The following is a 144,179-nucleotide window of genomic DNA, read 5'->3' as shown; positions in this document are numbered from 1 at the left end:
TCACCTTCACTTTGTATGTGCTAAAATCACACAAGATGACTTTAATATTGATTTAAGAAAATTAAGAATCAGGAAGGTAAGGCTATTATACAGTAATCTAATGCTTTTCAAAGCCTAAAGCCAGTTGGGGTAATTGTTCTATTTTAATTATGTCATTGTAAATTTGCTTTGGCATTAATTGACATTAATGTTTTTGATAAATATCAAAGATCAAAGCTGATTTTACAATTAAAGAGCAAAAATTCAGAATGGTGATTTTACATCCTATATCCAGACCCAGCATTAACCTAACTATGCTAACCCTTTTCATCACTTATTTCCCAGGCAGCATTGAGGAAGAAACACACCACTCTCTTCAGGACAAAATGTCCTATGGCACTAAGACCCCAACAGGACTTCTGTTCCAACACAATTCCAGAACAATAGAACAATTATTATAGATGATGCTTTAAACATCATCTATCATTTTAAAGAGACGTTTCACAACAGGGAAGGTGCATCAGGAAAAAGCACACTCTACAGGATTTTGTCACTGCAGAGCCTGCGCAGGGTTAATTTGGATGAACACGGTGTGCTATATATATTTGAGTTTGAATGCTTATGAGGTGCCCCCATTTGACTTCTCAGTGATGATCCTCCACCCTCCCGGCTGGACGTGCTCAGATGATCACCTGCTCAAATATAGGGAGGCCACAGCTGTGTGCAACAAGCCCCACACGCCTGCCCCCACAACACCTGGTGGCTGTGCACTTCTCTTCTATGATCACTTTTTATCCCCAGGGCAGTCCCGAGTCTTTGTTAGCACCGGGGAATAGAGACAGGGTCTTGTGTCTCCCTCCCAGTGGGACTCTCAATGAGTTTACACAAATATTTGTTAGATGAATAAGTATATAAGTTAATTAATGATACAATGAAATCAGAAAACACATTGTCCAAGGAAGTCAGTCCTAAGGCCCCATCATTTCAGAAGGAAGCCAAAACTCTTACTCGCTTTTGAATTGCATAAGGGAAAACTTCCTGAAAACTTAAAAAAAAAAAATGTAGGCCATACCATTTAATAAAATATGTACCGTATCCTGGTATGTCCTTCTTCTGCCTAAGGACACCTTAGGCACTTTTTTATGTCCCAGAAAAATGTCAAGAGCCCAACTTGTGATAAGCATGGCCACACCGGGGTGACTGCCATGGAGTGCCAGTGCAGTGTGCTTGGCCCTCATAACTTTTCTCTTTATTCAGGCCCAGAGCTGGAGAAGTACAGGCATCCAGCCTTATGAGTGTTGAGCACTGATTTGCAATAAAGAGGTGACAATTTTATCAGAGAGAAAGACTTCAAGCATGGAACACTATGTGAGTGGCTCCTGGGGAGAAGGCGCCCATCATCCCCAGCAGTCAGTTCCCCGAGGATGCGCCCCTACTTGGTGTCCTCAGCCTGAGGGAAGGACGGGTGCGGCAGCCAGCAGCCCCTCACCAGAGCTTTCCCGGAGTCTGTGGGAGGAGATTTCTGCTACTTAATGCTCTACTGCAAGTCCAAGTGTTTCACCCTAGGTAATAAGCACCTTCTTCATAAACACAGGTCACCCTACATTACGATGAAAGAGAAATTCCCAGTGCAGTATAAGGGCCCCATGCACTCAACATTAAAATAATAATAATAACTCTCACATGCTTTAGGCAAGTTCCCATAAGTATGTCCTACACTGAACATTTTGGAAGTACGTTAGTACCTCTTCTCTGTGGGGGATTATGTTCCAAGACCCCCGGTGGATGCCCCAAGCTGCAAATAGTACCAAACCCTATATATACTGCATTTTTCTTATACATATGTACCTATAATAAAGTGTAACTTATAACTTAGGCACAGTAAGAAATTAATAACAATAATTAATAAAAATTTGAGCACTTATAACAATACCTGTCATAAAAATTATGTGAATGTTGTCTGTCTCTGTATCTCTCAAAATATTTTCCTGTACTCCCCCTTCTTTTTGTGATGATGTGAGATGGTACATTGCCTACACAGTTTAAAGTATGAATAGTTTATTGCTGGAATTTTTCATCTAGTATTTTCAGACTGTGGTTGACCATGGGTTATTGAAACTATGGAGAACAAAACCACAGATAAGGAAGGGGGGCTATTGTCGATTCTTTCCATCCTGATCTTGATGTGGCAGAGTTTGAAATTCTGGCCCAACTTGCCCAGTTGAAACACATGAGCTAGAGCTGTAGACATCTGCATTCTTCCTCAGGCTGCCTCTCTCACAGGTTCCTGTGCTCGTTATCTTTGCTTCCCATTCACGCTCATTGAGGTCATTCTCCACCACAGCTGCATGAGTGGGTGGAGTACCAATGGGCAGAGCAGACATCACTCAGGGGACAAAGAAGCTATGTGAGGCTCAAAGGCTGCCTGTGTCAGGAGCATCATTACAGACTCTCCAAAATGAAAGTCTGGACTTGATTCATTAATGGTCTTTTACTTGGAAGGTCCTCAGCAGCAAGTAGTCAGGACAAGGTTAGTTTTATGGTGCTTTAGGGGGCAGAAAGCATAGAGAAAGAAGGTAGACCAGCAAGTCAATTACCAAATACCTCTCTCTCTCTCTCTCTCTCTCTCTCACCCTTCTCTCATTCTTGCTACTACTGAGCAGGTGGACAGTATTCTGGAATATCAACTCCTCCCTGCTTTCTTGCCTCCTAACCCCCTCTCTCCCTCTTCTTTCTCTCATTTTTTCCTTCTTCATTCCCCTCTCTTGTCTGTGTCATCCCTCACCTTCATTCCTCCTTTGTGCTCCAACACCTCCCTATTCTGGCTGTGTAACTCCGATCTCTTGTTTTTTCAAACTGAATATAAAACAGGCCTCTTCTTTCTCCTACTCCCAGATAGACTCTTTCTCCCAACTTCCTATTATAGTTAATGGTGCCACATTTCCCCCACCTTCCAAGTTCCAAACTTGGTTACCTTGATTGACAGCTCAGCTAGTCATCTAGTCTTGCTGATTTTTACCTAAATATCTCCTTCATATCTGTTCCTCCCACACTGCTCTTCTTGCTGCTGCCTTCACTCCAGCTCTCATTATATTAAACCTTGATTATCTCTATAAGTACTTTGCTCTTCAACCTCTCTCCCCACATCCAAGGGGTGGGTGGATAGCAGAGGGCACTACAACAATCCATTTGCCTTAGCACCAGGGGTTGGGGGTGTGGAGGGTGGGGAATATGGTCAGGGACTGATGAATGGATCAGCTGTGGCTCTTCCCTCACAGCACTGCCCCTCTGCTCACCCTCCTGCAGGGGGGAGGGGGGCTTGGCCAGTGATGGTGAACCTATGACACGCGTGTCAGAGGTGACATGTGAACTCATTTTTTTGTTGATTTTTCTTTGTTAAATGGCATTTAAATATATAAAATAAATATCAAAAATATAAGTCTTTGTTTTACTATGGTTGCAAATATAAAAAAATTTCTATATGTGACACGGCACCAGAGTTAAGTTAGGGTTTTTCAAAATGCTGACACGCCAAGCTCAAAAGGTTTGCCATCATTGCCCTAGGCCCAGGACTGGGAAGATAACCATAATTTGATTTTCAACTATTCTGCAAGTATATATTGAGATCCTACACTACCAAACCCTGTCCTAGACATTGAGATGCAATGATGAACAAAGCAGACAGAGTCCCTGTCCTCATGGAGCTTACTTAGTCACAGGAGCCATAGATTGTCAATAAAGATGCAATGTGACAGGAAGTGATAAATCATAGAACTTATGTATAAAGAAAAATAGAGCCACATAAAGGAAACAAAAAGTGAATAGTACAAATGGCCAACAAACACAGAAAACAATGCTAAAGGTCATTAGGAAAATGCAAATCAAAACCACAATGACATATCACTTCACACCCACTAGTTTGCTTATAATTTAAAAACAAAACAAATGCTGCCGAGGATGGAGAAATGGACACTCTCAGTGCTGAGGAAATGTAAAATGGTGCAGCTGCTGTGGAAAGCAGTTTGGCAGCTCCTCAGTTAAACATAGAGTTACCATGTGACCCAGCAATTCCACTCCCACATACTCACCCAAGAGACTGAAAACGCGTTCACACAAAAACTCATACATAAGTGTTCATAGCAGCATTATCACAAGCGTGAAAAGGTGGAAACAACTCAATACCCATCAAATGATGAATGAATAAACAAAGCACGGTGCATAAATACAATAGAATATCATTCAGTCATGAAAAGGAATGAAGTACATTGTGGATGAACTTTAAAAATATTGTGCTATGCGAAATAAGCCAGATACAAAAGGCCATACATTGTGTGATTCCATGTATATGAAATGTCCAGAAGAGGCAAATCCATAGAGGCAGAAAGCAGGGCAGTGGTTGTCAGGGCTGGGGCTGGGGGATGAGGGATGACTGCTTAATGGGATGATGAAAATGTTCTGGAACCAGTGATGATTGCACAGCATTGTAAACGTACTTAATTGTACACTTTTAAAATGTTTAAAAAGGAAATTTTTATGTTATGTGCTTTTTACCACAATAAAAAGAAAAGGTGAATGGGGTACCAGGGGTTGCTCCTTGAATAGGAGAGTCAAGGAAGCCTCTGCAATGAGGTGAGACTTGGACAGAGACCTGAAGCAGGAGGGGTTGAGCCTTGCAGTTACCCAGGCAGAAAGCTTCTCAGGCAGGGAAACAAAGCTCACAGCTGAATCTGAGCAGCAATGATCATGCTCTGACTCCACTTTCCTCATTTCACCCCTCAGTCCAGGTGCACAAATGGCTCCTCAGTGCCCAACCCATCTGCCTCTCTTGACCCAACCCTTCCCTTCCTGCTTTTTATCATGGTACGCATTGCTGTACTGTCCCCCAGTTACACTGGCCCCTTCTACCTGTCTGTTACCCACACGACTGATCCTTCCAGCCATTTGGATGTCAACAACCCTTCAGGTCCCAGACCAGAGACCACTTCATCCGGGGCACTTTTCTGACACCTGCCAGAGCATGAGCACTAGGCCAGACGGGGGGGTTGGGTGTTGAGTCTACCAGTCACCAGCTGTGTGACACTGGGCACTTAGCCACTCTCTAAGCTTCTATTCTCTCAAATGTAAAGTGAGTGCTGTTGAGAGAACAAAATGAGATGATTGCAGAGTGATTAGTTTAGTGCCTGATGCACAGTGAGCTCTCAAAAATGGTAGTTGTATTTTTATTTCAACCTGACCTATTAATGGAAGTTTGAAATTCAGCACTCATTTTGTTCTATGTGATAATATTTGGTAATTATTTCATAAATGTAAATAGTGGTACAAACACATGATAAGTACCAATGAAGTTATTTATATCCTTCATATACATAACAGCCCAAGAGACCATTCCCTAGCGACCATTCCAATACAGAGTTTCTAGAACGCACTTGAATAAATGTTTGACTGGCCAATGATTGATTGATTTGGCTCTATCATCAAATAAAAAATGGAATTTTCTTCAAATTAAAACTTTAGAGGAAACATGATCTTTTGGGGGGATGAGAGAGAGGAGGGGAGGGAGAGAAAGAGAGAAAAGAGAATTGGTAAGTAAATACCTGGATGAGATACATTGAAACATTGCATAGGCACAAGTCTTTACCAAACAAATTCCTGGAGGAATAGAGGCAAGACTTTCAGAAAAATTCACTCTACAAGTGAACTATTCTTTTATTTCAAGAGACTATAGCTATGGGTGTTCAAATATAATGTTAATACATTTTACAAATAGATGTAAGACAAATCTTAAATGTTCTATCACTGGAGAAAGGCATGTATTAAAAATAGGAAAATAGGAGATAGTAGAGAGATATACTTCAAAAATTTAGAAGTGGAGAGAGAGAGAGAGAGAGAGAGAGAGAGAGAGAGACCCAACTAGTTGAAGAAAAAGCTGCTGCAAGGAAAAGAGAACCAGTTTAATTTTATTCAATAAGAAGGTATGATGCCAAGATAGGGCTAGGAACCACTCCTGTGTGAGCTGGTCACGGGACCACCCTCCAAGCAGCTGCACCAGAGAGTGATAAGACCATCCTGATTGTCCAATCTCTGAGACCCGTACACACCCAAAAGAGGATTGCTCCACCGCACACATCTATTCCTCCAGCACCCAGCCCTTTCTCCCCATGAGACTCTTGTTTCATCATTTCTTTTAGAGAACCAGACACAAGTGCTGTTCAACAGGAAAAAAGCTAGAAAGCAGCTGGCTTCTTCCAACACTGACTGACACAATTTTCTTAACCATCTTTTCAAATAAAACCATGAAAAAGAAAAGAAAACATTTACCTGATGAGATCTCCAATTTCTTGAGAAACTAAAATGGAATATTTAAGAAGCAACTAAAATGCATCTTCTGAGAACTCCTTAAATAAAAAATCTGCCTCCGACAGCAGCTCTCAGTTTGAGCTCTGAATAGAGGCTGTGTTATTTTAACCACAAAGTTTCTAGTCAGTAGGGAGGAGAGATGGAAATGAGGTACATTGTTGGCAAGCAGAGGTGCCATTCACCTCAAGTGCAGCAAGCTCACAGACCTGCTGTACCAGCTCAGGGACATTTGAAGAACCCGCAAACCAACTTTTCCTAAACTAGAGGTTAAAGAACTGTGGAAAATTCTAAAGGAGTAAGATAAGACACTTATGGTCTTTTCTAAAAAAAGACATGTTGGTATGCCCTGTTTGATACCGTCTGAAGGGAAGCTGGCCTGTGGAGTCCTGGGCCTCGGACAGGAGAAAGTGACACTTGTCAATAGCTTTGCTCCACAATGAAAGTAGCCCTTCTGAGGGTTAAAAATACAGAAAGACAAAGGAATGAGACAAGGCCAAAAACAAAACCAGTGTCATGAGAATTCATAGAAAGTTACCAGGTAAGGGGGTAGATATTCTGGAATGTGTTATTATGGAAGAATAATGCGTGTGTATGTGAGTGCGTGCGTGTGAACATGAAGTGTGTGTGTAAATGTGTGTGAATGTGTGTGTTCTCTTTCCTTCCCAAACAACTTAAAAAGCAAAGATTCAGCCTCAGCTTGGACCAGTTGGAGATCCTGCTCCTTAGTGTTTTGGCAAATACAAAGGCTGCCTTTGGACTTGGAGAAGAATGATTTATGACACACAGAATCCACAGCAGAGATTAGCGCTGCCGAGATGGCCAATGGTCCTTTACAGCCAGCCCTTCACAGATGCCAAAGGGGTTTAACTCCACTTTTGGAAAACCTCAGCAGTGCTCCTATTAAGCAAGGTCATAACTCAGTTTTATATAGGGTCTTTCATCTCAAAGGAGCTTGAGGTGCATTTGCACCAAAATATAAATTATCCTGTGCACAGTCACCTTGGGGACAAAACACAGCTCCTACCTAGCACCAGCTGCCAGGACACCGCCAGGCAGCTCCGAGCCACAATCACAGCACAGGACCATGGCCAGGATGCACTCTTTGAGGAAGAATGAGTGGAATTTTCCAATGTCACCCTTTCTTCCCAGGAGCTACAAGGGACCTCTCTGATCTGCCCCTCACTTTCCTTCCTGAGTCCCCTGTACCTCCCTCTAGTGATCCCCCCTCAGTCCTGCCTACACACACAATCTCACAAACTAGGAGTAAGCAATGGCTGCATTTTAAAAGTTGATTCTGTTGACCAGGGGTTGAAAAACCATGGCCCTTGGGCTGAATCCAGGCTGATGCCTGTTTTTGTAAATAAAGTTTTATTGGCACACAGCCACATTCATCTATGGACTGTCTATTGCTGCAACAGCAGATGTGGCAGAGATTGTATGTAGGGTGTTTATTTTTTAGAGGTAGAAGAAAGGGGAAAAAAAAAGGCTCTTTCAATAATCTCTAAAGATCAGACTATGGAAGAAACATCATATTCAGATTCTGAGTCCTCCATAGAGAAATTCTTTTACCCAGATGCCCCTTGTCCCTGACTATCCACACTGCCCCAACATACCTAACTTCATCCCAAGAAATTACCAATGACTGTGTCCAACTGGTCTCACATATGAAAGCATTGGAAGCACCCTCAAGGCCCCACCATGTCACCCACAAAGCCCCTTGTCTTTGAACCCCCTCTGGTTCTCTCTAGGCAGAGTTCATTGCTCCTTCCTCCATGCTCTCATAATATTTTTGTTCATTCTTGTAATTCTTGTAGTTATCTTCCAATTATCTCTTTCTATGTTTTCCTTTCTTATTAGATTATGAATGACATTGTATTCAACTTTTTATACCAAAACATAATATGGTGAAAGACATATAAGGGGATGCACCATTAACCGTTATTACAAAAATAACTCAATCTTACTCCACTGGAACATAATCTCAAAGGAAATGAATAAAAGAGTTGTCTGATATTCTCTGAGACGAGGCGTGCTTAAAATAGTCTGCCATAGGGATAACCCGGCTCTGTCCTTCCAACCCTTGCCCCAAAGTGGGGCTGACTTTATACATTCTTCATTGTTGGTCATGTAGTTTTGAATTTATGGAAGAAGAGCCTCATTACAGTAATATATGTTAATAGCTATTAGAAAAAGACAATCTTTGTAACAACTAGAGTTGTCAGAAGACTTGGAAGGGTCTGACACTGGATGAAAAATAGGCTGAGTGTTCTTGCTCTAAGGTTTGGAAACAGCCTAGTGTCTCTGGTGTGGACCCGTGTGGACAAAAAAACCCATAAAAACAAAAAACGAAGGAGAACCAAGATGGCGGCATAAGTAAGCGCCTGTACTTGCTGCTTCTCACAACCACATCAATACCACAACAAAACGGCAGAACAACTACCACCCAGTACTGCGGGAAGCCTGGCTGAGTGGAAGTTCCACAGCTAGAGAGGTGAAGAAGGCGCACTGAGACTGGTAGGAGGTGTGAAGGCTCGGAAAGTGCTGACACCTGGATGTGCTGCTCTTTAAATCAGGAGGGAGATACAAGCTCCCGCTTACTCTGAACTCCAGTTCTGGGTGAGACTTTGGAGGACCCAGGCACATATGGGGAGAAACTGGACTATCTGGCATCAGGAAAGGAACACGAAGGCAGCTTTCTCTCAGAGGTGCTCACAGCGATCATTGTTCCTGCACTGGAGACGTGGAGAATCAGGGACTTCTCTGGTTCAGGGGTGACTGGCAGCCATAGCTGTTTGCTCCGCCCTGGTGATTCCCAAACACCCCACCCCACTCAATTTACAACCCCACCCAAGCTGTCCCCATCGGCTTTTACATATGAATGGCCTGTCCTTTCACCTAAAACCTGTCAAACTACAGCTGGGTCAGAGAGCCACAGAGCTTCTAAAAGAAGGCCCAAGGCCCTGCCAGCCTTGCTTCATAGCTAGGCCTCGTCTGGGCACTTCCAAACCCCATAAAAAGAGGAAGAATTTGCAGATCTCTCTGTAGCTCCTGCTGGGCAGCCCCAGATAGTGGCTGACTTTGCACCTCTTTGGAGATCCAAGAGCCAGTGTACCCAGTGGTCAGAGGGAGACCATGCCAGATTACAACTCCTCACATCCATAGAGACACACTCACGGGGCAGACTCAGTGAGCACCAAAGCCCCACTGAAGCAAGTCCTGCCCCATAAGGGTGTCTCCTGTGCAACAGAACTTCCAGTGTAGACACAGCTGGTCATCACAGCCAACTGGCCTGAAGGTCAATTCCTCCTAGTGATACCAACAGCAATCAGGGGTTAACTACAACAAGACTGTGCAAACAAAGAGGTGCACCAAGAGCGTCCACCTCAGGTGACTGGGGAGGCTGAGCCACTGGGCCTTATAAGACACCAACCACACAAGGCCACTCTATCAGCTCAAGGAGACTTAGCAGCTACCCAGTACATAGAAACAAACACAGGGAAGCAGCCAAAATGCAGAGACAAAGAAACAAGTCACAAATGAAAGAAATGGATGAAAGCAAACTACTGGATATAGAGTTCAAAACCACGGTTATAAGGTTACTCAAGAATCTTCTAGAAACCTCCTAGAAATTTAGTGAGACCCTCAAGGATATGAAAAAGGACCACGCAGAAATTAAGCATACACTGACTGAAATAAAGAATAATATATAGAGATCCAACAGCAGACTAGAGGATCCCAAGAATCAAGTCAAAGATTTGAAATATGAAGAAGCAAAAAACACCCAACCAGAAAAGCAAAAAGAAAAAAGAATCCAAAAATATGAAGATAGTGTAAGGAGCCTCTGGGACAACTTCAAGTGTACCAACATCTGAATTATGGGGGTGCCAGAAGAAGAGAGAGAGCAAGATATTGAAAACCTATTTGAAGAAATAATGACAGAAAACTTCCCCTACCTGGTGAAAGAAATAGACTTACAAGTCCAGGAAGTGCAGAGAACCCCAAACAAGAGGAATCCAAAGAGGACCACACCAAGACATAACATAATTAAAATGCCAAGGGCAAAAGACAAAGAGAGACTCTTAAAAGCAGCAAGAGAAAAGCAGTTAGTTACCTACAAGGGAGTACCTATACGACCGTCAGCTGATTTCTCAACAGAAACTATGCAGGCCAGAAGGGAGTGGCAAGGAATATTCAAGGTAATGAATAGCAAGAACCTACAACCAAGATTACTCTACCCAGCAAAGCTATCATTTAGAATTGAAGGTCAGACAAAGAGCTTCACAGATAAGAAAAAGCTAAAGGAGTTCATCACCACCAAACCAGTATTATATGAAATGCTGAAAGGTATTCTTTAAGAAGAGGAAGAAGAAAAAGGTAAAGATAAAAATTATGAACAACAAAGTAACAATAAATACATATCAACAAGTGAATCTAAAAATCAAATGAATAAAAAATTTGATGAACAGAATAAACTGGTGAGTATAATAGAATCAGGGGCATAGAAAGGGAGTGGACTGACAATTCTCGGGGGAAAGGGGGTGTGGGGGGTATGGGAAGAGATTGGACAAAAATCTTACACCTACGGACGAGGACAGTGGGGGGCGGGAACCAGGTGGAGGGGAGCTATGGGGGGGGAAAAGAAGAACAACTGTAATAATCTGAACAATAAAGATTTATTTAAAAAATTTTTAAAAAGTTCAACAACAACAAATAAATAAATAAATAAATAAATAAATAAATAAATAACGGTTCTATGAAATGTTACCTCACAGGGTGACTTGATCATAAATTCCTAACTGAGCAAGTCACAGTGGGTAGTCATGCCCTAAGCATACAATTTCTTTACTAAAAGGCTTATTTTTGCCTTAAGCATACCCTGTCCATTGGTTCTGTGCATCTAGATTATTGCACCTTAGAAATAAGCTGTAACCACCCTCAAGAGAGTATATACTCTTGTTAAGGATCCTAGAATCCAATCACCAAGTTGTTTCCTCCTACCTTCATGTAACCTTCCTTACTTCCCTCCTTAATTTCAAATGCAAGACAAGAATCTGCAGACTGTTATTCTCCAAAGCATTTATCTCAGTCTGTTGGGATCTTCCTCCCAGGTGTATAATCTTTTTGGCTCAAATAAATTTTATAAAAATTCTCTACAGGGTTCGATGTTCTTATGTTGACACCCATCAGAAGACAGAGCTATCACATGGCTCCGGGATGCATATTTGCCCTCATCAGAATAGGAGCAAAAAAGGAATGAGTACTCTCATGTGGCAAGTGGCATTGGCATCAGCAGCAAGGACATCACTCCCTTTACTTGTATCCTTTTTAATGGTCACAAGTGTGGCAAGACCAGATAACATTTTGTAGTGAACAAAGTTGGTGATGTGGTGTCCTGGGCAGTTATCACATGCAAGGCCATTCAACAGCTTATGAGCTGTCTTTCTTTGGTCAACTTGGTCTTCCCACATTGAGACCTTGTCTTTGTCGGTTCAGGCAGCCAAGGCAAAATCCTATAAGCTGGGTATCTTAAACAACAGAAATGTATTTTTCTACCATTTGGGAGGATTGAAATCTGAGATCAAAGTGCCAGCATGGTCAGGTTCTGGTGAGAGCTGTCTTCCTGGCTCATAGACTGCCTTGTCCCCTGTTGGGGTCCAGCCCCAGCGGTCCAGGGGTTCCCAAAGGTGTGGATGGAGTTGGCAAAGAATGAAGGAGACGGAGACAGCGTTCAGTTGATCAGCATAGCCAGATTCTCTCTCTTTATTGTCCTATTACATCTGTATTTATACCATTTGATCCTATAAGCATGCCTCTATAATTACATCATGGTATGTTTTGGGTAATCTTCTACAGTTCCTTGTTTCATTTCCATAGTTTCTTATCTGACCTTTGCCAAAAATCCTGTCTCTATCTAGTTCTGTTGATTTTAATCTTGTCTAGGTTAATCTCTGTATTCCATTTCAAGGGCTATTCCAAGGTCACTGCTCTACTGATAAGCTACAAGGAAGTGACTGAAGGAGATTATCCTACCCAGTAAAGGTTATGTCCTCCCAACCTCGCTGCTTGCCTTCCCTGGGACTGCCCTGTGTCGGTGGGTCTCCAGGGGTATAGGCTTTGGTGCTTTCCCTAGTGGGCAGACCCCTGGGGATGTGGGCCCAACAAGTCCCAAATTTATTGCCAACAATCTTAGTCCAAGTTCTTCATAAGTAGTACATGCTATTTCTGTAACACTAGGGGGGTTTATTGATTTATTCTCTTCCTTAGTCCTGTTAATCCCTAACTCCAGGGAAAAATCCTCACCTGGGGAAACAACCTTTCGCAGGGAGGTGGTCCTTGTTAAAACACATAGCACTAAGAGGGGGAGCAAACATATGCCATATACGCCAGGTCCCTTGAAACATAAGCTGTGCAGATGTTTCTTACCTGCAGCAACTGTGTCAAGCAGCAAGGGTGGACCGGCTTCCGGCAGTCCCCCCTTCTCACTTTCTCCCTCTGTGCTCACATAGCCTTGCCTTGGTGCCTGTATGGAGAAAGATCTCTCTCTCTCTCTCTCTCTCTCTCCCCCCCCCCTTCTTATAAGGCCACCAATTCTATCAGATTAGGACCTCATCCCTATGACCTCATTAAACTTAATTACCTCTTAAAAGCCCTACCTTCTAATACACTTACATTGGGAGTTAGAGCTTTACCATATGAATTGCCATGGAGGGGAGAGGTGGGAGGCACACAATTTAGTCCATAGTAGTCACCCTTCTCTAGAATAGAAGCCAGATGGACTCTTTTAGCCTCCTTTGCAGCTGGGGTGCAGGCATCTGTCACGGGCTGAGCAGTCAGGTGCCTTCAACTTGGTAAAGTCCAGGAGGAGGCAGGAAAGGGGTTGAATTCACTCTATAGGAGATTGGTGCCACTTGGCAGGGAGTTATGGGCTCTCAGAAGCAGTCCCAGAGGGTGTCCAATTCAGATTATCTGCTAGGTGAGTCCAGGGCCCTGGCCCCTGCTCTATATCAACAGCCACCCCTCATCCTCACCCTCACCTTCACCACTTGTAACTTGTGCTCCTGGTTGCACAGCTTCTACAGCTGACCCTGCAATTAAGAAAGCCAATGTTATAACTTATACTAGAGGCCCGGTGCACAAAAATTTGTGCACTGGGGGGGGGGGGGGGTCCCCCAGCCCGGCCTGTGTCCTCGCGCAGTCTGGGACCCCTCGGGAGATAATGACCTACTGGCTTAGGCCTGCTTCAGGTTGGCAGAGGGCAGGCCCAATTCCTAAGTGCAGCCCCTGGTCAGGCTCAGAGCAGGGCCAATTGGGGAGTTGGGGCACCGCCCTGTCATGCACAGAGCAGGGCGGATCGGGAGGTTGCGATGCCACCCTCAGTCACGCTCAGGGTAGGGCCGATTAGGGGGTTGGGGCGCCGCCCCCTGTCACACTCAAGGCAGGGTCTATGGGGAGGTTGTGGCGCCACCCCCTGTCACGCACAGAGCAGGGCCCATCAGGGGTGTTGGGGCTCTGTACCCAGTCACACACAGAGCAGGGCCGATCAGGGGGTTGAGGAGCTCCCCCCTGTCACGCACAGAGCAGGGCCCATCAGGGGGTTGAGGAGCACCCTGCTGTCACTCACAGAGTAGGGCCAATAGGGGAGTTGGGGCACCACCCCCTGTCACACACAGAGCAGGGCCGATCAGGGGGTTGGGGTGCTGCACCCGGTCACACTCAGGGCAGAGCCAATGGGGAGGTTATGGCTCTACCCTGTCACACACAGAGCAAGGCCCGTGGAGGGGGGTTGGGGCGCCACCCTCTATCACCCACAGAGCAGGGCCAATCAGGGGGTTGGGGCGCCGCCACTGTCACACTCGGGGCAGGGCTGATGGAGAGGTTATGGCTCTACCCTGTCACACACAGAGCAGGGCCAATCAGGGGGTTGGTGCGCTGCACCCTGTCAAACACAGAGTTGGGGGCAATCAGGGGGTTGGGGAGCTCCCCCCTATCAGGCACAGAGCAGGGCAGATAGGGAGGTTGTGGCCCCGCCCTCTGTCACACACAGAGCCGCAGGGCGATCAGGGGGTTTGGGCGCTGCCCCCTGTCACACTGATCCTGGTGCCAGGAGGCATATTACCCTTTTACTATATAGAATAGAGGCCCGTTGCATGAGTAGGGGCTGGCTGGTTTGCCCTGAAGGGTGTCCTGGATCAGGGTGGGGGTCCCCACTGGAGTGCCTGGCCAGTCTGGGTGAGGGGCTGAGGACTGTTTTCCGGAAGCGAGTGACTGAAGCTTCCAACCGCTCCTTGTTTTCTTTTTTTTTTTTTTATTCTGGGCCAGCTTTAGCTCTGAGGCCTCACTGCTGAAAACATCGATACAATGTTGCTAAAGCCCGGCTGACTAAAAGCCAGTTTCTGGGGTTTTGTTTATCTTCTATGTTTGCAACATAGTACATAGTTGCTTAGAGTTGTAGCTCAGAGGCCGGCAGCGTAGGCGGGGAACATTGGAGTCCTTCACTGCAGCAAGCAAGCCTCATGTTCGCTTCCAGCTGCCTGGCTGCCGGCCGCCATCTTGGCTGACAGTTAATTTGCATATACTCACTGATTAGCCAATGAAAAGGGTAGCGGTCATACGCTAATTACCATGTTTCTCTTTTATTAGTGTAGATGGGTGCTGAAAACTAAACCATGACCTTTCCTTCTGCTTTCTTTGCCAGCTCTTCTGGAGGATTTTTCTTTCTTTCATTGGTGCTATTTTGAATGGATATTTGGCAATGAGATCTTGTACCAATTCTTGGCTTGTTTTCCTTGGGCTCATGCCTCATCTTTTCCCCACTTTATTTTGTGCCATAGGAGGTGGGGGGAGGAAGCTTATCCCTGGAAGTTGTGTGTCGCAGTCTCCCATGACACCTGGTTTCCAGCTGGTTTCAACCAAGGAGAGGCACCAGAGGGAGATGGAGGGAAAAACCAGGGTATTTCTCCCCGTCTTTCCACCCTGTGTAGCTCTCCAGCAGGGTCATCTCCTGTTCCATGACTTCAGCTAAGCCGGGACAGGCCCCTGGAGCCAGCTTCTGCCAGGTGCCCCTGGCTCTGTGCTTTAGCCTATGAGCAGTGCCTTCTTGCTGCTGCTCACCTCTCAATGACCTCACCACCCCCATTTGGCTTCTCTGTTTTCCCACCATCTATGCTACCACCTCACTGTACTACATGCCCTCTGTTTAAATGCTTAGAGTGGTTCTCATTTTCCTGTTGGATCCTGAATGATACAGTATGAAGACATCACTTCTGTTTCATGTCAAAGAACCACCACATGCCAGTGGGCTTGAGTGGGACCCTGTGTGATGCCTTCATCCTGTTGTGTAGAATTTCTCTTGCTGTTTCAGACAAGATCACTTCTCCAAAGTTAATGACTATGAGGTAAGTGTTATCAGGCCATCTCCACAATTCTTCTGGTCTTTTCAGATTACAAGAAACAGTGTTCAAAGAGACTTACGATGGAAAAAGTAACGATTAGAAGCAGCAGCTAAGTTTTTGCCTCACTGACCATAAGATCCCATGAGGATAAAGCGAGATAAAGTAGAGATGGGTCAGGGAAGGCTGATACATAAATAAGGAATTTATAAAAATGTGCCTGGCTTTTAGAAAAACAATTATAAACACTTTTCTTTCTAGTTCAAAGTGGCGGGGGAATACATATGCAAAGTATTAATTATGGCATTATCAATTAAAATAAATCTTCATGTCCAACAGTAATAAAATTATGTTTCATCATGAGATATTTTATCTCATGGAATAGTTTACAACCAATAGCAAAATAATAATGAAGGTGATGTAGCAACTTGGAAATGTTTACAGAAGTGTTAAATAAATCATACTAACAGGACCAGATAAGGTGTCTACTCTGTGATCACAGCCGTGTGAAAATCACAGATGCATATGGACAAACCAGAAATTGCGTGGGACGATGAATTGGTATTAAGGTAATACAATGATAGGTGGATTTTTTTTTTTAAAATTGCCTTTTTAAAAGTAAAGATGTTTGCACAACAATAACATTTTCCCTTCTTTTTTCCTTCCCTTCCCTTTCCTATCCAGGATCATGTACTACTAAGTGATGACAGGAAGAGGACAGGCAGGGCTGAGAGGCAGCCAACTACCAGCACTTGGGGCACATTGGAGGGCATATGGGAGTAATAAAGAATATTAAAAAGCATAAAATGATAAATACTGAAGAACCAGGTAATATGAAATTTTAGTGATTCTTAGGACCTATATAGAAGCAAGAACAAGTAGGACTTTAAATTTTGGCTGAATAATATATGGTATTTATAATAAACTAGAGGCCCGGCATACAAAATTCGTGTGAGGGTATGGTCCCTAGGCCTGGCCTGCAATCAGGGTCATCTTCCCCAGATGCCCGCAGCAGGACCCACCCCTCCACCACCACCCACCCCCGGTTCCCCATTCGCCATCGGGTGATCAGAGCCTGCTGGCCAGGGAAAGGGACCAAGAGGTGGTCAGTGCGCCTCATAGTGACTGGTCCAGCGGTCGCTCTGGTCGTTATGCTGTTAGGGTCAATTTGCATATTACCCTTTTATTATTAAGGATAAAGGCCTGGTTCACAGGTGGGAGCCTGCTGGCCTGCTCTGAATGGGGCCCCGGATCGGGGTCGGGGGGGTCCCTGCTGGAGGGGTGAGGCTGGCCTGGGCAAGGGGCTTCCAGGGATTTGCAGGCAGGCTATGCCCCCAATTGGGGTGGGGGTCCCCACTGGGGTGGTGGGGCCGGCCTGGGCAAGGGGCTGTGGACAGTTTGCAGGCCAGCCACACCCCTGATTGGGGTGGGAGTCCCCGCTAGGGGATGGGACCAGCCTGTGCTTGGGGCTACTGAGGGTTTGCAGGCCGGCTATGCCCCAATCGGCATGGAGGTCCCTGCTGGGGGGAGAGGCCAGCCTGGACAAGGGGCCATGGGCGGTTTGCAGGCCTGCCACACCCCCGGCTTTGTCAGGAAGGATGTCTGGAATGACGTCTTGTCTATCTAGTCTAATTAGCATATTACCCTTTTATTAGTATAGATTATTTCCAATACTTTACACATACTACCACATACATTATCATGGATATGGAGTTCCTTTCCTGACACTATTAACAGACAGAGAAACGAACTGAGAGAGGTGAAGTGGCCTGCTCACATTTACACCACTGGGAAAGTCTTTGACTCCAATTCATTGGCTTCCACACCTCGTTGCTTCTAAACAACTAAGATGGTGGTTGATCAACACCAGTGTCCCTAAGAACTGGAGATGGTTCTTCCTTTGTTCAGTCTTGATACCTCTTCCTGAGTCTTCTTGAGCGGCTTGGCAGACCACAGCCCTGGGTGACTGCTTCTCTCTCTAGATCAAAGTTTTCCCGAAGTGGAATCTTATCTATGATCAGAGGCTTCCTATCAGCTGCAGTCTGCTCGTCCTCTCCACGTTGACTCCAGTGAGATGACCACTCAGGAGAGCATCAGCTGCTTTTAGGAAGGGTGCACGTAAAAAAAAAAAAGGCTTCCTGCCTTTTTAGGACTTTCTAACAGGTCAGTTGAAGGATTAAATTTCAAAAATGTGTGTATGGGATTTAGCACTGTGCCTACCACATAAAAAGTTGGCTAGCTAGCTACTAGTAAAAGTCCCATTAGTAGTAAAATTGGAACAGCATCAATTAACTAAGAGGTTGGGATTAGAAATAGCCCCATGGGAAAATTTCCTTCAGAAATTCTGAGCAAGGAGAAAGGTTTTTTCTTTTGTCTCCCATAAAGTTATTTAATTCTTGGTTCTAGGTAATTCATGTGCTTTATTTTTAGCCCAACTGCAAGGAGACTCAATTAGGCAATCTTATTTTAGTTTTTTCTTCCCCATTCTTCATCCTCTTTACATCTTGCTTCCTATCTTAGGTATTATAAATTGTTTGATATCAAATCTGTTTTGGAAGAAGGCAGAATACAAATGAGTTGATTACCAAATAAATCAAGTAGTTATTGTCCACAGCTCAGCTGATTGAATAGGCATGTCACTTGTCCCCCTGTTATATTATGAATCAATGTACGGATTTTCACAGTGTGTTTAATCTATATACTTAGTAAGTGCCATTAATTTAGTTACTGCTCAACAAAGAATTACCATCAGTAACATAGAGATTAACTTTAACAAGAAGGTATATGTTCCTATATTTCTCACTCATGCTATTTCTTGATAAAACAGGTTCATAGTTCATTGGTGAAAAATGTGTGTGTGTGTGTGTGTGTGTGTGTGTGTGTGTGTTTCTTCTATTGAGTATGCTCTAGCTATATTACAATAAGTACAGTTTATAATCTTATCATCATGCAATCATTCATTTATTCATTTAGCAGGTATCTATCCCTACTATAGGCCAGGTTCTATGTTATAATGGAACCTCTCATGAACTTTTCAAGTTCTCCATGGTCAAGCCTTCCTCCAAAGCCTGAGAGTGGTGAGTGCCCAGGCCATTCATTTGATACTTGATATCTATTCTCTGGCTTTGTAAATTGCTTTTTTATGAATGGTATTCTGTATTTCCTATAAGATTATACTCTTCTATAGAGCAAGGATCTTATCTTACTAATCTTTGAGGCCCTAGTACCTACCTAGTACATTGTCCTATACATACTAGGTTCTCAACAAATGGTTTTATTAATACTTATATTATGCCATTCTGGTAATTCAAAATAAAATAAGTGGATATTATATGGGAAGTGAAATTTGATGCCTCTGGATTAATAAAATTCTATTATATTGACATATTGAAGTATATCCAAGGCCCAAGATTAGAGACTGATGGGACAGTCTAAACTAGATTAGTAAGGCTGTAGGCAAGCATCTAAGCAGAGGTGGCTGAGTGAATCTAAAGGTTGGAACCTGCAGCCTAGACTATGTCCAAAGAAATGAATGGACTCCCAACCCAACACTATATTTAAACTGACATAGCCTAGGAAAGTATGAGTGTAATAATAATGGGAGTTGGGGTTGTACCTTTTGAGAATGGACAGGCATGTCATGAACAAAACCAATCCTAAACACTAATATGAATAGAATTTATCCTGTATATTGGCCCCAAAAAAGAACCATTTTTAAAAGTAGGAGAGATGGAAAATGATTACTTGCCAAGCAAAGGCTTGTTTATCTCAAGGCATAACTGATGAACTAGTAAGAGCAGTGGTGTTTAGTTTGGAGGTGGATGTAATGAAAGATATAAAAATAAATAAATACAAAAATATCTCTAGGGAATGAAAATCCAGTATTTCTACATATTCAGTGTCATAGCTGAATGCTCCCATGGTTTCCAATGCTAAGGGCCCACAGAGTACCTCTTAGAAGGAAGCCTTTTTTGTTGTGTAGACCACACCCACGTTGAAGCATCTATACCGATTTAAGTACTAAGAACTTGACACAAATTCCTCTTACATCATAGTAATTCTCAAACTTGAGCTATCATCACTTGGAACTTATTTTTGTTTTGTTTTGTTTGTTTGTGTGTTTGTTTGTTAAGCATATTCTTGGGCCTCACCTCCAGAGATTCTGATTCAGTAGATCTTTTTAAAAAGTTTCCAGGCGATTTTGGAAACTGGCTAGGTTTTGTGTCTACTAGTCCAAATCTCTCTCATTCTTCTGCACCACACTCTGCTGGGGACCTAGGGTTGGAAAAGCGGTGGTTCACCTTCAATGATGAGTTATTGGGAAAACAAAACTTGCACAAATGAACAAGGAGAGAATAACAGTGATAAAGGAAAGTTTAAGGTAGATTTAAGATGTCCTTAGACTGGAGAAGGGGCAGGACATCCCTAGCAAGAAAGTAGCCTTAGCAAAGCCACAGAAATGAGACTAAGCAGGGAGCAGGGCCAGATGACTGGGGTGGAGGGGACACATATTTGCGTAGATGGAAATAAATCTGACTTATGGGTATTTAACAAGTGACTATGTAATTCTTGTTAAAGAATGCTACTCATACACAGTAACCCAGTGGAAAGTGTGACTTGAATCAATAATTCTCACCAAGTTGGAGTTATAAGACACTGCAATTGCTGGTGTGATTTCACAGCGTCCCACTTTTTCCCTCCATATCTCTCCAAAGACCTCATTAGCATGGCATCCAGACCCTAAGCACTTCAAGTTTTCCCTTTGTGAGGCTTTAAAAATGCTTCTCAAGAATTTCCAACTCTAATATAAAATAACACTTGAGTTAGAAATCTAAAAATCACATTTCCATGTCAGCACATTTCCCAGCCATGTCCATGTAGGAATATGGGAAAGAGGAAGCCTGTCAGAGAATGTTACAGAGCCCATCTTAATCATAATAAGACCTACCACCTCATATTGTTAGTGCTAACTTGGGAAATTTATCTAATAATGTATGCTGAAGTTCTACTCTGAGCCAGGTGTCATAAGTCTTCCTTAAGGAGCTCACCTGTTCATTAGATTGAAAGACAAGTCCAAATTTGGATGTGCACCCAGCACAAATAGATCATAAGATCCAAAAATGGTGACTGGCAAGTAGAAGAAAGTGAAGAGACACTGAAAAAGGTTAAGAAGGGTCTGCTAAGTTAAAGAGTGAAAGTTTTCTATTCATACCTGTGATTGTAGCCATGAACACAAGTAAATACCAAGACTAAACAGCATCAGAATTATGAGGTATTAATTTCTTACTTGCCTGTGGCATCAGCAAGAATTGCCCTAATTGGCTCACTTCCATTGTGGTTTTGTTGTCTTTCTGTAAATATATGTTTTTATTGATTTTCAGAGAGAGGGAGGGAGAGATAGATAGAAACATCAATACTGAGAGAGAATCACTGACCAGCTGCCTCCTGCACACCCACTACTAGGGATCAAGCCTGCAATCCGGGCATGTGCCCTGACCAGGAATTGAATCCTGGTTCATGGGTCAACGCTCAACCACTGAACCACACCAGCCAGGCAGTAGCTTTGGTTTTTAAGAGTGATACACAGAAAACAAGAAGGCAAGAAGAACAATTTAGGTAGATAATAGAAGTGAGCCTTAGAGAAAAGTGCAATGATTCTAATTCCTTCCAGGAGAAGAAAAGCCAGAAAGGGGACTTAATACAACATTTAACTAGAGGAGAGTTATTTTATTTTATTTTAAATATATTTTATTGATTTTTTACAGAGAGGAAGGGAGAAGGATAGTGAGTTAGAAACATCGATGAGAGAGAAACATCGATCAGCTGCCTCCTACACACCCCCCACTGGTGATGTGCCCACAACCAAGGTACATGCCCTTGACCGGAATCGAACCTGGGACCCTTCAGTCCGCAGGCCAATGCTCCATCCACTGAGCCAAACTGGCCAGGGCGAGGAGAGTTATTTTATGGGGAAAAAAGCACTTTTCTGTCTTAAAGTGGCTTCAGTGGCAGGAAATGACTTTAATTTCAACAAGAGAGGTTAATTTATGTATAAGGAAAACTTTCTGACTAGAAGCATTGTTACAGAGAAGATAACTGAGGAATTGGTGGACTCTCCTTTCTTAGAGACCTTAAAGATGAGGAGAAACGACTTTTGACTGAAATGGAAGAATTATGGCAGGGGAAGAAGAGGTGGGTACACTGCACCCTTAAAAGTCCAGCAATTCAAACTCTGCCCATCCTATAGAACAAAGAAGGTGATTTTTACAATAACAACAACCACAATCAGAGCTGTCCTTTACCTAGTGCTTACCAAGAGCACAACAACCCCATAAGGCAAGTTATTATGTGCATATTACAGATAAGGACACTGAGGCACACAGAGATTTAGTTACTTGTTCAGAGTCGCACATCTACAAGGAGCAGACCAGGTGTATGGCCCAGTGGTGGGTTTCTGAGGACCTGTATCCCCCTGTGGCTCCACCTCTGACTTACATCTTCTAGGAGGAAAAATAAGAAGGGCCATTTTTAAACTTACATTCTTCATAAAATATTGTGGTTGAGGGGTGGAACTCTTTTAAGTCCAGGTCTTTTCTCATAAGCTTTCTCTTCTGTGCAAACAGTGAATAGGCAGCAGTGGTGTTACCCAAGACACTTAGCTCACCTCCTTACCCCAGCTCAGGACCCACTTCCAGTTAAGAAGCAAGGCACAGACCCTTTATTAATTTACCTCCACAGGCCTTATTCCAAAAATGATTTAAGGCAGCTCAAACCTAAAACAATTCCTAGTTTCAAGCAAACCAATACACCTGCTTCTCCAGTCCACCAAAGAGCTTTCATACGTATGTACCTGTCCTTAAGCAGATGCGTGAAACACTCCACTCTCATACAGTTTCAGATATAATCAGGTCAGTTAAGCAAAAAAACAAAATGCTTACTTGGTGTGAGAGATGGTCTTAATCCACCCAAGGAAGGCTGTTCTCAGGTTGGGAATGGGATGGGAAAGAAGAAAAAAAATATTTTAAAAAACCTGTTCCCCAACTATTAAGACCAGTTTTTCTCAACCAGAGATAAACAGAAAAACTGACCCTGGGTTTCATGGCTTTCTGGATAGTTCCAGAAAAGACCTTGGGAAATAAATGTTCAGATTTTCATCACAGCTTCTCTTAACTTAGATGCAATAATTTGGGTCCAGTGTGCGTGTGGTTGTCTATAATTCAGAAGAAAACAATTTATCATTTTGGAACATTCAGTGTTTGGGGTTCTCATCTCTATACCCCTCATCCTGCCTGAAGTGCCATTGCTTATGTTTGCTCCATGTGAGAATTCATCTTACAACTCTTACTTCAAGAAAATTAGTCAGAAAGACCAGCGCCCAGTCTTCCTTCCTCTGACCTCTGCCACTTTCTGTCTGCTCAACAGGGAAGTATTAGTCTTGTCACTGGGGAGAGTCCCCTCAAGTTCAATACCTGCCTAAAGGGTAGGCAAAACCACTTGTGGCCCTAAATGAAGCTTCTGGTGAGAGTCCAGCCGAGGAAGGCAGGGACCCGTGGCTCAGTGAACACATGGACCCACCACCCTTCACACCAATAAAACCAGACCTTCACACCCTCTTGTCAATCACTTGAATGGGCCAGCAAAGAGCCTTCTCAGGTCTGTGCCTAGTGTCTCCACCCAGAGACAGTCTGGAATCCACTGAGTTTGGGTCACAGGTCAGAAAGAACAGGCGGGCAGGTCTCCTCTCACTGCCAGAGGCACTGTGATTGTCTTGGTGGTCCATTCACCTCCCATTACCATCAAATAAGCCCTGGATTGAATTACTAATTATTTAACAAAACAGGGTGGGCAGCAGGGATGGGGGAGGGGCAAGAAAGCCTAGAAGAGAAGCAGACAATGAAGTAGAGTGATGTGACCCAATGTCACAATGTCAGGGATTCCTAACGTTTTGAGGGGCATAAACCCTTTGTGAATCACTGAAATTCCACACCTATTCTTCAGAGAATAATGTCACACAGCACAACATCTTACATACAGTTTTAGGTGGGTTTCATGGGCACCCTGCAGCCCAGCTATGGACATAGACAAGAGCCCCAGCAAAGACACTGTCCCCTCGAAGGCAGACAGAGGGCTGGGGCGGGCCCTGTCAGCCCTCTTTCCTCAAATGCTCTTGTAGTCCCAGCGGGAAATGGAATACTCTGGTTTTAGGGAAAGATGTAGCTTGGGTTCCAGTTCACAATTAACCAGCTTTGTGACTTTGGCCAAGATACTTAACCTCTGTGAGCCTCAGTTCTCTCATTTAGAAAATGGGGCTAATAGCAGTGTGTCTGTCTGTGGGATTGTTTAGACATTGACAATTGTTGACATGTGAAAGCACACATGAACTGCTTGGCATGGTGCTTTAGCATACTAAGTGCTCAGAATATATCAACCAGGAGCAGGTCCTGTCAAAAGTTACACCATACCCACAGGGATCACTAAATGGTCAGGGCTTGAGAGTGAGAGACATGGGCATTGGCAGCCGCAGAGGTGACTGGAGCCACTGTCCTCGCTCTCAGGGCAGGATCCGTCCATCAACACTGCTGTGCGCCGGCTTGTGAGGCAGCATCGACAGAAATGAGCGTGAGTTTTCTGGTGAGACAGATGGGGGTGTGTAGGGAAACGGCAAATCCAAGAGCAATTTTACATTCCTGAGAAACACAAGCCACAACAAACTCGGCTCTATGACAAGAATAAACACTGATGTGGTAGAAATACCTGCGAACCTCTCTGAAGCCCCACGTTGCAATCTGCCAGAAGAGCAAATGAAGAGGGGAAATGTGCAATGAGATTCTTCTCAGAATTTTGGCAGCTGCACTGAGTGAGTCCCACACTGCCACAGCTCCAAAGGCACCATCGTGACACCTCAGGCACCAAGGAAATGTCAGTTCAAGCGATTAAGGCCTTTTCCACAGGCATAACCCATCAAGTTCCATTTTTAAACATTTCCTTGACAGCATCCATCAAATCAAGTCACGTTTCTCCCACTCTCTTTGTTTTTAAGACAGTCGCATGTCAGGGCGTAAGGGAACAGGGAGGAAGGGAGGCAGAAGGCAAAGGGCCTCCCAGTTGGCAGTCTGTGTGAATTTTCACTTCCTAGGTGTAAGAGGTCCTTCTGATTTTGTACCTGTGGTTTTCTAGATGCACATTAGTAGCGATACCCTCCTATAAAACAATGACCAGCGTCACCTACCTTATAGTGAGTGATATCAGTCCTTGCTGTCAGTGGGAAGGGGATCCGCTGAGCCCTGGCTGGTGCCAAAGTCTAGGCTTGGGAAGGCGCCTCCATCTGGTGGCATACACACAGGTCACGCGTAGGGAAAGCAGAAAGCACATGGATCAGAATTGATGGAGCAGCAAACGTGCAGTCATTTCTGCAGTCTTCGCTCTATGTGTGCTCTCTGCAAACTATTGTCCTACCTTGAAAACAACCCTGGGACAAATCTGCCCTGGGAGGGAGAAAAGAGACATCTCACTGCCGCAGGAGCCTAACCACAGACCTTGTCCTCATGTTGACAATTAATTCACAGGATTGGCAGGCTGGGTCCCCAACTGGAGAAAATTTGACTCTGAATATTCCAGCTGTTGGTCTGTAGGGCCCTCCCACACTGCGAATTACACTCTGGGGATAAACCATTTATGAGCAGCTCTGCTAATCCGGAACAGATGTGGGGAAGGTTAATCTGGAGACCCTTCGGGGAAGCAGGTGAGAAATGAGCCAAGTCTATCTGCAGGCCCCACCTCACTCTGCACCGACCCACCAGCCAGAAGAGCCACAGATCTCCATGCCGCTTCAAACCGGGCCGCTGTAAAGAGGTGGAAGTGGGGACGGCTCAGCTGAGGTCCCTGGACACTTGAGAGAAAAGAGTAAACACTCAGGCCAGGAAGAGGTGGGGCTTCAGATTGTGGAGCTCAGGAAAGGCTGGTTTGCTTTGAAGTGAGGAATGCAGCTGGCATCTTCCCATCTTGGGGCAAAGTCTTACTTCTCTCCAAGATGCTGGTCTATAATCCAGCAGGCACAGGTGCCGGGGCTGAAGCACTAGTCACCTCCGTGGGGTGACTGCTGTGTACAGGCCCAATGGAAAACTCAGGAAGGGCCCGCCTGCAAAGCAAAGGACATCATACACACGCGTACATAAACAGTCACATACCACACACATCACATGTACACATATCACAGACTCACACACCACATCTGCGTCACACGTACATAAACATGCCACACCATACACACACACACATGCAGTCCAATGCCTACTTTGGGAAGGCAGGTTCTCTGAGTGGAAGTTCCTAGGGCAGGCCCTGCTCTACCTGTCCCCGCGGGCCCTGGTCAGGTGAACAGCAACTCCGACTCTCCAGAGAGGGCCCATTGCACAGGAGAACCATCAGGTTCCCAGTCTCCTGTCAGCCCCAGTAATGTGCTCTGACAAAGCCCTAAGCGGCAGCTGAAAGGAGAGCCCTGCAATGTGGAAGCAAGCAGAGGTGCGAAGCGGGGGTGGGGGGTGGGGGCAGGCAATGAGCACAGCTCCTGGACACCTTGTCTGTCATCTGGTCTGATGAGAAACAGACATTTTAAAGAACAAGTACCCTAGGAGACTGAAGGAATATATTAATAATATAAGTTAATATTTATTTTCAAAAGTAGCTTTTATTATTTATTGAAACTTGTCATGAGCCAAGCACTTTCTTGGGTGCATGGCATAGTTTACCACTAGTCCTCATGACTGCTTGGTGAGTGAGTACTGCCACCTTCATTTTGCAGATGGAGAAATGAAGGCACAGAGAGCCTAAGATAGGGCACAACAGCAAAAGCAGGACTTGAACAGGTCTGCCAACTCCAGGGCCCAAGTTCTTTACCTCTGAACTATGTTTCTTCTGTGTTGGGAAATTTTGATTGCCCTTGAGAAAAAGACATATGACAAAATGTACCAGGGGAGTGTAGGAAGTGAGATCAAGAAGATAAATCGAGTATAAAATTTGTTTCTAATTAAATCTGATACAAAAATTTAAAATATGTCATCATATACTGTTGCCAAACAAAAAGTGTTCCCAAATGCTAGCCGCAACCACTGACTTCTCAAAGAGTGACAACGGTCCAGAGGCCTTTGTAGACGTTTGAACAGTAGAAACCTGACTACAGACTGAATTAGCCCCGAGCTCCTTCCTGCTGCTTCTGGCGGGAGCAGGGAGCTCCGCCTCCCTGGTGGAGGCCACTTGTCTGAAAAGTATCTATTTGTTGGAGGAGCAACTGAATAATTTTTAAGTCAGTTTGAAACCAGTGGGTGTTAGAAAGCTGCCCACAAAACTGTCTGGCCCTGAACTGATACTCTGCGTATCAATGTGGTTGTGATACAGGATTCCAGGACAGAGGGATAGGGAAACTGAGACAGGAAAGTGAAAACAAAGCCAAACATGCTGCCAATTTGTAGTCAGCTTGTAACTAACAAGCCATTATCTTCTCAGCCAAGGACACAGAGCAAATGGTTAAAAACCTCCCTAAGGAGCGAATGCAGAAAGGGAGGGGGGAAAGGGAAAGGACAAAAACGTGGTTTTACTCCCTAAGCAGGGAAGCCAGCAGCCTCAAAGCTTGGCAAGATAGTTGCCAGGTGCTTCTCATGAATTCTGGGAATGCCACAACAAAGTAAACAAACAAACAAAACAAACAAACAAAACAAAAAGGGAACCTTGAGAATGAATCTGTACCAAAATATTCACCAGAGAAATTTTAAACCTATAGACAGGAGGGTATATAACTCCTCGGACCCCCACCCAACTTGCTCTTCAGATGAGCTGAGAGCCTGTCTGAGCTTCATAAGCCAGATGTATAGATTTGCTTGCTTTGCTCTTTAATAAAGGTGCACGCTTTAATTGCTTTAATAAATTGGCTTTCACAACGTAGTCAAGGTCTCTCACATAAAGTCATTTATATGAGAAGACAAGGATCGAGGCTGGGGACAGCCCTCTCCCACTGGCTCAGGCAGCACCTCTCTGGTGTCGGTGAGAGGTGCCTGTGACAGTTGCCCAACAATATTGATATCAACAACGCTTCCAAAGCGATCGTGGGCATCAGCTCTGGTCACTTGGGTGGTTCCACCCCCATCCGGAGGCCGGTGATCTAGCGGGGACTACCCTCTGGCTTACTGCAATCAGCTGTTAGAGGCAGACTCAGGTTAATGCATGTGCATGTTTTCCAGACACTGCCCCCTACAGGTCCTCAGGTCATGCTAAGCTGTAGGAAGTAACAAGCTCAAGTCGGTCAACTATAGCATGACAAGGCAAAACACTGACCTAAAAAATTAAGTCAGGGTGGAAGAGGGCATAGAGTGGACAAATGGCATTGGGGAAAAATTTTAAAATATATAAAATTAAGTCAATAAATTAAGGATCTCCAAAGAGGGACAGCTGAGTCCTTATAATTTTGATGCCTGTCTCCCTGGAAACCATCTCTCTTTTAGGGCTATTTTAGGCCATCCTACAAGGACCTGCTCTTCTCTAAGCTTTGATGAGAGGGTACTGCCACCCAAATGTGGACATAAACTTCTATTTATTACCTGCAATGCAATTGTGATAGCACTGGAATATTAAACTAAAGGTTTAGGGATAACAAAGGAGAAATAAACAAAGAAACTAACATTCAATCAAACCTACTAGCATCAAACTACTGTCACCTCATCCTTCTTTGTCCTGCTCCCTGCCTGCCTTCGAGAGGCCAAGCCCATCTTCATTGCCTGGAAGCATTATCAGTCATCTTTATACACCTCAAAATCCAAACTCGTGGGTAGAAGATCTGGAGACAGAAGTTCCCTCCCTCATGCCCTACGCCTCCTTGCTCTTGCTCAGAAGGTCTTTAATTTGTCTCTTTACTCATCAGATCATTATTGAGCACTTCCTGTGTGCTGGGCATTTGGATGATTCTGATGATGCAATAGTGGAAAAACTGCCACCATGGAGCTCCATTGGGTGGTTTCTGGGGTTCCTTCACAAGCCCCTGGAGGTTCATGTGCTGTCATAAATAATTTTTATGTTTCCATATAACTTTCCTTTGACTATTGACTCACTAGCTTCTGGGTCAGTTCAGTCTTTGTGTAAAGGGTTAAACTCTGAGTTTCATCTTCAGAAAGGATCCACAATGGCCACTTCTGTTTTGATACAAATGGGAGTGATGGGCTACTGATGGTCTGGGGTTTTTGGTTCTAGGTATCAACAGCACAGATAGTGCTAAGACTCTGAGAGGACTTTATTTTTTAAATATGTTTTTTGAGCCCTCATTTCAATGCATTAAGCATCATAATCATACCTACACCACAAACGTGACCTCAGGATATCTTGAAGCTCCAAAGAAATCCCTTTGACCCTAGAAAGTTGTTCGTTGTACTGTGCCTGTGATATTGACAGGACATCTGTAGTAAAACACTGCACAGTTTTGGAAGACTGGTCAGACCCAAGACCAAGGAAGCACTGAAACCTAATTCAAATCTGAGGGCAGGGACTAGGCTTATGTGGGGAAAGGTGTGAGATAAGAGTTAGAGGCCAAGAAGAGCTGAGCCAAGTCTGGTGAATGCTTCATATAGAGCCATATAGTCAAGGGCAAGCTGGAGGTCTGTGGAACAAGGAGTCAAGTCGAGGAATTTCAAGCCTCTGTGTCAGCAGAAGACAAAGATCTAGAATGATGTAGGATGTTGAGCCAAAGTGGCTACAACCTCGAACTTGCAGGAGTAAGTATGACACTCAAAGGCTAGCTCTGATCTCTCAAAGCCGAAGTGGTGAGACCCAGTTCAGCAGGTGGCTGGAGAGGAGCACAGCACACAGGGGATGGCTAGGTCAAGTCAGAGCTTCTTATGTTCAAGCCATCTTCACACTCCCCACTTTCCTAGAGATCCTCCTAAACCAGTGGTTCTCAACCTGTGGGTCGCGACCCCTTTGGGGGTCGAACGACCCTTTCACAGGGGTCACCTAAGACCATCGGAAAACACATATATAATTACATATTGTTTTTGTGATTAATCACTATGCTTTAATTATGTTCAATTTGTAACAATGAAATTGGGGGTCACCACAACATGAGGAACTGTATTAAAGGGTCGCGGCATTAGGAAGGTTGAGAACCACTGTCCTAAACCCTGGCCCTGCACTTGGTTCCCTCCCCCACCTCAGCTCTCCAGCACCATGAGATTTTCAGAGGCCCCGATTACTTCCACAGCAGTAATGCCCATTACTTCCACAGAAAAGAAATAACAACGTGATCATGGATACCATTGCATTCCATCTTTCAAAAAGTTTCTCAAGATAATTCATATAAATTTACAGCAAGTTAAAGCCTATATATTTTGTGTGTATTCTAGAGTGCTGTATTTCATTATTTGACTGCCAGGAGGGTAATTCCCCATTTGATTACTAATTACTATTTTTATTACATTCAAGAGACTTTGCTCTTTTTTGTTGATGTTTTTGCCCTGTAATTAGATGTGATGAAAAAATTGGAAGAGTTTTAAAGTGATCTTGGGATTTTTTTAACAATCACACTGAGAGATGAAAGGATCAAAGAGTCAAAGCAATAAAAACAGAGGATACAGCTGTCACTTATTGTCCTAGCACAATGGTTCTCAAGTTTGGCCCATGAATGTATTGGAGTCATGAGATCTTTCTGTGTAATCCATGGAGCCAATATTATTGTCCTGATGATACTAACAAGTTATTTACCTTTTACTTTCTCGACACTTGCACAGAAGCAATGGTCTGTAAAACTGCTGATAACTTAGGGCAACCAAGGCAATGGCACCAAACTCTACTAGTAGTCATTCTATTCGTCACCACTACAAACTCAGAGAGAAAAAAAAGTCTCAATTAAGGACACCCTAGATGAAGCAATAAATATTAGTTTTATTATATCTCCAACATGCAGTATGAGGACAGACTTGAGTGTAACAGAGCAAGACTAGTGCATGGATATGGTTTTTGATTCTACATTGCAACTGGCTTTTTAAAAAAACTACCATTTGTTGAGTTTCACTCTAGTAACAAAAAGAATATCCACAATTATCTGAAAAGGTTGGTAAAATGCTCTTCTCTTTTCAAGCTACCGTAGCAAACATGAGAATCTAGATGTCTTCTATTAAACCAGACATTAAAGAGGTTTGCAAAAATGTAAATCAATGCCATTTTTCTTCTGTTTTTTTTTGTGTATGTTTTTGGGGAGGGCGGGGGGCAGGGCAGAATGTGCACACAAACACATCCCTCCATTCTTACCAGGCCAAAAAAAATCTTGCTGACTCATTAAAAAGCAAAAGCTTTTGACTTGTTTATAACAAGAAGAATCCATCTTTAATAATGAAAGCCAAAATGACACCCATACTCACTGCCCCAAACTCCCCCACCCCCTCCAGCAGCTACCAGCTACCAGCAGTCTGTCTAGACAGCCTGGAGCTCATGTCAGAGAGCATGAGTTTGATACTCAAAGGATGGATGTTGCCAGCTTCTTGACAATATCAAGATTGCTCTGAATTAACTGTTCTACCATCTCTGTTCTTAGAGTCACATGTTCTCATTTTTACATAGTGCCAAGGACAACTGGGCCTGGCCTTTCTCCTTATGTGTTACTCTTTAGTTTCCAAGAGAAAAGTTCTACTAACATCTTCTATGTGTGGAAATATTCCCTAAGTAAGAAATAACTTCTAGAGCATTGTAAGGAGTCGAGAAAGATACGTGACTTTCTTCCAAGATTTACTCCCTGAGACTTTAACTGTGCCTGTGGAGTCTGGGTTCAAGTGCATACTTAAGTAGGTTTGCAAACCAGGTCCTAAGAGAGCCATGGGTGTTAGCAAACCATAGGTATCTTGAGGCTGCCCGTTCTGCCTCACACTCACCTTAACCCACACAGAGCTCTGGATCAGTGGTTCTCCAAGTATGTTCTCTAGACCAGCAGCATCAGCTTCACCAAGGAACTTGTTACAAATGCAAATTATCAGGCCGCAGACCAGACCAGAGAAACTCTGAGGGTGGATCCCAGCAGTCTGTGTTGTTACAAGTCCCCAGATAATGTATGCACATGAAATTGGAGGACCACTGCTCTAGATAACAGGTGAAGGAGGTTAGGTTTGTCTCGGACACCTACCACCCCATCATTTCAGAGTAATTTACCCCTATCCCAATTGGGTTTCTCAACACCCTGCCATCTCTCTTCACACTGTGACAGGATCTCATTCTCATCTTCCGCCAATCCTTCCCAAAACTGAAGTATGTGCAAATAAGACTTAAGGTATCAAGTTTCATTTTTTTAAAAATCCCTGTGTGGAACTAAGAAGGCTGCCCAGAGGCTGACTGCCTTAATCTTGTCTTTTGTCTGTAATGCTTACCAGTAAGTTCTAGTTTTCCTATGGTTTTAATCTAATTTTGGAAGTATTAATCTTTAATTTCTCTTTAGCTTATGTGTAACTAATAGCAACATTTGTGACTAGGCAAGTAAGCCTTGCACCTTTGTCCTAAATTCTTGTGCCAATGTTAGAGCAATATTTCCTGGAGAGACCTTATTGCATTCCTTTCTTCTAACACTGAGGAAAAGGAGGAGGACCTTAATGGCCAGTATATTGGACTCTCTTGGCCAGGACCACATTGTCAACACCTGCTGAGTGCTTTTGAGGCGAATTCAACATTCAAACTAGAACTGCTAAGCCTGGCCAGTTGTATGAAAAATATGCCCCGCCAGTCCAATGTATTACCTTTACTGGGAGAATAATTTACATTTTGGATTTTCCTGTCATGGATTCAGATGTCTAATTCCCATGGAAAGCTCAGCATTGATTTGAAGAGCCAAATGGATTGAGACTTAAGAATCCTTGGCACTAGTCCCCCATCCCATCCTGCAGCACCTGAGAGAAGAGAAAGGCAGTACTGTGAGTGCCTCCAAGCCACCTTCAGAGATGGGCAATTCTAAATCTTCCTGTGTTGGTGAATGACATTGGAATAGTTCCCCAAGAATATCGAGCAAGATTCAACTTTGGAGACTGGCATATACAAATATTTCCTCTAAAATGTGCCTTTGATTGGCACTTCTGTCTTGTCATTTTCTGTTCAGTATGTAACAAAATAATTTTACCAACAAAGAAACCACTTTTGAATGCCAACTAAATGCATACACAACCCCCCACCACCTTCTTCAAGGATGCCTGTCTGCCTGTTCCCAATATTGCTGCCAAAAACAACCCCAAACATTGGTATACATTATTTTGTCGAGGGTGGGAGTTCTTGGTCTGGCAAGGTCAAGATATGTGAAAAATCTTGAAATAAACTTAAAATTTAAAATGTTTTTATTAAATGTATTGGGGTGAAATTGGTTAATAGGATCATATAGGTTCCAGGTGGGGATTTCTATGTTACAAGATCTGTATAATACACTGTGTGCCCACCACCTAAAGTCGGATCATCTTCCATCGCTATATAGTAGGCCCCCTTCACCTCCCACTGCCCCACCTTCTCCAACTTTAAAATATTAAGCAAATATAGCTTTTTCTCTTTTGTCAACTTAGGGAAGAAAAGATAGGCTGAAGATTATTTGGCACAGGGATATCTTTATTCTTAGCCTATATTCCCTTACTAACTTCTGTGGCACACACAGGTCACTTAATATTGGGGAGAGAAAATCACAAAAAGTCACACCTATTATCCTTTTGGTAGGACCACCCTGTGTCAGATGCAACATCATTGTGTTCTTAAAGATCTCTAGGGGAAGAGTTCATTCTTTCATCTCTTTTTCTCTAATGACATACAATAGGACACTGGAGAAAATTTTGTAGATTCTCCTCTCCTTTGTGGTGACACTTATCCCATATGAGATGCTAATGAAGTAATAGAAAGTAAGTAATAGAAACTGGCTCTGGCTCTTGGAAGCAACATATGAGTAAGGGGATATGATTTGGGGCTCTCAGAATTGATGGAAAGCTGAAAGAACAGGGTTGAGAAAGCAAGAAGCATGAAAGACCTGGAGAGAAGGGTCATAATGAATAAAACAAGCAACAATCTGTTGTAGGTACAATGTAACCAAGACATCACTTTGACAACGGCTGGGATATTGTTATACATCTGATCTCTGAAATTCCGCTCCTTCCTTATGTCACATACACAGAATTGAAAGTCCCCAAGAGCAAGCACCAGATTGGTGAAGCTTAGATCACTGTGACCCAACCTGGCTTGGAGGAAATGTTTTGCCCCCTTGGCCTCCATAGTGGAAACAGACAGACAGAGGGAGGCAGAAACTAGGATGGCTTTCTGGCCAATAAAATGCTTAAGAGGATTAATTCCCAATAAAGAAACTGGGTCACCACTGGGAAGGAAAATCTACACTAATAAAAGAGAAACATGGTAATTAGCGTACGACCGCTACCCTTTTCATTGGCTAATCAGTGAGTATATGCAAATTAACTGTCAGCCAAGATGGCGGCCGGCAGCCAGGCAGCTGGAAGCGAACATGAGGCTTGCTTGCTGCTCCAACGTTCCCCGCCTCACTTGCCGGCCTCTGAACTACAACTCTAAGAAACTATGTACTATGTTGCAAATAAGAAGATAAACAAACCCCCAGAAACTGGCTTTCATTCAGCCGGGATTTAGCAACATTGTATCGATGTTTTCAGCGGCGAGGCCTCAGAGCTAAAGCTGGCCCAGAATAAAAAAAAAAAAAGAAAACAAGGAGCGGTTGGAAGCTTCAGTCACTCGCTTCCTGAAAACAGCCCTCAGCCCCTCACTCAGACTGGCCAGGCACCCCAGTGAGGACCCCCACCCTGATCCAGGACACCCTTCAGGGCAAACCAGCCGGCTCCCACCCATGCACCAGGCCTCTATCCTATATAGTAAAAGGGTAATATGCCTCCCGGCACGGGGATCAGCATGACAGGGGCAGCGCCCAAACCCCCTGATCGCCCTGCGGCTCTGTGTGTTACAGGGGGCGGGGCCACAACTTCCCTATCTGCCCTGCTCTGTGCCTGATAGGGGGGAGCTCCCCAATCCCCTGATTGCCCTGTGGCTCTGTGTTTGACAGGGTGCAGCGCACCAACCCCCTGATCGGCCCTGCTCTGTGTGTGACAGGGTGCGGCGCACCAACCCCCTGATCGGCCCTGCTCTGTGGGTGATAGAGGGTGGCGCCCCAACCCCCCTCCACGGGCCTTGCTCTGTGTGTGACAGGGTGGAGCCATAACCTCCCATTGGCCCTGCCCTGAGTGTGACAGGGTGCAGCGCCCCAACCCCCTGATCCGCCCTGCTCTGTGTGTGACAGGGGGCGGTGCCCCAACTACCCTATCGGCCCTGCTCTGTGAGTGACAGCAGGGAGCTCCTCAACCCCCTGATTGGCCCTGCTCTGTGTGTGACAGGGTATGGAGCCCCAACACCCCTGATGGGCCCTGCTCTGTGCGTGACTGGGGGCAGTGCCCCAACCCCCTGATTGGCCCTGCTCTGTGCGTCACAGGGGGTGGTGCCGCAACCTCCCCATCAACCCTGCCTTGAGTGTGACAGAGGGCTGTGCCCCAACCCCCCAATCGGCCCTACTCTGAGCGTGACTGAGGGTGGCATCGCAACCTCCAGATCTGCCCTGCTCTGTGCATGATGGGGCAGCGCCCCAACTCCCCAATTGGCCCTGCTCTGAGCCTGACCAGGGGCTGCACCTAGGGATTGGGCCTGCCCTCTGCCACCCAGGAGCAGGCCTAAGCCAGCAGGTCGTTATCTCCTGAGGGGTCCCAGACTGCGAGAGGGCACAGGCCGGGCTAGGGGACGCCCCCCACCCCCCCGAGTGCACAAATTTTTGTGCACCGGGCCTCTAGTAGATATATAATAGCCCATAACAATAAGATATTAGTCTTTCTCCAAAAGGGATTTAGGTATTGAACATTATGGTTAAAATCAAATACTGACACCTGGCTAGTGTGGCTCAGTTGGTTGAGCATCATAGGATGTTTCAAAAGGTCGTTGGTTGATTCCCAGTCAGGGCACATGCCTGTTTCAAACTGTATGCCCAGTAGGAGGCATGCAGGAGGTAGGTGATTGATGTTTCAATCACATCGATGTTTCTCTCTCCCTTTCTTCTAAAATCAATAAAAAACATGTATTTTTAAAAAAATCTTGCCACAGTGTACAACATTTCCTCATCACACACTTGCCTTACATTTCTCAAGGCTGCTGGCCCAGCAATGAACTGCTTGATGGTCTTTATCTGCATTGCAACAAAGGCAGATGTTTTGTATTTTGATGTATGTTTCACTATTGCATCTCTGAGCTTGGGTTCTTACAAGGTACACTGATTTTAAAAACATTATCAACCTACATCTTTTTTAAAACTATATTTTTATATTTTTAGTGATTTCAGAGAGGAATGGAGAGGGAGAGAGAGATAGAAACATCAATGGTAAGAGAGAATCATTGACCGGTTGTCTCCTACATGACTCCTTCTGGGGATCGAGCACACAACCCTGGCTTGTGCCCTGACTGGGAATTGAACCGTGACCTCTTGGTTCATAGGCTGATGCTCAACCACTGAGCCACACCATCTGGGCTATCAACCTAGATCTTGATGTAGATGGTTACTGTATCTCAAAACAGAGAAGTAACGAATGTTCTGTGGCCACAGCTAAATCAATCCACCAGAAAAAAAACTGATATATCCCCACTGAGTCCTACCAATTCAGCATCCCTGTCATGTCAAAAAGAGGTCAGTGGACCACAGTACTTCTCAATGACCAAATGGCACACACATATTTCATGACCAAGGTGCACCTCTCTCTAAGGTGCACCATTTCTAAGAAAGAGAAAACACTACCAAATGTAAGACAATATTTTCTTATTATGAAGAATTTATATCTTATGTGCATTAAAAGAGTTATTTTATTCCAGCTGGCATGGCTCAGTGGTTGAGCATCAACCTATGAACCAGTAGGTCACAGTTCAATTCCCTGATAGGGCACATGCCTGGGTTGCAAGATCTATCCCCAGTGTGGGATGTTCAGGAGGCAGCTGATCAATGATTTTCTCTCATCATTGATGTTTCTATCTCTTTCTCCCTCTCCCTTCCTCTCTGAAATCAATAAAAATATATTTTTCAAAAAAGTTATGTTAGTATTTAGACATAGGTTTTAAAATCTGAATGCCTATATAAAAAGGAAAAACACAAGAAAAATAAATTAGACATATCTTCACATTCATTGTCTAACTCTCCCAAATTGCTCCTTTACTCAGAGTCGCTGAAAGCTCTGTCGTTTTATATGAATTGTCCTCTGAGCCAAGCACTTCTTCAATGAATTAATCAAAAAGCTAAAAACCAATGGTGCTGATCTCCTAAGCTGGCTCTACAATTATTTAGAGCCTGCCTTCTGTTGACTTCCTCTTAAGAATTGCCATCTGATTCACCATCATTCCCTCCCTTCCTCCCCACTAAAGAATTTGGTCCCTAGGTGTTACAAGATGATTGTCTCTGGGACTTTTCCAGGAAGCTGCCACCCCTGGTGCAGACTTTGATGCCAGCATTTTTAAAGCTTAGGTAATGACAATGAAGTAACAATTGACACCTGGATTACAGTGATTATAAACACTAATTTTAAGATGCATATAGGTTTCAGAAATGTTTAAATATATATTTAAAAATATATCTTATAAATTTAGAATCAAGTGTGAGGTATAAAGGTGCTCTTTAAACTTGGAAATGCTATAAAATGAGAGTTATTAATGTTGCCTTATAACAGTTATTATCATTTAAAACATGGGCAGCAGGAGGGCATATTTTTTATGATACCATTTTGATGAGTTTACGTTGACATCCTACTTATTTTATAGTTCTAATCACACCATTGAATGTTGAGCTTTGTACATTACCAAGAAATGTAGGCAACAGACATAATCTTCACACCACCCTTCCCTGAGCTGGAGCTTCATTCTAAGGAAAGGTGGGGTGGAGTCAATGATGGAAAAAGGGTGCCTTGTGAACACCCAACAACATGAGCAGGTGGGCTTTGCGGGTCAGTGGGTACTGAACCTGGGAAAGGACGAGGGCCTGGGATCTAAAAGGGAGAGTTCAGGATTAAGGAGAGTGTGACAATCAAAGATCAAACTGGGCTAGAGCATAGATGGTTGAACCAAGACCTAGAGTAGTGCCTTAGCTGGTTTGGCTCAGTGGATAGTGTCGACCTGCGGACTGAAGGGTCCCAGGTTCAATTCCGGTCAAGGGCATATGCCCAGGTTGCGGGCTCGATCCCCAGTGGGGAGCATGCAGCCAATCAATGATTCTCTCTCATCATTGATGTTTCTATCTCTCTCTCCCTCTTCCTTCCTCCCTGAAATTAATATATATAGAGAGAGTAGCAGAGGACACGTAAACCAGATTATAGATGGTTGAACCAAATCAAGGATGAAGAGATGGGCACTGACCAAGACCTTATGGGGAGCCCAGAGAGCTAAGCAAATTAATCCACAGGCAGCACCAATTATCTGAGTACAATGAATCAGCCAGTCTTGGTTAAAGACTTTATTAGTATATATACTTCCTGCCAGAACAGATGCTGGGTAGGGCATAGATCAGCCCAGGTCTAGAGAAATGAATAGTAGATGAACCAGTGCTGGATGAGGTAAAGAGAACTGGGCCTGTGGCAGAGTCTGATTATTCCACAGGCGTGTTGACACAGGGGCTAATATTTGAGCATCGTGGTACAATGAAGAGTTCTTTCTCTGGCTCTGAGAATAATTTCCTGATTGTTTTCCAAGGTTATTCCCTGTAGTCACCCTGACTATTCTCAGTGGGACAGCTAAGTTCCTGATGTAGAAACACCCCTGGATGTGTTTTCATCTAATGTTGTTAAACTCAATAAAAGATTATGACAACTTGAAACAAAAATAAAACTTTCTTTAAAGCATGGCCACCCCACCTCCACACACGCAGCTGGAGTTTCCTGATAATGTGATCCTTGAGTATCTGGAGGTCCTGGCCAACTGACAAAACAATTTGCTCATGACGGTGACTTAATGACAAAGAGGAAATCTCTTATGAACTGCTGGGGCAGCAAGAAGTGTCCAAAGAACACAACATTGTGTTATTGTAGCTGCAGGGACCAATAGGGCTGGGAGTACCTTTTATTTCCACTAAGAATGTTCCAAAGATGACAAGCTCTGCAGGAAATCCCAGGTCCTATATACATATTTCTACTGTTGCTTCTATTCAGTCCTAATTAAGTCCTACATTATTAATAGAAAAGAAGCTTATCCATATGGAAAAGAAAAAAAAGCAAAGCCCAGGTTGCAAAAACCTGCACGCAACTTGCTTTTGACAACATTTCCCAGTGCTCTCCGGGAGATAGGAAGTCATAGAAATGTTTGTACATGCGCAGCAGGGCAGAGAGCTAGCAGGAAGCTGAGTGCTCCAAGGGTTGTTTTTTCATAGCTTAGTTTAGTTCATTTGGTTACCACTTTGGTCTGATCAAAAGGTAAAGTTTTTGGTCAATAAGTCAATAATTTTTAGAAGTTGAAGATAAAGGACACAGTGTACTGACACCACACAATTGAGTTTTTCTAATCTCTATGAAATAAACTAAATTCATAAGCAAAAAATCACCAAAGGCTTATTTACTTTAGACCAGACCAGAAGAATTTCCAAGACTTTATTGGAAATTTGATATTTTCTACCTTTGCCTGATGGAATGGATGGTCACTCCCTTGAATACATTGAATGCATAACATATGACTTCATCTTAGTAGATTGTCCTGAAAAGAGAGATTCTCCTGCTTGAAGAAGTGTACTGCTATATGAGGGGGCCATATAGCAGGGGACTGTGGGCAGCTTACAGAACTGAGAGCAGCTCTCAGCTGGCAGCCAACAGAGAAATGGCAACCTCAGTCCTATAGCCTCAAGGAACTGATTCTAAATGAGCTTCTAAGAGGACCCAGAGCTTCAGAAAAAAAAAAAAGCACAAGCTGTCCAGCTCATGCCTTTGGCTGTATTTCTCTATTACAAACTCAGCAATGAACCACCTTCTAGACACATGCAAGTGTTTCTGATGAGTATACTATACAAAATGGATTTTGCTAATAAATATTGCCAAATTGCCCTCCATGGCTGTACCAATTTACACTCCCACCATAACCAATCATGTTTGAAAATGTCTATTCCCCAGGACCCTTACCAGCACTTAGGAACATGTCTCTGGTTACTAATGAAGTTGAACATCTTTTCATCTATTTATTGGCCACTTGGTTTTCCTCTTCTGCAAATGCCTTTTTGTATCTTTTGCCCATTTTTCTATTGGGTGATTTATCCTTTTTTCTTAATTCACAGAAATTATTTATAAATTGTGAATATTAATCTGTTTTCTATTGTATAATTACAAATATATAATATTTTCACATCAAAATAGTTGGCTCATTTTTTCTGAAATTTGTGTATAATTTTTTAATCATATGCAGTTTTAAAAATTATTGATGTGTAGTTAAATTTATTAATTTGAATGTGTTTTGATTTTGTATTTCTTTTAAAGCCTTTCTACACCCAAGATTATAAAATATATTCTCCTATATATTCTTACAATATTTTATAGTTTTATTCTTATGCTTTTACTTTTATTGCACCTGGAATTTGTTCTGCATTATCTACTCTTCCACCCACCCCAATATGGTGTCCACCTCGCCATTCACCTGATATTACTTTGGATGAGCTTTCTAGTGATATCTATGTTGCTGAATAAAAAAAAAAAAAAAAAAAAAAAAAAAAAAAAAAAAAAAAAAAAAAAAAAACGAAGAAAGAAAGAAAAGAAATAGCAGTGTGGCCTTGTTTTATTTTATTTCTCAACAGCATTTCTCAGAGTTGAGCATACTTTTATTTTCAAATACTACCCTCCCTTGCCCAGCTGGCATAGTTCAGTGGTTGAGCATCAACCTATGAACCTGGACATCATGGTTTGATTCCTGGTCAGGACACATGCCCAGGTTGCGGGCTCGTCCCCAGTGTGGGGTGTGCAGGAGGCAGCCTATCAGTGATTCTCTCTCATCATAGATGTTTCTGTCTCTCTCTCCCCCTTCCTTCCTCTCTGAAATCAATAAAAATATATGTATATTTTACAAAATACTACCCTCCCTTGGCATCTGGGACATCATACTTTCCTCAATTTCCCTTCACCTCATCTCAAGCTCCCTTATCAAATTATCTTCCTCTTCCCAATCTCTAAATGTTAGTATTTCTCAAGGTTTAGTTCCAAACTATCTTCTTGGTCTCTCCCTTTACATAAACTCTATAATTATTCTTTAATTACATCGCTAGCCTAGAAGTCCTTCCTAAGCTTTCCTTTCTTTGTATGTTCAGATATTTGCCTGGCATTTCACTCTGGATAATCCATAGCCAACTCAAACTTCGCATGTTCAAGACTAAGCTCTTGATTCTCATCTCCTTTTCCAAATCTGCTTTCTCTCTAGGCTTCATCATGATTGACTCAAACCAGACACCTAGGCATTATCCTTAGTTTTTCCCTTTTTCTACCACCATATTCAATATATCAGCGAGTTCTGTCAACTTTATCTACCAAATATATCTTGATTTGATCTGCTACCTTTTGTCTCCATTTCCACCTCCCTCATCCAGGCCACTATTATCACTCACCCATGTTTCTACATTGGCTTCCCTGTTTCCATTCTCTCTCCACACAGAATGTTCTCCTTGTAAAATGCAAGTTAGATTTCCTGCGTCAAACTTTTCAGTGGCTTCAAATTGTACTTTAAGCAATCCAAACTTTTTTCCAGGTTCTCTAAGATGCAGTGTGGCCTGGGTCCTGAGTCTTCACCATCATCTCAACCTTGTTCATGGGCCCTCCTCCAGATCTCTGAACAAATTCAGATCTTCACCACTTCAGGGATGTATGAGTTTCCTAAGGCTGCTGTAACAAATTACCACACATTTGGTGGCCTAAAACCTAAAACAACAGAAATTTATTCTCTCAGCGTTCTGGGGAGAGAACTCTGAACTCATGTATCCAAAATCAAGTATTTTACAGATAAGAAGCTGGAATTTGGAAAACACCTTGGAGCTTCAAGAACCATTCCCTGTTTGTTGCCTTCAAAAATAAATATCTATAAGGTTGTTGTTTTTTTATAATAGCAAATCACTTTACAAAGACCAGAAAAAATATTTGTCATGTAGAGTCATTCAGTGAAGCAACTAGACTATCCCCAGATTAAAAAGACTCTGATACTGTGTGAATCAAGTTATGGAAATAACTGTAATGCAGTGCCTGTGGATTTGTTACATGCATGTTTGTTAAATAGGGAATTTGAGATCTAGAAGTTAGGGCTGATCCATATGTATTGCCTTGCATGAGGAGGATTTCCTTAAACATCTTTAAACATCCAGTTCTGTGTTTTACTCTGTTTTGTCTGTCCCTGAGACTTTTAAATTAACCAAAGAGAGGGATTATAACTATTTATGACTCTGCCTATGAAACACCTCAGGGCTTGACCTTCCTGAAGGCGAAGTGCTGGCCACATTTGCACTTCACTCTCCCTGCAGCTGCTTTGAAAGCATCTGCTTTTCTTCTCGGAGGCTTTTTGGGATCAGGACAGACACACACTCTGAAATTATCTCCTCTTAAGCAGATAATTCAGGGGTTAATTTATCTTGGTAAACATGAAGATCTTAGAAAGAGAATTAGAAAGTCTCAAGAAAGAAAGAGAAGCTATCCAGACCTCCCCCATCCAGTAAATAGCACAACACGGGAGCCTCCTGGAGAGGTTCTGAGTCACCTGCACCCACGATTGTGCATGCGGTGAGGTTACGCAGGGCGGGCTCTTCAGGAGCCACATCTGCTTTCCCTTTCAGCAGAACCGAGAGCTGGTGATAAGTCCACCATGTGTGCCTGGAGACATGATTGCACGGTTCCTGAAGAATATGAGCTCCCGCCCACCCCCACCCCCACTTACCATTCTAGGGGAAAAGTGACTCAACCAACCTTGGCTGCCATTGCTGGGAGCTGGGCAAAGGTTTCTGTCCCACGCCAGCCTTCCCAATGCTTTATGAGCAGCTGGTGAACAAAATTTTCATCTGCTTTTTAGATATTTAATCTTTAAAGCTCTGTCTTCTCCCACCTTTCACCCAGCCTTTGACTCTAAGAACTAGATCCAGAATTCCCAACTGGTTCAGATGCTGTGCACACAGTAAAAGTTCAGTGAGTGTGAGGAATTTTAATTACACAAAATCAAACTTTTCTTTACTGCAGGGCTTCTCCAAGTGTCCAACAGACTAACTTATATTCTAACTCTCCAAGGAAAGGGTATGGTGCACAGGATTTCCCCAACATGTGTGGTTACCCCATACATATCTTGCAGTCTACCAGTGACGCAGAGAACACAATTTGGAAAACCCTGCTCTGGGCCATATACTGTCTCTGTGCCCAGGAGTGTGGGAACAGAGGAAGTGTAGTATTTACTGTGGGTCTGTATGTGCCACAAGCTGTGCGTGACTTTTGCAGGCATTGCCACTTGTATCTATAGTCTCTCAACAACTTTGCAAGGTGGGTACCATCAATGACATTCCTTAAATGTGAGATGATGTCCTTTACAGCCAGAGTAAGTTCCAAACACCAGGAGCATCCAAACAATTAAACTGCCCCAAAAGAATGTTTTTATGATCATCCATTTAAAAAATCGGGCCATTGTACTGAGTGAGGGACAATCAACCATGGTGTGTGGTACATGGCAGTGGTGTGCTCTGTTTGCTAGGCTGTCAATCACTGGTCAGTGAGGTCATGGTGGGCTTGGCTATGAGATAAAGACAGGGGGTGGGGTGCCAGGGGTGTATCACAAATGACTCAGTTAGAAGACACTTTGTGTTGTGAAAATATCAGAAAAACATGGGGAAAACGTCATTTACAAGTGAACAGAAGCTACTGCAAATTCACAGGCTGAAGGAGAAATTCTGAAAATAAAGGAGTGGCTCAAAGTACTCTAAGGGCCCATGAAACTATTGGCAGTTAAAGGAAAGGAGTGAGCAGAATTTTTGGATTGTGGAAAGAGAATTGATAAAACATATTATTGCATTAAAAAAAACAAGCTTTTCATCTTATACTACAGTAGTTTTAGATTTCCAGAACATTCGCAAAGATAGTACACAGCCCCAAATGTCCACACCCAGTTTACCTAAGTGCTAACATTTGTCACAATTAATAAACCAGTATTGTTATGTCATTAACTAAAGTTCATATTTTATTCACCTTTCTTTAGTTTTTACTTAATGTCCTCTTTCTGTTCTAGGATCCCATCCAGGAGACGATATCACATTTAGTCACCATAACTCCTTCAACTCCTCTTGACTGATATTTTCACAGATTTCACTTGTTTTTGGTGATCTTGACATTTTGAGGCATAAAGATTAAGTATTTTAGAGAATGTTCTTCTATTTGAGTTTGTTTGATGTTTTTCTCGAGATTAGACTGAGGTTATGGGTTTTGAGAGGAAGACCACAGCGTTAAGGTGCCTTTCTCATGCCATCATATTAAGGACACATACTATCAATGTGATTTAGGTTGATGTTAACCTTGATCACCTGGCTGAGATAGTGTTTATCATGTTTCTCCAGTGCAAAATTACTCTTACTATCTCCCCCATCCATACATACTGTACTCCTGGAATGGAGTCACTGTGCACAACCCACACTTAAAGGATAGGAGTTATGCTCCACCTCCTTGAAAAGGGAATAGCTACACTAGTTATTTGGAATTCTACATGGGAGATGTGTCTATTCTTCCCCATTTCAAAAAAAATGTATTCAATCATTAATTTATATCAGGGTGGACTCTTGGATATTTATATTATATCTTGTATAACTATCTATAATAATAAAAGCATAATATGCTAATTAGACCAGATGTCCTTCCGGACACCCTTCTGGACAACCTTCCAGAAGAAGCCACGGTGGTGGGGTCCGAGGCAGAGGCCCCTGGCTGCTGTGCTGAGGCAGAGGCAGCTGCTGTGGCAGCGGGGGCTGAGCCCCCTTGCACGAATTTTGTGCATCAGGCTTCTAGTTTATAAATAATACTATTACTGTTGCTCCAGCTTTGACCATTGGGAGCTCTTTCAGTTGGCTCCCTTAGACATGCCCCGATTGTGTGTGTGTGTGTGTGTGTGTGTGTGTGTGTGTACCTTCTTTGTGTTTATTTGAGGGGGGGGGGGTTGTATTGCTCTATGTTTGTTTGTTTTTAATTCTTGCTACTTAGTACTTACAAATGCTCTAGGCTCATCTTGGATATTCCTTGCCCCAGCCCTTTCTAGAAACAGCTATTTCTCCAAGAAATCCTATTCCCTTCTTTTGGAGAATGATATTAGAAGCCACGACCAGATCTTGGCTGCATGTGTTTATTGTTACTAAGGAGTCATTTCCTCTATGCCCCTTGGGCAAATAGAGCAAAGAAATATATGTGTATGTAACACATATATATGTGTAAGAAATAACCCATGTATGTAGCCATCTATAAATAAATTAAACTAAACCAGAGTTCATACTGATGTCTCCAAGTCTAATCCAGTCTAATAACATGGATCTTTCTAGCTCTCTCCTCTTGTCTGTAACCTTACAATCTAACAGTGAGAAACCTGGCTTCCTCCATCTGTAATACATTTACTTCATTGTTCAATTTCTAGTTGCCATGTTTATTGATTTGAGAATTCTTACTCCATATCCCCATGGGAGACAACTTTACCAACTACAGGACAATGTTCATGAACAATTCCTTTGCCTTTGGTCCTACAGTCTCATTTCTAAAGTTATTTGATCAGCGCCTTTTCTCCCCTCTCTTCCAGAGAGGTATGTGGTACATTTATAGTACAGTTAGATCCTTTTGTCACAGTCTGCATTTTACTCTGGGATTCTCTAGCCTCCTAAATATATATATATATATATATATATATATTTTTAATTTTGCTTATATTAAGGTTAACTCTGTGCTGTGATGTTCTGTGGGTTTTGACAAATGCATAGTGTGCCCTGACCAGTTTGGCTCAGTGGATAGAGCGTCGGCCTGTGGACTCAAGGGTTCCGGGTTCAATTCTGGTCAAGGGCATGTACCTTGGTTGCGGGCACATCCCCAGTGGGGGGTGTGCAGGAGGCAGCTGGTCGGTGTTTCTCTCTCATCGATGTTTCTAGCTCTCTGTCCCTCTCCCTTCCTCTCTGTACAAAATCAATAAAATATATTTTAAAAAAAAATGCATAGTGTAATGTACCTACCATTACAGAGTAATTTCAGCGTTCTAAAACATCAAGACATAAAAGCAACCTAAGTGATCATTGACAGTTGAATGAATAGAGAAGTTGAGGTATAGTATATACATATAATGGAATATTATTCAGCCATAAAAAATGAGGGGATTCTGTCACTTTTGACAACCTAGATGAACCTTGAGGGCATTATGCTGAGAGAAATAAGCCAGACAGAGAAAGAAAAATACTGTAAATACTGTATGATTCACTTATATGTTGAGTTTGCAGGCCGACACTCTATCGACTGAGCCAAACCAGTTCACTTATATGTTGAGTCTTAAAAAAACAAATAAACAAATTTGCAGAAAGAGATCAGCTTTCTGGTTCCAGATGTGGGGGTGGAGGAATGGAGGAATAGGAATTGGATGAAGGTGGTTATAAGACACAAACTTCCAGTCCAATATAATAAAAGGTAAATTGTCCCCTCAGGAGTTTGACCAACAGGGAGTTTGACCACTAGTTATGATGTGCGCTGACCACCAGGGGCCGGCACAGAATGAGGAAAGGCCCCAACCTAGGGACCCTACCCGTGCACAAATTTTGTGCACCGGGCCTCTAGTTATAAGATAAATAAGAACTAGGGATATAATGTATAACATTATTATAGCTAACACTACTACATGATATATAGGAAAGTTGTTAAGAGAGTAAATTCTAAGGGTTCTCATCACAGGGAAAATATTTATATGTATATTTATATTATTTATATTTACCTTTATATTATTTATATTTATATAAGAAAATGGATGTTAACTAACTTATTGTTAGTTATGATTTCACTATATGTATGTCAAACCATTAGGCTGTATACCCTAAACTTATACAATGCTGTATTTGATTTACATGTCAATAATAACTGGGAAACTAATACCTTTACCAGGTGCAGAATATTATGATGTGTGTTACCATTTGTGTTAAAAATAAGAGTGAGGGGGAAAAGAATCCCTGTGTTTCACCTATTCCACTCTCCTCCTGCATTTTTGTGTGTTTTTTCCATTTAAAGTAAACAGATATTTTAGATGAATACCAAATAATGACATATATATATAATGCAATTTTTAATTTTTTTCACAATGTAGTTATAATAAATAAAAGATTTTAAAGAATAATGTTATATAAAATCTGTGTATTTTGTACCATACTTATGTATCATTTTAGGTACAATACTTGCAGGCTAAAACTTTATTTTAAATCATTGGTCTCTTTCATAGTAGAGAAAGCTAAATTCCACAATTTCACTACTCTGGAAGAGGCCAGGGTCTGCATGCCTGGTACACAATCCATACTATAGGCAGTGTCAGAGCCAGCATTGAAAGATCCAAGTAGTCTTTCAGAATTTTCACAAACCTGAGTGCTTAAAAACTTAGCAAAAAACTTATTTTTGCCTTGCAACAAACTCTTGCCCTACCCCATTTTTTAAGTCTAAGTTATATTTATTTACAAACTCAAAGTTTCACGACAAAGGCATCAGTATGCCCACTCTGCAGCCAAAATTAGAACAAATGCAAAGGATAATTTACTTACCTCATGCTTGTAGTCAGCTGCTATGTTTCATTGACAACAACTTTATGATTTCAAGAGCAAATTTCATGGAGGTAAAACTTTTATAACTTACGTTAATTCAGTGCCCTTGGCTGTCATGTTCCTCATCTTGCTGTCAAGCCACAGAAGTATATTTTTAGGATATTTCTAAGACAAGTACCGTGAGGACTTATAAGACAATATTTACAGCAGAACTTCCTAAGAAACCAAAGCATGTGGATTCAGCTACACACACATTCATGTATACCCACATGCACACACATACACACAGGCACACAGAGAGCGCTACACTGCCTGGTATGTAAGAAGAATAGGAAATAAGTTCTTTGGAAACATAGCCACATCATGAGAACATCCTTTTCTATGTATTTTCTGACTCCCTGGTCTGACTCTTATCTTTTGGTGTCACTTCAGGTTCCACGATGCAAGGAAAAACATGATATATCAGTAGGAAAGGAAGGAAAGCAGGGGAGAGGGAGGGGAAAGGAGTGAGAAGAAGGGTAGGTAATGAGGCAAGGAAGTGAAAGGAAAGGAAGCCAGGCAAGAAGACAGCAAGGGTGAGGGAGACAGGGAGAGAGGAAGGCTATTTCTTAGATACATAAGTTTCATGGAATGGACCTGTTGCTTCTTTCTTTTTTTAAAAAATATATTTTATTGATTTTTTACAGAGAGGAAGGGAGAGGGATAGAGAGTTAGAAACATCGATGAGAGAGAAACATCGATCAGCTGCCTCCTGCACACCCTACCACTGGGGATGTGCCCGCAACCAAGGTACATGCCCTTGACCCGAATCGAACCCGGGACCCTTGAGTCTGCAGGCCGATGCTCTATCCACTGAGCCAAACCGGTTAGGGCAGGACCTGTTGTTTCAATACATTCTCTTACTTACTTATTCATCATGACAACATGTCTGAGAGGATGACTTAAATGACATCAGTGATACCAAAACAGGGAGGTGAAAATTTGATGGAGAAATCAGAGAAAAAATTTTTTCTTAAAGCAAGACCCTCAGGAGGTGTCAAATTGTTTCTCCCAGTGTGGCCTTCTTTTATTAACCTGCTTAAAGTTTCTGCTTCACACATATCCTCTGCAAATGTGTAACTTGATTATTGAATTGTTTAATCACTAATCCTGAACATATCCAGAGCCTTCATAGGGCTCTTTTGCCTTCATAGGCCTTTCCTTCATGAAAAAAAAAAGTATGTATTTTTTTATAACTATGCTGGCATAAAGATGAATATATTAATATTATCTATTGAAACATCCTATTTGGCTTAAAAGTTCTCTGTTTTGTTTTTGTGTTTGTTTGTTTTTCTGGTTTTAAAAGAAATTAAGACATTTTTTTCAGGTCCCTGAAGGTATCATGGGAACTTGGCACTGGCCTCACTATGCCAAATGAGTAAGTTGGCCCTGACAATTGACAATAGTCTTTGTCAATTGATTGGCATAGCTCCCATATGTTGCCCATGGTTCCTGAGTCCTGATGCAGGATCAGTGCTATGTGTGACCAGGGTGTGATTTTGTATTGCTAAATGGCAGTGGGTAAATTCAACTGACCTACATTCACCAGATCTTTTCTTTATTTTTTTTTATGTTTATTGTTGAGAGCATTACAGATGTCTCTCCTTCAGCTCCTCCCCCATTGCCCTTCCACCCAGTTCCCACCCTACCCCAGGTAATGCATATCTATAATAATAAAAGCATAATATGCTAATTAGGCCAGATGTCCTTCTGAACCCTTCCAGGCAAAGCCGGGGCTGCAAGGGAAGCCCAGGTCCCGGGTGCCAGAGGGAAGCCGGTGCTGGTAGCCAGGGGAAGGAAGGCCTACTCTTGCATAAATTTCATGCATTGGGCCTCTAGTATGCATATAAGATCTTTGGTTAATCTCTTCCCACCCCCCTTTCCCTCTGGATTTATCAGTCTGTTCCATGTTTCCATGCCTCTCATTTTATTTTATTCATCAGTTTATTTTGTTCATTAGATTCCTTATTTGTTTATTTTGATTCTTAGATTCAATTATTGATAAATATGTATTTATTACCATTTCATTGTTTTTTTTTAATTTCTTCTTCTTCTTCTTCTTCTTCTTCTTCTTCTTCTTCTTCTTCTACTTCTTCTCCTTCTTCTTCTTTTCTCCTTCTCCTTCTGAAAGAATACCCTTCAACATTTCATATAATACTGGTTTGGTGGTGGTGAACTCCTTTAGATATTTTAGATATTTTTTGTCTGTGAAGCTCTTTATTGACCTTTAATTATAAATGATAGCTTTGCTTGGTAGAGTAATCTTGCTTGTAGGTCCTTGGTATTCATCACTTTGAATATTTCTTGCCACTCCCCTCTGTTGAGAAACATTTCTATTGAGAGATTAGCTAACAGTCATATGGGCACTCCCTTATAGATAACTAACTACTTTTCTCTTGCAGTTTCTTTGTCTTTAACCCTTGCCATTTTAATTATGATGTGTCTTGATATGGGCTTCTTTGGGTTTCTCTTGTTTGGGACTCTGCACTTCCTGGCCTTGTAAGTCTATTTCTTTCACCAGATAGGGGAAACTTATATCTTCAAATAAGTTTTCAATATCTTTCTCTCTCTTCTCCTTCTGGCATCCCCATAATGTGAATCTTGGTATGCCTGAAGTTGTTCCAGAGGCTCCTTACACTATCTTTATATTTTTGGATTTGTTTTTCTTTTTTCCTCTTCTGACTGGGTGTCTTTTGTTTCCTTATATTCCAAATCGCTCATTTGATTCTCAGAATCTCTACTCTACTGGACTTGTATGCATGCATATAAGCATAACCAATGGACATAAGACACTGGGGGGTAGGGGCGGCCAGGGGATTGTCAAGGGCGGGGAAAAAAAGGACACATATGTAATACCCTTTGTAATACTTTAAACAATAAAAAAAAAAGAATCTCTACTCTACTATTGATTCCCTGTAAATTATCCTTCATTTCAGTTAGTTTATGTTAATTTCTGACTGGTGCTTTTTCATGTCTTTGATGTTCTCACTAATTTCCTTGAAATTCTCACTAAGATCCTTGAATTCTTACTAAGTCTCTTGAAGCTCTCATTAAGATCCTTGAGTATCCTTCTAACCATTGTTTTGAACTCTGTATCTAGTAGTTTGCTTGCTTCCATTTCATTTAGTTCTTTTTTCTGGAGATTTCTTCTGTTCTTTCATTTGTGACAGGTTTCATTTTCTCCACATTTTGGCTGCTTCCCTGTGTTTGTTTCTATGTATTAGGTGGAGCTGCTATGTCTCCTGGAGTTGGTGAAGTGGCCTCGTGTAGTAGGTGTCCTGTAGGGCCCAGTGGCTCAGTTCCCCAGTCACCTGAGCTGGGCACAGTAAGTGCGTCCCTGTGTGGGCTGTGTGTGCTATCTTGTTGTAGTTGAGCCTTGATTGCTATTGGAATCATTGGGAGGAATTGACCTCCAGGACAACTGACTGTGAGGATCAGCTGGGACTACAGAGGGAGAGCTGCTGTGCAGGAGACACACCTATGGAGCAGGAGTTGCTTCAGTGGGGCTTTGGTGCTCACTGAGTCTGCCTCTTGAGTTTGTTGCTACTGGATGTGTAGAGTTAAAATCTGATGTGGTCTGAAGCTATTTACTGGTTACACTGGCTCTGGGGCCCTGCTGGAAGTGCAAAGTCAGCCATTGCCTGTGCCTAGTCAGGGGCCTCCTCATCAGGAGTTACAGAGCAATCTGCAGGTGGCTGCTACTTTTGTTGGGCTTGGAAGTGCCCAGGCGAGGCCAAGCTGTGAAGCAAGACAGGCTGCTGCTAGTGCCAGGCATTCAGCCCCTTATTGAGTGGTATTGGGTATGCTGATGCTAGCTTGTTTGAGAGACTTTAGGAATGTCTGAAGTCTGAGCCAGGAGAAGCCTTTCATAAGGAGAAGCCAGGCCACTGCAAACAATGTGGGCAGGGCTGCAAATTGGGTGGGGTGGGTCTTAGGGAGTCAGCATGGCAGAGGAAACAGTGTGAGCCAGGTTGATGGAGACTCAGATATGGCCCCTGCCAGTCAGCTTGTGGTGGAGAAGGTCTCAGCATAGGAACAATGACTGTTGTGTGTACTCTTGTCTGGGAGAAAGCCTCCCCTGAGTTCTTAACTCAATGCCAGATAGTCCAGTTCCTTCCCATATATCCCTGGATTCTTTCATGCTGCTGTCCCAGTGCTGGAGCTCAGAGGGATCAAGTCTTAAAGTGCCATGTGCCGGCCCTTTAAGAGGAACACCTGGGTCTCCAGCAGCTTCTGTTAGCCACAATCCCCACTGGTTTTTATAGCACAAAGTTATGGGGGCTTCTCTTCCCAGCACTGGAACCCTGAGCAGAGGGGTCTGGTGTGGGGCTGGGACCCCTTGCTCCTCATGGAAGGCCTCCCCAGCCAAGATATCCCTCCCAGTTAAAAAAACAAACAAAAAAACAAAAAAAACTACACATGGGTGTCAGACCAGCCTGTTCCGTGCCTTTATACCTCCTACCAGTTTCAATGTGCTTTCGTCTTTACTTCCCTAGTTTTAGAACTTCCATTCAGCCATATTTCATGCAGTTCTGAATGATGGTTGTTCTATATTTTATTTGTAGTTTTGATGTGGTTGTGGGAGGTGGCAAGTACAGGCATTTACCTACACTGTCATCTTGATTCTTCCCTCCAGATCTTTTCTTAAATATCAGCTGAAAATATGTGCACATCTACATTATAAATGTTATGCCCAGATTTCAGGATCCCCAAGAAACCACATCAGGGAGCCAGCCATGTCCGATGCAAAAGCATAAGAGTCTTTATTCGAGCTAGCTCGGCTCCCCCACCTTGCCGACACAGCAGCAGGAAGCAGAGAGAGATAACTCTGTGTGGAGACTGGTTATATAGGGGGAGTTGGAGTAAGGGGAGGAGAAAGGACTGTGCTCTGCCGATTGGCCAGGCACAAGTCGGTGTCTTGTTCCTGGGTGTGGCTAGCAGAGGTTTAGACTTCCGGGAAGAAGCTCCTTGCCAAACACGTGGCCAAGGTAAGATGGAGCACTTACCCTGGGGCAAGATGGAGGGCGTAGAACTTACCCTGGGGCAAGGTGGAGGGCGTAGCCCTTACCCTGGGGCAAGGTTGAGGGCCTAGCCCTTACCCTGGGGCAAGGTGGAGGGCCTAGCCCTCGCCCTTTCATTCCCCCCTTTGTCTTGGAACTTCCGGCTCAATCATGAGACAGACTGCATTTCTATTCCACCCTTGCTAGAGGCCCGTACTGGGCATATCTTAACAAATGGTCTGGTGGAAGGGAAAGAAACCATTTTAGCTTTAACAACTTCTATTGAAATAGGATTTTTCTTCTTAAAATTCCTCCATGGCTATCAAAAAGCCAAATTAAGATTAATTTATCTACTGTATTCAATTTGGCCTGATGTTTGCATAAACACAACAAGAATGGTAACCGACCACCTTTGCTGGAATCTCATGGTTGAATCTTAATGTGCCCCATAGGGCCAGGAAGCCAAGCCATCCAGTTGCCATCAGGCCTGCCTGCAGTATCTGCTGAGTTAGGTGAATCCTTCACCTGTAGCAACTCCACCTGAGCCCACGCTCCAGGCTTTAAGGCCCATCTCAGTAGCCCTCCTACTTGTTGCGGCCCAGAGTGTGTGGGGGTTCCGCAGGGATGCAGAAGCATCTTTACTGCTCCCCTTCTACTCTTACCAACCGCCAGTGATGGTAGGGCATCGGCCTGACACTCCAGCGCCAGCCATCTTCAGGGCTTCCAAGCAGGATACCAGGCTTTCTTCATGGCATTCTTACTGGCTTCAAGTCTTTAGAGCTGAGACAGGGCTCTTTAAAACATGATACTCCAGTCAAAGTTTTCTGTTAATAAAACCACTATTAGGAACCGGTCTTATTGAATCTATGCAAAGAAATGTCCTGATGTTAGCATTGCCAAATTTCGGAGGAATTACATAAGAAGAAAGACATACTGATCTACTCTAAGATTTTCTGACTTTCCTTGCCAATTCCTTTTAATTGTTGGCATTAAACTTTCTTTCTATGCATAACCATGCCTTAGACCTTCTATTCTAAGCAGGCCTTTTCCAGCTTACTACCCCTGACATGGGCATCGTCACAAAGGCCTGCAAGCAGTACACAGGCTGCCAACTATCAACTGTCTCTCAACAGAGACCAAAACCTGATGGGCACCCTTCCCTGCCCAGTTGGGCACCTGCCCTCTTGGCAGCCAGACACCCTCTACTCTTGGGGTTCACCCCACACAGTCCCCTTCCAGGACAGCCAACATACATTCAAACCTGCAAGAGAATCAAAGGTCAATATAACATATCAATACAATGAAACATAATATTGGCATCATGGCTGCTTCAGGCAGCCAAATCCTACTAAAGTCTATTCTTGACCTTCCTATGAATTATCCTTGTCTCTTTGGAGCCATGTCCATGAAGATGCAGGCATCATCTCAGTCTATTACACAGTATTGTGGGGGCTCCCAGTAGCAGGAGTGATCGCAAGCAATGTTACCAGCATCAGGCAGGTCGAGCATGCCGTAGCTTGAGCTTGAGCGAGTTGCGTTGATCTCGATCGACGCTCCATTTGGTGACGAAGTCTTCCCGGATCACAGATGGACCCAGGTTGAGACGCTGTCTACCTTGAGAGCGGTGGGGGTCGTCAGCACCACAGTGTAGGGACCATTCAAACGTGGCTCGAGGGTCTCCTGGCGGTGCCTTCTGCTGTAGACCCAATCTCCTGGTCTGTGCTGATGAGGAGAAGTTGGGGTTGGGCTGGTCTCGTACAGATTCTAGAGCCCGTTGCCTTCCTTTCACAGGCAGGGGGAAGGGCCCATGAAATCTCTGTCCTGAGGAACTGTGAGCCCCATCCTTAAATGTCCCAATCAGACTAGAAAAGCCACAGATACCTCTTAAATTTACCCCAGAATTCCAAAATCCCAACCCAGCACAGAATATCACATAGCAAATCAAAGTTCCCAGCAAACAAACAGAGATGCTTACAAACATCAAATAAACATTTACACTTACACCTTTTCAGTGAACAAGTATTTTTACAGTCTTGGGCTCTTGAGCTGATAATAGGAACATCGCCCAAGTCCCCTGATGGGGGCCTGACAGGAACAGATGTGGGGGTCTTCCCTTTCCCACATTCCAGACAGGATTCTTGACCTATGTCTCATTCAGATAGAAACGGTTTTCATCACAAACAAACAAACAAATCCAAAACCAGAAACCAAGAAAACCAAGGCCAAAAGTACCCTCTGATGTTTCAGGGGTACCAAGGAAGGAGAAGTTAGGCAGTGTCCAGCCCTTCTCACAATCCACCACCAGTGACCAGTTCCAGCTTACTGGCCTACCATCCATTCAAAATTTCTTTCCTCCCATCACACCAAAGCCATACTTTTCAGTTAGTTAAAACTTTTAGCCTTAATTTTTAGGTGACATGTAAATAATTAACATTCCTCAGATTAACAATACATTCAAATTTAACAACAAGGATACATATTTAAGCAATAAGGACAGATCAATTTACAGAAGCAGAGACAGCATGCAATCCAAGCCACAGCTGTGGGTAAACACATTATCTAGAGTCCTTGGGTAACCTATGTTAAACTTAGGCATATCCTGGGTCTCCCAAACACTGAGTTGCAAGTTAGCTGGAGCCCTCCCGACCCTGGGACAGCTGCACTGTCCCTCCCAGGCAAAGGAAAAATATGCCCTTGAATATCAGCATGAAACCACAGTCTCTATCTGACTTTTAGAAATTGGATTACTGCTATCAGTCCCTTTTAAAGACTTTGACATAACCTTTGATTGTCCTTAGTTTAAGGAAAGCAGGGTTTTCTAGATTTAAGAGATTAGCTTAAAAATAAATCCGCGAGGCAAGCTTACTTCTGCCCCATAAAACTCCGACTAAATCAGAGGGAGGGGCCTTTGCTGTTTCAAGATGGCGCCCCCCAGGGGAGCGGCAAACCATGCGGCCAACATGGCAGCTGCCAAGTCATGCAGCCCAAAATGGTGGCTGTACCAGTAAGCAAAGGCATTTTGTTACCACAATAACACAATTTTTCCCAATTCAATCCAAACCTTAAACTTTTAGCTGGCAAGTCAAAATATTCAGCATTTCTCAATCAGTCTAGAATCTAGCTAGCATCCGTTTTTTTCTTTGGGTAAATGATCAGTCTTGGGCTCCATCCTGCACATCTGCAAAGAGACTCTAGCTCAAAACTCTATCCAAAATCGGACAGTGCGCGCATTAGTTTTAAGCCAGCTTTTCTCTCTACACGTGCACAGAAATCCCAGACGCATTTACTTGGGGAGAGGATGACCTGTTTTCACAGATCCTCACTCAGATGCCCACCTGACCGAAGTCGTGGAGCCACACAAAGGAGGGGAGAGGGCAGGCCCCCTCCCTCCACACTCACACACTTTCACCAGACATTCACTCAGAGTTTAAACAATAACAACTTCCCAACTCCTGAGGGAGCTCTACAGCCTCCCCCAGTCTCCTTGAAATGATCAATCACAATACCCAAAGGAGCAGTCTGAGTCCGTCCCATAACATCCGTCCAGTAAGTCCACAGAAAACAGAGAAACAGACACAGACAAACAGGGCCCAAAGAACAGCCTTTCAACTCCATGGAAGCAACAGACGATGGCATTACGCCAAACCGGCGGGAGCGACCCGCCTCGTCTCAAATCTGCGAGAGGAATACACATCTCTCATGAGGGGAATACACATCCCTCCAAATCTGCGAGAGGAATACACATCTCTCATGAGGGGAATACACATCCCTCCAAATCCGCGAGAGGAATACACATCTCTCATGAGGGAAATACACATCCCTCGTGGGGAGCAGAACGTCTTCTAACTCTCTCCCGCCTGTGGTCGTTCACGGCGCGTCCACCTGGACCCCTCAGGCACAGATTCCAGAAGTGAGCTCACACAGAACAGATACAGAACAAGTCCCTGAACAGAGGCAGTAGAAAACTGCCTAGGAATGCTTCTCTTCTACCTTTTTTAAAAGATAGGCCAGATTCGAACCTTTAGCCAGTCCGAGTTTTGATGGTGAGTACCATCTAGAAGCCATTCCTCCAGATACAGGATGAGTCCCTTAGAGATAACATATATCACACAGAACAGAATACACAACACACAGACACTTACCGCGGCCAGTCAGACTCTTCGAACTGGGGGTCCCTGGATGGTCTTGGGAATCCCGGACGAGCCCCCAAATGTTATGCCCAGATTTCAGGATCCCCAAGAAACCACATCAGGGAGCCAGCCATGTCCGATGCAAAAGCATAAGAGTCTTTATTCGAGCTAGCTCGGCTCCCCCACCTTGCCGACACAGCAGCAGGAAGCAGAGAGAGATAACTCTGTGTGGAGACTGGTTATATAGGGGGAGTTGGAGTAAGGGGAGGAGAAAGGACTGTGCTCTGCTGATTGGCCAGGCACAAGTCGGTGTCTTGTTCCTGGGTGTGGCTAGCAGAGGTTTAGACTTCCGGGAAGAAGCTCCTTGCCAAACACGTGGCCAAGGTAAGATGGAGCACTTACCCTGGGGCAAGATGGAGGGCGTAGCCCTTACCCTGGGGCAAGGTGGAGGGCGTAGCCCTTACCCTGGGGCAAGGTGGAGGGCGTAGCCCTTACCCTGGGGCAAGGTGGAGGGCCTAGCCCTCGCCCTTTCAATAAAGTGTACAAAAGCAGCACTGTATGACTGAAAATGGACCACCTTTACTCAGAAAGACAAGTTTTACACATGGTGGAAGCTCAGTTCCATCTGTGCACATTTCTTTCCCTCAGAAGCAACTCTCAGGAACAGAGCTAAGTGATCTGGAGAAGATAAGATATCAGTAGCAGAGACTTGTCATTCCTTCTTGGTGAAGATTCTAAGGGCATAGATAAAGAAATAAGGCAAGATAAGATTTTTAAAAAGCAAATTCCAAAGACTTCCCTTTTTTTCTTGAGAACTAGATACTATCCCTAGAGTCTTTTACAATTTTGAGTAATTGTTATTATGATGTTCTTCAGAATAAAGTAAGGCATTTGTTTATAAAATTGATATATCATCCAAATATATTGTTTACATTTTTGTAAATAAAATCAATAGAGAAGTTCATAGAGGAACTTTAAAGGAGTCATTTTTAAAGCAATAAACATCTTCTAATGTAGCCCTTCTGTAGGCTGTGGGAGTGGATTGGAGAGTATACAATACAGTGAATTTCCTTAAAAGCAGAAACACCAGAGAAGGATAGCAGAAAAGTCACTTCTTTTACATTTGAATTGCATTTTTCTAGATCACTTCTCCCAGGTCTCTGCATGACTCATGCCTTTTCTTTGAGATCTCAACTCAATTATCCCTACCACAAAGAGAACTTCCCTGCCCATCCTATTGTTCTTTATGTTTTATTTTCCTGATAGGACATGTGGCCATCAGAACTTTAGATATCTATTGATTAGTGGTTGCTTCACTTATTTGTTGTTTATCTTCCACTACTAGAATTTAAGCTCCATAAGAACAGACAACTTACATGTTTTGCTCACTGTTGAATGTCCACTACCTAGAATAGTGTCAGGCACATATTAGTAGAATGAATACTTGAATGAATGAATGAATGAATGAATTCAAAGTCTCTCTTCCACAGCCCATTGGAAACAGGCTTCTGAATAGTCTGGGAGGTAACAAGGAGTAGTGCACCAGGTCACAGCATGTTAGAGCCAGAGGTCCTGGGCCCTCCTCTGACCCCACCCACTCACTTTACAGATGAAGATAATTGGTGGCCTAGAGAGGTAAGAACTGCCCATGGCAGAACCACGCAGAGGTTGGGTCTCAGCTGTTTTCAATTTCTGAGGCAGGCCTCAAACCACAGTTTTAAAATAAAGGCACATGAAAACCAGACTGAGCACCAACCAGAGTCGTCTTCTCTAAGATAAATAACAGTCTGTCTACTCTCTCACAGCTGATATTTATCAAGGCAAGCCCATCAGAGCCCCCAGAACAAACAAGCATCTCTCTATTCGAGCTTTTAGCCCAAGCCAGTGATCACTTTCTCATAACCTCTCTTGGTGCCCCACAACCTCTCACTTTATTTTGGATAAAAATGAAAGGAGCTAAAACTTATTCAGAATTTACCATGTCTTGGACATTATACTGCTTTTCATTCTTCATCTCCAAGAGGGAGATACTATTCTTTCCATTTTATAGCAGGGAATTTAGGGTTAAAGATGTTAGAGCATTTGCTTGAAGTCACACAGCTGATATTAATGGAGCTTGGGTACCATCTCAGGCTACCTGGCACCAAAACCTGGATTTAAAGATTACTTATTTTTTTAAATAGATAATATATCCCCAATGTCCAAAACTTTAAAACTACATATAAATGTACTAACACAAACTCTCTCCTACCCATTGTCACCCCATTCCTCTCCCCCCACAGCCAATATAATAAGCTTTTTAAGGGTCTTTTTAGAGATATATTATGCATATACAAGTCAATAAAGGTGTGTGTGCATATTATGTGCATAAGATAATATTCTTTTGTTACCTTTTTGCTGTGGAAAATGTTGACTATATACAAAAGTGAACAGATTCTATATTGGAGCCTCCGTGTTCCTATCCTGCTTCAAGTACTATCAACGTAAGAACAATCCTGTTTCAACCATATGCTACCTGTCTCCTCCCACACATCATAGCATTTCATCTATAAATACTTCATGTATATATATCTAAAAGAGAAGACTTTTATTTTTTTAATATATTTTTATTGATTTCAGAGAGGAAGGGAGAGGGGGAGAGAGATAGAAACATCAATGATGAGAGAGAATCATTGATCACTGCCTCCTGCACGTCACCTACTGGGGATCAAGCCCACAACCTGGGCAAGTGCCCTTGACCAGAATCGAACCTGGGACCCTTCAGTCTGCAGGCTGACGCCCTATCTACTGAGCCAAACCATCTCAAAAAGAGAAGACTTTTAAAACATAACCTCAATACAACACCTTAAAATTAACAATAATTCCTTAATATTATAAAATATTCAATCAGTATTCAAATTACCAATTGCTTCATAGATGTAATAGTTTTTTAAAGTTGGTTTAAGATAAGGTCCATGCATTGTACTTGTTAATGGTTCTTTTAAGTTTCTTTTAATCTACAGTTCTTCCCCTACTTTTCTTTTTTTATACTCTTTGCAATTTACTTGTTAACAAATTCATTTGTTTGTTCTATAATATTTCCAACAGTCTGGATTATGTAAAAGGAGAAAAAAATTCCTTTTACATAAATAATAGTATAAAATTCATATATGTCATACTTTCTTCACTTAACAGGCTTCATAAATCCATTCAACAAATATTGATAGAATGCCTAACACTTTTCTATGTCCTGGAAATAGAACAGTAAACAAAACAAACACACAAGGAAAGCATGCCTCACCTCATGGAGCTTACATTCTAATGGATAGAGACAGGCAAACATAAGTAAATAAATATACATTAGACAACTGTGTTATCAGAAGAATAAAGCAGGGGGAAGACTGGAGCCTGTAAAAGTACTACAATATATATAATAAAAGCTTAATATGCAAATTGTCCCCTTGGGCGGTTGTTAGACCAGGAGTTCGAACGCTCACTATGACGTGCGCTGACCACCAGCGGGCAGCGCAGAACATGGCAGGCATTGGCAATGCGGTGCTGGCAGTGGGCAGCAGTGGAGGCACTGCTGGCCCCAATGGGCCCAGACGAGAGCGGGACTGTGGCAGGATGGTGGAGCAGGTGAGTGGGAGGCGCCAGGCCAAGGCAGGTGCGAGCAGGGGCCCGATCGCCTCACAGATGGCGACCAGCGGCAGTGGTGGTGGGGGGGAGGGGCACTGCCTGGCTCCCAGACACTGAGGGAGCTGGGGGGGTGGGGCGGGGGGCTGCCCTGATGGATCGCCCTGCAGGGGGATGATGGAGCAGGTGAGGGGATGGCACCAGGTCAAGGTGGGGTACCAGGTGGGGCTGTGGGGCTGCGAGGCTGGGGGTGTGATCTGGGGCCCGATCTCTGCAGGCCAGCCTGAGGGACCCCACCCATGCATGAATTCGTGCACCAGGTCTCTAGTTTTAAATAATGTGATCAAGGAAAGTCTCCCTGAGAAGACAGCACTTGAGCAAATTCTTAGAGCAGGTGAGTGATGGAGCCATGAGGCCCTCTGGAGGAAGAGCAGTTTTTAAGCAGAGGAAGAGCAAGGGCAAAGGCTGTGGACACATCAGGGAAATAAGCCCTGAGCCCAGGAATTGCAAATATTTTCCCCTCAGTTTATATTTTTCCCTTTTGCTTTGTGTATGATAATTCTTTAAAAAATGTAGTCATATTTAAATCTTCTCTCTCATGGCTCCTAGGTTTTGTGTCCAAATTAGAAAAAGCTTGGATATTTTTTAGTCACCAGGTTATTTCACTAGCCAAGATTGCCTGGGTTTAAGGACAGATATAAATAACCTGTAAATAACTGCAGAATCTCAATGGTTTAACATAACAAAGATAATTTCTTGCTCACACCATGTGTCTAGTGCTGGCCCTCTCAGCCCACTTTCACTCAGAGACTCAAGCTTCAGGGACCACCTTAATAGATGCAGCAATCACTGTGTCAGGAGTTCAGGCAAACCACTCACTGGCAGTTGCAGACTTTTACTCACATTTCATTGGCGAAAGCGAGTCATGTGGCCTGAGCTCAAGCTGTCAGGGGAGTGCGATTCCAATTGTGCCTGGAAGAAGACGGAATGCGTGTGAACAACCCTGATGATCACCACAGGCTCCTTCCACCTTGCTTGAATCAAGGTGAAGACTTGTTTTTCTGCTAACCCCAGTTCTATGACTTACCCTACACAGGCATTAGCAAAGTAATGTAATACAGACATACCACCGCAGGTCCTCATTAAATGTCTTTTTGTGATAATGCCAATGAGACAGTAGGAACCCAACTATTGTTTCTATCGATTAGCCTATAGTAAAATTGATTTTGTAACACATCATTTCATCAAAGTCCCAGAAGCTATGGACAACATTAAGTGAGGAGTTACTGTACTAAATCTAGCTGATAGGCTTGTGTGACCAGTTTGAAAATCTGTGTAGGAGAGATATTCAGAGAGGCAGCACTTACTCACATGGAGCTCCATGGCCTCCATTGTTCTCTACCCTTCTCATTTCAGGAGCCAAGATGACACTGTTGCCCACTGGCCAGGTTAGCTTTTTTTGGGTGCAACATCTGGAACAAATGCATAAATGAATGCTGGTCACTTGCAGATAAAGATAAATAGTGTCTCCTACAGACCCAGAAAAAGGTGTTGTTTGTTTAGATAGTGGATTTTTTGCAGATTTAGCAAAGCCAATGGATCTTGGAACTTTTGACATAAACAATGAAGAAACTAAAATAAACCCTTACAGAGCAGAAGAGATAGGAACATTTTCTTCAGCATGAATCATGAGCTAATTATTGTTCTAAAAATGTAAACTACATTAATTTATGCTCGGTCAGCAGCTAGAGAACAGCGGGGATCCAGTACCTGCCTTGTGTTCAAATACAGTATATATGGAGACAAGAGCTGTGTTTGATTTTTCTACTTGCTAGAATACAATCTCTCAGGTCACCTCAAGTAATGGGAGCTTCTTTTGAGGATGTACATGAGTAATAAGAGAAAGAGGGATCTCATGGGACCCTAAGACTGAAAGCACCCAGACTTTGATGGAAATGAAATCACATCCAGAACATCCCCAGGATATTGCCCAGTAGCAGGAGTGAGATTCTACATACAAGACCCTCAGGGGAAGAGTGAGGCTCTGAGAGCTAGTGCTGGTGCTTGGCAGGGATGGGGAGCAGTGGGAACCTCCTTCATATTTTGGGATCACGAGCCAACAGTTCCAGATGTGCAGTGGTAAAGGAGCTCATCAAAGTGCCAGCTGTCTTGTGGGGACCCAGGGCATGTGCCCACTAAAGAAATAGGGGCCTTAAGAGCAGAGACATTAGATGACAACTTTTTACCTTATTAGGGCATTATAGCATTAAAAAAAAAAAAAAAGACAAATCTCACTTCTGGATTAGTCAGTTTAAAGATGTAAAAATAAATAAATAAATAAATAAATAACTGTGGCAGATTGTATTATTTATTCTAAATATCTGTTGTTCCTCCCTATAGGTTCACCCCTAGCGGGTCCCTCCTAGGGGTGCCTTCTGTTGGAAAGAGTATACATGTTGCTCATTGAGGTCAAGGATCACCATGTGACTTTCTTTGTCTAATGGAATTTATACCATTTCTGAACAGATGTTTTAAGGGCCCTTGCTCTGTTCTTTCTGCCACAAGACTAAGATGGGGGTTCCTCCCTCGCCTGTACAGCAGAACAAAAAATAGAGTGAAAGCCAATGCACTGCCAATATGTACATGAGCAAGAAATAAATAGCTGATGTTGTAAGGCACCAGGATTTGGGAAGCCATTTATTATTGCAACATAATTTAGCTTAAGCTGATGGATACAGATATCAGAACCAGAAATATGGTGCTGATCTAGCAAAAACCCTGAAATGCATAGCATGTTGTTTGAAACAAATTGTTGCCTACAAAGAAAAATGGGCTAATTGAACTTCTGGTTTTAGTTAAGAAGTAAGAAAGCAAAACATTGGTACCAGGAGTTTGCTTTTATTGCCTGCATTTGACAAGGAACTACAAAAAGCAATAAGCTCCAAAAAGACTTCCAGTATGAAAGCAGAACTGAAAGGAAAATATGGGAAATCCAGATATCCCAAAGCTAATAGAGCCAGGGCTGGGGCACAGGGCATGATGAGACACAGAAAGCTGGGTGAAAGCTGATTCAGAAGTAATCAATCTCTAAATCCTCCTTCACTCTCTACCTCTGGGTCACTTCTTCCTTATCTTTGTGGAGAGGTCATGGATGGATGTCAGTCACAATTGTAGATACAGGTACGGTATGTAGAGTGAATGCTTAATGCAGAGACACTCCGGCTCATTCAACTCCCAGAACTCTGGCAGCCAGACCCTTCCTCTCCAGTCAGATTAAAAGGCCCTCTATGGAGAATCTTACCAGCCCAAGAAGAAAGATTTTAAGATGTTGACATTAGGGGGTCCCCCCAAAATGGTCCACCAAGATCACGTAGATGAACAGTGAACAGTGAACTAAACTGGGTGCCTAGGAACTAGAGACAAAGAATTCTCACATTCTACCTCATCAGAGTTTTGACATTTGAAGTACTTGAAAGTTTTACTTATTCAAAAACCTTTGTTACTTACTTTAAAAATCTGACAGTATCAAACCAAATGTTATCGAGTTTATGAAAGCATATGCTGTTGGTGGGAGAGCAAATCAGTAAACCTTGGAAAGCAATTTGGAAATATCTCATAACATTTGGGCCTGCAATGACACTCTTAGAAAAACTTTTCCACATGTGTTCAGGAAACCTACAGGAATATTCAAAACAGCTTTATGTATAATGATTTTAAAAGAAAGAAGGGAAGGGAGGAAGGAAGGAAGGAAGGAAGGAAGGAAGGAAGGAAGGAAGGAAGGAAAGAAGGAAGGGAGGGAGGAAGGAAGGAAGGAAGGAAGGAAGGAAGGAAGGAAGGAAGGAAGGAAGAAAAGAAAGAAAGAAAGAAAGAAAGAAAGAAAGAAAGAAAGAAAGAAAGAAAGAAAGAAAGAAAAAGAAAAGAGTTCTCCAAGAGAAAATGTACTTAAAGAAATTGATTCATACAATGAACTATCATGAGGCAGTAGAAATGACTCAACACCAATAAAGATCACAAAATGTGGAAAGGAAACAAGAAACAAAATAAAATACACTATATGGTGCTGTTTATGTGACACTCACGCAGGATTCTGTATATGTATGCACACAGTAAAGCCTGATGTGGATGAGAATGACAGGTGAAATTCCACACAGCAGTTTCCTCTGGGAGGAGAGTGGGAAATAAACAAGGGAAAAGTATACAAAGGCTTCAGTTTTGTGGGTCATGGCACATGTGCTTTGTTATGTTACTCGCTCTAACTTCTTGATTATCTGCTGTACAGTATTCCTCCCTCATCCGCGGTTTTTCTGTTTGCAGTTTCAGTTACCCATGCTCAACCAAAGTCCAAAAATATTAAGTGTGAAATTCAGGAATAAACAATTTATAAGTTTTAAAATGAGTGACATTCTGAGTAGCATAATGAAATTTTGTTTCATCCCACATTATTCTGTCCAGGAGATGAATTATCCCCTTTCCCAACATCTCCACATTGCAGATACCTCCCACCCAACAGTCACTACGTAGCCTCTTGATCATGCTTCCTTTAAGTGAAAAGGTGAGAGAAGGAGACTGTGTCATATATCTTTATGTCATTACTAGAGGCCCAGTGCACGAATTCGTGCATGGGTGGCATCCCTCTGCCTGGTCAGCAATCGGGGCCAATCAGGGCCATCTCGCCCAGTCCCAATCAGGGACAATAGGGGCCAGCCAGCCACGGGGAGGGACCATGGGAGGTTGGCTGTGGGAGCACACTGACCACCAGGGGCCAGCTCCTGCATTAAGCATCTGCCCCCTGGTGGTCAGTACACATCATAGCAACCAGTCAACCGGTCATTAGGTCAACCAGTCGTAATGGTTGCTTTAGGCTTTTATATATATAGACTAGTAGCCTGGTGCACAAAATTTGTGCACATTAAAAGGGAATTAATTGCCCTAACCAGTTTGGCTCAGTGGATAGAGCATCGGCCTGCGGACTCAAGGGTCCCGGGTTCAATTCTGGTCAAGGGCATGTACCTTGGTTGCGGGCACATCCCCAGTGGGGAGTGTGCAGGAGGCAGCTGATCGATGTTTCTCTCTCATCAATGTTTCTAACTCTCTATCCCTCTCCCTTTCTCTCTGTAAAAAATCAATAAAATATATTTTTTTTAAAGGGAATTAATTAGCAGATATATTTTAATATTGCTATTTGCCCTTTCTCTATAATAGAAGTGTGAAAGATGAAAGGAAATTAGCAAAATGTATATGAAAATAATATATAAATTTATTAATAAATAAACAGTAACAAAAGGATATAACAACAACAGAGGCATGATATAAAAACGACAAAAACATGATATGAAAACAACAAAAACATGATATGAAAACAACAATGATGCAAACAATGACTGATAAAGTGATTAAAATTATTCTAATATCTCCCTGTACACCACATTAAGAGTAAAAACACTTTCAGAGTGCTTGACTAATTTCCCTTGTGATGAAGTACTTAGAACTTTAACTGTAACATCACATGCTCTTCAAACTCAAGAGAAAGCAACATATAACTGACCATGTGCGAAAATGGGTTCAGGTAGGAATATGCCTACTCTGTCTAGAGTTTGTCCTTGTGATTTATTAATAGTCATCACAAATGCTGGCATCACGGAAACCGTCATCGCATCAATTTAAATGGGAGGCCACTGTCAGATGGGAACAAATCAATTCTTGGAATCAGAACAACCTCTCCCTCTGCAGATCCTGTTAATATTTCAGCTTTGATCATGTTAGATCGTAATCTTTTGATAATAAATCTGGTACCATTACAAAGACCCCATTTACTATTGAGATTTCTCAATAGCATGATGATTGCACCCACTTTCAATTTTAATTTATGAGACGGCATTCCCGAAGGAGTAATACTATTTAGAAATTCGATGGGAAAATTTTCCTTTTCAGCATCATTTGTGGAATCAATGGAATCATCACTCAAATATGTGTGAAAATCTCCATTGAATATATCCAAAATTTCTTTATTTAATTTTTGAACATGCTCATTTTTTGGACAAAGCATTGCACGTTTAGATATATTTTTAATATTATCTATAGATATAGTATTTTCAAAGGTAGTTTCAATAATAGATCCACTACAAATCATTTCACAGGGGATTTCAATAATATCCATTCCTAGATGAAAACTGCTATCAAGTTTGCCATCTCCAAGTTTTACTAACCATCCACTATAAGCAGAATCCTCTGATCTCATATTTGTTGTAAGAGACAACTTTCTGAAACATCCCCAAACATTGCAGTACTTTACACTCGTTTGTACTATGGCCGATCCCATAGCATGCGGTACAATACTGAGACATTGTTGAAAATCCCCTCCAAGAAGGAGAACTTTCCCACCAAATACAACATTCAGACTCATAATTTCTCTTAGTAATCTGTCTATGGCGTTTATAGCATGACTAGATGCCATGGTGCATTCATCAATAATGAGAAGTTGGGCCTTTTTAATAGTTTTAGCAACTTCACTGTTTATATCGAGTCTAGAAATTGAAGTTTCATTTAATGGAATTGGTAATTTATATTGGGAATGAAAGGTGCTTCCACCGAGAAGTAAATTTGCAGCAATTCCTGTAGATGCTGTGGGTAAAACAGTACCACCACGACCTCTAATATAATGTATTAAAACTTTATACAGATATGCAGGTGAATAGGATTCCTAGCTGGCAGGCCCCTGACAGCAAGCTGGCCACCTGTCGATTCCGTGAGGAATGGGACTCCCTCCTCCCTCCTGTCAGGGTCCGGGGTGCAGGTGAATGGGGTTCCTGGCTGGCAGGCCACTGACAGCAAGCTATCCAACAGCAGATTCTGTGAGGAATGGGGCTGCCTCCTCCCTACTGTCAGGGTTTGGTTTGAAGGCCAGCCATGCCCCCTATTGGGCCAGACCCTGAGTTCTACTACGCTTTGGCCTCCGCCTCAGCAACCCAGGACTGATTGCTGCTGGGCGCTCCTGGCGCTCCGAGGGTGGGTTCTTCCCTCAGGCCTTGGGGGAAACAGCTCAGGGAGGGCACAGCCCTTGGCAAGGCAACCCAGGACTCAGTACTTCCACACTCTGCTCCGAGGGCAGGTTCCTGCCTGAAACCTCGCACTCTGGGAAACAGCTGGGGGAGGGGGCAGCCTTTTCCAAGACAGCCCTGCAGGACTGACTTCCTTCTGGTTGGTCGTGCCTCCGGTCGTGATGTTACATCCAGGGTTTTTATATTAGTAAATTAGTTATTGTTGTTAATCTCTTACTGTGCTTAATTTATGAATTAAACTTTATCATAGGTGTGTATGTATAGGAAAAAACATAGCATATATAGGGTTTGGTACTATCTGCAATTTTAGGCATGCACTGGGTGTCTTGGCACATATTTCCCAAGCATAAGGGGGAGGAAAACTGTACTTCATCTTTATAAATAAAAACTGTTACCAAGATCATCTGGAATACAGCATCCCTCTCACTGTAAATTAATTATAATACCAAAAAACTAACAGAGATGATTGACCCCAACAAGTCTGACCTTTGTCTATCATTGCATATTCCAGATCTCAGGGGGTACTTTTACTCTGTTGTGTCTAGCTTGATTCACTTGAACAGAAAAAAAGGGGGAATGAAAATGTCCTGGAGTTTTGTAATTAAATTGTTAAATGTTTAGAGTTGTGAGGAATTTAACCAATTGCATCATTCAAGCCCCTCCATTTTATAGGAGAAATTGAAGCCCAGAGAAGTAAGAAACGTGCCCAAGGATACCAGCCAAAGAAAGTCCATGACCTAACCACAGTCCCGGCCTTTTAGCCCTTGGACTGGGCCTCTGTCCGAGACATGGCTTTCTTATCAGGGAAGGAGCAGTGATTTCCTAAGAAGGCCTTGAGTTCCTGGACTAGGCTCTAGCTGGGCAGCACACAAGTGAGCCTGTGCCTAGCAAACCATGAGAACAGGATTTCCTAGACAGACAAACCCCAAAGTGGAGTGTATGAGTCAGACTGACTTGCACTACGCATCCAGAGTATGGGCTTGGTTAAACGCCCTGCTGGCCCACCCAACCCAGCAATGGAAGGCTCTAAGAGTCTAGGAGAGGCAGGAAGCACAGTGAGTACACTCATGGCTCCTATCTGGTCTCTGAGGCTTCACCAGCAGAACATCCGGCATGGCTCTCAGAGTACTGGCCTTCAAGCCTGCAGCCTGGGTCAGTCCTGGTTCTACCACTTACCAGTGGTGTAGACTCAGACAACTTTATGACTTCTCTGGTCCTCTAGTCACCGGAAAAAATGAAGGTATTCCTACACCCATCTCATAATGTGCTATGCAATTATATATTGCAAAGTGTGTGCCCATGTGTGGTCTAACATAAAGTAAATGCTTAGTGGTAGATTCTATCCCTATTATCCTTTTAGAAGAGAAAAGTCACAAATTTTTAGGGCCTACAAACAAAGCTGCTCTGAGTCAGAGAACAACCACACACACACACACAACACCAACAACAACAAAAGTTAACACTAGACCTATCCCTTCTGCCACATGTTTCAAGTTTCAAGTTCAAGGTGGACTAGCCTCTCCTGACCTGCAGAAGCTATAGGTGTGGATTTATACTTTCCCACCCCTTTGGAGAGCCTTCACAGACACCAAGGGATGGAGGCTGATGACAATAAAGTCAACTTCTCTTAACCCGCAGATGCAGCACCTTAAGTGGTTGGTAACATCCTGACCAGGTGTTACCAACAAATGAGTTGATGAACAAGGTAATCTGTCCTCACGCAGTGGTGTGCCCCAAGAGGCCAGTATTCCATGGCAGACCCAGTGAGTGCTTCTGTGGGAGGACATAGTATTCTATTCTGAGGCCAAGGGGTATTCATGGAAAGGGAAGAATGTAAAACAAATTATATGAAGAATAAAATCAGGATGGCAGGCAAGAAGTGAAGGAGGACTTCAAAGGAGGAAGGGATCATCAGGAAAAAATGAGAGGTCCCAGAGTGAGAATGTGGGTGGTGAAGAGTGCTGTACCCAATTCAAATGTATGGGGTGGGGTTGGGGGGAGTCCTTACATCACTGAGCAATTCTCAGATACTGGCTGGGTTTCCTACAGTTCAACTCAATTCTGATACTACCTACCTAGAGGTAGCAACACATTCCACAGGTTAAGGACTCAACCCCACAAAACAGCCTTCTCCACACTTCAAACATCAGTCACAAGTCCAGGTTGTCACCTGTGCTTCTGTCCAAATGGTTGTAAAGGGGAGGTTCTAACAACCCCTTCCTTGAGCTCAATTAAGTTGCTAGAGCAACCCACAGAAGTCAGAGAAACCTTTACTTCCAAGATCACTGGTTTATTAAAAGGATATAACACAGGAACAGCCAGATGGAAGAGATGTGTAGGGCAAGGTATGTAGGAAGAGGTGTGAAAATTCCACACTGTCCTCACATGCACACTCTCCCCAAAACTCCATGTCCCAACAACCTGAGAGCTCCCTGACCCCTGTCCAGGTGGGTTTTATGAAGGCTTCTTTACATGGGAAGGATTGATTGAATCATTGGCTATTGGTGATCGATCCAACCTCCAGCTCCTTCTGGGAGGTCTGGTGGAACTAAAAATTCCAGCTTTCTAATCACAAGGTTGTTTCTCCTGGCAACCAGTCCCCATCCTTAGGTACCTTCCCAAAGTCACCTCATTATCATAACAAAAGATACCTTATCACTCTACTCACTTAAGAGATTCCAAGGTTTTTAGGAGTCTCTGCCAGGAATGGGACAAAGACCAAATACATATTTTTATCATAAATCACAATATCATGGCTAGGTTTGGGGAATGACAGAAAGTCTGGGAGGGCTTTGGCAGTGAAGTTTATTGTTGGGCAGTCTGAGAAGCAGCCAGCCCTCTCTTTGCCTTTTTTGGAGACAGAGAAATAGGGTTTAAAAGTTCTTGGGAAAGATATGGTGGAGAATACGCTTCTCATTACATTACACGGAGGCAGACGAGTGTAAGGTCAGGCCCAGGTCTCTGTGGCTGAGGCTTAGTAACAATTTCCTGTGCAGGGGCAACTGCCTGATGCACACACTTCCCTGAGAATCTGACAAGACTCAGGGCACAGGAATGAGAGCCCTGGAGAATCCTGGATACATCTCTTCCACTGGCTTTTTCCTTCCTTCTCTTTTTCTCTACCCTCCCTAACGGTCCCTGATGCCCGCTGTTTGTGTTCCTTCCTCCCAGCCATCCAGACTCTCTGCTTCAGCCCTGCTTCCTGCACTCATCTGCAGAGCACTGCGTGTCCCAGCCCCCACCCGTGCCCCGTTGCCCAGAAGGCAGACAAATCAGAAGCATCCCAGCCTTGCATCTCCCCTTGCACGTTCAGGGAGGCATCCGCCATCTGCTTTCAATGAAGTGTGGGTTTTGGTACATATTATGGAAGCAGAAACGGAAAAACCATTGGGGTCCCTCCTGCAAAAACAATCAATATCCACTGAAGTGAGCTCTTGGGAACTTCCGGGTGGAGAGCACATCACTGTTAATGAAGGGAAATTCAGAAATTCTGGCAGGGCTGCACAGATGCGAGAGGGAAGAAATGAAATGCTTTTACTCACCCAGCAATCTGGGGAGAATGCCTTAGCAGAGCAAACTGAGTGGTCCAACAGTCAAGGCTGAGTAAGCTGACACTTGATCCCAGCAGCCTGGCTTCTCTCAGTCTCAAGAATGTGGGCTTGCAGGGCCACAGCACTGGGGAGCTGGGCTAAGTTGCCAGAGGAACATCAGCATTCAACCAAGGGCCAGTTTGGCAAAGGTGGGAATGCCATCTGCCCCGAGGGCCACAGTGTGCTATACAGGGGCCTGGCCAGCCTGGGGCTGTGAGGGCCTCAGGCCAGGGCTGCCGGGAGGAAGTGGCCCTCCTTCCTCCAGCACACGTGCTGAAGAGCTGCAGTGTATCACTTAAGGCTCAACAAGTCTACAGTTTAACAAGTGAGGAAAGGAAGCATTCAGGATGAACCTGTGTGTACTCGGCACTTAGTAAGGATCAGAGAGGAAGGAATGACAGAGAGGTCCAGACAATGTCTTCTGTCTTTTCTCCTACCATGAGAAGAGCCAGCACTGCACTTTCCACCAGAAAGTGGTATAGATTTACACCCTTTCCAGTAAGTGGTGTGGTATGCTGTGTGTGTGTGTGTGTGTGTGTGTGTGTGTGTGTGAAAATCCTAGCTTCCTTTTGCTCACCAATGTCTGAAATTCCACACTTAAAGACCTATTTCCTTCTTCCCTCTCACAATACCATTATCTGGGAGAGAATAACACTTCAAGCTTTATCAGCAATTGGCATCTAAGGGGAAAATTAGTTCATCAGACTCTGCTCAAATGAAGGAAAAAAGGGAAGGAATGAGAGCATTCTAGAATGATAGGGGAGCGGGGAGCAGATCACATGCAGAAAGAGAATTGCTCTGCTCCCAACTGTGCTAAGAGTGAGGGGGTCCTGACCTTTCTGCGGTCAGGGCAGGTGAGCACACTCCCAGGGAGCACACATTCATGGCAGTTTTTCAGGGAAAAGTCTCTGTTGTTAGGTAACTGGTTTTTCAGATCTGCATTCTTGGTAGCTGGGTCTGGATGTGACAGCTCCACCCACCCCCACGACTTGCAAATACTGTGCTTTCCATTGGTCGACCTCTCAATAGTGCTATTGTCCTCAAAGTGCTGAAGTATAACTTTTCTCATGGATCTGCACAGAAACATAGACACATAGTAACTTTCACCTGTTGGCAAAAGCAAGCAAGTGAGGCACAAATGTGAGCTTGAGAACATAGCACTCAAACCCCAGCCCGGCCTCCGCTCCCTGGCAACACCAATGGAGGCTCAGTCACACATGCTCACGTGCACACACCCAGGCAGCACACACACCCAGGCAGCACACACACCCAGGCAGCACCACACCCAGCATGCAGTAAGGAGAGCCACACTCAGCTTCCAGGGAATGAGCACCCAGACACAACTCTGTAGTAAGAGGGACAATTGTCTAAGAGACTATGTGGCAGACAAGGAAGATGGCCCTCAGAAACTTCAAGGTCAGCTATGCTACATACTGTCTAGGTATGCTTGTACACGTTAGCTGGCAATTACATTATAATAAAGTTCTCCATTTTTCCCAGGCTGAGAGAAGGTCCTGAAGGTTATGAAAGAGTGTCACACTTCCCCTCCACTGCAGAGGGACAGGGACTTTTGTACTCCTGGTAGGCGGGCTATTTATTTACTTGGGTCTCTGGACAGTTCACCAACAGCATCTGAGTGGTAGGCTTAAGTAAACCTGAGCAGAGTGGCTGCACATGCTGGGATTGCAAGGAGCCTGTCCCCTGCCCCACCCAGGTCTTCCCTAAGCCACTCTGCAGATTCCGCAGGGGCAGGGGCAGGGGCAGGGCAGGGCCAGGGTCCTGGGAATCCTCTGCCACATGCAGATCCTGGGCCAGTCCAGCAAAGGCAAGAAATCTTGCAAACAAAATGATGGGCTCAAACAAGTCACAGACCCCACTTAACTTGGTATATCAAGTTAGTTAGGCAGTTACCCATTCCACGCTGCTCACCCACCCATCTATATCACTACCTACTTGCTTCAATACTTACTATTATTTTATGGCCTACTGTTGTAGGCAGGGACTATTTTTCCTAAGTTTTAACATACATCCCATATGAAGTTCTGAGCACTCCTTAGACCACCTGGATATGTGGGCAGAAGGATTGTGTGATTTGTCAAAGCCACATGGAGAATTTTTAGGAATTTACAACGCCATACTACCACTTTGCTAAAAGTTTCTTCCTACCTTTGGAGGTACATTAACTAGTTCAGGCCACTGGATACTGTCTGGCAACTTTGGATCAACAGGAATTAAGGGTCAGCAGGGGCTGACTGAGCCAAGTGCCACACTGTGAACTTGATTGGTTACTCATGTGGTTGGAACTGATAGGACAGAGGTCATTTATTTTGCTTCTGTGACCTGGCTATCATTGCTTAGTGACCATGAATTAGGACCCCAGAAGTGAAGAAACCTATGGAGAAAAACATGAATAGCTGACACTTAGATAAGAATTACCCTGTGCCAAGCATTGTTCTAAGTTCTTTGCATATGTTAATTCATTTAATCCTCCAAACTGCTCCATGAGGTAAGTTCTATTATTACCCTCATTGTGCAGAAAAGGAAATGGAAGCCCAGAAAGGTAAGTAATTTTCCCCAAATCCCCAGTGGTTAACTAGACCACATACAGAGCCAAGACTCAGTGCCTGTTTGGTCTTCTATGTTGGGAATTGCCAACCATAGTTAAGCTTTGGACAATAATGGAGCAGATTTGCCCTGGCTGGATTTGTGCTGCCACCATGAGGAGGAGAAGTCAAACTTCAGTGAGAAACTCAGGCACCAAAGAATAGGAGGAGAATGTGAGGCTGGTCCATCTCCACTCAAGAAGCAAGCAGCAAAGAGGGTGGCCTCTCTGTCCAGGCTCCCTCCCTCCCCAGCAGTGTCCTGGAGGGCAATAAGCCAGGTCAAGGAGCAGAGCAGGCCTTGCCTGTGGACTGCAGGGCCTGACAGTGAGCTCAGAGTCCAAGGCCAAAGTGAACAGAAAAAAAGCCAGGCCAACCTGAGTCATCTGTTCAAAAGGATTAGGTGGGTCAGAGGAATGTATGTGTGAACCAGCAGATGGAAATCAAGACCCAGAGTGAAGGCGAACCATGGGAGAGGTGGGGACAGATAAGGACACATCCCAGAGCCCACGGAGCACACCTTGTTGCTTCTCATAGGAAACCTACAAGCAACTGTGTCTTTGGGGAAGGAGTGGGAGAGGTTCTGGGATACCATCTATGCTCTAGGTTATGGTCTAGTTACCAGTATGTTCCAGGATATGGTCTAGTTACTAGGATGCTCTGGGTTATGGTCTAGTACTAGTATGTTCTAGGTCAGTGATGGCGAACCTTTTGAGCTCGGCATGTCAGCATTTTGAAAAACCCTAACTTAACTCTGGTACCATGTCACATATAGAAATTTTTTGATATTTTCAAACATAGTATAAAAAAGATTTATATTTTTGATATTTATTTTATATATTTAAATGCCATTTAACAAAGAAAAATCAACCAAAAAAATGAGTTCGCGTGTCACCTCTGACACGTGTGTCATAGGTTCGCCATCACTGTTCTAGGCTATAGTCTAGGTCAGCAGTTCTCAACCTGTGGGTCTCAACCCCTTTGGGGGTTGAACGACCCTTTCACAGGGGTCACCTAAGACCATCAGAAAACACATATATAATTACATATTATTTTTGTGATTAATCACTATGCTTTAATTATGTTCAATTTGTAACAATGAAAATACATCCTGCATATCAGATATTTACATTACGATTCATAACAGTAGCAAAATTACAGTTATGAAGTAGCTATGAAAATAATTTTATGGTTGGGGGTCACCACAACATGAGGAACTGTATTAAAGGGTCGAGGCATTAGGAAGGTTGAGAACCACTGGTTTAGGTACTAGGAACATACTATAGTAACTTAGTCTCAGTTGTGACCTTGGGTAAATTCATATCCGCCCTTTAAGCCTCAGTCTCCTGGCTATAAAATAGGAAGAAAAATAAAACAGGTAACCTACCAGGTTAATGTAGTAGTTAAATGAGAGAATAAGTGCAGAGTGGTTTGCACAATGGTTGGCATAGTTAATATGCAATAACTGATATGTCTTCCTGCTGTTATTGTCAGTGTTAGGAATAACAGAGTGGCTGATTGGGCAGTGGCAAGATGAAGCCATCGCTTGAATTGTTTGTGGAGCCCTATTTTCTCCTTCTACGTCTAGTTGGGTATAAGACCTTCCACAGGATCACCCCTTTCTTTCCTCGCAGAACAAATATCAGGTTCTTAAGGAACAGGGAGGCAGGGTGGGAGGAAGCCCTCGGTCTTCTGCCCCCCTCCACCTTTTGCCTCAGTTCTTCTAGCTGCAGAAGAACTGAGAGTCCTTGATCCAAATAGTCATAATAAAGCCAAGGCGCTTTGGTTTCTAAGACCATTTCCTCAGAGGAGTTCTTTGGGCCATATCGCAGTCCTGGGAAGCTGCTGAGGAGTCAGGCTCTGCGAGGCGAGGCCAGCCAGCCCAGAATTGCAGCCTGGCTCTTCCTGGCTGCACCTGGTCTAGACCCCTTGGCCCCGTGAATGCCTGCCAACTACATGCATCATCTGCTGAGTTTCCAGCCTCTTCGCAAGGCATTACCTAAGTGTCCATCTTTTAAATCACAAGGTAAAAATCTGTGTTTATGTGTTTGAACAAAGCTCTCATCATCTTGAATAAGTATCCTGACTCCAGCTTTATGACAGGATGTGGGTCCCACACTCACCCACTGAAATCTTGAAACTGAGTAGGAAAACCTCCTCCCCTCAGGCACCCTAGCCTTCTCCTAGGATGATTTTCTATCCATCAAGAAACATCTCTGTTGCCTGGGAGAGCTGGGTGCTGGGTCCACAGTGCACACCTTCTGCCCAACGAGGCATGGATGCCTTCAGGATACAGCAGTTTACAAAGAAAAATATGAAGGCAGCCTGATTTTCCCAGATGCCTAACAGGGGAAAGGAAGCTGGGCTCCATGAATCATACAATGGCATTGAAACAATTCAAGGAACTGTACAAAGGAAGTGACCAGAATAGCCCAGCTGATTGCTACAAGCTAATGGAGCAAAGAAAATGGAAACCAGTATCTCTAGAGTACAGGAAAGAAACATTAACTAAGAAAAGCAACTTTCCCCATAGTGGGGAGAATGGCCATTCAGAAATGTTTACTGAAATGAAGCTGTCTGTTGACTCCCAGGCCCTGGACAGAAAGATGGGCAGAAGAGGGCAGAGGTGAAGCTGTGGTTCTGGGAGTCAGAGTGGCCACCTAGAGCACTGTGCCCATCTCTCCCCAGCTCACTGTCCCATGTGTGATGTGGGTAGCTTGTCATGGGCCACAATGCGACTAGTCACACCAGGAAAACTGGCAAGTGCCACAAACCAGGGCTGCTCTCAGTCCCAGAACCTATGTTTCAACATATACCAGCACACCACTGGGAGGAGAGGCGTGTGGGGAACCAGGCGGCCAGATAAGAGGACTCCGGTGGGTTTAGGCTTGGGGACAAATGCAGGAAAAGAAGAGTTTGTCACCCAGACTGTGTGGCCCCCTGGGAGAGGACCTTGCTTGCAGAGAAGTGAGGATATAGCTGCTGATTTCTGAGGTCTTTTCCTCTCCCCCTGCTCTCACAGTGTCAATTCTGAAAGTCTCTCTCAAGGGTGAAAGAGATTTAAGGTTTTCAAGACCCAGCTAACTAAACACGGAGCCCAAGAGAGGATAAACAGTCATCTGCTATCATACTCATTATCCATGGCTTCAAAGGACTCCAGTGTGTTTACAAAAAGAACACGAGAGTTCTCTATGTTTATTTTAAAGTATGGACTTTGATAAACAGTCTTTTAAAAAACCAAATAACACGCAGGGGAAACAACCTTCTTTCTTTGTCTTATGCATCAGTCAAAACATAGCACTCCCCTTGGCTTCGGCCTAAATGAGTTTGGTTTCTTCACAGAAGTTCACCGTTTATAAAATACATACAATTTATTGACTTTGATCTCCCCACTGGCGCAGCTTGAGGTTGGTTCAAAGTTCTGTAGAGTTAAACATAACCACATGTGACCGGGCAGTTCACGTGCAACATTTGCCAATGTCGGCGAAGGCAAGATCAGGGCTGGAAACATTAGAGAGGTGGGCAGGGCCAAGAGGGAGGGTGTGCCTCACCCCAGAGGACCTCAGCCAAATGCTCTCTGCTCCCAGCTGACTCCTGCCTAGCCAGCACTTCACCAGGAGAGAGAGTTGGGCAAACTCAGTGCGGATCCACACTACCCCTGAGCTGGCCCCACATCAGCATTACTTTTGCTAATCCTCCCCAACTGGGGATATTTTGATGAAAATGCAAATCTTAGAGGATTTTTTTAGAAAAAGGTAAAAAACCACCCAGCTGGTGTGGGTCAGTAGTTGAGTATCAACCCAGGAACCAAGAGCTCTCTAGTTTGATTCTCAGTCAGGGCACATGCCCGGGTTGCGGGTTTGATCCCCAGTGCAGGCCATGCAGGAGGCAGCCGATCGATGTTTCTATCTCTCTATCCCTCCTTTCCCTTCCTCTCTCTCTAAAAAAATCAATAGAAACATATTTTTTTTAAAAAGAAAGAAAAAAAAGGTATAAAAACCCACACTGCTTAGTTATATGTAGTCAAAAGTGTAAGCATGTTAAACTGTGTATGTATGTAGGTAGGTAAATAAGTAGGTAGGTAGATGAGATAGATGATAGATACATAGATACATAGATAGATAGATAAATAATTGACAGATGATAAATTAATATAGAAAGAAGTAAATTCATAGCTAACTCTGACCCAATTCTTCTTGCAAGAAAATTTTCTTTCCTACATCCATTTTGGAAGATGCTGGGCTGCCTTCTTGACAGCCATTGTCTCTTCTATGCTGACAGAGCCCTGGTTAAATTCCAGTGTCAGACTCTCCTACTTAGAACTCAGGGTTACACCTGATTGCTCTAGGCCAAATATGGTGACATAAGTCCCCTTGCTGGGGACTGGTTTAGTGTTTGATAAGAGAGCAGCTCTACTCATGAGACAAAATGAATAAGCTTGGATGTTACTGGAAAAGACTTTTGTTTCCAAAATAAAGGAACATAATAAAAATACTCCCTTTTCTGTTTCCAGAATGACTGAAGTGCTGCACCTGTCTTAAAATCATGCAGGCAGTTAACTAAAGATGGAAGAGTAGGAAGATGAGAAAACCTAAGTTCAACCACTGATTTAATCAACTATTAAACTGACTTAATTCTGTACTTCCTGATATAGAAGAAGCAAATTCTCTTATTAGTTAAGTAATTTTTGGTAATAATAAATTAAAATATAATTCCCCACATACAACATAATGTATCCATTTAAAGTGTACCATTCAATGGTTTTTTAGTACACTCTCAGAGCTGTACAACCATCACCACAAATCATTGTCAGAACATTCTCACCATCTCCATAAGAAACTTCCTATATCGTTTAGCTATCCTTCCCCAGTTCTCCCATTTTCCACATCCCTAAGCAATCACTCTTTTAAGCCAGATGCTTTTGGGTGATGGGGAACATGATAAGACTAGTGAATTACATGGGCATAAGCCCACTTCTGCATTTCTTTTGCTATGAAATTAGTTCTTTGGCCAAAAGCAAAGCTCTAAGGGAAGCCATAATAGTGAATATCATATTCCTTAAGTCCATGGATGAAGATGTTGCAGAAGTATTGCAGGCAAAAGACAGATCCCCATCTAGAATAAGGGCTTACCCAGTATTATAAATTGCTTCTCCCTCCTTCATAGAATAAAAGTGATCCAGCCACAGCCTGCAGGTGGCTTTCAAGAAGGTGTCATATCTGAGTTCAGTACACTAGTATTTCTGCTACTGGCAGGTCAGGCACTCAGTAGCGGCAACAGCCAAATTAATCTTGGTGCGGAAATCTCCATGTTGTGGAATACATGCAGGGCTTTCATTGGTCAGCATAGCCACCTTGTCCATGGGCCCTTTCACTAAGCACCGGTGTGGTTGAGGGGGGAAACTGACCAGCATCCACAGAATGTGTTGCCTGTTTCATATAATTACTTAGAGCTTCTTGTAAATGCTACTCAGTGAGCATTCACATAGAACAGAAATAGGCTCCCACTTTGTGCTCATTTTGAGATGTCCACTCCCATACCTCCTCTCCAGTTTTTAGGGGGTTCACCACTCAAGAGTATATCAGGATGGCATCTCCAGAGTGACAGACAAGTTGCACTTTGCAACTCTTACAACTAGGAGCACCTTTAGATTCTGGGGAAAATATATACTCTACACATTGTGTGCTATTCTACCAAGAAACAGAGATGAGGGTTGAAATGTCTGAGCCTATTATTTTCTTTTCTAAGTTCTCTACTGCATTCAGAAGCAATCATCTGGTTTCTCAAAGCCTTGCCTTCAACAGCCACTTTGCTGTAAGCAACCACAGATAATGTTAATTAATCATGATGCCACTGCATATTATAAATTGCCAGTATTCAACTTTTCATTGGCAAGGAGCTCAGCATTGCTTTCAAGGCCAAAGAAAGAGGAAAATCACCCCCAAATTCCTATCTTTAAAGGTTTATTTTCTGGGACCCCCTTCTCTGGTACCCTAATGCTCTTATCAGCCAGGTTCTAGTCAGGAAAGGAGAAAGCACAGTAGGTGCTTCAATGCACAGAACCCATTAAACAGGCACTGGGAGGCTGAAAGAGCAACAAATGAATGTTAGGAAAACCAGAGATTATACACAGCAGGAAGGAACCACCATCCAGGGCTGGGAGATAAAGGGGAAGGGGGTTGTTACAGGATGTAGGCATGAGCTCACTCAAACCTCTGGGGCTGGTGGGGGTCCTGCACAGCTGGCCGGGCCTCTGGGGATGTGGTAACTTGCTCTGGACAAGCTGATCTTTAGGGGGAAGCTGTGCACTGCTGGTGCTAGACCTCTCAGTAGTGTGTCTTGGCTGACCACCAGATGTGGAGGTGGGGTTTCTGTCTGAGAGGTGTGTGTACCTCAGAAGGAGGCCTGGCCACAGCTTGAATCTCTGGGTAGAGTCACGGCCCAGTCTCAGGTCAGCGGTGTGACTAGGAGTGGGCCCTGCAGATGCTCAAATGCTCTGGGAGAATGAGGGATGGGGGCAGAGGGTGGGGCCCAGGGTCTAGCTGAGCTGGCACCTCTGAGCAGGCACAGCATGGGCAGTGCTGACAGCAGAAATGAATGGGCAGCTGGAGTCTTCTCTCTGCGGCTACTAGAACAATGCTGATCAGAACTGAAAGAAGCCCCTTTCACTCTCCTCCCACTTGCCAATCTCCCCTGTATGCCCCATATTGGTTGAACCCAACAAGAAGGCAAGGGAGTAGGAGAAAAGGAGCTTGGAGAGCTCCAGCCTCAGGTTTAGAAGGTGGGCTCAGAGCTGAGAGACAGCAGGTTAATAACTGAGACAAGAGAACAGAGGATCTGGAGGCAGAAAACCTGGGTCCTAGCACCACTCATTGGTTGAATAGCCTTTGAAAGGTTGCTTAACCTCCCTCTGTCTCAGATTCCTCATTTTTTTATTGTTTAAAGTATTCCTAATAGTAGTACATATGTCTCCTTTTTCCCCCATTGACCTCCCCCCGGCCTACCCTACCCCACAGAACATAACCTCACCCCCTACCCCCAGTGTCTGTGTCCATTGGTTATGCTTATATGCATGCATACAAGTCCTTCGTTTGATCTCTTACCACTCCTTACAACCCTCACCTGCCTTCCTGCTGTAGTTTGACAGTCTATTCAATGCTTCTTTGTCTCTATATCTATTTCTGTTAATCAGCTTATGATGTTCTTTATATTCCACAAATGAGATCATGTGATATTTATCTTTCTGCAACTAGCTTATTTCACTTAGCATAATACTCTCCAGTTCCATCCATGCTGTTGCAAATGGTAAGAATTCCTTCTTTTTTTACAGCAGCATAGTATTCCATTGTGTAGAAGTACCAGACTTTTTTAATCCACTCTTCTGCTGGTGGGCACTTAGGCTGTTTCCAAATCTTAGCTATTGTAAATTGTGCTGCTATGAACATAGAGGTGCATATATCCTTTCTGATTGGTGTTTCTAGTTTCTTGGGATTTATTCCTACAAGTGGATCACTGAGTCAAATGGGAGTTCCATTTTTGAATTTTTGAGGAAACTCCATACTGTTCTCCACAGTGGCTGCACCAGTTTGCATCCCTACCAGCAGTGCACGAAGGTTCCTTTTTCTCCACTTCCTCACCAGCACTTGTCGTTTGTTGATTTGTTGATGATAGCCATTCTGACAGGTGTAAGATGGTACCTCATTGTTGTTTTGATTTGCATCTCTCAGAGGATTAGTGACTGAGCATGTTTTCATATGTCTCTTGGCTTTCTGTATGTCCTCTTTCGAGAAGTGTCTATTTAGATCCTTTGCCCATTTTTTGAGTGGATTGTTTATCTTCCTTTTGTTAAGTTGTATAAGTTCTCTGTAAATTCTGGAGAATAAACCCTTATCAGAAATATCATTGGCAAATATGTTCTCCCATGCAGTGGGCTTTCTTGTTGTTTTGTTGATGGGTTTTTTTTTTGCTGTGCAGAAGCTTTTTATTTTGATGTACTTCCATTTGTTTATTTTCTCCTTAGTCTCCATTGCCCTAGGAACTGTGTCTATAAAGATATTGCTATGACATATGTCTGCTATTTTGCTACCTATGGAGTCTTGTAGGATTTTTATGGTTTCCCATCTTACATTTAAGTCCTTTAGCTATTTTGAGTTTGTTTTTGTGTGTGGTGTAAGTTGGTGATCTAGTTCCATTTTTTTGTATGTATGTATCTGTCCAATTTTCCCAGCACCATTTATTGAACAGACTGTCTTGACTCCATTGTCTGCTCTTGCCTTCTTTGTCAAATATTAATTGAGCATAATGACTTGGGTCGATTTCTGGGTTCTCTGTTCTGTTCCATTGGTCTATATGTCTCTTCTTGTGCCAGTACCAAGCAGTTTTGAGAAATGTGTCTTGGTACTATAGCTTGATATCTGTTATTGTGATCCCTCCAACTTTGCTCTTCTTTCTCAGGATTGTGTGGTTATTCGGGGTCTTTTTTTATTCCAGATGAATTTTTGGATAGTTTGTTCTAGATCTTTAAAATATGCCATTGGTATTTTAATGGGGAATGCATTGAATCTGTAGATTGCTTTGGGTAGTATGGACACTTTAATGATGTTGATTCTACCAATCCATGAACATGGTATGCTCTTCCATTTGTTTATGTCTTCCTCTATCTCTTTTTTTCAATGCCCTTTAGTTTTCCAAGTACAGGTCTTTTATGTCCTTAGTAAAGTTTATTCCTAGGTATCTTAATTTTTTTGGCGTAATGGTAAATGGGATTGTTTTTTTTTTAGCTTCTATTTCTGTGAGTTCATTATTTGTGCATGAAAAGGCCATAGATTTCTGGGTGTTAATTTTGTATCCTGGTACATTGCTGAATTCACTTATTAGGTCTAGTAGTTTTTTGATGGAGTCTTTGGGGTTTTCTATGTATAGTATCATATCATCTGCGAATAAGGACAGTTTTATTTCTTCTTTTCCAATTTGGATGCCTTTTATTTCTTCTTCTTGTCTGATCGCTATGCCTAGGACTTCCAGTACTATATTGAACAGGAGTGGTGAAAGTGGGCATCCCTGTCTTTTTTCTGTTTTTAGGGGAAATTAGTTTAGTTTTTGCCCATTGAGTATGATGTTGGCTGTAGGTTTGTTATATAAGGCTTTTATTATGTTGAGGTATGATCCCTCTATTCCCACTTTGCTGAAAGTTTTTATCAAGAAAGGGTGTTAGATTTTATCAAATGCTTTTTCTGTATCAATTAATATGATTATGTGATTTTTGTTTCTCAGTTTGTTTATGTGATGTATCATATTTATTGATTTGTGGATATTGTACCATCCTTGCATCCCCAGAATAAATCCCACTTAGTTGTGGTGTATGATCTTTCTAATATAATGCTGAATCCGATTTGCTAGGACTTTGTTGAGGATTTTAGCATCTATGTTCATCAAGGATATTGGCCTGTAGTTCTCTTTTTTTGTGGTGTCTTTATCTGGTTTTGGGATTAGGGTAATGCTGGCTTCATAGAAATAGCTAGGAAGTGTGCCTTCCTCTTTAATTTTTTTGAATAGTCTGAAGGATAGGTTTTAGTTCTTCTTTGAATGCTTGGTAGAACTCCCCTGTAAGCCGTACAGACCAGGGCTTTAGTTTACTGGAGGATTTTTTATCACTACTTCAATTTCTTTAGTAGCTATCAGCCTATTCAAATTTTTTGATTCTTCTTGATTGAGTTTTGGGAGCTTGTATTTTTCTAAGAATATGTTCATTTCATCTAGGTTTTTTATTTTGTTGGAATAGAGTTGTTCACAGTATTTTTTCATAATTGTTTGTATTTCTGTGGGATAGGTTGTTACTTCACCTCTTTCATTTTTGATTTTGTTTATTTGGGTCCTCTCTGTTTGTTTCTTGGTGAGCCTGGCTAGAGGTTCATCAATCTTGTTTATCTTTTCAAAGAACCAGCTCTTGGTTTTGTTGATCTTTTGTATCATTTTTGTTGTTGTTGTTGTTTGTTTGTTTTTTTGTCTCTATGTCATTTATCTCTGCTCTGATCTTTATTATGTCCTTCCTTCTGCTTACTTGGGCTTTTCTTGTTGCTCTCTTTCTAACTCTATGAGTTGTATGGTTAGATAATTTATTACCATTGTTTCTTGTTTTTTGAGGTAGGCCTGTACAGCTATGAACTTCCCTCTCAGGACTGCTTTCATTGTGTCCCATAGATTTTGGATTATTGTGTTTTCATTGTCATTTGTTGCCATGATGCTTTTTATTTCTTCTTTGATCTCTTTGGTAACCCAGTCATTGTTTAATAGCATGCTAGTTAGCATCCAGGTGTTTGATTTTTTTATTGTTTTTATTGTACTTGATTTCCAGTTTTATGCCATTGTGATCTGAAAAGATGCTTGATATGATTTCTATCTTCTTGAATTTGCAGAGACTTTGCCAGTGTCCCAATATGTGGTCTATCTTTGAAAATGACCAATGTGCACTTGAGAGGAATGTATATTCTGTCGCTTTGGGGTGAAATGTTCTGAAGATGTCAATTAATTCCATCTGATCTAGTGCGTCATTTAGGATTGATGTTTCCTTGCTAATTTTTTGTTTAGAGGATTTGTCCAGTGGTGGTAGTGGGGTATTAAAGTCCCCTACTATGACTGTATTGCTGTCAATCTCTCCCTCGATATCCTCCAGAAGTTTTTTTATGTGTTTAGGTTCTCCTGTTTGGGTACATATAGGTTTACCAGAGTTATTTCTTCTTGTTGAATTGCTCCCTTTAGTATTATGAAGTGGCCTTCCTTATCTCTTGTTATGGCCTTCACTTTGAGGTCTAATTTGTCAGATATAAGTATTGCTACCCCAGCTTTCTTTTCATTTCCACTCGACTGAAAAACCTTTTTCCATCCCTTCACCATCAGTCTGTGTAAGTCCTTTGTTCTGAGGTGGGTTTCCTGTAGACAGCAGATATATGGCTCATGTTTTCTTATCCACTCAGCTATCCTACGTCTTTTGATTGGGGCATCTAATCCATTTACATTTCAAGTTATTATTGATAGGTAATTGTTTGTCACCATTTTTATTCTTTATGCCTGTGTTCTTTCTTCCCTTCCTATTTCTTCTTTTTACAGCAGACCCTTTAGCATTTCTTGCATTGCTGGTTTGGCAGTAATAAATTCCCTTAGTCCTTTTTTGTCTGTGAAGCTCCTGATTTCTCCCTCAGTTTTGATTGATAGTCTTACTGGGTACAGTATTCTTGGATTCAGACCCTTCCTTTGCATGATTTTGTATATTTCATCCCATTCCCTTCTGGCCTGATGTGTTTCAGTTGAGAAATCAGTCAGTAGTTGAAATCAGGGAAGATCCTTTGTAGATAGCTTTCTGTCTCTTTGTGGCAGCCTTTAAGATTCTTACTTTGTCATTGGTGTTTGCCAGTTTAATTATAATATGTCTTGGTGTCAGGCTTTTGGGGTTTATCTTGTTTGGGACTCTGTGAGCTTCTTGGATTTGTGTGCATTTTTTCTTCCCGATATCAGGAAAGTTTTCTGTCATTATTTCTTAAAATAGGTTTTCTATTCCTTGCTCAGTTTCCTCTCCTTCTGGCACCCCTATTATGCAGATGTTGTTTCGTTTCGTGTTGTCCCAAAGTTCCCTTAGGCTCTCTTCCTGCTTTTTAAGTTTTTTTTTTTTTCTAGATGCTGCCCTGCTTGGGTATTTTTTCCTACCTTGTCTTCTAGCTCACTGATGTGGGCCTCTGCTTCTTCTAGTCTACTGTGGATGCTTTCTATTGAGTTCTTTATTGCAGCGATGTCATTTTTTATTTCCTCTTGGCTCTTTTTTCATTTCCTCTTGGTTCTTACACATATTGTTGAATTTGTTTTCCATCCTTTTCAGCGACCTTATGACCATTGCTCTGAATTCTTTCTCTGTCATGTTGTTTGCCTCTATTTTGTTTATTTCCTTTTCTGATAATTCCTCCTTTTCTTTCATATGCGGGCTGTTTCTTTGTCTCCCCATGATCACTCCTATCAGGGTGTCTGGTTACGTAGCTCTCTCTCTCCTGTGTTGACTTAAAGGCACAAAATACAACATAACAAGACACAATGCACAGGGCACCAAACACAAATGTACTCATGATACTAATACCCCCAAATAAAGGTGACCACCAGAGAAGAGAGAATTAGGGAATAAAAAAGAGTGCAAAAAGGATATTGAGAAAAGGAAAAAATGTAAGAGAGAAAAGAAAGAGAAGAAAAAAAGGGGGAAAATATATGTATGTGAGGAGAAAACTCCAATAAAACAACAACCAATCAGAAAAATGCAAACAACAGACATCCATACAACAAACACCCAGATGAATCTGAGGAGGCAGAGCTTATTTCCAGAAGGTAAGGTGAAGGAATTGAATGGATGGGGAAATAGCTACAGTTCAGTATAGAGGAGGGAGAAAGAGAATGAGTGTGTAAGAAGAAAAGTAAAAAAACCAAAATACAAAAAAGGAAAAATATATAGTAAAATATATATATAAAAGAAAATTTATATATATATATATATATATATATATATATATATATATATATATAATTTTCCCCCTTCTTTAATCTATCTATCTATGTATTTGTTTACTATTTGAAAAGGAGAATAGAGAGTAGATAGGTCTGAGTTGGTGATTGGAATTAGTTAAGCTATTAGAATAAGAAAACAAGTGAGGAGAGGAAAAACAGAAGAAAAAACACACAAAAAAAAAACAACAAAAAACCCACAAACAAACAAAAAAAAAAAACTGACCAACAATCAAACAAACAACAGTATAAAGACAGAAAGGGAAAAAAGGCCAAAAAAAAAATTGGAGAGTGAAGAAAGAAGTGTGTATGGGCTTGGAGTAAGGGAGAGGAAATTAGATATATGAGTAAGATCAATTTTTAACCGGGAGTAAAAAGAAAGGATAGAGCAAAACGAAAGCAGGAACAGGGTAAGAGAAACAGTATAAAAAGAGGGAAAAGTGAGGAAGGGAGTATTGGCATAAAGGAAAAATTGAGATAGAGTAAAATAATGCTAAAGGGAAAATAAAAATAGAATGTAGAACACTAATCCCAAAATAAAATAAAATAAAATAAAATAAAGAAAAAATAAAATAAAACTTTAAAAAAGGGTAAAATAATAGTAGTAATAATAATAGTTAAAATTAAAAATATAATAGTAAGCAAGGTAAAACCAAGTGAGAGAAAAAAATTAGTTTCTTAAGTAAAAGATAAAAAATAGAAATGTGAAGTAGTGAAGGTTGTTTACTTCCTCTGTTTCTGCTTGGCACGCCTGTTTCCTTTCGGGTAGTCAGGACAGTATTGAAGTTCCCTACAATCCACTGCTCCTCTGTGTCATAAGCCACAACTCTGTTTTCAAGCAGGCGGGATCTCTCCATTGTCTTTGGTTCTCAGCCTGCCTTTAGTTGTATTTACACACAAGAGTCAACTTCGGATACAACCCTGGGTGGCAGTGTTTCCGTCTTAATATCTTGGGATTAAAGGCCTCTCTACCCTGTATTTAGATTTTGCTTTTCCTGCCGCACTTAATACTGGGTTAGAGGAATGGACTGCCCCAGAGCGTGTTTTCTGTTCATCTCTCCCCACTCTGATCCCAGTTTCCACAACCAACTTTCCCTGCAGTCTTGGTGAGAGTTTTTAATTGGAAGATCCTACATACCGGACTTAGCAAGCAAAAGTAATGATTTAATAATAATAAAAAAAAAAAAGCCAGAGGAGGCACGCAGACTTGGTGTCTTTTTCCCCTGGCTCCGCGCAGCCGGTACAGAACTTCAGGCTGCTTTTCTGGGCCCAGTCCAGCTGTGGATTAATATCTAGAGTCCCCTTCTGCCAGCATCCCTGTGGACCCCCTTCCACATTTGAGGGCTACACTGACCCCAACAGCTGCAGATTTTGTGGGGTGCAGTCTTCCTCTGAGACTCTAGTTCCCACTGCATGCATTTCTCCCTTAAGCCTGGATCCCAAATCTCACCTTTCTCTAGGTCAGTGGTTCTCAACCTTGGCTGCACATTAGAATCACCTGGGAATCTTTTTAAAATCCTGATTTCTGGGCCTCACCCTCCAGAAATTCTGTTTCTTTGTTACTAATGTTGTGGGCTCACCCCATAACAAAGAAACAGAATTTCCAGAGGATGAGGCCCAGAAATCAGGATTTTAAAAAGATTCCCAAGTGATTCTAATGTGCAGCCAAGGTTGAAAACCACTGCTCTAAGTGATATCTGAACTTTATGTCCTCTGACTGTCTCACCAGCTGTGTTTAATTCGCCAGTTCCGGGTGGGTGTTGTTCAATTCAGCTGTCCTTCTATCTGCTCTGTGAGAATGTGCAGGGCCCGTCCACGTATTTGGCGCCGCTTTGTCTCCCCCTGGACAGCTTGTGGTTGGGGAGGTTGGAATCCTGGTGTTCGTGGGTTCACAGCTGAGGCAGCTGGTCACTGGGTGTTGTGGTTGTAAGGTCCAGGGAGGTATCCGAGGTCGCCCCTGCTGAAGGTAAGGCTGGGCTTCTGGTCACAGCCAGTCTCCCGATCACAGCTGGTCTCCCATTCAAGATGGTGCGGTCTCTGTGGCAGAGCCGGCCGCTCCGGGAGAGATTTCAGCAGCAGTAGAGGCTGCCTGGCCAGGGGAGTCTGGTCCGCCAGTCCCCAACAGTTCCTTGGAATATAGCTGTCCCTCACTCACAAATACAGACACTCCCCACACGTCCACACACTCTCCTTTCGTTCTCTCACTCACACACTATCTTGCAGCCTGCTGTCCCATGGGCAGCCATCTTGGATCTCCTTTGAGTTTATTTTTGTTTATGGTGTAAGATGGTGGTCTAGTTTCATTTTTTTACACGTATCTGTCCAATTTTCCCAACACCATTTATTGAAGAGACTATCTTGACTTCATTGTATGCTCTTGCCTCCTTTGTCAAATATTAATTGAACATAATGGCTTGTGTTGATTTCTGGGTTCTCTGTTCTGTTCCATTGGTCTATAAGTCTGTTCTTGTGCAGTACAGTGGCTTTGTAGTATAGATTGATATCTGGTATTGTGATCCCTCTAACTTTGTTCTTCTTTCTCAGGATTGCTGCACCTATTTGGGGTCTTTTTTTTTATTCCAGATAAATATTTTGGAGAGTTTGTTCTAGATCAGTGATGGCGAACCTATGACATGCGTGTCAGAGGTGACACGCGAACTTATTTTTTTGGTTGATTTTTCTTTGTTAAATGGCATTTAAATATATAAAATAAATATCAAAAATATAAGTCTTTGTTTTACTATGGTTGCAAAGATCAAAAAAATTTCTATATGTGACACGGCACCAGGGTTAAATTAGGGTTTTTCAAAATGCTGACACGCCGAGCTCAAAAGGTTTGCCATCACTGTTCTAGGTCCTTGAAGTATGCTGTTGGTATTTTAATGGGGATTTCATTGAATATATAGATTGCTTTGGGTAGTATGGATATTTTAGTGACGTTGATTCTACCAATCCAAGAACATGGTATATTCTTGCATTTGTTTATGTCTTCCTCTATCTCTTTTTTTTCAGTGTCCTGTAATTTTCTGAGTACAGGTCCTTTACCTCCTTTGTGAAATTTATTTCTAGGTATCTTAATTTTTTTGTTGCAATGGTAAATAGGATTTTTTTTTAGTTTATCTTTCTGTGAGCTCACTATTGGTGTATAAAAGAGCCAAAGACTTCTGGGTAGGTTCCTCATTTTGAAAGGTTGGTAATATCACTGATCTTATAAAGTAGTTGTAAAGATAAATAGAAAAACCAGATAAAGACAACACAAAAAAGAGAATTACAGGCCAATATCCCTCATAAACATAGATGCCAAAATTCTCAACAAAATTCTAGCAAATCGGATCCAGCAGTACATCAGAAAGATAATACACCATAACCAAGTAGGATTTATTCCCGGAATGCAAGGATGGTACAATAGCGCAAATCAATAAACGTGATACATCACATAAAAAATGAGAGATAAAAATCACATAGTCATATCAATTGATGCAGAAAAAGCATATTACAAAATCCACCATGCTTTCTGGACAAAAACCCTCAGAAAAGTGGAAATAGAGGGATCATACCTCAACATAATACAAGCCTTATATGACAAACCTACAGCCAACATCATACTCAATGGGCAAAAACTAAACTGATCTCCCCTAAGAACAGGGACAAGACAGGGATGCCCACTTTCATCACTCCTGTTTGACATAGTACTGGAAGTACTAGCCATAGCAATTAGACAAGAAAAAGAAATAAAAGGTATACAAATTGGAAAAGAAGACATAAAAATGTCATTATTCACAGATGCCATGATACTGTACATAAAAAACCCTAAAGACTCCATCAAAAAATTATTAGTCTAAAGAAATGAATTCTATAATGAAGCAGGATACAAAATTAATGCCAAAAAATCTATGGCATTTTTATACACTTATAGTGAACTTACAGAAACAGAGATTAGAAAAATAATCACATTTACCATTACACCAAAAGAAAAAAAATTAAGATACCTAAGAATAAATTTAACTAAGACCTGTACGTGGATAACTATAGGACACTGAAAAAAGAGATAGAGGAAGACATAAAGAGATGGAAGACCATACTGTGCTCTTGGATTGGTAGAATCAACATCATTAAAATGTCCATATTATCCAAATCAATTTATAGATTTAATGCAATCCCCATTAAAATACCAATGGCATATTTCACAGACCTAGCACAAACTCTCCAAAAATTCATCTGGAATAAAAAAAAGACCCCGAATAACTGCAGCAATCCTGAGAAAGAAGAACAAAGTAGGTGGGATCTCAATACCAGATATCAAGCTGTATTACAAAGATACTGTTCTCAAAACTGCCTGGTACTGGCACAAGAACAGACATATAGACCAATGGGATAGAATAGAGAATCCAGAAATTGACCCAAACTACTATGCTCAATTAATATTTGACAAAGGAGGCAAGAACATACAATGGAGTCAAGACAGTCTCTTCAATAAGTGGCGCTGGGAAAACTGGACAGATACATACATACAAAAAAATGAAACTAACTTACATGTGTACCAACTTACATGATACACAAAAATAAAGTCCAAATGGATAAAGGACTTAAATGTAAGATGGGAAACCATAAAAACCTTGGAGGAATCTACAGGCAGCAAAAACTCAGACATTTGCTGAAGCAATATCTTCACTGATACAGCTCCTAGGGCAATGGACACTAGGGAGAAAATTAACAAATGGGACTACATCAATATAAAAAGCTTCTGCACAGCAAAAGAAACCATCAACAAAACAAGAAAGCCCACTGCATGGGAGAACATATTTGCCAATGTTATCTCCAATAAGGGTTTAATCTCCAACATTTACAAGGAACTCATACAACTTAACAAAAGGAAGATAAACAATCCACTCAAAAAATTGGCAATGGACCAAAATAGACACTTTTCGAAAGAGGACATAAGGAAGGCCACGAGACATATGAAAACATGCTCAAAGTCACTAATCATCCAAGAGATGCAAATCAAAATGTCAATAAGGTACCATCTCACAACTGTCAGAATGGCTATCATCAACAAATCAACAAATGACAAGTGCTGGCAAGGATGTGGAGAAAAAGGAACCCTTGTGCACTGCTGGTGGGAATGCAGACCTGTGCAGCCACTGTGGAGAACAGTATGGAGTTTCCTCAAAAAACTAAAAATGGAACTGCCATTTTACCCAGTGATCCCACTTCTAGGAATATATCCCAAGAAATCAGAAACACCAATCAGAAAGTATATATGCACCCCTATATTCATAGCAGCACAATTTACAATAGCTAAGATTTGGAAACAGCCTAAGTGCCCATTAGCAGATGAGTGGATTAAAAAACTGGTACATCTACACAATGGAATACTATGCTGCTGTAAAAAGGAAGGAACTCCTACCATTTGCAATAGCATGGATGGACCTGGAGAGCATTATGCTAAGCGAAAAAGGTCAGCCAAAGAAAGATAAATATCACATGATCTCACTCATTTGTGAAATATAATGAACAACATAAACTGATGAACAAAAACAGATCCGGACACAGAGAAACATTGATCAGATTGTCAAACCTCAGAGGGAAAGTATAGGAGGGTGGGGGTAAGGTGGAGAGATCAACCAAAGGACTTGTATGCATGCATATAAGCATAACTAATGGACACAGACACCAGGGGGGTGAGGGCATGAGCAGGGAGGTGGGGGGTCAATGGGGGATAAGGACCCATATGTAATACCTTAATCAATAAAGAAAATTTTAAAAAGATAAATCCTATATAAAAAGCCCTGATATGCAAATCAACTGAATGGTGGAACAACTAGTCGCTATGATGTGCACTGACCACCATGGGGCAGATTCTCAACTCAGGAGCTGCTCCCGGATGGTCAGTGCACTCACACAGGTAGAGCACCGCTCAACCAGAAGCTGGGTTCATGGCTGGTGAGTGCAACGGTGGTGGCAGGAGCCTCTCCTGCCTTCGCTGTAGGCCTGCAGTAAGGAACGAGGGGTCCCGGACTGCAAGAGCCCCAGACTACAAGAGGGATGTCTGCCTTCTGGCTTAGGTCTGATCCCCTGGGCAGGTGAACATCCCCCAAGGGGTCCCGGACTTCGAGAGGGTGCAGGCCAATCTGAGGGAACCCCCCCACCCGGCCAATCTGAGGGAACCCCCCCCACCCCCGCGAGTTCATGAATTTTGAGCACCGGGCCTCTAGTATATGTATAAGTGCTTTGTAACCTCTAAGTGCTATTTCAGTGTGAGGTATTATTGTGATAGTTAATCTGTGTTGTTGAAATCCACTGAAAAGAAGTATATCTGTCTAGAAATTTGTCATGCCTGGTACAAGTTACCTATGTACCAAAGGGAAATCCAGGGACATGCAAATGGTAGGCAAGGGCATTACCAAAAGGACAATCTAGAAAAAAAAAATAGTTTCAAATCCCAGAGCCTAACTCAGACATCAGTTGGAAGAAGAAGTCAAAAGGTGCTTTAAGTTAGCTGCCCAGGGCCCAAGTTTATTCTGGGAACAAGTAAGGGATAGTGATGGGATATCCAAGATTTAAGGCAGGAGCACAATCTTGTGGAGTGTGGGACTCAGGAACTTCCTTGTCTAGCAAAGGGCACTTTCTTGGCTGCTGAGGACAGATCCTTTGTGGAGTGCGGCAGGGCTGAGCAATGGGGAACTTGGAGGGGGGCCAGTGACACAGCACCCAGGTAGGTCTTCATCCTTGCATTTTAGAGCTGCCATGGATGAATTTCTTCAGTGTTTCTACTGTTATTCTTCAGCCCTTTTTAAAGACACAATGAGGACAAGCAATCAGGATGCATGTCTTTTTTTAAACATATAATTGACATATAACATTACTAGAGGCCCGGTGCACGAAATTCGTGCAGGAGCGGGGGGATCCCTCAGCCTGGCCTGCACCCTCTCACAATCCGGGACCTCTCGGGGGATGTCCAACTACCAGTTTAGGCCCGATCCCACAGATCGGGCCTAAACTTTCAGTCAGACACCCCTCTCACAATCCGGAACCACTGGCTCCTAACTGCTCACCTGCCTGCCTGATCACCTGTAACCACTCTGCCTGCCTGCCTGATTGCCCCTAACCGCTCACCTGGCTGCCTGATTTTGCCCCTAAAACTCAAGCTTCTTCATATATATATATGTATATATATATATATAGTCTTATTTATTTTTTATTTTAAAAGTCAAGCTTCTTGAGAACATGAGGCATTTAACATTCCATATTCCTTACAGAGAGCTAAGCAATCCTTTGCATTGCTGTGATGTCAGTTGTTACTTCTCTTTTATTTCTGATTTTATATTTGGGTCTTCTCTCTTTGTTTGTTATTGAGCCTAGCTAAGTGTTCATCAGTCTTCTTTATCTTTTCCAAAAACCAGCTCTTGGTTCATTGATCTTTTATTTATTTTAGTCTCCATGTCATTTATTTCTATTCTAATAATTTTTGTTTATTAGGTAGTAATAAACAAAATTGTATACATTAAATCTATACATTAAATGTATACATTAAATCTCTTACGCTGAGATTTTCTTGTTGTTCCTTTTCTAGTTCTTTTAGGTGTAGGGTTAGATTGTTTATTTGAGAGTTTTCTTGCTTCTTGAGATAGGCCTGTAAAGCTATGAATTTCCCTCTTAGGACTGTTTTCACTGTGTCCATAGGTTTGGGATTGTTTTGTGTTCATTTTTATTTGTTTCTAGGTGATTTTTTATTTCTCCCATGATCTCATTGGTAGCCCATTCATTGTTTAATAACATGATATTTATCCACCATGTGTTTGAATGGTTTTGAGGGTTTTTTTTATTTGTGGTTGATTTCTATTTTCATGCCTTTGTGATCTGAGAAGATGCTTGATATAATTTCAATCTTCTTGAATCTGTTAGGACATATTTTGTGTCCTAACATGTGGTCTATCTTTGAGAATGTTCCATGTGTACATAAGAAGAATGTAAAATATTCTGATGCTTTTGGATGAAATGTTTTATAAACATAAATTAAATCCATCCAATAGTGTTTCATTTAAGGTCACTGGTTCCTTTTTTATTTTTTGTCTGGAAGATTTACCCAGTGATGACAGTGGGGTGTTAAAGTCCCCATTGTGATTGTATGGCTGTTGATTTCTCCCCTAAAGTTCTCCAAGACTTCTTTTTATATATTTAGGTGCTTCTATAGTGGGTGCATATATATGCCAAGATTATATCACCTTGTTGGATGGTCCCTTTAGTATTATGTAGTTACCTTCTTTGTCTCTTTAATGGCCTTATTTTGAAGTTTAGTCAGATATGAGTATTGTTGCCCCAGCTTTTTTTTTTCCATTACCATATGCATGGAAAATTTTTCCCAATCCCTCCACTTTTAGTCTGTGTTCATGTTTTGCTCTGAGGTGGGTCTCTTGTAGACAGCATATGCATGGACCATTCTTTCTTGCCCATTCAGCTATCCTATGCCTTTTGATTGGAATATTTAATCTATTTACATTTAAGTTTATTACTGATAGTTACTTATTTATTGCCATTTTCCTCTTTGTACCTATGTTCCTCTCTATATATTTTTTTTTCTTCTTCTTAAAGCAGTTTCTTTAACATTCCTTGCAATGCTGGTTTGGGAAGCTCTCTATTTCTCCTTCAATGTAAATGATATCCTTGCTGGTTTGAGTAATCTTGGTTGCAGGTCTTTGCTTTTCATTACTTTGAATACTTCATGCCAATCCCTTCTGACCTAAAATGTTTCTGTTTAGCAATCAGCTGACAGACTTATGGGAACTCCTTTGTAGGTGACTATTTCTCTCTTGCTGTTTTTATGATTCTCTCTTTGTATTTATCCTTTAACATTTTAATTATAATATGTCTCTGTGTGGACCCCTTCAGGTTCCTCTTAATTGGTACTTTCTGTGCTTCCTAAACTTGTCTAACTTTTTCATTCAATAGGTTAGGGAAGTTTTTGGTCATTATTTATTCAAACATGTTCTCTATTTCTTTCTCACTTTCTCCTTCTGGTACCCCTATAATGCAGATGTGGTTATGTTTCATGTCCCAAAGTTCCCTTAAACCATACTCATTCTTTAAAATTCTTTTTTTGTCTTTTTGCTACTCTGATTAGGTGTGTGTGTTTTTCTACTTTGTCTTCCCAATTGCTGATTCAATCTTCTGTTCAGCCAACTTCATTTTAATTCCTTCCAGTGTATTCTTGATATCAGATGTAGTCTTCATTTCTGACTGGTTCTTTTTCATGGTTTCTTTGTATTTTCTCATGCTGTTGTTATTTTCACCAAGTTTTTTGAACATCCTTATAACCATTACTTTGAACTCTATATCAAATAAATTGCTTGCCTCCATTTTATGTAGCTCTTTTTCTGGAGATTCTTCCTGTACTTTCATTGGGTGTTTGTTTTTATGTCTGCCCATTTTAACTGTCTCTTTGTGTTTGTTTCTATGTATTAGATAGAACTGCTATGACTCCCAGTCTTCATGGGGTGACCTTATGTAGCAGGTGTCCTGTGGGACCCTGTGATGCAATCTGCTCTATCTGAGTTGGATGCTCTAGGAATGTTCCTTGTGTGCTTTATGTGGGCCCTTATCTTTTCATTGAGTCTTGATTGCTATTGGCCCATTCATGTGAGGAATCTACCCTCAGCCTGACTTTCTGTGAGGCTCAACCCCAACGACGGCATGTGAGCAGGTGCGCAGGTGCTGACCACATGAAGCAGAATTTGCTTCAGCTGGGTTTCGTGCCTGCTGAGATATCCCTTTGGACATGCCACTTGTGAAGCTTATTGGATCCTGTTCTGATGTTGTCTGAAGCTGCCACTGTATTTGGTGGTTCTGAACCTCTTGGGAGAGACTCTGGCTCAGAGCAATGTCCAACACCATCTGTGCCTGTCCCTCAACAACCTTTTTGGAGCTACAAGTGACCCACAGTCTGTGGCTGCCTCTGCTGCATTTGTGTGCTCACGGGAAGGACCAAGCTGTGCACTAGTCCAGCTTTTACCAGCACCGGCACAAGGCAGGGTCAGCAAAGGTCCCAAGGCATCCTAAGATTTACCTTCACCTGCCTCTGTATGCTGGCTGCATATTAGGCTCAGTCACTCTACCACCATATTGTCTTAAACATTCATTTGCAAACTGGACTATGTTTGATCCTTTCTCTCCCAGCAGGCTTGCATGCCAACCTCATCCTCCACTTCCCTAGTGTGTACAGGGACCGCTTTTTTTGTCTTTTGGATAAAGAAAATACTCTATATCTCCTTTTTAAAAAAAAAATTGGAATGTAATTGACAGAGAATGTTCTATTAGTTTTAGGTGTACAACATAATGACTATATATATATATATATATATATATATGTGTGTATATATATATATATATATGATCATTACCACAATAAATTTAGTTAACACCCATCATGCATAGTTACAATTTTTTTTCCTTTTAAGATCTACTCTCTTAGCAATGTTCAAATGTACAATATAGTATTATTAACTATAACCACACTGTGCATTACTTCCCCAGGACTTATTTATTTTATAAGTGGAAGTTTGTACCTTTAATTCCTTCCCACCCAATGGGCCCACCCCACCCCAAGCTCCTGTCTCTGGCAACCACCAATCTGTTCTCTGTATCTATGAGAACAGTTGTTTGTTTTGTTTTGTTTTGTTTTGTTTTAGATTTCACACATAAGTGAGATCATGCAGTATTTGTCTTTTCCTGTCTAATGACCACAACATTTCAGATTCTCTTTTAAAAAGATTCTATTGAATTGTTGAAATTCTGAAAAACATCACAGCAAGGGTTGGGCTAAAACAAAATCTTCAAGTAAATCACTGAGTGGGGTGGGCAGCCTCTTCAATGGCTCCTGATGAGCCCCACTCTTGATGTTCACACCCTTGTATAAACCCCTCTCCCTTGAGTGTGGGCTGGACTTAGGGACTTGCTTCAAACAAACAAAAAAATTACATCAAAGGTGATGGCTGTCACATCCAATATGAGGTTACAAAAAGACTCTGATTTTATTATTATTGTCTAATGTTCTCTCTCTTCTTCCTTCCCCCATCTCCGTCTTCACCTTCCCCCTCCTTCTCCTGTGTCCCCCTCTCTCTGCCTTTGAACCGGTTGCCATGTTGTGAATAGCCCTATAGAGAGGCCACACGGTAAGAAACTGATGCCTCTGGCCAGCAGCCAGTTAGTCCCTGAGGCCTGCTGGCAGCCACGTGAGTAAACTTGGAGGCAGATCCTCCTCCAGTGGAGCCTTGAGATCACTGCAGTCCGGCTGACACTTTGATGTCAGTTATGTGAGAAACCTTATTTGCTTTATCTTATAGAGATATAGGATATTTTTATCTTTTAGTCACAAATGCTCAGCTAACCTGCAACCACATTCCTGCCCCATAGGAATGTGAGATAATACATGTTTGTTGTTTTGATCCACTGTGTGTTAGAGTTACATATTGTGCAGCAATAGATGACATGTACACTGAGTATTTGTACTACTATGAGGTACTAGGCTTTATTTAAGACTCTAGCTTAAAGAGTGTTTGCACTCTCTGAAGCCATTCTCCATACTTGACCATATTTACCACATGAAGGAAAGATCAATGACTCTGGCTCGGGAAGTCATTCCCTGAGCCCCAACTCCGTGGCTGGTTAGCTAGGCATCTCTGGGTTAACTGCCTTCACTTTTCTTATCTTTAAAGAAGGCATAATAATTCCTGCCCTATTGTTCCAAATTACCATGGCCAACAGTTAAAATCATCCATGTGAAAACACTTCCAACAAGTGAAGCATAGTAGAAATGTGATATGTGTAGTTTTATTTTTTTAATATATATTTTTATTGATTTCAGAGAGGAAGGGAGAGGGATATTGAAAGAAACATCAATGATGAGAGAATCATTGATTGGCTGCCTCCTGCACACCCCCTATTAGGGATTGAGCCTGCAACCTGGGCATGTGCCCTTGACTAGAATTGAACCTGGGACCCTTCAGTCCCACAGGCCGATGTTCTATCCACTGGGCCAAACCAGCTAGGGCTGATATGTGTAGTTTTAAAAGCCATAGCTGGCCCTATTGTCATTTTCTGTTCTTTTAAATGCATGCATCCTTTGTGCAATCTCAACTGGGCTTGAGGAATATGACTGACTGCAACTGTACAACACATGGCGAGGCTAAAAGCTACATTGAGGTGTTCCTGAAATGCAGTGTGTTTTTTAAGAGTCCTTTCCTCCTCCAGGGAGTTGGCTGTCAGATTACATCCTGGCATGTGGAGATGAGCACATCCTCTGGTGAATCAGGGTGGAGCCAAAGTGAGCTCTTTGCTGGTGTTTCTAGTACAGTTAAAGCTTCTTCTCTGTTAAGTAGACAAAGGAAACACCTCATGACTTCTTGTAGTCTAGTCTCTGGGGTCTCATCTTTGTAAGGGAATATTGAATTTAGGAAGAAAATGTGTTTTCTAAAACAGAAATAATAATTAAGTCATATAAATAAAAATATATATGGGATTTTAAAAACTTAAAAAATTATAGTGAAACAAATCTAAATGCAATCATACGAATATCTAACTAAACTCAGTTAACTAATGAGTATTTATTAAATAACATGTGTCCAAAACATCTTTGTGCTCTTTAGGTACTTTCCTACATTTTGTAAACTGTCTACAGTGAATTGATAAAACTTTAGTGATCAAGAATGGAAAAGGGTTTACCGCATGGTGACTAGTTAATAATATGGTATTGAGCATGTGAAAGCTGCTGAGAGTAGATCTTAAGTGTTCTCACCACACACACACAAAGTTACCTATGTTTATTATGTGAGGCAATGAATGTGTTAATTATCTTAATATTGGTGATCACTGTACAATGTATATGAATATCAAATCATCACCTACACTTTAAATATTATTTTTGTCAATTATTTGTGTCAGTTATTTTTCAATAAAGTTTACAAAAAAAAGAATAAAAAGGATTCAATTAGCAAAGGCTTCCAGTAAATCATAAATAGTATATTTACTTCTTGGTGTGTATTTTTTAATGTTTTTTTAAACCATTTAGATGTTTTATATCATAAAAAGACAAAATGTATTTTTTTTAAATATTAAAATTGAAAAAAAACAGAAGCAAATAAATTTAAATATACATTAAAATGATTTTTTAAAACTATACTTGAAAAATAATTATTTCAAGTAATTTTGATTTTAGGGAACTTTTAATTCTGATTAATTCAAGTCACTTTTTTTCTCTGTAATAGAATATATTCTAAAGCCAAAAAGAATTGTAAAAATGCTGAAATTTTAGTTACTAGGTTTGTTGATAGTAGTAATATTGATATTTGTAATGGTTAATTTTATGTGTCACTTTGACTAGGTGTGTCTTTGAGGTTGTTTCAGATGACATTACCATGTGACTTGCCAGACTGCCCTCACTAATTTGGGTGGGCTTCACCTGTTGAGAGCCTGAATAGAACAACTAGCCTGGCTCTTGCCTGACTGCCTATAAGTTGGAACATTGGCTTTTTTCTCTGCTTGTGAACTAAAACTGAAGCATTGACTTTCCTGGGTCTCCAAACTCACCCTGAAGCTCTTGAAGCTTCCATAATTACATGAGTACTTCCTTATAATCTCTCTCTTGTTCTCTCTCTCTCTCTCTCTATATATATATATATATATATATATATATATATATCTTTATACATGCACACACACACACACACACACACACACACATCCTATTGGTTCTGCTTTTCTGTAGAACCCTGACCAATACAGAATTACAATTCTAAAACAAGTCTATATTTTTTCTGGATAGAGTAAATAAATAAGTATTCTAGTATTCATAGAAAACAAGAGTTTCTCTATAATAGAAAAATAGATGAAAATATAAAATAAAAGAAGGTAAGGAAAAGCTTTATTCCATAGCATTTGTATAGGACATATCATTAAGAACTCATGATAATTTGAAAAATATATCTCTCAACTTTATTCAATGAAATGGCTAAGCAATTAGAACACACAGCACCCAGATTTTGGCTTCTAATTGTTGTTCTCCATTAAAAGAAACCAGAGATCCCTGGAAAAATGGCTGATTTCAGATGTGGGCCAGAGAAAATAGGAGATGAGCCTGAGACAAGTGGTGCCAGAAAGCAAAGCAGTATGCAGAGACATTAAAAGGATACAGGAACCAAGTGAAGAGGATTTTATGGGAAATTTAATAATAATCTGAGCATTGGAAACAACGCTTATTGTTTATAGCAAATTTAATTGTAAAAATCTGAAATTTATAGTAATATATAAAGTGGGGAAGGGAGAGTGAAGGAATGAAAGAGTGAGAGAGAGAAATGGAGGTGCAGAGAGAGAGAGAACTCTTCTTTTACATAATGCCAGCTAATAAATACAGATTATAAAATTTTAATAATCATCAATTTGAAACCCCCAATAATATAACTTATTCACACAGGGATCATCATGAATTCTTAAACCATTGGACAAAATATTGCTCATGACAGATTCTTCACAGAAGCTCAAAGTTTCCCACCCCACCCCCCATTATTAACCAGTTTCAAAAAGAAAACTATATGAAGTGGAGGGATCTTGTGGCCACAAAATTAGCCAAAATCAAACTTACATCACAAATATTAATATAATCTAATGTTACATGCCTCTTCATATGATGAAATAGCAAGTCCTCAGCCCTACCTATGCAATATTCTTACCAAAATCATTTAATCTGAATTTCATAATATATTTAGACTTTACTCTGAGTTACAGGAAAACACAAGAGCTACCAGGAACAAAAATAAATAGCAACATGAAAAGATCAGTCTAGAAGGTAGGATTTGTACAAGACAATTAGCCTGAACACTTAAAAAAAAATAGTGTCGAGAGGGAGGAAGATGGTGACTGGCAGGACGGCAGTGAGGAAGAGAGTGTGAGAAAGTGAGGGAGTGAAAGGGGAGTGTGTGTATGTGTGGTGTGTGTGTGTGTGTGTGTGTGTGTTAGCTAGGGACAATTAGGTCCTGCAGGACTTTCAGGGGCTGGTGGACTGGGCATTCTTAGACCGCGAGAACGCGCTGCTGCTCTAAACACTCCCAGGTGGCTGGCGTTGGCACAGAAACCATGCCATCTTGAAGGGCAGAAATGCTGTGACTAGGACCCCAGCCTCACCACCATTCAGACTGGCCTCAGATGCAAACCAGGACCCTACAGCCTCTCTGGACAAAAACCTGCTATCACAGCTGCAAACCCACAGACGAGACTCCAGACATCCCAGCTGCAAATTCCTGTGGGACACAGAGTGCATACCCTTACCAGCCAGCCCACCGCATCTGCAAAGGGCCCGTGTGACCCATGGTGTGGAAGTAAGCCTCCCGATGACACAGGGCAGCTGTGCCAGGAACTCTGATTCTTGGCGCGGGCATGTATGGATTGATTCTCAGTGTGCATGAGTCTGCAGTGAGTACCAGTGACTTTGATTCTCGATGCACACATGCGGGGACTCTGATTCTCAGCAAGTGCGTGAGGCCACACCGGGCTCCAGTGACTCCGATTCTCAGCGCGCGCACATGGGTACCCTGACTATCAGTGCGCGCACAAGGCCGCACCAAGTGCCAGTGACTCTGATTCTTGGCACGCATACCTGGGGACTCTGATGCCCAGTGTGTGTGTGGAGGCTCTGATTCGCGCCATGTGCATGCAGGGACCCTGATCCTAGGCATGCACGTGAGGCCACACCAAGTGCCAGTGACTCTGATTCTCAGTGCGCACATGTGGGGACTCTGATTCCTGGCAAGCACATGAGGATGCACTGAGCACCCGTGACTCTGATTCTTAGCACAGGCATGCAGGGACTCTGATTCTTGGTGCACGTGGCTCCTGCTGGCCCACAGCAGCCACACATCTCAGTGCATGAGTTCTTCAGTGAGGCTCGGGTGGTGCAACACTCTGACCTCACATGGCACAGGCTTCCGCAACTCAGTGCTTGAACCTTTCAGTGATAGCTACAATGAGGAGACAATGAAACAATCCCCGAAGGAAAGAAAAAGAGAATCACCAAGAAAGGAACTAAATGAAACAGTGGTGTGCAATATGTCAGAAAAAAGAATTCAGTGTAATGGTCATACAGTTCATAAACCAGCTGGACTATAAAATCAACAACCTATGCAAAAATCAGGAAGAAATAAAAAGTGATATAGCTACAATAAAAAATGTGACAGAAGGTTTTAACAGTAAACTAGGAGAAGAAGAGGACCAAATTAGTGAGTTAAAAGATAAGGTAAAGAAACAAGCCCAAACTGAAATGCAACTGAAGAAAAAATTAAAAAGCAGGAGGAGAGCCAAAGGGAGCTTTGGGACAACATAAAACAAAGTAACATATGTATAATAGGGGTGCCAGAAGGACAAGAAGAGCAGCAAGGATTAGAGAACCTATTTGAAGAAATAATGAAAGAAAATTTCCCTGATATGGGGAAGAAAAAAGTCACACAAATACAGAGAATCCCAAACAAGATTAACCCCAGAAGACCCACACCAAGGCATGTTGTGATTACAATGGCAAACATTAATGACAAAGAGAGAATCATAAAGGCTGCAAGAGAGAGGCAGGGAGTTACTTACAAAGGATTCCCATCAGATTATCAAATGATTTCTCAACAGAAACACATCAGTCCAGAAGGGAAGGGAATGAAGTATACAAAGTGATGCAAAGCAAGGGACTGAATTCAAGACTACTCTATCCAGCAAGGCTATCAATAAAAATTAAAGGGGAAATCAGGAGCTTCACAGACAAAAAAAAGGCTAAAGGAGTTTATCAATACCAAGCCAGCAATGCAAGAAATGCTAAAGAGAATGTTGTAAAAAGAAGAAATAAAAAAAGGAGGAAGGAACACAGACATAAAGAATAGAATGGCTACAGACAAGTAACTATCAATAACATTAAACATAAATGGACTAAATGCTCCAGTCAAAAGACATCAAGTGACTGAATGGATAAGAAAACATGACCCATATATAGGCTGTCTACAAGAGACCTGCCTCAGAATAAGAGACTCACACAAACTGAAAGTGAAGGGATGGAAAAATATCTTTCAGGCAAATGGAAATGAAAGAAAAAAAAAGCATGGGTAGCAATACATATATCTGACAAAATAGACCTCACAGTGAAGGCCATAACAAGAGACAAGGAAGGCAACTTCATAATTCTAAAGGGATTGATACAAGAGGATATAACTCTGGTAAACTTATATGCACCCAATATAGGAGCACCCAAATACATAAAAAAAAGTTCTGGAAGATATCAGGGGAGAGATTGACAGCAATAAAATCATAGTCAGAGACTTCAATACCCAATTAACATCATTGGATAAATCCTCTAGACAAAAAAGCAGCAAAGAAATAGCAATCCTAAATGACTCACTAGATCAGATGGACTTAATTGACATCTTCAGAACATTCCACCCCAAAGCTACAGAATATATATTCTTCTCAAGAGCACATGGGACATTTTCAAAGATAGATTACATATTGGGATACAGGCAAAGTCTCTCCAAATTCAAGATTAAAATAATATCAAGACGGAAAGCCACTCTATCAACACAGCGAAGCATAAAAAAAATGCCGAGACAAAGAAACAGGCCACAAAGGACAGAACCGGAGGAAAGCAGGCTACTGGATATAGAATTCAAAACCACACTTTTGAGGTCTCTCAAAAGGCTTCTAGAGGCTGTCGATAAACTTGATGAGATGTACAGGAAATCTAATGAGACCCTCGATGGTGTGATAAAGGACAAACTAGAAAGTAAGCATACACTGACTGAAATAAAGAATATTATACAGACTCCCAACAGCAGACCAGAATATCGCAAGAATCAAGTCAAAGATTTGAAATGCGAGGAAGCAAAAAACACCCAACCAGAAAAGCAAAATGAAAAAAGAATCCGAAAGTGTGAAGATAGTGTAAGGAGCCTCTGGGACAGCTACAAGCGTACCAACATCAGAATAATAGGGGTGCCAGAAGATGAGAGAGAGCAAGATATTGAAAACCTATTTGAAGAAATAATGACAGAAAACTTCCCCTACTTGGTGAAAGAAATAGATTTACAAGTCCAGGAAGCGCAGAGAACCCCAAACAAAAGGAATCCAAAGAGGACCACACCAAGACACATCATAATTAAAATGCCAAGAGCAAAAGACAAAGAGAGAATCTTAAAAGCAGCAAGAGAAAGAAAATCAGTTACCTACAAGGGAATACCCATACGAATGTCAGCTGATTTCTCAACAGAAACTTTGTAGGCCAGAAGGGAGTGGCAAGAAATATTCAAAGTGATGAATACCAAGAACCTACAACCAAGAGTACTTTATCCAGCAAAGCTATCATTCAGAATTGAAGGTCAGATAAAGAGCTTCACAGATAAGGCAAAGCTAAAAGAGTTCATCACCACCAAACCAGTATTATATGAAATGCTGAAAGGTATCCTTTAAGAAGAGGAAGAAGAAGAAAAAGGTAAAGATACAAATTATGAACAACAAATACACATCTATCAACAAGTGAATCTATGAATCAAGTGAATAAATAATCTGATGAACAGAATGAACTGGTGATTGTAATGGAGTCGGGGACGTGGAAGGGGAATGGACTGACTATGCTTGGGGGGGGAAAGGGGTGTGGGAAATGCGGGAAGAGACTGGACAAAAATCATGCACCTATGGATGAGGACAGTGGGTAGGGAGTGAGGGCGGATGGTGGGGTGGGAACTGGGAGGAGGGGAGTTATGGGGGGAAAAAAGAGGAACAAATGTAATAATCTGAACAATAAAGATTTAATTATTAAAAAAATATATCAAGCATCCTCTCAGATCACAATGGTATAATATTAGAAGTCAACTACAATAAAAATAATTAAAAAATCAAATGCTTGCAGGCTGAATAGAATGCTATTAAATAATGATTGGGTTACCAAAGAGATCAAAGAAGAAATTTAAAAATCCTGGAAACAAATGACAATGAAAACACAACAATCCAAAATCTATGGGACATAGTGAAAGCAGTCCTAAGTGGGAAGTTCATAGCTCTATAGACCTACCTCAAAAAACAAAAAAAATTGGTAACAAACCACCTAACTCTGCAACTTGAAGAATTAAAAAGAGAGGAACAAGAAAAGCTCAGAGTGAGCAGAAGGAAGTAAATAATAAAGATCAGAGTGGAAATAAATGACATAAATACCAAATAAAAAATACAAAAGATCCATGAAACTAAGAGCTGGTTCTTTGAAAGGATAAACAAGATCAATGGACCTGTAGCCAGACTCACCAAGAAGCAAAGAGAGAGGACCCATATAAACAAAATCAGAAATGAAAGAGGCTAAATGACAACAGACGCCTCAGAAATATGAAGAATCCTAAAAAAATACTATGAACAGCTCTATTCCAACAAACTGGTCTACCTAGAAGAAATGGACATATTCCTAGAAAAATATGACCTTCCAAAACTCAATCAGAAAGAATCAAAAAAATCTGAATAGGCCGATAACTATGGAGGAAATGGAAGCAGTAATAATAAAAAAAAAAACTTCCAGCAAATAAAAGTCCTTGGCCAGATGGCTTCACAGGGGAGTTTTATCAAACATTCAAAGAAAAACTAAAACCCATCTTCCTCAGACTATTCAAAAAAATTCAGAGGAAGGAACAATTCCAAGCTCTTTCTATGGAGCCAGCATTACCCTAATCCCAAAACCAGATAAAGACAATACAAAGAAAGAGAATTATAGACCAATCTCCCTCATGAACATAGATGCCAAAATTCTCAACAAAATTCTAGCAAATTGAATCCAGCATTACATTAGAAAGATCATACACGATGACCAAGTGGTATTTATTCTGGGGTTGCAAGGATGGTACAATATCTGCAAATCAATAAATGTGATACATCACATAAACAATTTGAGAGATAAAAACCATATAATCATATCAATTTATGTAGAAACAGCATTTGACAAAATCCAACACCCTTTCTTGATAAAAACTCTTAGCAAGGTAAGACTAGAAGGATGATACCTCAACATAATAAAAGCCGTATATGACAAACCTATGGCCAACATCATACTCAATGGGCAAAAACTAAACTCATTTCCCCTAAAAACAGGAACAAGACAGGGATACCCACTCTCACCACTCCTGTTCAACGTAGTACTAGAAGTATTAGCCATGGCAATCATACAAGAAGAAGAAATAAAAGGCATCCAAATTGGAAAAGAAGATGTAAAATTGTCATTATTCACAAATGACATGATGCTGTACATAGAAAATCCTAAAGATTCCATCAAAAAATTATTAGACTTAAGAAATGAATTCAGCAATGTAGCAGGATACAAAAATAACACCAAGAAATCTATGGCATTTTTATACACCAATAGTAAAGTTACAGAAAGAGAGATTAAAAAAAACAATCCCATTTACCATTTCAACAAAAACATTAAGATACCTAGGAATAAACTTAACTAAGTAGGTAAAAGACCTGGATGTGGAAAACTATAGGACACTGAAAAAAGACATAGAGGAAGACATAAACAGATGGAAGACCATACTGTGTTCTTGGATTGGTAGAATCAACGTCATTAAAATGTCCATATTACCCAAATCAATTTATAGATTTAATGCACTCCCCATTAAAATATCAATGGGATATTTCACAGACCTAGCACAAACTCTTCAAAAATTCATCTGGAATAAAAAAAGACCCCAAATAGCTGCAGCATACTTAGAAAGAAGAACAAAGTAGGAGGGATCTCAATACCAGATATCAAGCTGTATTACAAAGCTACTGTTCTCAAAACTGCTTGTCACTGGTACAAGAACAGATATATAGACCAATGGAATAGAACAGAGAACCCAGAAATTGACCTAAACCACTATGCTCAATTAATATTTGACAAAGGAGGCACGAACATACAATGGAGTCAAGACAGTTTCTTCAATAAATGGTGTTGGGAAAACTAGACTGCTACCTGCAAAAAAATGAAACTAGACGACCAACTTACACCATACACAAAAATAAATTCAAAATGGATAAAGGACTTAAACAGAAGATGGGAAACCATAAAAATATAGAGAAATCCATAGGCAGCAAAATCTCAGACATATGCTGAAGCAATATATTCACCAATACAGCTCCTGGGGCAATGGAAACTAAGGAAAAAAATAAACAAATGGACGTACATCAAAATAAAAAGCTTCTGCGCAGCAAAAGAAACCATCAACAAAACAACAAGAAAGCCCACTGCATGGGAGAACATATTTGACAATGTTATTACTGATAAGGGTTTAATCTCCAACATTTACAGGGAGCTCATACAACCTAACAAAAGGAAGATAAACAATCCAATAAAAAAATGGGCAACAGACCTAAATAGATACTTTTTTAAAGAGGACACAAGGAAGGCCAAGAGACATATGAAAACATGCTCGAAGTCACTAATCATCCGAGAAATGCAAATCAAAATGACAATGAGGTACCATCTCACAACTGTCAGAATGGCTACCATCAACAAGTCAACAAATGACAAGTGCTGGTGAGCATGCAGAGAAAAAGAAATCCTGGATTACTGCTGGTGGGAATGCAGACTGGTGCAGCCACTGTGGACAACAGTATGGAGTTTCCTCAAAAATTTAAAAATGGAACTCCTATTTGACCCAGTGATCCACTTCTAGGAATATATCCCAAGAAACTAGAAACATCAATAAGAAAGTATATATGCATCCCTATGTCCATAGCAGCACAATTTTACCGTAGCTAAGTTTGGAAACAGCCTAAGTGCCCATCAGCAGATGAGTGGATTAAAAAACTGGTACATCTACACAATGGAATACTACGCTGCTGTAAAAAAGAAGGTACTCTTAACATTTGCAACAGCATGGATAGAACTGGAGAGTATTATGCTAGGCGGAATAAGCCAGTCAGAGAAAGATAAATATCACATGATCTCACTCATTTGTGGAATATAATGAATAACATAAACTGATGAACAAAAACAGATCCAGAGACAGAGAAGCATCAAACCTCAGAGGGAATGTTGGCGAGTAAGGGAGAGAGATCAACCAAAGGACTTGTATGCATGCATACAAGCCTAACCAATGGACACAGACACCAGGGGGGTGAGGGCATGAGCAGGGCGTTGGGGAGCAATGGGGGGATAAGGACCCTTATATGATACCTTAATCAATAAAGAAAAAGAAAAAAAAGAAAACTCTAAAGACTCCATCAAAAAACTACTAGATTTAATAAATAAATTCAGCAATACAGCAGAATACAAAATTAACACCCAGAAATGTATGGTTCTTTTATACACCAATAATGAACTCACAGAAAGATAAACTAAAAAAAAATCCCATTTACCATTGCAACAAAAAAATTAAGATACCTAGGAATAAATTTAACCAAGGAGGTAAAGGACTGGTATGCAGAAAATTACAGGACACTGAGAAAAGAGATAGAGGAAGACATAAACAAATGGAAGAGCATACCATGTTCATGGATTGGTAGAACCAACATCATTAAAATGTCCATATTACCCAAAGCACTCTATCGATTCAATGCAATCCCCATTAAAATACCAATGGCATACTTCAAAGACCTAGAACAAACTCTCCAAAAATTCATCTGAAATAAAAATTTAAAAAAAGACCCCGAATAGCCACAGCAATCCTGAGAAAAAAGCACAAAGTTGGAGGGATCACAATACCAGATATCAAGCTATACTACAAATCCACTGGTCTCAAAACTGCCTGGTACTGGCACAAGAACAGACATATAGACCAGTGGAACAGAACAGAGAACCCAGAAATTGACCCAAGCCATTATGCTCAATTAATATTTGACAAAGGAGGCACGAACATACAATGGAGTCAAGACAGTTTCTTCAATAAATGGTGTTGGGAAAACTAGACTGCTACCTGCAAAAAAATGAAACTAGACCATCCACTTACACCATACACAAAAATAAACTCAGAATGTATAAAGGACTTAAATGTAAGATGGGAAACCATAAAAATATTAGAGAAATCCACAGGCAGCAAAATCTCAGACATATGCTGAAGCAATATCTTCACCAATACAGCTCCTAGGGCAATGGAAACTAAGGAAAAAATAAACAAATGGACGTACATCAAAATAAAAAGCTTCTGCACAGCAAAAGAAACCATCAACAAAACAACAAGAAAGCCCACTGCATGGGAGAACATATTTGCCAATGATATTTCTGATAAGAGTTTAATCTCCAACTTTTACAGGGAACTCATACAATTTAACAAAAGGAAGATAAACAATCCAATAAAAAAAATGGGCAAAGGACCTAAAGAGACACTTTTCTAAAGAGGACATCAGGAAGGCCAAGAGACATGAAAACATGCTCAAAGTCACTAATCATCCAAGAGATGTAAATCAAAATGACAATGAGGTACCATCTCACAACTGTCATAATGGCTATCATCAACAAATCAACAAATGAAAAGTGCTGGTGAGGTTGTGGAAAAAAGGAACCCTTGTGCACTGCTGGTGGGAATGCAGACTGATGCAGCCACTGTGGAAAACTGTATGGCATTTCCTCAAAAATTTAAAAATGGAACTCCCATTTGACCCAGTAATACCACTTCTAGGAATAGATCCCAAGAAAACAGAAACACCAATCAGAAAGGGTATATGCACCCCTTTGTTTATAGCAGCACAATTTACATTAGCTAAGATGTAGAAACCACCTAAGTGCCCAACAGCAGTGGATTAGAAAACTGGTACATCTACACAATGGAATACTATGTTGCTGTAAAAAAGAAGGAACTTTTATAATTTGCAACAGCATGGATGGAAGTGGAGAGCATTATGCTAAGTGAAATAAGTCAGTCAGAGAAAGATAAATATCACATGATCTCACTCATTTGTAGAATATAAAGAACATCATAAACTGATGAACAAAAATTGATACAGAGGCAAAGAAGCATCTAACAGATTGTCAAACTTCAGTGGGAAGGCAGGGGAGGGTTTTTGGCGGGGCGTTAGAGATCAACCAAAGGACTTGTATGCATGCATATAAACATAACCAATGGACACAGATATTGGAGGCGGTTGGGGGGAGGGAAGGTGAGGTCATGTGCCGTGTGGTGGGGGAGGTCAATGGTGGAAAAAAGGAGACATATGTGCATATGTACTACTGTTTGTAATACTTTAAACAATAAAAAAAAATAGTGTAATGAAGACATAAAATAAATTGAATATTGTATCATAAAGAAACTTAAGACTGATAACAGCCTCACATAGGGCTTGACCCTTAATAGGATCCTAAATTAAACAAAAGAATATAGGCTACATATGGAATAACATAATTAAATGTTCATTTTGTTAGTAATGATAATGATATTATAGATATATAGGAGAATATTCTAAGGAGATTCATGTTGACGTATTTATTTAGAGGTTAACTGTTGTGATGACTACAACCTTCTTTTAAATATTTTAGAAGAAAAAAAGGGAAGGAAAAAGAGTGACAGAAAAACAGAGCAAGCAAAAGGTGATCTTGGTTAAGAGATTACCTGATTCTTAACCTTTTTTTTTGCAAGTTTGAAAAATTTCAAAATAAGAAGCTGGGAAGAAGTATTAATGATAACATCTTTGAAAAATTGAGTCAAGTTGCTGCAGGAAAGAGAAAAGATTGATTGGTGTTCTTAGATAAGAATAGTAGCTTCCCCCACAGCTGGGGAGGAATAGCCCCGTCACTGTCAAGGTTCAATCTGTGATTCTAAGTGTGCCTCATTAATTTAACAAGGCAAACCTGATCCGTGTCCTCCTGAGAAAGCACTACAAAAACAAGAACTTTCCAGGGTAGCCACAGTTCCAGGGAGGCAAGAGCTTGCAGGAGGAAAGGATCTTCTTTCAGAACAAAGGAAAGTTAATAGGGCTTGCCCTTGAAAAACCCAGCAGGACAATATGTCAATTGCATAACCAGGAGAGAAGGCTGCAGGGTGAGCAGAGGAGTAGGAATGTGTAACTGAAGGAAGAAATGGTGGGCTCTGAGATGGAAGTTTAAAATAACTTAATGCATGAGAGTGACATTTCTCAGTTTCCTGGAGAGTATTTTGGCTATTGTTGTTGATAGGAGACTCTCTGTGGCTTCACAGTGTGTTCTGATTCTTTCACCAGTCTCTGCCCTCTCTCACCACAGACTTGATTACCTCCTGCTCCCTTCTCCCACCTCCACAGCATTACAAAGGAATACTTGGCAGTTACTCTGTCCAGAGTTCACTCAGGTTTTTCAGGCCTAGACTTTCCCAAAGGAGCCTTTTCTGTTACTGGGGATTTGAAGACCCACATGTAACCTTAAGAGATTCCCAGCTAGAGAATGAAGATGGTGGCATAGGTAAATGCAGGTACTCAATGCCTTCCAGAACCACATCAAAATTACAACTAAAACACAGACCAATCATCATTCAGAACCATTTGAAAGCTGGCTAAATGGAAGTACTGTAACTAGAGAAGTAAAGAAGAATGCACATTGAGACTGGTAGGCACAGAACAGCTGGTCCGACACCCACATGTGGTGTGTTTTTATTCAGGGGGATATCTTGGCTGCAGAGCAAGAGGCCAAGCCCCATACCACTCCCCCATCCCAGAGTTCCATAGCTGGGAACAGAATTCTTCATAACTTTGGGCTTTAAAAAGTAGCAGGGATTGTGGCTGAGTGACATGGAGGTTGCTGGAGACTCAGGCAGTTCCTCTTAAAGGGCCAGTGCATGAACTTACATGGACTCGCTACCTCTGAGCTCCAGTGCTGGGGCAGCAGCTTGGGGATATCCAGGGACATACAGAGATTGTCTGGCATCAGGTCAAGAAGTCAGGGGTGTCTTTCTCTCTGACAGGAGTGCTTCCAGGGGTCATTTTTCCTATGCTGATACCTCCCCCACCACAGAGCTGACTGGCAGCCATATCTGAGTTTCCATTAACCTAGTTCACACTGTTTGCTCCACCATGGTGAATCACTGAGACCCTGTCCCACCAAATTCTCAGCCCCACCCAAGCTGTTTGCAGTGGCTTTCCCATATGAATGGCCTGTCCTGGTTCAGGCTTCAGACTTCCCTAAAATCTCTCAAACAAGCAGCAGCTGGTGTCAGCTGTCCCATACTTATTAACCCTTTGCACTCCGAACCATTCTGGACATTGGCTACCAGCTACTCGATGCTACTTTGTGGCGGAAGTGTGCATTTACAGACCCTCGCATTATTTAGTATAATTTTGGAACCAAGTAACGTATTATAATGATATTGGACTTATATGAATTGGGTGACATCGAGGAATGTATATTTGCAAAAAAACCAATATTTTATTGTTTATAATTTTGTACAGTATGATAAGTTCTGTAACACTCCCCAATATGCATTGCAGGCTGATTAGTGCATGTTTGACAGTAATAAGTGGTTTGACGCCTGCCCCCAGGTGTTTTCCTGTTAGAACACACAAGTCAGTCCCGTTTTCTTTGTCCCACATCGGGAATATGTAGTTTATTGTTTAATCCAACACAAAACCCGCTGACATTTCTTGTATATATCTTAGTAATTTTACGATATTTTGATTTAATTTCTTGTACCATTTCAAGATAAAACTTCAGGGAAACATGCATGTCTCAAAAAGTTGCGTTGAAATAACTCAATTCCCCGTAATCACTAATAAACTGCAATGTCCCCTGAGAGGGGACATCCGAGTGATATGCTAGAATTCCGATGTCCCCTGAGAGGGGACAGCGGAGTGCAAAGGGTTAAGAAGAAGCCCAAGGCCTGGCACTAGCAGCAGCCTGCCTTGCTTCATTGTTTGGCCTGTCGTGGGCACTTCCAAACCTAACATAAGTAACAGCCATCTGAAGATCTCTCTGTAGCTCCTGCCAGGTACCCCAGGAAGTGGCTGACTTTGCACCTCTTTGGAGGCCCCAGAGCCAGTGCACTTTATAGCTTTTCCTTGGCATATCTGAATTGCCAACATCACTGCTTTTGTACTTTGGGACAATTCAGTAAAATATGGATGACTTAAACACGAGCACTGTGAGACCACAACAGTTGATCTATATCACCCATACTAACTACTAAGTGACTAATGGTTGGGGAGCATCTGCAGTGTAGAGACTCTGAACAGAGGTATGATTCATGTCCCAGGCAGGACAGAGCTGGACAGCAGGAGATTTCTTCACACTACTCAGAAACAAAGGCAGTTTAAACCTTATTGCTTATTTCTGGAATTTTTAATTTAATATTTTCAGGCTGTAGTAATGGAAACCATGGAAAGTAAAACCATGGATAAGGGAAAACTACTGTATTTTTCAAGTTCCCTGCTAGACTGACTATTTTTAATATATTATAAGGAAAAACCTCAATAACTTTGAAAGGGTACGGTCAAAGCTAGCTGTTTTAAAACACATACCTTTTGGATAGGAAACCCCATATTTGTATTTCTGTGCTTCGCTATGCAATGAAGGGTAGATAAGACTTATGGGTGCTGGTTGAAGAGCCTTTCAGAGAAGAAAACAGGCCAGGGCACCCTGGCACTTCATTTCTTCCCATGAAATCTCTTCAGGATATCTTCCACTGAAATTTTTCTTAAATGTGTTTTCACATTATAAATGAATTGAGTTCAGGCATAAGATAGTTGTTTTTGTATAACCCAATAAGCACCCATTTCCACAAAAGTCCCAAGGGTTTGATGGTGGCAAATATATACTAGTACACACTCAATACAACTTAAAACACTTTATGCTTCTGGGAACATGGCTTTGCTAGATGAATATTTGTGCATAGAATCACAAGCTTACTAAATATATCTTCCTTTTCACATGGGCTGCTGAAATGTTCAGAGCCAAACTCAAAGCCCACCCCTAGCAGCCTGATCTATAAGGCCCTGCATCTTAGGGACCAGTTTTACGTGATTTGTTACCTTACATTTGGTTGTAGTTCTGTAGGTTGCCTGGAATTCTTCTTAGAATGAGGAGGCCTATAAGGTATGAAGAACACTGGCCAAATCTAAGACATAGCAGAGGCTTCTCAGGCTCCAGGACATTCTCAATTTGTAGTGACCCCCAGGATGCCCTTTGCCAAGTATCAGGGAAAATGTGCCAACGGCCTGAACTTAAATCCACCAGAAGGACAGAAAATTCCTGGAGAGAAGCTCTCAGTTTTCAATGCCCACAAATGAAGATGCCGTTCTGACTTTTTATGCACAAACTGCATGTAGGAACAAGGCAATGCTGCAGAGCATCCCCATCACGGATATGCCTGAATGCTTCCTGATGATGCTGAGACTGTGCTTAGGAACCTGAGAGAAATAGGAGCTAGTTGTGCTGGACACTTGATATACACTAGCCCCATACTCTTCATGACAGCCTGTAATAGAATGTTACCATTCCATTTACACACAAGGAAACTGATGCTCAAGGAAAATAAGTTACTAAGGTCACATAGCTGCAAGAAAATAGCAAAGCAAGAGGTAAAATCCTGGAGTGGCAGACTTAAAGTCCTGGCTTATTGTGCACACCCTTGCCTGCATTTCCCCGTGAATGTCACATCTCCTTTGACCTCTGATGAGGTTGCTACATGAAGTCTATAAAGCATTTTCATTCTTTGGAGGAAAAGAACCTTAAAAACATAAATTTTATGCAATGAGATCCAAAGAACCACTGGACAACTGACTGCCTGGTTTGAGTTGGGTCCTTCTGAGGACTGGGGAACAAATGTCAAAGAACAGATCTTGCTCTTTGACATCTGTGGAGTCACAAAAAATTGTGGAACCTCTGGAGAAGTTCTGCAGTTAAGTGCTGCCATGGGGCCTGCCATTGTCTTGGCCACAGTGCAGGTGGCCTGTGCTGTCAGCCCCATAGAGAAGACCTGACCTCAGATGGAAGCAAGAGATGGAGAGCGGTCTCCTCTTACTCAGGAACCGTGGTTCCCAGCCAGAGCTACAGACACTGCAGGAACTGCTCTGGCCAGTGGATGCAACTCGCAGAGCTCCCCCTGGGGAACCCTCAGTGAACTTGATTCAGAGCTGGTGCCTTAAACTTCTCAGATCCCTCAGAGCAATCCCAGGAGGTATGTCCTAAAACATATCTTCCCCTCCAAAGAGAATGTGTATGCTCTTTTTTTCTAATAAAGTTCCAATCCTTTCACCTTCTTTTGGATTCTTTTTCCTCTCCTATACTGATGTTATTGATACCTCCTGCGTCCCTCCCCAGCCCCGATAGTGCATGGCCTGCACCCTCTCACAATCTGGGACCCCTTGGTGGATGTCAGAGAGTTTGTTTCAGCCCAATCCCGCAGGCCAGGCAGAGGGACCCCATGGGTGCAGGTACAGTCTTTAGGTGTCTCATTGGGCTCAGTGGCACTATCTCTCTGATCACCTGAGCTCTATTCTCCAGGAATGTTTCTTGTGGATTATATGCTGTAGTTGAGGCTGAATGCTGTTGGCCCTTTTGTGAGTGGAGTTAATTCTTCAGGCTGGATTATTATAAGGCTAAACCTCAATCACCATGTATGAGATGCTGTGCAGGGGCTACCCTCTGCGGCTGGGTTGTTCTCAGCAGGGTCTGGTGCTTGCTGGAATTCCCCTCTGGTTGTGCCACTTATGTGGCTGGTTGTGTCAAGCTCTGGTGTCGTCTGAAGCCCACCACTGGTTGTGTTTGTCCTAGGTCCATTTGGGTAGGGTCAGGCACAGATCACTGTCAGGCATTGTATGTAACCAGTCTTGGGCTACCTGTCTGTAGCTACCATGCTATTCACTGTGTCTGCATGTACAGGACCTGAATATGTGTGGGAGGGGCCAATCTGTGTAAAAGGGTCAGCTTCTTCCAGCTTAGAGCTGAGAACAGATCTGTAAAAGGACCAAGGCTCCCTGAGCTCTGCCTCTACCTGTCAGCAACGCCCCCACCCCATGAGGTTACCTGGTCTTCTTCCAGAGCCTTCCAAAGAGAGACTATAGGCTGAGCCCAGGCTAGCTCAGATGGGCTAGTGGGTCCCCTACTTGGAGATCAGCAGTCAGGCACTGAATGAGGGAAAAGTAGCCCCCAGTTTAAAGCAAAACCCTTCAGTCTCTGCCAGAGTCTCCAACTCCAGTTCCCCCTAAAAAGGCTCACTGCAGGTTCAGGTAGGGTAAAGCCTTCTATCTCTTTTGCAGAAGCAAACTCAGCCACCCTGAGTTCAGGGGATGGATCAAAAGTGTTTCCCATTGAGGATGATGCTGGCCCAACTGGCAGAAGAAGGCTAAGCACTTTGTTCTGGTCCCAGACAATAGCCGCTGATGGTCTCACACTTTGAATGTCCTCATTCTGCGCCACTCTCCCTTCCCCCATGGAACTGCACCCTGCAGGGGTATCCAAGGCTGATCCAAACAGTCTACCATTGGGGGTGATACCTGCAATTTGTAGGAGGGGAGCAGGCACTTCTCCTTCCAGGGGTAGTGCAGGCTTAACTCATAGGGAAGCCTGGATTTGCCTCCCTGCAATGCAGCCACACAGTCCAGTACTCACTCCTCAGCATCCAGGAAGAAGCCTCCCTGGGAGACACAGTCCAGAAATCCTAGCTCTGTGCAGCTCCCCACTCCCCACCCCAACCCCTGCACCACCAAACCAAGTAGGATGGGCCCAAGGTCAGCCCTACCTGACACTCTGATCTCTCTGCATGGCTGGTCTCAGCAGGGTGGGGCTGAAAGTCCCAGCTATGCTCAGGCTCCGAACCCAGAAGGATGGAGCAAAAGGTCCAGCTTCCCTGTGCTGCCAAACCCAGCAGGACAGGGCAGGCCAAGTGGCACAACAGATTGTGGGATGGGTGCGTATGTGCGCTCGAGGCGGGGGAGACTGTTCCTCTTTTCCAAGCCATACAGTTTAGTCACTCTCTGGGTCTCCACCAAAGCCTCCCCCCAAAACAGCCCTGGATGGTGTGCTAAATGGTTAGAGTTGGTCCACTCACCAAAGGGTCACGGATTCAATTCCTGGTCAAGGCATGTACCTGGGTTGCAGGTTTGATCCTTGGACCCAGTTGGGGTGCCTGCAGGAGACAATCGATATGTCTCTCTCACATCATTGTTTCTCTCTGCCTTTTTCCCCTCTCTCTTTCCCCCTCTCCCTTCCTTCCACTAGAAAAAAAAAAATCAGTGGAAAAAATATCCCTGGGTGAGAACAAAAACAACAAAAGCTCCCTGGAGAATAAAGCGTCGCTTATAGTCACGGCTGGGTATAGCCAGCAGTCCCCTCTTCAGGACCTGAGTATGGCAGTGTGGCCTCCCCAGCAGACAGAGTCCACAGTGAACTTTCCAGTCTGGCGCTATAACTTTAGGAGTGCTCTTTCCCTGGGAGGGTGCAGTACAAGTCTCCCAAGTGGACCGAATTCCCGCTGACCCACCACCAGATGCCACACAGTATCCTCTTCTCATTTTTGTTGCTCTGAGTTGGGGGTCCTCATGTGGGGTTGAGACCCTGGGCACCTAGGGGGAAGGAGTTCTGCAGCCATGGTACATCTCCGGCTTCTCAGCCACACTGCACCTGTGTGAGGGGGCTCTCCCTTTCCACTCTCTATACTTCTTACCAGTCTCTATGTGGCTTCTTCTGTATTCCTTGGTTTTTCGGGTTGATTGCTCTTAATTACCTGTAAATCTGGGTTAGTGCTGGGAGCAAGTGGGTGCCACTTCCAGTTACTCTGCAGCAATCTTGGAATCCTACATTATTCTTATAATCCTATAAAATATGTATTTTAATAGAAGGCTTGTTTTCTTCACCCCAATCTTCCATTCTTAATAGTAACTTTTGTTTTGGAAGTGGTAGTTCCACACTGTAATTTTCCATTTAGATAAATAACATTTATTTAGCCTTAATGGTATACTAGGCATTTTATCTAAGATTTTTTAAATTTAAGACTCAAAAAGGGTCTTATGATCCTGGCTTTATACCAGAGAAAATAAGGCATGGTTATGAAAATTCTAGGCTCTTACTTGACCTGGCTGACTCCCTGGTCATGTTCTCATTGGTCAGCCACGCTCACATGTAATAAGGTGTACCACATGGGACATTTCTTGATGCCTCATTCCCCACTCACATTACCATTGGCAACCAGTCCACCTTCAGTCCTGCCTGTGCTCCCGCATAACAGGAATATGGTAAGCCAGAGATTTCCCAAATTTTCAATCTGTGGATTCCTTTCATGATGCAAAATATACATTATTTTAAATGCCCCCATTTTTGGCACAAGCAAACCTGACCAGGATGACCAGCATGGTTAGAGTTGCTTTGTTGGAGCACTGATGAATTGATCATGTGAAAATCATCAATTTTTACCCAAAAGAAATTAGGACATAGTTTTAATAGAGGACTAAAGCACAGACCATCATTAGAGCAGCTCTATAGAGGCCCTCAGATTACACCTTGACATTACTGGTTTGATAAGAAATAGGCCAGAATGAAAGATGAGTTCAGATAGCCTTACCGTGGGTCCCCCTTGCCTCTGTAGTCCATCTATCACAGGACAGAAAGGCATGTGTCCCTCCTGTGCGATACCGGTGGAGCTGCAGCACACACACCATGGCTGGGATTTGTGAGGACAGGTCTCCAGTGCTGAAGCCACCTCTATTCCACACCTGAGGCTGTTCCAGGCCTGAAGCCACACATGCTTTTTCTGGTTTAAATGAATAAGTGTTCATTTTACTATATATTAGACAACCAACAATGAACTAATACCATCTCTCCAGGGGTGTCTAACATAAGGCATCCATCACTGGTACACAGCCCCAGAGTGGCCTGAACAGAAGGAGGCTTGGCAGAAGGAGCTGGAGAAAGTATCATGATCCCCTTTCTTCTTTTGTATATCAATGAAAAACAACAAGGAGAATAAGAAATAGAAACACAACTAGGAATGAACTGTCACCTGAACCACAGGTATAAGGAGGGACTCACCAAAGCAGGGAAGGACCAGAAGAGGCATGAAGCTCCAAAGGAATAGCAGATGGGCACAGGTCTCTGACAACACTGGTGCCACTCAGCTCTCCAAGGTCTGTGAGAGGCACAGCTGTCAGGCCCTGTTTGAGACCCCACAGTCAGGTGTTGAGCCAATGTGGGACCTTCCTTGGACTTGGCTTAGCCTGAGATCTTGTGAAGTCCAGGAGGCAACACTGAAAGGTAAACATGTAGACGAGGCCTCATTCCAGGGAGAAATGGGGGAAAGATTTCAGGAACTTAGACCCCGGTCAAAGAATTCCTGCTTGCCTGTAGCATGGTCCTAATCCTTCCATCACACAATCCTCCTGGAAGAGCTGGACAAGGCGGCATGGCTCAGTGGTTGAGCGTCGACCTATGAATCAGGAGGTCATGGTTTGATTTCCTGTCAGGGCATATGCCCAAGCAAGCTCAATCCCCAGTAGGGGGCATGCAGAAGGCAGCCTATCAGTGATTCTCTCTCACCACTGATGTTTCTATCCTCTCTGAAATCAATTATATGTATATATATATATATATATATATATATATATATATATATATATATGGAATACCTGCAAAAGAACCCACCCAGAAGTGAGACCTGGAGAGTCTGGTCCCTGCTCCTCTGATATTGGCCATGGCTCACCATTGAGGCCACAGGGACCTCTCCCAGCTGCAGTCAAGGTCCTGACTCCAGCTTTATTCTGGACCTCTCAGAAGGTAAAGTGACAGCACCACTTCATTCTGGCTCTCTCTGGAAGCAAAGCTGACCCTGGGAGCTTTATCTTCACCAGAGTCAAGTAAACACACATCCAGAAATCGAAGAAGGTGACATCGACAAGGCAGGACTATGAATGTGCAAGAGGGATGTGGACCATGAGCTCAAAATGAACTGCTGGGGTGTCCACTCCCAGAAAGTAAGAAGGTCTTTGCTAAACTGCTGCCATATCCAGAAGTTGTTTCCTTCCTGAGTGGGTGCTAACTGAAAATACACTGCCTATCAGAAGAGGACACACATTTTTGGAGAAGAAAAATAAATGCCCACAACGGGTGTTATACACAAGACCTCTAAGAGCAGAAGCTGGCCACTCTGTGCCAGGTGGCCAGATCACATGCAACTCCAGCTCACAAGCTCAGGCCTTTCTGGACTGACAGTGAAGAAATGCAGTGGGACCTGCGCCTGAGAACTCCTCCCGCATTCCTTACAAGTGGGGGGTTGGAAGGGGAAGCTAAGATGGGAGGTCTCTGAGGCCACAGACTGAAAGGGAATCTGGCCCATCCCAGTGTTTGTCTGAGAGGCACATTTAAAGCTACTTCATAGTTTATATGCTTGGTTAGTAAATTTATCTCTTTCCTTCTTTTTTGGAAAGTGTGGGCAGGGCGGGAGGGGAATGGTAAGAGAAAGGAGGCCAATAACAAATCTGACAAGCCTTGAATTACATGTCTTCACTGAATTGGAAGAAAATATTTGGCCATTGAATTAAAACCTAAAAACCCTTAGAATAACAATAAATAAAACACAGTGGACAAGTCCCCCAGGGGAGGTCTATGCACTTGATCCAGAACTGCAAATGTAAACTTGAAATTTCTTTGAAGTCTTATACTTGGTCTTTGAAATTCATCCAATTTTTCATTCTTCCCATAAATGTTTATTTTAATATGAAAATGATACTTTCTCCTCTGAATCTTCAAATAAAACCCAGTGTTCTAAGAAGGTGTGTCAGGGGAACACATAGCCCAGTTTCATATGATCAGGGATTTGAATAATCAGGTATCCAGAAGCTACATGCATTTAGAGCAACTGCTTGTTGACGATCTGGCTGCCATGGGTGACACAGAGACAGCAAGCACAGATTCCAGGCTCTGGGAGATAGGGGGACTGCAGAGGACCCCTCTCCAGAAGACTATGGTCAGAGACACTGCCAAGCACCTTTCAAAAGTCACACTAGGGAAAAGTATTATATTGTATCTGGAAACACACACACCAAGGTCTCATGGGTGGCTAATATCCTTTGTGTCCTTGTTATAGTCTGCATGAGTTCAGCTGGGTTAAGCTGTCATAACAAAATAGATACAGACATGCAATGGCTTAACACAGTAAAAATGTAACCTCTTTGGAGGTTCAGGTAGGCAGCTCTACTCCACATGATCAAACAAGAGTCCAAGCTGATGGTGGCTCTACCATCTTAAATATGTAGCCTCCAAGGTCGCCTGGGCACTGTCACCCCAATCATCCCAAAGAGGAAAAGAGCATGTCAGTGAGTCAGTGTGAAGTTTTTATAGTCCAGGCCTGGAAGTGACTCACACATATTTCCTACTCACATTCCATACATTCACTCAGTCATATGATCATACTGAATTGCAAGAAAGTCTGGGAAAGCAAGTCTAGCTGTCTGATTTTATAGAATAGCACATTTTGCCACATTACCTGAGGCCAGGAAACCCCACAAAGCTATGTGCATTAATTTCTGATTGATTAAATAATGACATCATTGCTCTATGGGGCACCAGCACATTCCTGGGCAATTCTAGGCCCTCTTCAATATTCTCGTTATGTTAAAGAGATTTGCCCCAAACTAATAAGCTATTGGAAAGTTTATTGGTTCTTTTTCTGAACATCAATTTTTCCAAAACTTGTATCTGATTCAGTTAATTCCAAGCTCTCTGTAATGCAATTAATAAAAATGCTTGTCACTCTAAGATCAAATTTTTCTTCCTAAAACTATCTCTTCTAAAACTGCATTCCATTTTAACTTTTAAAAAAATTAATTAGTAACAAGCATTTCTCTGGAGCACAGGAAGTACCGGTGAAACATTCAAAATAGAAAATAATCCAATGCATATGATCCTTTCTTATATTAAGTGCCTCCTTTGCATATGATCTTTTCTTATATTAAGTTTGCCTTTCTGACTTCATTGGCTGGCCTAGCACAAATGTCGTTTGCAGTTTTGTAAATTGGAATTATCATTACTTGCAAAATGTCACAAGCATGACATCTATGACAGATCTTCTTGTGAAGTGAAACACATTATATTCTGATTCAGAGGCAGAACTGCCATAAACTGTTTTTCTAGCAGCTTCTGACTAAAAGGTGAGTATCCCATATCTGCATATCTCACCAGTGTCCTCCACCAGGCAGATTATGTTAGCTCCCCTGTCCAAGACTGATGACACCTTGGATTTGTACAGTTTCTTCAAAGGACTTTTGTTTCCAGAATGATAGCTACATTTCAAAGTTCAGATGAGTCTGTCATTGCTTTTTTCCTTCCTATTAGTGACTTAGTGACACCACTTAGCTGCACCTTTTGACCTTCACTCAAGGCCACCATATTGCACAACTTCGGAACACATAGCCATGCGCTCTTGTGACTTAAAAGCTTTCCCTTCATCCTAATAATTCAGGAATACTGCATCTGAATTCAGGTGGGTCTTCATACTCATTACATCATACAGGAAAAATTATAGCAGCTGCAACTAAACAAAAAGTGGGGCAGGGGGAGTTTGTGTGTCCATTTTTACTAGAATTGTCTAGAAACTAAACCATTACAAATATTTGGTAATGCAAATAGGACAAATATGATTTTAAGTGCAGCTTGGTGGAAAGTAAAGGAAATCACATAAGTCAGAAATAAAGAGTAAGCTAAAAACCAGAGTAGTGAGCATATGAGCTAATACTGTGAATGCCCCAGAGGTAGGGTTGACAGCCCCCAAATTCTTGAGGCTTGAATATCAATAATCCTGCCAAAACAGGTGGTAGAGCTTTAGTTTGATGCAAGTAAGGGAGAATGAAGATTGTTACAGCAATTGTGGGCCCTTAAAGAACAACACCCTCAATAAAAGATTAGACTACAGAATTATCCACATAAAATCACAGAGGCATGACAAGAAAGCTTGTGTGTCACTTACTGCACTGGGAGTCAGAAAAAAAAATCCTTCCTGGGAATTTGTAACTGTACTTCATGCACATTTTGGGTTCGATTTTACACTAACAGCATGATTCAAGAAAGCCCAACTTAAGAAAAGAATATAAAAATTGTTCCAGCCAATAAAAGTCACCACGGCACTGAACTAGGGCTAGGGCTGCACAATATTTTCATAGAGGATGAGCTCACAATTAAAATTATTAAAATGCCTGAAGAAGGGAAACGTATACTTTACACCCAAAGACCCGGCATCCAGAGATCGGCTGCTAACCCGGAGACACCGGATCTGGGACAGCGCGACTATGTGGAGTCTTGCTTCTCATGGAAAGATCCAAGCAACAGCAGCCTCCTGATCACCACACCCTCAGTCTGAGGAACAGCAGCTGTACGTGAAGCCTCCTCTCACCAGCCAGAAGAGCCACCACAGCTGTGAACAGCACCCACCAGAGGAGCTGCTGCCAACTGAGGAGCCGCTGCTACCACAACCGCCCGAGGAGCAACCACAGCTCGAGGAGCCACTGCCACCCAGGGAGCAGCCACTAAACGACTCAACATCTAGATATGTCGGCGAGATCAAACATGGGTAAACAAAGAAACCCCCAAAGGAAAGAAAAGGAGGACTCGCGAGAAAAGTGGCTAAGTGATACAGAGGCATGCAACATGACAGAAAAAGAATTCAGATTAAGGGTCCTAGTGTGCATAAACCGGTTGGAGGAAAAAATCAACAACTTATGCAAGAAGCAAGAAGAAACAGGTGAAAAAAATCAATAACTTATGTAAGAATCAAAAAGAAATGGATGAAAATATCAATAACTTAGGTAAGAACCAAGAAGAAATGAAGAGCGATATAGCTGCAATAAAAAACATCATTGAAAGTTTCAACAGTAGACTAGGAGAAGCGGAGGATCGAATTAGGGAATTAGAAGACAAGGAAGCAAAACAAACCCAAACTGAACTACAATTGGAGAAAAAAATTAAAAGACAGGAAGAGAGCCTAAGGGAGCTTTGGGACAACATGAAATGAAACAACATACGAATAATAGGGGTGCCAGAACAACAGAAAGAGGAACAAGGATTAGAAAACCTATTCGAAGAAATAATATCAGAAAACTTCCCTGAGGTAGGGAAGAAAAAAGTCACACAAGCACAGAGAGTCCCAAACAAGGTGAACCCGAAAAGACCCACACCAAGACACATCATAATTACCATGGCAAATGTTCAGGACAAAGAGAGAATCTTAAAGGCTACAAGAGAGAGATAGAAAGTTACATACAAGGGATCTCCCATTAGATTATCAAATGATTTCTCAACAGAAACACATCAGGCCAGAAAAGAATGGATGGAAATTTACAAAGTGATGCAAAGCAAAGGTCTGAATCCAAGAATACTCTATCCAGCAAGGCTATCATTCAAAATTGAAGGGGAAATAAGAAGCTTCACAGACAAAAAAAGGCTAAGGGAGTTTATCACCACCAAGCCAGCAATGCAAGAAATGCTAAAGGGACTGGTATAAAAAGAAGAAATAAAAAGCTCAGAAAGAAAACAGCCACACAAAAAATAGAAATGACTACAAACAAGTACCGTTCAATAATAACTTTAAATGTAAACGGACTAAATCCTCCAACCAAAAGACATCGAGTGGCTGAATGGATAAAAAAACATGACCCATACATCTGCTGTCTACAAGAGACCCACCTCATTAGAAGGGACTCACACAGACTGAAAGCGAAGGGATGGAAAAATATCTTTCAGGCAAGTGGAAATGAAAAGAAAGCTGGGGTAGCAATACTTATATCGGACAAAATAGACCTCAAAGTGAAGGCCATAACAAGAGATAAGGAAGGCCACTTCATAATACTAAGGGGATCTATACAACAAGAAGATATAACCCTGATAAACATATATGCACCCAATGCAGGAGCACCCAAATACATAAAAAAAACTCCTGGAAGATATCAAAGGAGAGATCAAGAATACAATCATATTAGGGGACTTTAATACACCACTGACATCAAGGATAAATCCTCTAGACAAACAATCAGCAAAGAAACAGCAATCCTAAATGATTCACTAGATCAGATGGACTTAATTGACATCTTCAGAACACTTCACCCCAAAGCCACGGAATATACATTCTACTCAAGTGCTCATGGGATAGATTCAAAAATAGACCACATATTGGGTCACAAACAAAGTCTCCCCAAATTCAAGAATATTGAAATCATACCAACCATCCTTTCAGACCACGATGGCATAATATTAGAAATAAACTACAATAAAAACAACCCAAAATACTCAAACACTTGGAAGCTGAATAGCATGTTATTAAATATTGATTGGGTTACCAATGAGATCAAAGAAGAAATTTAAAACATCCTGGAAACTAATGACAATGAAAACACAACAATCCAAAACCTATGGGACACAATGAAAGCAATCCTGAGAGGGAAGTTTATAGCTCTACAGGCCTATCTTCAAAAACAAGAAAAAATGGTAGTAAATCATCTAACTCTACATCTCAAAGAACTAGAGAGAGAGCAACAAGAAAACCCCAGAGTGAGCAGAAGAAAGGAGATAATAAAGATTAGAGCAGAAATAAATGACATAGAGACCAAAAAAACAATACAGAAAATCAATGAAACCAAGAGCTGGTTCTTTGAAAGGATAAACAAGATTGATGAACCTCTAGCCAGGCTCACCAAGAAGCAAAGAGAGAGGACCCAAATAAACAAAATCAGAAATGATAGAGGGGAAATAACAACAGACCCCACAGAAATACAAATGATTGTTAAAAAATACTATGGACAACTCCACTCCAACAAACTAGACAACCTGGAGGAAATGGACAAATTCCTAGAAAAATACAACATTCCAAAACTCAATCAGGAAGAATCTAAAAATCTCAATAGGCCAATAACTATGGAAGAAATTGAAGCAGTGATCAAAAAGCCTCCAGCAAACAAAAGCCCAGACCAGACGGCTTCACAGGGGAGTTTTACCAAACTTTCAAGGAAGAACTAAAACCTATCCTCCTAAGACTACTACAAAAATTTCAAGAGGAAGGAACACTTCCAAGCTCATTCTATGAAGCCAGCATCACCCTCATACCAAAACCAGGTAAAGACAACACAAGGAAAGAGAATTACAGGCCAATATTCCTCATGAACATAGATGCCAAAATCCTCAACAAAATCTTAGCAAATCGGATCCAGCAGTACATCAGAAAGATCATACACCATGACCAAGTAGGATTTATCCCAGGGATGCAAGGATGGTACAATATCTGCAAATCAATAAACGTGATACACCACATAAACAAATTGAAAGAAAAAAACCACATGGTCATATCAATTGATGCAGAAAAAGCATTTGACAAAATTCAACACCCATTTTTGATAAAATCTCTCAGCAAGGTGGGAATAGAAGGATCATACCTCAACATAATAAAAGCCATATATGACAAGCCCACAGCCAACATCATACTCAATGGACAAAAACTAACACCATTTCCCCTAAGAACAGGAACAAGACAGGGATGCCCACTCTCACCACTCCTGTTTGATATAGTACTGGAAGTATTAGCCATTGCAATTAGACAAGAAGAAGAAATAATAGGCATCCAAATTGGAAAAGAGAAAGTAAAACTGTCCTTATTTGCAGACGACATGATATTATATATACAAAACCCTAAAGACTCCATAAAAAACTACTAGACTTAATACATGAATTTGGCAATGTAGCAGGATACAAAATTAACCCCAAGAAATCTGAGGCATTTCTATACACCAATAGTGAACTTGCAGAAAGAGAGATTATAAAAACAATCCCATTTACCATCGCACCAAAAAAATTAAGATACCTAGGAATAAACTTAACTAAAGAGGTAAAAGACCTCTACTCAGAAAACTACAGGACGTTGAAAAAAGAGATAGAGGAAGACATAAACAGATGGAAGAGCATACCGTGTTCATGGATTGGTAGAATCAACATCATTAAAATGTCCATACTACCCAAAGCAATCTATAAATTGAACGCACTTTCCATTAAAATACCAACGGCATATTTCACAGACCTAGAACGAACTCTCCAAAAATTCATCTGGAATAAAAAAAGACCCCGAATAGCTGCAGCGATCCTGAGAAAGAACAAAGTAGGTAGGATCTCAATACCAGATATCAAGCTGTATTACAAAGCCACTGTTCTCAAAACTGCCTGGTACTGGCACAAGAACAAACATATAGATCAATGGAATAGAATAGAGACCCCAGAAATCGGCCCAAACCAATATGCTCAATTAATATTTGACAAAGGAGGCAAGAACATACAATGGAGCCAAGATAGTCTCTTCAATAAATGGTGTTGGGAAAATTGGACAGATACATGCAAGAAAATGAAACTAGACCACCAACTTACACCATACACAAAAATAAACTCAAAATGGATAAAGGATAAATGTACGATGGGAAACCATAAAAATTCTAGAAGAATCCAAAGGCAACAAAATCTCAGACATATGCTGAAGCAATTTCTTCACTGATACAGCTCCTAGGGCACTTTAAACTAAAGAGAAAATAAACAAATGGGACTACATCAAAATAAAATCTTTTGCACAGCAAAAGAAACCATCAACAAAACAAAAAGAAAGCCCACTGCGTGGGAAAACATATTTGCCAATGTCATATCTGATAAGGGCCTAATCTCCAAAATTTATAGGGAACTCATACAACTTAACAAAAGGAAGATGAACAATCCAATCAAAAAATGGGCAAAGGATCTAAATAGACACCTTTCAAAAGAGGACATTCAGAAAGCCAAGAGACATATGAAAACATGCTCAAAGTCACTAATCATCCGAGAGATGCAAATCAAAACAACAATGAGGTACCATCTCACACCTGTCAGACTGACTATCATCAACAAATCAACAAATGACAAGTGCTAGAGAGGATGTGGAGAAAAAGGAACACTCGTGCACTGCTGGTGGAAATGCAGACTGGTGCAGCCACCATGGAAGACAGTATGGAGTTTCCTGAAAAAACTAAAAATGGAACTCCCATTTGACCCTGTGATCCCACTTCTAAGAATATATCCCAAGAAACCAGAAACACCAATCAGAAAGGATATATTCACTCATATGTTCATAGCAGCACAATTCACCATAGCTAAGATCTGGAAACAGCCTAAGTGCCCATCAGTAGATGAATGGATTAGAAAACTGTGGGAAGAAACCAAGATTGCGGCATAGGTAAATACCGGAGATTGCTGCCTCGCACAACCACTTCAAAAATGCAACTAAAAGACGGAACGGACATCATCCAGAAACACAGGAAGGCTGGTTGAGTGGAAATTCTACAACTAGAAGGAAAGTGAAGGGCATGCTGAGACTCAGAGGAAGCGCAGTGCGGGATTAAAATACTAAAGTGTGGAGTGCATGCGGAGCGGGCTGGCGGCTGAGGGCGTGGTTGTCGTTTTCAATCGGGAGAGATCTCAGGCTCTGAGCTCCAGTTCCGGGTGAGACTCTAGGGACCCAGACTCATACGGGAGAAACGGGACTGTCTGGCATCGGTCAGAACCCTAGGGCAGCTTTCTCTCTGAGGGGCATGCAGTGATTACCAGGACACTGAGAAGCAGAGCCTCTGAGGGCAAGACTGAGAACAGCCATAACTGCTAGCCCCACCCTGTTGATCCCGTGGGACCCGCCCCGCTCAAGCCCTGCAGGGAGGCTTTTGCTGGATAGCCGCAGGCAAAGGCTAGATTAGCACCTCCCTAGAGATCCAGGAGCCAGGAAGCCCAGAAGTCAGAGTGGGACAATCCAATTTGCAGCTCCATGGAACCATAAAAGACACACTCAGGGGGCAGACTCAGTGAGCACCAAAGCCTCATCGAAGCAAGTCTAGCCCCAGAGGGGTGTCTCCAGCACAGAAGTTCTCCCACTGCAGACACAGCTGATTCTCACAGCCAATTGGCCTGGAGGTCAATTCCTCCCAGTGATAACTACAACAATCAAGGCTTAATTACAACAAGACTGTGCACAAAGCCCACAAGGGGGTGCACCAAGAGTGTCTACCTCAGGTAATTGGGACACTTAGCACAGAAAGGCACTCTATCAACACAGCGAAGCATAAAAAATTCTGAGACAAAGAAACAGGACACAAACGACAGAAATGAAGGAAAGCAAACTGCTGGATATAGAGTTCAAAACCACACTTTTAAGGTCTTTAAAGAACTGTCTAGAAGTTGCCGATAAATTTAATAAGGTCCTCGAAAAGACTGGTGAGACCGCCGATAAATGTAGTGAGATCTTCAAGAAGACTGGTGAGACCGCCGATAAATGTAGTGAGATCTTCAAGAAATCTAGTGAGACCCTCAATGTTGTGATAAAGAACCAACTAGAAATTAAGCATACACTGACTGAAGTAAAGAACATTATACAGACTCCCAACAGCAGGCCAGAGTATCGCAAGAATCAAGTCAAAGGTTTGAATTTCAAAGAAGCAAAAAACACCCAACCAGAAAAGCAAAATGAAAAAAGAATCCAAAAATACGAAGATAGTGTAAGGAGCCTCTGGGACAGCTTCAAGCGTACCAACATCGGAATTATAGGGGTGCCAGAAGAAGAGAGAGAGCAAGATATTGAAAACCTATTTGAAGAAATAATGACAGAAAACTTTCCCTACCTGGTGAAAGAAATAGACTTCCAAGTCCAGGAAGCGCAGAGAACCCCAAACAAAAGGAACCCAAAGAGGACCACACCAAGACACCTCATAATTAAAATGCCAAGAGCAAAAGGCAAAGAGAGAATCTTAAAAGCAGCAAGAGAAAGACAGTCAGTTACCTACAAGGGAGTACCCATACGACTGTCAGCTGATTTCTCAACAGAAACTTTGCAGGCCAGAAGGGAGTGGCAAGAAATATTCAAAGTGATGAATACCAAGAACCTACAACCAAGATTACTTTATCCAGCAAAGCTATCATTCAGAAGTGAAGGCCAGATAAAGAGCTTCACAGATAAGAAAAAGCTAAAGGAGTTCATCACCACCAAACCTGTATTATATGAAATGCTGAAAGGTACCCTTTAAGAAGAGGAAGAAGAAGAAAAAGGTAAAGATACAAATTATGAACAACAAATACACATCTATCAACAAGTGAATCTAAAAATCAAGTGAATAAATAATCTGATGAATGGTATGAACTGGTGATTGTAATAGAATCAGGGACATAGAAAGGGAATGGACTGACTATTCTTGGAGGGTGAAAGGGGTGTGGGGGGTGAGGGAAGAGATTGGACAATAATCGTGCACCTATGGATTAGGACAGTGGGTGGGGAGTGAGGGCGGAGGGTGGGGTGGGAACTGGGTGGAGGGGAGTTATGGTGGGAAAAAAGAGGAACCAATGTAATAATCTGAACAATAAAGATTTAATTAAAAAATAATAATAATCATAAAAATATCAATAACTTAAATGTCTTCAAATGTAAAAAAAAATAGAAAACTGTGGTACATCTACACGATGGAATACTATACTGCTGTAAAAAAGAAGGAACTCTTACCATTTGCAACGGCATGGATGGAACTGGAGAGTATTTGGGTTCTAATACTGTTATTAGAACCCAAGAATTTCAGATAATTGGATAACTTTATATATTAAAAAATAAGAATATTTGACATGATGTATATCAAAAAGAAAATCAATCATAAGAAAAAATAAAACATACCAAAAATGAAAAATAACTAAATAGGAATGTTAGAAATAAAAATCAAGTAATTGAAATTAAAAGCTCAGTGAATAGGTTTTTCTGATTAGGGTCTAATCATTAGACAATGCTGATAAGAGAATCAGTGAACATGCAATAAAAATGAAACTAGATCACCAACTTACACCATACACAAAAACAAACTCAAAATGGCTAAAGGACCTAAATGTAAGATGGGAAACTATAAAAATCCTACAAGACAGCAAAATTGGCAGCAAAATTGCAGACATATGTCGTAGCAATATCTTTACAGACACAGCTCCTAGGGCAGTGATGGCGAGCCTATGACACACGTGTCAGAGGTGACACGCGAACTCATTTTTTTGGTTGATTTTTCTTTGTTAAATGGCATTTAAATATATAAAATAAATATCAAAAATATAAATTTTTGTTTTACTATGGTTGCAAATATCAAAAAATTTTTATATGTGACACGGCACCAGAGTTAAGTTAGGGTTTTTCAAAATGCTGACACGCCGAGCTCAAAAGTTTCGCCATCACTGTCCTAGGGCAATGGAGACTAAGGAGAAAATAAACAAATGGAAGTACATCAAAATAAAAAGCTTCTGCACAGCAAAGAAAACCATCAACAAAACAACAAGAAAGCCCACTGCATGGGAGAACATATTTGCCAATGATATTTCCGATAAGGGTTTAATCTCCAAAATTTACAGAGAACTCATACAACTTAACAAAAGGGTGATAAATGATCCACTCAAAAAAAGTGCAAAGGATCTAAATAGATATTTCTCAAAAGAGGACATACAGAAGGCCCAGAGACATATGAAAACATGCTCAAAGTCACTAATCATCTGAGAAATGCAAATCAAAACAACAATGAGATACCATCTCACATCTGTCAGAATAGCTATCATCAACAAATCAACAAATGACAAATGCTGGCGAGGATGGAACCCTCATGCACTGCTGGTAGGAATGCAGATTGGTGAAGCCACTGTGGAAGACATTATGGAGTTTCCTCAAAAATTTAAAAATAGAACTCCCATTTGACCCAGTAATCCCACTTCTAGGAATATATTCCAAGAAACCAGAAATACCAATCAGAAAGGATATATGCACCTCTATGTTCATAGCAGCACAATTTATAATAGCTAAGATTTGGAAACAGCCTAAGTGCCCATCAGCAGATGAGTGGATTAAAAAACTGTGGTACATCTACACAATGGAATACTATGCTGCTATAAAAAAAGCAGGAACTTTTACCATTTGCAACAGCATGGATGGAACTAGAGAGCATTATGCTAAGCAAAATAAGCCAGTCAGAGAAAGATAAATATCACATGATCTCACTCATATGTGGGATATAATGATCAACATAATTTGATGAACAAGAATAGATCCAGAGACAAATGGTAGGGGAGGGGTGGTTAGAGAGCAACCAAAAAACTTGTATACATTCATATTAGCATAACCAATGGACAAAGACACTGGAACAGTGGGAATTTGCCCCGGGGTGGGAATGGCTGGTAGTGGGGGGTTTAATTGGGGGAAAAGAAGACATATGTAAAACTTTAGTCAATAAATAAATAAATAAATATTTTTAAAAATTATGGAGGGGAAAAAAAGAATCATCTGCACGAAAAACAATGACATATTTTAGAAAAGAGGTATAAAAAAGTGGAATACAATACTGGATAATAACAAAATGTTTGATTGAGGAGAGTCAGGAGGGATAGAAAGTAAAACACCCCAAGTGCTGTATGCTGTGCAAGAGGAATCACTTAATTTCAATTACTCTATTTTTATTTATAAAATTTCTATTTGATTTTTTATATTAGTCTGGTTTCATTTTTGATATGTTTTGGGGGTTTTTCTCAGAAAGAATAACTAAGCACAGACTTCAATAATTCAGATACAAATTAAAAACTAAAAGTTAACCACTAAAAGAGTAGAAATAGAATATATAACCTGCCAAGCAGCAGCAGCAAAGTAAGAAAAGAGATTTAAGAAAACTCAATCAGTTTAGCAGAAAGGGAGAAAATAAGAAAAAAAAGAAATTTATGTAATATGTGTATGTATTATAAACAGAAACACAAGGTAATATGGTAGAAATAAAGTTTTTAAATTACAATATATGTGGGATATATAAAATATGTATTAAATATAAGTATAATATAAATTATATTTTATTAATTAAACTTTTGTTAGACAGATTTAATTCAATTCATAGAAATGGATGCAACCCACAAAAGATTTAAAACAATTAACTGTAAACATATGGAAAGAATTCTCAGCCTCATAGTAATTAAAGAAACAATGAATTCACATATGGATCTTAAAATGACAATTCTTAGTGTGAAAGGAGTGGGTAAAATGGCATTTTTAAAAAATGTTACCTGTAAATGAATTGGAGCAAATTTTCTGAAGTTTACAATATGTATCAAAAACTTTAACCTATGCATACACAGCAATTAAACTTTGAGGAAATAATCAGATCATGTGTACAAAAATTTATCTACTGAATGTTCTAATGAATTATTTATACCAAGAACCTGAGCTCTAACTATCCAACAATTAAGAGTTGTTAAATTTTTATTGCTGCTACTACAGCTGCTAATAACAATAATAGTAATTAAATATTTGTTAAGAGTTTATTACCTGTCAGGCATTGTTCTAAATGCTTTACAGATTAACACATTTTAATCTCCATTATAACTATAAGATAGATATTAGACTCATTCTCATTTTATAGATAAGAAAACTAACACACAAAGAATTTAGTAATTTGCCTAGTCACTGAGCACAAATTACTAAATTGATCAAATGGAATAGCCCCTTATCCCCTTTTTTATTTTCTCTTTTTAGGAAAGTACTGTCTTTAGTGATTTGTGTCTTCCCACTTTAAAATGCTTTTTTGGGACACTCATCACAGTTGAGAGTCAAAGGCCATGGGCACAGATAGATAGTGCTGAGAACTTGGTAATAACCAAAATGGCATGTATATAAGTAATGTCCTTGAGTTCCTTCCCTCTGCCTGAACCAGGCTGCTTTATTTCTATCACCTCTGTTTAATCTTGTATCATTCCAGGGATTAACCTTTTGCAGAAGACAGAAGGAAATTGGAAAATGTTAAGATTATGAAGTGTGTATAATAGCCAGTCCTGGGACAGATTTTCCATAAACAGCCAAAGCAGTGTTTCCCATCTCATGTACTCTTCCAGAATTTTACCATTCCCTCATGAAGAGTTAGAATTAATGTCCCCTTCCCATCACCTGGGCGGGGTCCCCAGAATCACCATGGAACATGTGTTTGTTAGATTACGCAGCAAATAAAAAAACATGCTCTAGGAATACTGTGTTTTCATAACATTAAGTACATGAAATAATACATATTGTAAATCCTAATATTGCAAACACACACTATGTATGTTAACATAAAAATCATATTTATACGTAGGCAAGAACAAGCATGGCTGCATCATCACTGAAATATCAACCATCTCTGCTCTGGGTACCAGGATTATGGGGAACTTTCTTTTGTTACTCATGCAATTTGAAACAAAACTTGTGATTTCAAAGATAAACTGGTGTGGCTGGTGGGATGGGTGGGGGTGGGAGTCAGAGTCAAAGGGAAAAGATATCTTCTGCCTGCTCAGCAGGAAACTTCTTTGTTTCTGAGGTTTCCTGGTCCCTCATAGCCTAATGCAACATTTCCCCAGCACCTAAGCTAGCTAGGTTTTTTTCCATCAACCCCCAGTATCTCCAGCTGCATCTCCTGGCAGCTGTCTGCTGTCCTGGGTCAGCTGCCTACACTTTGTTCTCTTGGTCCAATCCAAGAAGATGCTGAATTACTGGGGGAGTCACACAGGTATTTCCCTCGTGTCATCTGAGGAAATGGGCCCAGGTGTACAGTCCATAGTGGGAAACAATGGCAACTTATTAAATTCATTCAACAAATGTTTACTGAGTACCTACCATGTTGACAGACACCATCTTTCTGGCAAGCAACCCTGAATTCAAAGAGAGTAAACTCAGTCAGCCTCTTCCAATACACCCCTCTAGTACTTAAAAGAAAAATAAAGATCACAGCAATAAAGGTATTTTAAGCAGTGAGCTGTTAGCCTCCTCTGGATGGAAAAGTCTTGCATAAGGGAAATTTAGAAAATGCTTCCTGCTGAAAGCACATTTTTCATAAACTGGCCCAAGTCTGAACCAGCAGTCTGATGGAGGCTAACAGCTCTTTCAAGTTCAACCCTACCCTCAGGAAATACCCTCAGCCTTTCTGGATGCAAACCTGGAGAGAGTCTTCAGTCATCACATTTTTTCCTTCCCTGGCTCATATAGGACCTTCTAACACTTCCTACTGTGGACTCTGGGAAAGAACATACTTACTAAGGACCCCTGCTGGCTAACCAGGCTCAAATTAAAACAAACAAAAACACACCACCAAACAGAGCCTGGCAGCCATTCTACACAGTCTCTCACTCAAACTACACTTCAGGGAGAAGCCTGCCTCGCACTGAACTACCTGCCTGCACTGTGTTTCTGACATCTGAGCCAGTCTTATAAAGGAGTTCCTGTAATCCTATTTCAACCAATAGAACTGGAGCCTTTCCTTATCCAATTGGAGCTGCCCAGCTCCACCCAACCAGAGCAGCTCTATTTTGACCAAGCAGGACAGTGCCTTTTGGACCAATTGAACAAGAAAGATTTGGAGTCCTCATCTGTATGAGGACAGACCAACCAGGGTACAGGGTGGGGACTTCTGTCTATATAAGCCAACTCCCCTCTGGCTTCGAGAGGTGCACTCTCCCATTCCATGGAAGACTGAAGATTTCATCTCTCTGAGTGACCTGAAACACCTGGAGCAGAGTGAGGCTGACCAGCACAGTGTGCGCAAAGCAGACCTGCAAGGAGCAGAGCTGTCAGGGGCCTGGCCCCAGAGCTGCCTCACAGCCATGCTATTTTGTGTTGTATCACAATTGAGCTGTTATACTGAATAAAGTTTCCTTATTCACCACACCCCATATGGAGGATTCCTGTTGGCATTGAATTGGCTCCAACAACCATAGACCAATTGGTTGACATTACAAAAGTAGTACTTAGATCGACATTGTTCAATACCCTTTATCATACCATAGTTGTGCTACTCCTTGGAGTAAAATGCTGCTCTGAAAATGGGGTTTAGCTTATTATCTCTTACAAATTTTATAGTAAATTGTTGAGATGCTAAGGATATTTCATGTAATCAAGAGGGAAACATTTAATCAACAAGAAAAGAATCTGAAAAAATATAAATAAAAAATCATAAATAAATTTTTCCTTGGCCTGTGTTCCACATGAAATATTTAATGTGATTTTATTTATTTACTAGAGGCCCGGTGCACAAAAATTTGTGCACTCGCGGGGGAGAGGGGGTCCCTCAGCCCGGCCTGTGCCCTCTCGCAGTCTGGGAACCCTCGGGAGATAACGACCTGCTGGCTTAGACCTGCTCCCGGATGGCAGAGGGCAGGCCCAATCCCTAGGTACAGCCCCTGGTCGGGCTCAGAGCAGGGCCCATTGGGGAGTTGGGGCGCCGCCCCCTGTCATGCACAGAGCAGGGCGGATCAGGAGGTTGCAATACCACCCCTAGTCATGCTCAGGGTAGGGCCGATTGGGGGGTCGGGGCACCGCCCCCTATCACACTCAAGGCAGGGTCGATAGGGAGGTTGCGGCGCCACCCCCTGTCACTCACAGAGCAGGGCCCATCAGTGGGGTTGGGGCTCCGTACCCTGTCACACACAGAGCAGGGTCGATCAGGGGGTTGGGGAGCTCCCCCCTGTCACTCACAGAGTAGGGCCGATAGGGGAGCTGGGGCACCATCCCCTGTCATACACAGAGGAGGGCGGATCAGGGGGTTGGGGCGCCGCCCTCTATCACCCACAGAGCAGGGCCGATCAGGGGGTTGGGGCACTGCCACTGTCACGCTCAGGGCAGGGCCAATGGGGAGATTATGGCTCTACCCCATCACACACAGAGCAGGGCCCGTGGCGGGGGGGATGGGGGGGGCTGGGGTGCCGCACCCTGTCACACACAGAGCAGGGCTGATCAGGGTGTTGGGGTGCCGCACCCTGTCACACACAGAGCCACAGGGCAATCAGGGGGTTAGGGAGCTCCCCCCTATCAGGCACAGAGCAGGGCTGATCAGGGGGTTTGGACGCCTTCCCCTGTCACGAACAGAGCAGGGCGGATAGGGAGGTTGTGGCCCCACCCCCTGTCACACACAGAGCCACAGGGCAATCAGGGGGTTTGGTCGCTGCCCCCTGTCACGCTGATCCTGGTGCCAGGAGGCCTCACAGCTCCACTGATCCCGGTGCTGGGAGGCATATTACCCTTTTACTATATAGGATAGAGGCCTGGTGCACGGGTGGGGGCCAGCTGGTTTGCCCTGAAGGGTGTCCTGGATCAGGGTGGGGGTCCCCACTGGGGTGCCTGGCCAGCCTGGATGAGGGGATGATGGCTGTTTGCAGCTGGTCACATCCCCTTCAGGGTGGGGGTCCCCACTGAGGTGCCTGGCCAGTCTGGGTGAGGGGCTGAGGGCCATTTCAGGCTGGTGGATGACTGAAGCCCCCAACCTGTCCTTTTTTTCTTTTTTTTTTAATTCTGGGCCAGCTTTAGCTCTGAGGCTTGGCTCCAGCTCTGAGGCCTCGGCTGCTGAAAGCAGGTATCTGGTTTGTTTGGGTTCTATAATTGTAACACTGTTGCGGTCCTGCTCACTCCAGCTCTGAGATCCTGGCTGGCTGAAAGCAGGGATCTGCGTTTGTTCTATAATTGAAACAATGTTGCAATCCTGCTGGCTGAAGCCCAGCTGGCTGAAAGCAGGTTTCTGGGGTTTTGTTTAGCTTCTATATTTGTAACATTGTTTCTTAGAGTGCAGGCTCAGAGGCCAGCAAGGCAGACGGGGAACGTTGGCTTCCTCTGTCACTGAAGCAAGCAAGCCTCCTGTTCGCTTCAAGCTGCCTGGCTGCCGGCCGCCATCTTGGTTGGCAGTTAATTTGCATATCACCCTGATTAGCCACTGGGAAGGGTAGCAGAGGTATGGCTAATTACCATGTTTCTCTATTATTAGATAGGATTTCATTTATTTTAGAAAACATCTAAGTCATCTTAAACTTTACTTCCTTGGAACCCCTACAATGATCTAAGCTAAGTTAACATAAGTTCTAAGTACATTATTGCTCTCCTGTTTTGGAGGGGAGGGATGGGGAGATTTCTATAGTTACTAAAGATTTCAGTGAGCCTTGCCTGAGTAGCTCAGTTAGTTAGAGCATTGTCCCAATATACCAATGCTGCAAGTTCAACCCCAGTCAGGGCAAATATAAGAATCAACCAATGAATGTTTAAGTAAGTGGAACAACAAAAATGGATGTTTCTTTCTCTCATTTTCTCTTTCTCTCTCTCTTTCTACCTCTCTCTCTCCCCCCTTCCTGTCTTTCTCTCTCTAAATCAATCAATAAATAAAATTTTAAAATTTATGTGAAATAATTTTAACTAAAGAAAAAGAGTGGGTTTTCTTACACAGTAAATACTGAAGGGAGGGAATATGCCCTATAAAGTCGAGTCCCCTGTGGCATTTGACTGGATCAAGGAATCAAGGAGCATGGCCATTCCTGTTTCCTATATCCCTCTGTCTAAGTTTCTTCCTCAGATAAAGAAATGGAAGTCAGACTCAGTCATCCTGCTCACAGTGGTCTGAAGGCCCCATTCATTCAAAGCTCAAGTCACAAATGTAAAGGAATCAAGGGCTTCTATCTGGATTTCAGTACTCAATAGAGGACGCTGCTGCTCAATTATTTCCTATCTCTTCTAGTTTCTTTGCGGTAAAGAAATATCTCCTCTCTGAGAGAAGTGTGAGTGAAGAGTTTTTAAAATTTTGTATTTTTCTCCCCAGAGACATTAGCAAATGCCAGTGCTGAAGTCTCCATGCTCTTCACGTCCTCCAAGTGCACAGGGAATAGGTTGGCTGAAGTTTTTAACAAAACATTTGTTTCATCAAAAGTTAAACATGTTCTGCCATGTCACATGGAATCTCAAGTTGTGACCAAAATTTTGTCATTACATGGACAATAGAAGCACAATGAACTAGCCTTTTTAATATCTGAGCATGTGCTGGGAAGCTGAGCCACAAGTAGCTCTAGAATAAGCCATTGGCCTTTAGGTTATCAGCTGAATTCAGGGAATCAAGGGAGGTTTGCATTTTCAGTCAATCTGGATTCCAATTGCAGAACCTTCTGTGGATGCCAGGCCTTTCCTGTCCTGACCCCTCTCCAGCTCAGGATGTGGTCCTGACATGGATTTCACTGTGGAAATGCTCATTATTTTTCAAGTAAAAGTTGCAGAACATAATTATCAAAGAGATAACAAATAACAAGTGTTGCTGAAGATGTGAAGAATAGGGAACCCTCGTGCACTGTTGGCAGGAATTGGTGCAGCCACTATGGAAAACAGTATGAAGCTGCCTCAGAAAAATTAAAAATAAAACTACCATATAATCCAGCAATTCCACTTTTGATATTTATCTGAAGAAAACAAAAATACTAATTTGAAAAGAAACATGCACCCTCATGTGTATCACAGAATATTTATAGTAGCCAAGACATGGAAACAACCTAAATATTCATCAACAGATGACTGGATAAAGAAAAATGTGGTGTATATATATGTACACACTGGAATATTATTCAGCCATAAAAAAGAATGAAATATAGCCATTCATGATAATAGGAATGTGCCTTGGTGGCATTGTGCTAAGTAAAATAAATCAAATAGAGAAAGACAAGTTTCATGTGACCTCACTTATATGAGGAATCTAAAAACAACAAAACATACACACACAAATGAGCTATAGACACAGAAAACAGATTGGTAGTTGCTAGAGGTGGGGGCTGGGAGTTGGCAAAATGAATGAAGAGGGTCAAAAGGTACAAACTTCCAGTTATAAAATGAATTAATCCTGGGATGTAATGTGCAGCATGGTGACTATAGTTAATAATACTATACTGAATGTTTAAAAGTTGCTAAGAGAGTAGTTCTTAAAAGTTATCATAAAAATTTTTAATAATGTATATTGTTGGTTGGTAATTAGACTTATTGCAGTGGTCATTTTGCAATACACATATATAAATGTCAAATGATTACACTGTATACCTAAAACTGATGTATAAGTTATACCTCAAGAGAAAAAAAAAGGAAATGTCAGAGCCTAAAACATTTTAGGCAGTAGTGCTCTATATAAAGAGACTAGAAGGAAATACATTAATAGTAGTTGGAGATTACGGGTAACATTTTTTCTTCTTTTTTAATATGCTTTCAATTTTCAAAATTGTCTACAATGTACATATATTACATTTATAATTTTAAAAAATTTAACAGGGGACAGCAGACCATGTGGAAAAGGCAATGGTTCTCTCTAGGGAATCCAAGGATGCTGAGTTCCCAAGAAGTCAGAAGACTTCTTATGGTCCATCCCTAGAAGGGAGATTTTTCAGAGCCTTTCAGAAGCACTGTGGAGTACATTTGATAAAACCCACTATGCACTGATCCCCACCCCCAGGGTGGTAATCCATTACATAGAGAAGCATTGGGGAAAGAAAAAATTACCTTGACTCTCTAAAGATGTATAGTTCATAAGACACTGTGGATGGATACAGAGCTCTAAAATCCCCTACATTAACCAATGCATAGACACATTGGAGAAAAAAGTCCACCGAGCTCCCTCTGCAGGTCTATGGTAGAATTAACTGACCACCTTTCATTCTTGGCTTCTTTAAAAGAACTCAAGACCCCAGTCAACAAAGTGCAGGTTAGTTTTTTTCAATATGAAATGAAATGTGCTGACACACACACACACACACCAAAAAAAAAAACCACAAAAAAAACTAAATTAAAAAACTTCCTTTGGTCCATTCTATGGTAGCAGTGAAAAACAGTATTTAAAACAAGTATAGGAAATAGAAATAGCCCTTGTAATTTCAGTTCTGTGAAAAAACTTCAGCAGGGGGTGATTAAAATAGCCAATTAGAAAGCAAAAAATCAGGGCTGCAAGCCAATATTCTGGCTCCAATAGACAAAGACCTCCCTCAAGTTCTCAAGTTGCTTCATGGAAAAGGAATTGGTAAAGCAAGATGACAGAATCTCATGGAATCTAGTTTTTCTTCTTTTTCCTGTAAATTTCAAAGTCATCTCCTTGATAGTCTGCATCATCTACCTCATCAGTAAAATGAGAGTATGTGAGATCATGTCTTAAGATTCCTTTAAGCTTTAACTGAAAATAAACAAATATGCAGTAGTAATAATATATTTTGTTATCCACACATATGTCAAAGAGTGGATGGTTTCTATATACAAGCTGGGGCAAGGGGTATAATCATAAAACCTGGGGCCAAGTTTCATCTCTGCTATGTACTGATGGGGGTGTCACTTCTCTTAGTGTCCAATTACTTATCAGTAAAAATGGGAATACTAAAAACAGAGATGTAAGGGGAAAAAAGACCCCATTTTCATTGCAGCAATTAAAAGGGTAAACCACCTAGGAATGCACTTAACCAAAAACAGGCATGATTTATATGATGAACACTTTAAACACACTACTGAGAGAAGAGAATCTAAACAAATGGAAGTGTTTAACATGTTCTTAGGTAGGCCGACTCAACCTCATACAGTTGCTAATGTCCTAAATCAACCTATTAATTTAATACAATCATAATTTAAAACACCCAAGTAGGTTTCCATGAAACTTGTCAAGCTGATTCTAAAATTCATATAAGATCCCAGCAGAGAACCAAGATGGCAGCATAGGTTCTCACCACCTCCCACAAACACATCAAAATTATAACTAAAATACAGAATAACCATCATTCAATACTGACTGAAATCAAACTGGATGGAAGTCCTACAACTAGAGAAGTAAAGAAGGAAGCACATTGAGACTGGTAGTAGGGCCGAAGGCACAGTTACAGGCTCGCCTGACACTCACCTGTGACATGCTTTTAATTGGGAGGGATATCTTGGCTACAGAGGCCTCCCGTGAGAAACAAAGGGTCCCAGCACCAGACAAACCCCCAACACAGGGTTCCAGAGCTGGAAAGAGAAGTTCCCATAAGTTCAGGCTGTAAAAACCAGTGGGAAATGTGGCTGAGTTATATGGAGGCTGCTGGACACCCAAGCAATTCCTCTTAAAAGGGTCGGCATATGGACTTACTTGGACTTGATCCCTCTGGACTCCAGTGCTGGGGCAGCAGCTCAGAGGGTATTCAGGAACATACATGGAGGAACTGAATAGTCTGGCAAGAATTCAGGAGCAGCTTTTCCCCAGACAGGAGTGTTTGCAGGGGTCATTGTTCCTGTGCTGAAACCTGCCCCACCACAGAGCTAACTGGCAGCCATATCTGAGTTTACATCAACCTGGCTCACACTGTTTGCTCCACCCTAGTGATTCCCTGAGACCACACTCCACCAAATTCTCAGCCTCACTCAAGCTGTTTGCAGTGGCTTTCCATATGAATGGCCTGTCCTGGATCAGGCTTCAGACATTCCAGAAGCCTCTCAAACAAGCAGCAGCTGGTGTCAGCGCATGCCCCATGCTTATCAATAGGAGGACCTGGCACTAGCAGCAGCCTGCCTTGCTTCACAGCTGAGCCCCACCTGGGCACTTCCAAGCCCAATGTAGGTAGCAGCTATCTGCAGATTGCTCTGTAGCTCTGCCAGGAGGCCCCAGAGCCAGTGCACCCAGTGGACAGCTTCAGCCCATACCAGATTACCACTCTACATATCCACAAGTGACACATTCACTAGTCAGACTCAGTGAGCACCAAAGCCCTCTGAAGCAAGTCCTGCTCCATAGGAGTATCGCTTGCATTTTAGTCGCAGCTGGTCCTCACAGCCAATTGGCCTAGAGGACAATTCCTCCCAGTGATGCCAACAGCAAACAGGACTCAACTACAGCAAGATTGTGCTCACAGCCCATAAAGGGGCACACCTAGAGAGCCCAGCTCAGGAGACTGGGGAGGCTGAGCCAATGGGCTCTATAGGATACCTACTACACAAGGCCGCTTTACCAATTCCAGGAGACATAGCAGCTCTACTTGATACATAGAAATAAATACAGGAAAGTAGCCAACAGGTGGAGACAAAGAAACATGTCACAAATGAAAGAAGAGAAGAAATCTTCAGAAAAAGACCCATAGAAATGGAAGCAAGCAGACTACTAGATACAGAGTTCAAAACAATGGTTATGTTATGCAAGGATCTCAATGAGAGCTTCAAGACACTTAGTGAGACTTTCAACTATCTTAGTGAGTATGTTAAAGACATTAAAAAGGAACAGTCAGAAATTAGGCACACACTAACTGAAATAAAAAATAATTTACAAGGATTCAACAGTAGAATAAAGGATGCTGAGAATCAAATTAGCAATTTGAAATATAGGGAAACAAAAAACAGCCAATCAGAAGAACAAAAACAAAAAAGAATCCAAAAATATGAAGATAGTGTTAGGGGCCTCTGGGACAACTTCAAATGTACCAACATTTGCATTATGGGGGTGCCAGAGAGAAGAGAGAGAGCAAGATATGAAAAACTGTTTGAAGAAATAATGACAGAAAACTTCCCCTACCTGGTGAAAGAAATATACTTACAAGTCCAGGAAGCACAGAGAGTCCCAAACAAGAGGAACCCAAAGAGGCTCACACCAAGACACATCATAATTAAAATCCCAAGGATTAAAGATAAAGAGGAAATCTTAAAAGCAGCAAGAGAAAAGCAGCTACTAGTAGTTACCTACAAAGGAGTGCCCATGTGACTGTCAGCTGATTTCTCAGCAGAAACTTTGCAGGCCAGAGGGAGTGGCAAGAAATATTCAAAGTGATAAATTGCAAGGATCTATAATCAAAGTTACTCTACCCAACAAAGTTATTTAGAATTGAAGGTCAGATAAAGAGCTTCACAGACAAAAAAGGCTAAAGGAGTTCATTACCACCAAGCCATTATTACATGAAATGTTGAAGGGTATTCTTTAAGAAGAGAAAGAATCAGGATAAGGATAAGGATAAGGATAAGGATAAGGATAAGGATAAGGATAAGGATAAGGATAAAGATGAGGATGAGGATGGGGATGGGGATGGGGATGGGGATGGGGATGTGGATGAGGATGAGGATGAAAAGGAGGAGGAGGGAAGGTGAAGAAGGCTCAAAAATAATATGAACAATAAAATGGCAACACATACATATCTATCAACAATTGTATCTAAAAATCAAAATAAATGAACAAGAAATTTAATGAACAAAATAAGCTAGCGAATAAAATAGAAAGAGAGGCATAGAAACATGGAATAGAATGATGAATCTCAGAGGGAAGGGGGTGTTGGGAAGAAACTAACCAAAGATTTTTATGTGCATATATTTGTTACCTATGGACGCAGACA

The sequence above is a fragment of the Myotis yumanensis genome, unplaced genomic scaffold (genome assembly GCF_028538775.1).
Source record: "Myotis yumanensis isolate MYYU_CA2020_CCGP unplaced genomic scaffold, mMyoYum1.0.hap1 SCAF_1, whole genome shotgun sequence".
Lineage (NCBI taxonomy): Eukaryota > Metazoa > Chordata > Mammalia > Chiroptera > Vespertilionidae > Myotis > Myotis yumanensis.
The sequence above is the reverse complement of the archived record's forward strand: the minus strand, read 5'-3'. Positions refer to the sequence as shown.